The 102,986-nt window shown below is 43.0% G+C and overlaps 1 protein-coding gene across 1 annotated transcript; it reads left to right on the top strand.

Moving 5' to 3' along the window:
- The first annotated feature begins 741 nt into the window (after positions 1-741).
- Positions 742-101,968, top strand: NRK (Nik related kinase). The gene is made up of 31 exons (XM_082061808.1): positions 742-1,404; positions 6,236-6,301; positions 34,092-34,148; positions 41,701-41,826; positions 42,602-42,712; positions 43,880-43,970; positions 45,542-45,672; positions 49,045-49,099; positions 51,335-51,413; positions 52,108-52,283; positions 54,040-54,112; positions 54,519-54,714; positions 55,518-55,682; positions 56,448-56,609; positions 60,143-60,295; positions 65,087-65,218; positions 66,027-66,094; positions 67,724-67,836; positions 70,673-70,770; positions 71,823-71,941; positions 76,874-76,967; positions 79,326-79,499; positions 80,335-80,464; positions 80,880-81,038; positions 82,672-82,815; positions 84,050-84,184; positions 85,839-85,939; positions 86,469-86,618; positions 89,813-89,972; positions 97,094-97,233; positions 98,079-101,968. The coding sequence occupies exons 1-31, from the start codon at positions 1,348-1,350 to the stop codon at positions 98,160-98,162; spliced, it is 3,699 nt and encodes a 1,232-aa protein (XP_081917934.1). The 5' UTR covers positions 742-1,347; the 3' UTR covers positions 98,163-101,968.
- Positions 101,969-102,986: the final 1,018 nt, after the last annotated feature.

The following is a 102,986-nucleotide window of genomic DNA, read 5'->3' as shown; positions in this document are numbered from 1 at the left end:
GCAGCAATCGGCCTCAAGTCAGTTAACAGAGCATCAATAAGTTGGCCTACAGGCAGATGGAGAGCAAAAAGCCAGGGTCGCTTTAGCAGAGAGCATACCCAGCATGGGCTGTTTTAAAAGAATACTTTGAAGTTGAATGATGCATCAGCATTTCTTTCAAGGAAATTGCAAAATACCTTTATTACAACACTGCCACTCCGCTGCTGGCATTGCATGTGCCATAGTGTGCTAATAGGCACCAAAGATGCTTTGACCACTTTGTCTTGATTTCATGTCTGTGATTGTGAAAACACTGATTCAGAATTTCAGCCACTTTGCTCTCTCTCTGTGAGGGTCCAATGTCCCAGCCCTGAGTACATTTCAGGCATGTTCAGGGACTTTATCTCAAGTAATGTGCATTTCTACTGATTTTTTTTTTTTTAATCTTTATTTTTTTGTCTCTAAATGTGAAGCCCCAAAATATCCACAAATCCTTCCACCCCACTACAATGCAGTTGTACACTGAGTTCTTTCCGTGGTCATAATTACAGGGCGAAAGGGTCTGTAATGAGCAGCAGAGCTCATAGCAACGTGGTGCCTCCCGAAGCTGGGTGCAGCGCTTTGGGAGGGCCGTGCCATGGGGGTTCCCACCGTGCTGCCCCGCGAGGGTCCTCCTGCTGCCTGTACCCCGCTGTGTGCGGGACCGCGCGGCCGCGCTCCCCCCGTGGCCGAGGCTGCTCTGGCCGCCGCGACAGGTCCGCGCTCGGTGCGGTGGGCGGCATTGCCGTCCCCTCCACGGGCTCGGATTTGCAGCGCTTGTCACCTGAGGGAAGCGGTCTAGAAGTGCTTGCGTGCATTCCTGTTTTAGGGTTTTGTTGTTGTTGTTGTTTAATGTAGTTTGTTGGGGTTTTTAGCTTGTGCTGGTTTTGTTTCGCTCTGTGGCCGGTGCGGGTTCCCGCGGCGCGGGCCGCTGTCTGTGCCGGCCGGACCCTCCGAACCCGCTGCCCTCCACGGCGGGACACGCGTGGGGCGGCGCCTGCACACCCGGGAGAACGCGCGCGTGGCGGGGGGAGCGCGGCGGCCGCCCCCCCGGCGGCAGGTGTTGTCCCCCCGACCCCCGCCGGCTCCGCACGTCACTTCCTCGCAAACTTTTTTCCCGCGGAACTGTCTCCGCGAAAGTTGCCGGCGGCGGCCGCCCGGGCCGGGGGCTGCTCCGCGCCCGCCGAGCGGGGAGGGCTTTCCGGCCGGCCGGGCATGCCCGCCTCCCTGCGCTCGCTGGGGCACGGCCGGGCCGCCGTGGGCCGCCCGTGGGACCGTTAGCTCGGGCGGCGGGGGCGCCGCTGCCGGCTCGCCGCGGTCCGGAGCGCCATGGCCCGGGACTGCGCCGCCCGCAGCCTGGACGGCATCGACCTGGCGGCGCTGCGGGTAAGGAGGGGCGGCGGGGGAGGGCGTCCCACGGGGCTGCGTGGGCCCCTTTCGGCCCCGCCGTCGCTGGCGTCCTCGGGTCGGTGAAACCCGCCGGGCGTGGGGCTGCTCCTCGCCGCTGAGGCGTGCAAAGCTGCACCCGAGTTTTCTCCCTTATCTGAGGGGATTTGGCTCTGCCGCGCGTGGGGAGAGGCGCCGGCGCTGCAGGGTGCCTGTGCGGTGGCCGTGGGACACCCGGCTGTGTCCCTGCCGGCGTGGCCGGGGCGATGCCACACACGCCAGTAAAAGGAGGGCAGATGTTCCAGCAGCTGGCGGTGGGGCGAGGGCCCCGCTGGTGCGGGACGAGGCGTGTGCGGCTCCGCGGCAGCTCCCGGCTCGCCCTGTCCTGCTGCGGGCGGGCTCCAGGGGTCGCGGTCCCTGCGCTGGCGAGATCGTCCCACGATCGTCCCGCGGGAGCGCGGCCCTGCGCGGAGCCTGGCACCGTCCCGAGATCATAAATAATTCCTACTGACATTCCTAAAGGTGATGTGAGTCCCGAGAAGCTGCGGAGAGAAAACAAATGAGAAATGAGGATTTTCTGGAAAAAAAAATGTGCCTGGGGTTTTGGCTTTTGTGGTTTTTTGTTGAGGTTTGGGGCTTCTTTTTTTTTTTTTAACAAAGCTAAAATAGCCAGCACGCACCTCATCTGCTCTGAATTTTTATCATTATGCTCTCGTGCTTTTGGTTTTTTAACGTAATCCAAACTTTGGCAACATTAAAAGCCACACTTAGTGTTTCATGTCCACAAACAGTTAACAAGGTTGTGTATGGTGCCTCTTAGTTCCATTTCGCTTTTTTATATAGAAGCTGACCACCTATCAACCCAGTCCAACCAAGGCAGTTTCTTTTCTGGGGCACTCTCCACAGAAGAAGAGGGAAGAGTTCAATTGTGGCAAAAAGCAGTCAGCCCAGACAGTGAAACCAAAGCAAACTACTTTCTAAAAATATCAGAGAGGAAAGAAAAAAAAAAAAAAAAAAAGAAATAAAAAGAGGTCTGGGAGAAGCCTTTGCGGTAATCACATGGTGAGGAGGGTGTTCCAGATCAGAGACTGAGAGAAGAAAGGCAGCAGAGACAGTAAAGTTTGTAAAGATGCCACAAGGCTCCTGGCTAGGCAAGCAGAAGTTTAACCTGGCTCTGCTCAGGGGAGTAAGACAAAATTATGAGAGCTTTTTTTTGGAGCTTTACCAGATGAATCTTATCTCCTTAAATAAATGATAACAAACCAGTGGAAGTTTGAAACAGAGCGGGTCTGCACACTAGACAGCAGGCTTTGTGTCAAAACCCTCCAATGCAGAAACCTCCTGGATGCTGTAACCAGGGCAAGTTTCAGCCTTGACAGGGAAAGGGACAATTGTGTGCTCTCAGAGGAAATCTTTTCAACATGTCAACAGCCTTAGCTTGGGGTTCATGCTTAGCAGGAAATGAGAGGTGGGTGAGGCTGGGCTCTGTAGAAATAATGTAAAGAGAGATGGTTTACCTTTGCTTTATCTTAGGTGCTCTAGGGCCAGTGGGAGCTGCTGGAGCTCTGCCCCCCCAGGCCTCACTGATGTAGGGAGGTCCAGCAAGGAGGCACAACTGTGACTGGGGTCGTTTGCGAGCTGCACGAGCTGGCCTTGCGCCCTCCGTGTGGGTGTTTGCCAGGGCTTCCCCCTTTTCCTGGAAAGAGACCCTTTGGGCTGTAGTTTCCAAATGTTGCTGGAGCATCTCATTGAGTGCTTCTGCCCTGGACTGATCAGGGCAGTGGGATGGTTAAAAAGCCTCAGATGTCTGCATTACATGCTGAGGTGCAGAGACCCTGAAAAATATGAGCTTCAGACACCTGTATCTTGTTTAGCTGCAGAGATTGTGAAAAATGTGTTTCAGTCAGTCTCTTGCTGCGTGCATTGTTTTTCATTCTGCCTTGCAGAGGAGATGGATGTGGCCTGGGTGCCTCTGGGTCAGCAGTCTTGCGCTTGCCTTTTGAGTACTCTGCAGATGACTTGCAGGAAAGCAAGAAGGCCACCATATGGTACAGTGCATTACATTAATTAACCTGAATGTTCAGGCCAGGGTTTTGGCATCTGTCAAAGTGAACCTTGCAATTTGGCATGGGCTGGCTGGTGAAGGGTTAGATGGACCACGGGGCTTAAATGGTAGCTGAGAGGAAGCACTACATCAAAGATGATACTTAACTCCAAGATAATTAAGGAGTTGGCCCATTGTGAAGAATGCCAGCAAACGATGCAGTGCTGTATCCAAGAAAACAAGGGCAATCCAAGGACCCAAGTCAGAGCCCAGATTAATATCCTTTATGACTCTTAGCAAGGCTCGGTTCACTATGGTGTCCTGATTAAAAGAAGAGAAATGGCGAAGTATTTTGGCTGCGCTCAGAGCTGCAGAGGCTTGAGATGTTAATGCTCAATTGGCTAGCAAGGACAGGGTAGGATTTTCACTGTATTAAAGTTAATGCTAACATTTATTTAGATAATTGTCTAGGTTTTTCCTAGAGTGTCTGGAACCTTCAGAGGCAAGCTATTAGGATGCTAAATCAGAATGAAATTGATTGCAGGGAGAGAGAGAACGTGATTTTGAGGCACATTGAATTATTTTATTTGCATAAGAAATAAGCTTGGAGGAGAAGAGTGAGGACAGAGCACACACTTAAGTGAAAGAGACAGTTGCAAACTCTGAGTTGAAAAATGCAGCTTATGTTCCTCTAGGTTTCTGTGCACTGTGAACACTTCTTAATTCAGCAGTGCTACTTTCTACAGAAGAGGTGTGACAGTGGAGTGCTGCTTGTGCATCCCATGGAGGAGGGTACCGTAGATGTGGTGTGTGGAGACCCTTGTCTGGAAGAGCTCCTCAGAGAGCCGCTGTGCGGTTTACTTCATGGACAGGTGCAACCCAAGGCTCTGTGGGAAGGTCGCACGTGAGGCAGAGGTTTGTAGCACCCACCTGTTGCTTCAGCAGCAGCAATGGATTATTGCTGACTTCAGCACTACTGAGGCAAAGCGTGTGGCTAATTTATATCCAAGACTAACAGAAATGAAAAATGAAGGGAGCAAAGCATTTTACGAAGATCCCAATGCTACAGGCGTTCTTATGCCTGTGTGTAGCTCCATATATGAGCAGTCCCATTGATTTTTCTTTTGTGTGATGGCTCATAAAACTAGGGTTTATGTCTAGAAGGTCATAACTTATTATCTTGTCTTAAAAATAAGAGGTAGGAAAGAAATGACACAGACTGGCCTGTGCATGGGTCAAAAGTAAGTAATTTGATCTGGTTTATGCAATGCTAATTGGTTTTTTTTGGGTTTTGTGTGTGGTGGGTTTTTGTTGTTGTTGTTTTGTTTGTTTGTTTGTTTGTTTTAGGTCTTGTGAGGTTGACAATCCAGGAAGTATAAGATTAAACCTCATTTAACTTAAAGGCAAAATGAAATTTACTCGGTAGTACTGTCAGTTGTAGAAGTCTGCGCTGTGTTGCTCCAACAATGAAAGCCATTGCCATTCATCATGACAGTTGTACCAGTAAAGGCAGAATCTACTCAGAAAAGAGCTTGTATATTTCCACTTACTGGGATTTTGCCTAAGTAAACATTTCCCTGACAGCTATGAAGAAAGTATTATTTGTATTAAAAGAACAACATATAAGTGGAGTGGAGAAGTCGCTTGATACCTTAAAAAAGGAATATTCTGCAACCAGGCTCATTGAAACTGTACTTCTGAGAAAATGTTTTTCTGTATCGCATCCCTCAGCAGTACCAATAGGCATCAACTGATATGACAGATTGCTGAACCAGATGTGGTAAAACTGACACATGGACTTAATAATATTTTATATAAATCTCTCAATGATATCATCCCCAGAAATGAGTGGACTGACAAATGGCTCAGCCAAAACCCAAGAAACTGGTCTCTTGAGTTCTTAATGTTTTTATATAAATCTCTCAAGTGAGTTTTAACTGAAGCAACAGATTTCTTAATGTGCTCAGTCATGCAGGAGTGAACATTTACTTGCCCATGTCTTGCAACAAGATGGTCTTTCTATATCTGAAAGGCTGCAGCATCTTGTCAGTGGAGAAGGACATCTGCACTCATTGGTTTTAGAGCAACTGGTACTAAACTAACAGAACAAAAATTGGCTCATGCGGTATGGTACACTGATCACCTGACACATGAATCTGTCATGTAAATTAACAGCAATGTAGTTTGGGTTCAAAGCCAGGACTTAAATGCATCAGTCAAATTCACCTTGTTATATTTTCCAAAGAGGACAACTGAGCACTCTCAGCCTACCTGTACCATCCTACCTAGGATGGCACATTTCCCTTTTGTAATGTAATCGGGCTCAAGTGCTTTATATAGTACTTTTTCAATTCTGTTAGTTAGGTTCTTTCCTTTGTTACGTCGCTAGTGCTAAGTGTTTCATAGCAGAAGGCAGCAGCTCAGCCTGTACACTAGCTCAGTGTTTTAAGGCTTAGGAAGCCCAGAGTTTATTCTTTATTCTACTGCTAAGCTAAATCTATTGAATTCTTGTATTCTTCACACATGTGCATGTATTTGTTGTATCTGCCATATCGCCACGGTACAAATCTTCACTGAGTTGTTTTGTGTATAGAGTTTTGAGCAACTTGACTGAAAACTTAAGTATTAACGTATTTCTTATACTGTTATTTGGCTGTTTCCCCTTTAGTGTGTAATACAGATCATTAGATGTGCCACAGACATCTTCATTTTGCTTGTGTACAGTTACACTCCATTATGAAGTGGTTGCTCTGCTGCAAATAATGTTATTTCTTCTGCTTTTTACAGGACCCTGCGGGAATATTTGAGCTGGTGCAAGTTGTTGGAAATGGGACATATGGACAAGTCTATAAGGTTTGGATGCCTCTTTATGATATTCTTGGTAACGCTGTTTTTCCTGAAGCAGAACTGAGCACTATTTAAGAAGGTGGACAATATTGTTCTAGTAACAGCCTGCTTTGTCTTGCTGTCTTTTCTGTGTAATGCAATATGGTGTCACCTGTGAAACTTGGTGACCCCTCATTCTGCGCTGTTTTCACGTCTCTTTGCTGCCACAGGTCAGAAAAGTGTGTTGGCTTGTGTACTGATTTCCCTCTGCCTTGTCTTTTATATCCCTTCATATTCCCTTCAAAATTATTTAATAGGTAGCTGGCACAAATTAACATCAGTGATGGCTGAATTTGGGCTGGGATTGAGTGGAGAGCTCAGCCAAGACTAAAACAGCAGTGCTTTTCAAGACAGAGGTGTGAATTATCCCTGCTCGGCAGGCAGGCTGTGAAAGTTTTCATTTCTGTTATTAGTTTTGTCACTGTGATATCAAAGCAGAACTACCACTCAAGAAACTATCAAATGTGGTCTGTCATAACATGCTATGTACACTGTGCAATGCACACCTTTAGTTATAAGAACTAGCCTAGAAAAGTGGTCTTTCACTGTGAAGCATTTCCTAAGAATGATCTAAGAAGAAAAAATACACATGATAAAATAGAGAATGGAGTCTGTGTTGTTCCCATTTGGACAAAGAAGATGGAGGAAGGAAAAGGCCGTGCTGCTGAACCGTTGGAGGCCGGTTGGATGAGGAATGGCACTGGAGGAAGCTGTCTGGTCTTGCTTCTCCCTCAGATCCTGCTGCTGACAAGCTCCCGCATGACGAGCCTTTGTATCAGTGCAGGCTCTTCTGCATTGATCCCCCATCGCAGGAAGAATGCAGAAGGGGCCCCGATGTAGGAATGCAGGACTGTTCATCTTTCTCTGATTCCAGTGCACTGCATGTGTGTTAGGTTTTGGTGTCCATCCTCTGGTGGATGGACACCTCTGGTTTCCCTTTGAAGCTATAGATACTCTCTCAAAGATTCTGGAAAGTCCTCTACAGAAGCAGTTCTGGGGAGTTTCTGTTTCCCCATACTACTTTTCTAAAATACATTTTTATGTAAGAAGCAGGATCTTTCTCATGTAACTCTTTGTTGCTGTGATTAACTCTGTTGTTTCTGACATTGTCATTCACATACTAAGGTCAGTACTACTAAATTAAAAATAGAGGCTCAGGGATTCACATGGACAGATTAGAAGCCAGGAGACATTCAGGGGTGCTGTTGTTAGCATAATCACAGGGGTTTTTATATGTAAAAAGATCCTAAAGCTCCCATATGGCCTCTGAAATAGTTGCCCTTTTCATGACTGGATTTGTTCTGTATTGGGAGATAAAAAAAATCCAATTTAGTCATCTTTTAAAGATGTTGAGAGTGAATCAGCTGCTTAATCATGGCAGAAACAGGAAGGAGCAACACAGTTTGCTTTTCTGCTGCAAAATAAAATATTTTAAGTTATTGTCTGGTTCACTAGAATGTTAGTTGCCCAAATGTGTAAGAGATATTGACAATGACAATTAAAAATTGTACCGAGAGGCTGTTCTCCACTGAGCACACAAGAGACGAGGGTCTGACAGCTCTGGATAACGTGTGCTTTGAGTCTTGGCACATACTGCTCTTGGAGTAGCTGCAACATCTAAGCAAGGCACTGAGAGACGGGGTCTTGCAAGGCTGAGGGCACCGAGGGAAAGCTTTGTGCACGTGCATCACACGGTAGAGAAATGATGGACTGCGTGTAACCCTGGCTCTGTGCAAGCACATCCATAACAAAGGCTTTGCTTGTATAAGCACATGTGATCACTGAACATAGGATGTTTTGCTGGGGCTTGCTTAGGGGATGGAGCTGCTCGTGGCGGGAGGATGACAGTGAGCTGTGCCGCTGAAGGAGACAGATGATGACAGCTGAGGTGAACAGATACAGAGTGCGTGCCCCAAACTGCAGGTGGTCAGCTTGGTCTCCATTGCGAATAGTTTTCACACGGTCCAAAGTCTTTGGAAATACATCTGCAGAAGATGCTGAGCTCCACTGAATGTACTCAGGTGGTATCTTCTTAGTGCTACCCTTGCAGCCAGATCAAATGTCCGTTTTCTCTGAAGAAGGGCAGCTGCAGTGGAACAACTGCTTCCAAAGTGACCATAAAACGTTAGGCTATGGTGTTCGCTTTTCTGTTTCACTGCTGTGTAAAATGTCCTTCAATCTATACAATGCTAGGACAGATGGAGTGAATTAGGGAATGCTGGAATCATTTTGTAGGTTGTCTAATATAGGCTTGTGATCATAAATATTTAAGTTATAAAGTAATCTCAGTTATCCATATAATGTACTCATGTCGTTAGAGCACTTATTTATTCTCCAGAGGTGTCAGAATCTTCCATACATTCAGAAATAGATACATATAGTAGTTTGCACATAATCAAAGCAAAGCTTATTTCAGGCTAAATAAACTATGTCCAAGATTACTAAATTGCTTGGTTGGCTGTGGAGATGATTCATAAGGCTATATGTTTTAATATATGCAGCTCCATAAAAATGAAAATAAAATTTAGAGGATTCATCATTAGATTTGGAAAACAATGTTTAACAGATTTATTGAAGGAGAGTATTGTTCATACTGAATTATTCCAGACTAGTTCCAATTCAGTGTCTTTTTAAGTGAAATGGAAGAGATATAAATTCTACTCATGATAATGCTAGAGCTGTCTAGAAATGATATAAAGTTGGGATTTGCATATAATAACTGACTAAAAGCTAGCAGATTTTTTGACAACTTATGAAGTAGTAGGCCATAAATAAGCCAGTACTGGCAACTTCAGCATTTTGGAAAGTATGAATTAGATATTAGAAAATCAGATACCCAGGTACCCAGAAATCATGCGACTTTGGCTTCGTTTATCTCTTGAAATGACAAATGAGTTTTTCAGTTAATTGCTGGCTTCCAGGAGCTGAAATATGAAGAACAACACTATGTAAGAGGTGATTCTGAGTAACGTCGTGGAAGGTGGTAGCAGCAAGTCTTCTCTGATGGCGGTTGGAAGTAGCGCATTTGCTGGTGGCTGGAAAACTGCGGGTATATACTCATTCGTGCCTTTGTTTCCTGAACTTTGAAGTGCTGAAGGTCAGATTGTGTCCAGTCTCTGCACCACCTCCATTGAATGCATGTGGGAAAGAGAAGTTTCTGAACTTCCCATGCACTGCTTATTCAAGGGCTGTCCATCTTCCTGGGAGCCCTCAACACCAGGGGCCACAAGGACTCTGAGGGGCACATGGGCTTGCTCTCCAAAATATGAAGGCCAGGCTTTGGGGGTTTTTTTAGAGCTACTGATCACTAAGGACCTTCAAACAGGGCAGAGCAAGGTTTTGCTTTGCGTAAGTTGGTGTCAACTGAGCGGAAGCGAGATTGTTGAAGGTGTCAGCCACAAGTTCTTCAGTTTTGCTTCCTCCCTGGGCTGCAGCCGCGGTGCCTTGGGGAAGCTTGAATTGAGTGTTGTTTGGAATGGCAGTAAAACTGCAGAAAACGATCTAGAAGATTTATAAATACCGTCTTATTTATTTGCTCGTAGTTGCTATGTTGTTGTGACATGGTGTACTGTCAAAGGTGGTACCTTTGAAAGCATTGTGCAGCCAATGTCTGTGGCTGTGTGCTCTGCTCTTGGTGTGCTTGAGGCTGGATCTTGCAGTGTAGGTATGGCTGTCGAGACCTGACAGCGCGATTTGAATAATTCTTTGCCTACTCCCATTACCTTCAGAGGTTTAATTACATGGCTGCCTTGTTTTTTTTATCCACAGTTGGACTCTATTGCTATAAAGAGCTGGATAGTGATCATGTATCACCCTTGATGTAGAACACTTGGTCTGTGCTTGTGCATTTAGTGCTAGCTGAACTATAAGTTTGGGGGCTGAAATATTTTCTTTGCAAAGACTTCAGCCACTAATTTCATATTCTTTGAGTGGTGTGTCTTCAGTAGGAGCCTGTTAAAGTATATTCTGTCTTTTAATTTTCAGTGCAGGGTCATTTTTCTAATGGGTGAATGGGGAAAGGGAGAGATGGGGTAACAGGAGTGGGTGCCATTTTTGAAGTGTTTGGGTCAGATAATTGCTCTTGAGCTCTGGAAGAGACTGGGAGACTGAATTCATAGCTGCTTTGTTTTCTTAGTCTTCAAGATAAAGAGGAATTGCTCCTAATCCTACTCATTTGTCTGTGCTCTGAGAGCCCTTATACTTCTAAATATGTTTTCATGGGCCAAACGAGGTCATCAGCAACATCTGTGCCATCTGTGTGTTCTCTGATTTCAAGAGGTACCTGACTGGGGCTTTTGACTTCCTTTGTCTTAATGATGTGGATTAGCCCTCTCCTGGGGTCAGTGTTTTTGAGTGGCCATGGGAACGAGAGGTCAGTGTCTTTGGTGAGTTCCAGGGGCTGATGTTTTTTGGAGTATGATCTTGCGGGCTGATGATAAATTGTGACAGATTTGCAGCTACTGTGTGTGCCTTTAATGGAATCTGAGGGCATGGGGAACTGGAGGGAGGTGCTCTGGTTTGGAACTGTGAGAATCAAAAAGGAAGAAGTGGCTTCCCGGTGCTGCAGCTGATGAGGATGAAGCAGTGCTGATGCTGGAGCTTGGTGGAGGGAGGAAGTGACCCTGCCTTCCTCTAGGGCCTCTGCAGAGCTAGTATTTTTATTTCTGTGTAGTCATATAAGATTTTGGATACAAAAAGGAAGGAGGTCTGAGTGAGGAAGCATGGTTGGGTTTGTGTTTTGTTTTGTGTGGTGTTTGTTACAGCTGCCTGTTGGCATTGGATCATGCTTCAATTGTTGACATGAGTTATGAGTTACTTATTTTTGATGTACAGTAGCAGGAGTGTAGTGAAGCATAAATATGACTTTTCAGTTTATCTTAAACAACTTGAAAGTCTGCTAAGTTCTTCTTAATTAATTTCATTGAATAGCTGGCTGAAGTAGTTGAGACCCAGTTGGGAGGGGTGGGGGGAAGCAAAGCATTTTATTTGAGAATTGGTACTGCATGGAAAGAATCACAAGACCATGCTAAGTTACGAAGTGTTAATGTCTGTGGACTCTGTTGAAAACCTGAATTGATTGTAGCACCTCAGGCAGTTACTGGAAGGCTAAATGTAAGAAACATTACAGTTACGTTCAGTTCAACCCAGAAGGTGAATGTGTGTAAGCTGAAAACTTCAAACCCATCCCTTGTGGGGGTAGGTCAGAAGTAGCCATCTTCTGAAGGATGTGTCCTGGGGCCGAAATGCAATTTCAGAGTCTCCAAACTGCCACAACCAGAGACGTTAAAAATGTTGTGTTGTCTTGGGGTATTTTGTTATCGTTTGTGGTCAGTAACAGTTTTCAAGCCAATCGTAGCCTTCAAGGCACTGAGATTTTGATGACTCAAGTAGGGAAATCAGTTGTTCTTTACAGAAACGACAAAACGCTACTTTCTGTTTCACTAGCAGTTGGTAGAAGTGCTTGTTTGGCTATTCATTTTCTTTATTTGGGTTTTTAGAAGCATAGCTGATTATCTTGTCCACATGAAAAACAAGTTAATGATTGTTGGCAGCAGTGTATAAAGAAGTGTTGCTGAAGTGTACTGGATGGAGTCAACAACTCATTGTGTAGATCCTTTGTTCAGTAGTGTGAACAAATAATGCAGATTGTCTGCTAATCCTGGCAACAGGGATCTCTTTCAGGAATAAGTCTGAGCTTAATATGTGCTACTGCCATTGAAATAAGACCTGAAATGCTGTGGTGCTTATGAATGGGTTGCCTTGAAAGCTTAGTGTAATATCATTAATACACTAGAGAGGTGTGACCTGGTATTTCAGTATTTATCTTCTTCATGCCTCTGATTTTTAGTAACACCTGTCTGCATACTACTAGATGTGTTTCTTCCTCTTCTCTCAGTTTCCTGCAGCTCCTAGATACATTCTCATACATCTCTACATACTTTATTTAAAGCTTGCACGCCACCACGTTGGTCCTTTTCGTCCTCATCAGGAGAAACGTGGAGCTGGCATTGCACCTTGGCAGCAACAAGGGCAAACCATGTTTTGGGCTGCATCAGCAAGAGCATAGCAAACAAATCAGGGGGTGTGATTGCTTCCCGTGCTCTTGTTATGCCATGCCTGGAATACTGTGTCCCATCTTTGTATCCCCAGTTCCAGAGTGACATTGGGAAACTGGAGAGGGTCCAACAGATGGCCACCAAAGCATTTAGAGGGTTGGAGAACTTTATGCATGAAGAAGGAGAGGCTGAGGGAATTGGATTTTTTTCAGCCTAGGGAAGAGAAGGCTGAAGGCAATCTAGTCACAGTCTTCAAGTGCTCCAACGATGGTTTGTATAGAAGATGCTAATACAGGGGTGCACAGGACACGAGGAACCGGGCCTGGGTTGCTCAGGGGAAATTCCATCTGGGTATAAGAAAAAAATTCTAGTCATGAGAACAAGTCAACATTGGAATAGGTTTCTCAGGGAGGTGGTGGAGTCACCCTTGCTGGAAATATCCAAGGCTGTTTGACATTGTCTTGCATAACCTAACTTAAGGCCCTGCTTTCACAGAAGATGGGACCATATGTTCCCAGAGGTCTTTTCCAGTCTTAATTTGAGCAGAAGACATGTGAATCTTAGTGGATAGAACATATCTACTATCAGTCAAGCCCACTTGAATGTGCATGGCTGACCTGGAGAATACAAAAATAAAAAAGTAGGGGGAACGAGTTTTATTTGAATTATATGTAAAATAGGCAGTGTGTCGTCTGTATTTAGTTGTCAGAGCCAGGGCTATTTTTTCCATAGTGTGTAGGGTTGTTGTTTTGGTGTGGTGGTGGTGGTTTGGTTTGTTTTGTTTTTTCCTAAATCTTTACTTCCCTGCTTATTTGCATGGCAATGCCAAACTATATTCAGCACTGGAATTTAAAATAATGGATCATACATGCGAAATTAATTAGCAAATTGTGAAGTCCTGGTTCTAGTTAGTGAATATTTCAGAGGAATTCAATTAAGATTCTTAAGTGTAGGAGTAGTTTATCAAAAATAGAAGAGTAAGGATGTGAAGAAACCTCTCAGCTGTGGAGTGCTTCTATACAATAAAGGCTCTTTGACTGAGCAGAGCAATGTACAGTAATTAGATGTGCCATATCAGCCATTATAAAGTAGTAAAATCCTTGCAAATAATTCGTTAGCAGGCCTTCCAGCTCCTCTGTGTTTTGGACCTGAATGTCCATATGGGAGAATGCAATGCATTTTCATCCTAAACTGGTGGTATTTTTTGAGCTCATGTTGCATAACACTTCAGAACACTTCAGACGTTGGCACTGGGACCTGCTATTTTGAAGGTAAGAGAACATGCTAAAAATGCACAGGCGATAATATGCGCACAGTAGAAAGTAATTCAAGCTCTTAATTCCCCGCTTAAGCACTTTGCTGCACTTTCAGCACTTCACTAGTGACATTGATTTCAGTACTCCTGACTGCTCAGTAGCATCCAGAATCATCCCTATGTGAAAATATGCATCAGAGTGACCAGTGCTTTGCATGTCTGAGTTTTACAATACCTGAACTACTCAAAAGTATTTCATGGTATAGGTTACCTCTTCTTCAAAATAAATCAGTGGGGTTGGGGGAAAACTTGCCAGTTATCTATTTGCAGTCCAAAGGAGCTCTCAGACATGTAATGAGCTATTGGAGTAAATGAATGAATGATAGGACATTACTTTTAAATAACAGAAGATTTAGCATGGTTTTTTGTTTTAAAGTTTGAGATGACTCCCATGGCCAGTTAGCTTTAGTAACTACCTTTTTATGAATGAATTGCAGAACTTTAGTGCCTTACAAGCCAAGCACACATCAACTTATCTCCATGTCTCTGATTCTTTCTTATAGCTCCAAGTGAACGGTACTTTCCAGATCTTCTTTAATGACCTGAAGGATGCATGTAGATTTTTAAAGTCCCTCTTTGGCACCTCTGGGCTATAGCTGGTAGAGCGTAATAAAAGGAACATATCAGTTGGTTTTCTAAAAATATTGATAGCCTGCTTGTCTTTATTATTATTATTGGTATGTGGATTTCTTGGACTTACTCAGCTTGGTGCTTTAAACCTGGCAGTGCTCTGGTCTAAAGAACTGTGTGGAGCGTGTGCTGCTCTTCTGTCCTAAAGCACCACCATGCTTGTGCAAGGAAGGTTCCATATGTGCTGGGCACTTGAGCTTTGGGGAATGCTTGGGATAGGACTGGGGCTAACTTGCGGCAGTAGCAAGCCTTTTGCTGTGTTGCCTTTCTGGAGCAAACAGGAGGAAATAGCATTAAAGAATTGGTTTTGTTTGTTTTTCACATGAAGTCGTGTGGATGAACGCAACTTTTGGACTGCAGCTGCCTGCATGGGCAGTAGTAAAATCTGGTGGGACAACTGTTGATCCAGCCCTTCCAAGGCATTTGTAGAGAAATGGAGCTTAAAAGCCAGTTTTCATTGTCAGCTGGGGTGGAACAGCTTGCTCGGTCAGTAGACACAGGCACGGGTCAGCCCCTTGTCCTGTCGTAATGAAATTTCCACTAAGTAATTTTAAATTGTAATGTCCAATTTCAATTGTAAAATCCATAAATGTGATAAAGCTGTGCTTCTGTCTGGTGTTCAGCTGTTCTCAGGCTGCTGGCCAGTGGTAATTTTCTTGGCCTGCGCAGATCTGTGAATATGGATCTTGGGAATAAAACTAAAGAACAAACTATGTATCAGCTGTTTGTAGTATACTTTTTTATTTTTCTAAGCCCTTGTGTGTTATAAGCCTGCCCTTGTAACCTACTGACTTTGTGGGATTCCTGAAAGGTTTTTATCATTTGCTTTAGAAGCACCTTTTCAAAAGGCATTTCTTCTCCATGCCCTTCTTTTTCCCCATGAAAACGTGGAAACTTCAGTAACTTCTGAGATCTTAGGGAGTGAGGGATCCAGAAGACATACTTCGTAGCAAACTGTGGCATTTTTCAGTGCCTTGCCCTAGTAATACTATTAGCTGATATATGATAGCTGGCATGTGGTCCGTGGCAGTGATTGTAGGCACTCCCATCATGTAAGAAATACACTTTTTCATAAAGGCAGGAGAGAGGTCGACATGGGCACCTGCAGTTCAGATCTAGCTTTTATTCTTGCCCCTGTCCTTCGTCATTGCTCAAAAGCACATGAATTCATGGGAAACTGAGCTCTCCTTGGGACCTATTAAAATGGAGGCAGTTCTTGTTTTTGTAAAGCGTCTTGGGATTCTGGTTGAGAGGAATTAGCGTCCTGACGGAGGTGATTTGTGAGAATTGGTTAGCAGCCACTTACTGAACAGCGTGCTGTTTGAGAACAGTTCACCCAAATGAAAACATGGTGAGTTCAACAGAAATGTTAGTGGGAAAATTTTAAGAAATGAGTTGGCTTTCGTTTTCAGACTTTGTTTCAGAAACATCAAAACATTGCATTTCATTTGCTTCATTGGAACATAAATTTTAATTTAGTGGGATGTTTAATATTTCATAGATTGTCATCTGTACCTCATAATCAAAAATAAATAAAAAAAAAAAGATACTGTCATACTGAAGTAATTTGGCATTACCAAAAGAAAAATGATTGTGAATTCTTCTGACTCTCCATTCTGTGAGGAATGTTTACAACTGAAAGTGAGGCCAGTTGGCAGAACACTCACATTTTGTTTGAGGTTTACTCAATACTGGAACTGACTAAATTCTGTTTTCTGATTCTATGGTTGTGCAGTTGTTACATTTAATACCAGCGTTTTCGATGGAATGTTTTTCTTGTATTTCTGTTGGTAAAAGTGGAAACATTTTGAGGAAAAGGGCATAGGAGAAACATGTGGTGGCCTTTGGAAAATGTGTTACTGAGCTTGGGGGATTTTCTAACTTTCTTTTTTATTATGCTGAATTTTAGCCTGGATTTTTCCTAGTATTTAAAAATAACAAAAGAGTAACAAATTTACTTATTATTTCTGCTGTAGTGTGTTTGTCTACTCTGGTTTTACTCTTGGCTTTAAATCTATGAACAATTATACTAAAATATGCAACAAAACCAACATAAAATAAATATGCATATGGCTGAGATAATGGACTCTCAAATGTATTATTTACACAGATTGTCCGTGATGTTTTTTTGTTATATGGGAAAAGCGAAGAGCCAGGAAAAAATGTTTTTGCTTTAGTATTTGCTTTTTTCAGTCTGGCATGAAATATTTATCATAACAGGCTTCTTGCAAACATTCTGTGCCCAGAAGCCAAATTTGACCAGCAGATAGATATCCCATTGCCTTTTATTAATATCAGAGGGCAGAGTCAGGTATTGTGGACCAGCGCATCCCTGCCGCTCTGAAAATCCAATTGCTGTGGTGAAGTCTTCCAGTTTTTCATCAGTTGCTGACAGCAGGAGCTGCTGCTGTGTGTGCATTTTGCCCCACAGAAGAGGACAAGCAGCACCAACATGCGATTTGGGTGCACCGGACCGTTCCTCCTGTTGGGATTCCTTTTTGACGAAAGGGTAATTTGCTTCCAGAGACATTAGAATATGTTTTGTCGTCTCTCCCAGTGGAGGACTGCCAGATTTCGCTGGGATTTCGCAGGCAGGCACATTAATACTTGAGGCACAGGGGGTGTGTGTGCCCAGTGAACCCAGCAGTTGTGAAGGCCGGGACAGCCTGGATCTCACAGGGTGGAACGTGCCAGTAGATGTGGTGTGCTCAGGACACACTGGGCTTTTTGTGCATGTGCAGATCAGCCCAACGAGATCTGATGTTTCCCAAATGTGTTGAGCTCCCGGCTCACATGCTGTTGAGTAGGTATGCATGTGCATAGGGCATAGCGGATTGCTGGGTGCCCAACTGGGACAATTTCCTTGGCAGAAAAAGAGGTTGCATCTGGAGAAGCCACATGTATTGTAGCCTGCTCTCTGTAAATATGTCTGAAAATGGAGAAAGAGTGGAAGAATAAAGAGATGCCCCAACTTTCCTCTCTTTTGGACACTTGAAAGATTTCAGCCAGAACTTTGAATAGAGGAAGTAGCAAAACAAAGGCTGGAAACTCAGGTCTCTGATCCCACAGGCTGGAGAATAAAGGTCGGGATTTAGGTTTCACCCTTTCTGATGTTCCTTTCTTCCTTTCTTTGCATTCTGTCAGTTTCGAGGTACCCACCTGGTAGAAGACTTTTCATGGCCTGTATCCCTGGCTTGTATGTTCAAGTTGGAGCATTTTCACGTTGGCACAGGAATCTGCACCTACAGACAGGCATGAGTAAGCAGGTTTCTGCATATGTTTGCAAAGCATCTAGGGCATTCATGAGGCTGTTCAAATAGTCGCAACAAATTCCTGGTTAGGTTGTGTAACGTCATTTGGCTTCTTGCTCCTGCCAACTTCACAGTTCTCTGACCAGGAATGAAAGAAAATGTCCTTATCAGCCCTGGGTGATGCTTGGAGCCTGCGTGGCACTTGTCCTATCTGTTGTGCAGATGGGTTTCGAATGTCATAGTGAATAGATTAAAAACAACTTCGCTTTCTGAGCTTTTGTGGTTGCTAAACCCTGCATTGTTTATGTTAGAGGTCTGGTGGATCTCTCTCTTTTGATGTTATTTATATTAAAATAGGGTAATTCTTTATATTACAGAGATGGGCATCTAGTCCAACCCTGACAGGCTTTGCTGTGGGGCTGCTGGCACCTGCACTACCCTTGTGATGGAGACAGCACTGAGCCTTCCCACGGGAGCTGGGCTGGGGCTGGACGGGAATGTGGGCACCGGTGGAGTTCGTGATGGAGATGACACTGTGCCATATAAACTGTGATTATTAATGGGGAGCCTGGCCGGTTGAATCCTGTTGTGTGTAAACACTGCCTGAACTTCCAGAGGGGTTGTTCCCTCAGACTGCAGGAGCATATGCTAACAGTGGGTTTTCCTTCCTTTCCAGCTTCCTTTATTGCCAGGCAAGCAGCACAAATGTCATATACAATGCCGTGCTCTCTAAACCATTCACTGTCGACAGTCATTGCCTGATACAAAAAGTCCCCAGAGATTGCATGATTCATTTCCATTCCCAGGGATCTCCTTATAAAACTGGGAGCATGATCAAAAAAAGAAGCGGAGAAGCTGCTGCTTCTGCAATTTTGCCCATGCGGGACAGGCTGCTGACTGTGCGGTTCTCTAGGTGCGTTTCCAGGAGATGGTTATGATCTAATATGCCATGTCTGGCTCATGTCATGGCTGCCGAGGAGGACATCCACGTTCGTGCATCAGCGCTGGCTGAAGAAACCTTTATTAGCAAGCAGTGTTTGAAATACATGAGATGATGCAGAGGGCTTTACATCTTATTTTTATATATATATATTTACGTGTATATATATATTTTTATTATTTTTCCCCTCCCCTGTATTGTGTTTGCCATATCCATGTTTGCCATCAGCGTAGCCATTCATTTCTGCGGATGTGCTGCTGAGGCTGAGCACGTCTAACCCGTGTGCCGTGGGCTGGGTTACGTGGCTGCTGCTGCGGTTACGTTACGGGGTGTGTGCCTGCAGCTGGTGATGAAGCAGAACAGCAGCTCTCTTGAGGTTTGGCAGAAAATAGCTTCTTATGTTATTCTTGACCTTTTTTGTTTTTTTTTTTCTTGGCGAAAACAAAAGGAAGTTTTAGCAGGTAGAAGGTTGTTGCCTTGCCCCAGAAACATGTTCTCACATATGACTGCTGCGAAGGCAAAACCACTAGCTGGACCCACCCCTGACTGTGGCCAACGTTTGCTGCCACAGTTAGTGATAAAACCTTGGCTCTCATTGGATCACAGGATCTATGAATATTAAGCTTATATGAGTCAGCCTTTTAATCAGTGTAAATTGCTGACTTTCCTAAACCAAATTATTTTTAAAAGCAGAAAAATCTGGTAACAGAAACAAATAGGAATTTCCAAAGAAGTCAACATTCATCTTCCTCTCATTTTGTTAAAGCCACTGTGAAACTGTGTGCACAGAGGTGGAGTTATGTGAAAGATGAGCACTTTGGAAAATGATGTCCGGTGGGGCTGGATCAGTGAAAAGGAAATGAGGAATGAAACTGATGCAGGCCAGTGAGCACGTCCACACGGAACAAAACTGAGCTGGGAATATGTTTCTAATTAAACTGGGTCAAAATGTGGGGAAACCAGGTCTTTAAAAATAATGATTTTGCACATGATGTCATTTGTTTTACCTATTCAAAGTGGATATAAGATGCTAACAGTGGCATGGTAGTGCTTTATGCACTCATTTGTTTACAGACCAAATGGCAAATAAGAATCAGTGGTGGAGAACCAGTCCCTAAAGGTGGCTCTGTGACTGATTTCAGAACCTGTTCTTGTTAGATATTTGGTTTTCTGTAACCCTTCTATTATTGAATATAGTTATTTTCTTGTGCAAACAGATACCAAAAATACATTGGTGCAAATATGAAAGCACCTTTGCAATGCTAATGCTAAGACTGGAGGAAAGTAGCCTACAGGCACTGATGAGAGATGGGGTTATACATCAAGGTAAATCCTGAAGTTGTTTTGAGGAAAAACTAAATAGTGAGACTAAAATATGCAGCTGCTTGCAGATTTGTCCTTTCTTATCCTGTCCTCCACCTCTGACCTTAGCAGTCCCAGATCCCTCGAGTCCCTTAGGATCTCTGCTGGCACGTGCATCTGTGACCCCCACTTACTCCGCAGCCCCCCTGGGCTCTGACACCTCAGCAACTGCTGGCCGTGGTCCCTGAGATCTGATACCCCAGAGCCTGTTCTCCTGGCTGGAGGAAGGGGGTTTGTCTCCAGTTTTCACAAAGCACGCAGGAGCTGAGTCATCTCCAGAGACTTCCATCTGTCTGTCAGTTTTGGTTGAAATGGGCTGACAGGTTAAAACACGGTTGGATGCCAGGACAGCACAATCACATACAACTTGCTCTCTTAAGAAACCTGGCTAAGCTGCTGTCTTTGATAGTGGAGGAAAGCTTGCAGTTCCCTGTAATCCCATTTCCCTCCCCAAACCTAAAGGTTCAGAAACTGGAAGGCCATACGAAGCACTCGGGAGTAGGTTTTCTGTTATGGTGTTTTCATATGCTCTCATATTGTTGGTTTTCTTAAGATGCTTTTATTGTAGATAGAGACCTAGTTATTTAAATTTCTGTTATTTAAATATGTGCACTGGCAATGCTGTAGAGTTTTAGCTGACCCTGCGAAATTTTTCTCTGGCACGTATTACCAGTTTCATCCTAAGGAGCAATGAGCTGTTGGTGTATTTTGGCATCTGGATGTGGGTGACGGAATATGCCAAGAAGCTGCAAAAGGAAGTGATTTTGAAACTTGCGAATGGTCCAACTTTTAGAGTAAATTTTAAAGTGGATACAATTAGAAGATGTTAAAACAGAGATGCCAGTTTTTAAAGCTTATATAATAGTATTACATGTGTAGACCACACTTCAGATACTTACTACTCCACATTTCTCCAGTAAGCTGCTGGCATTAGCTGGATGCCTTGTGGAATGTTTAGGTTGTTTTGCTGGTGTTGTTTTTTTGTTTGGTTGGGCTTTTTTGTTGTAGTTTGTTGTTGTTGTTTGTTTTGTTTGTTTGTTTTTGTCTTGACAGCTGCTTTGTGATGTGATGCAGCTGGCTGGACAGGTTATTGCTGTTACAAGGTAAAAGAAGCAGATACGGTTCAGAGCCTGGAAAATGTGAACCAGGCTTGAGACTGAATCACAAGAAGGGTTCTGATGCAGCATTATTGACACCTGAGGTTTTGTGGGCTGGGCCAGTGGTTCTCATAGTTTTGAATATTTATATATGTGTTTGTGCATCTGCATGCACTTTTGCCCGTTGTACCCTGGGCCCCACTGTATTTGGTGTTGTACAGGTTTACAGATATGCTGTTGCTGCTTGGGAGAGCTTCATGTGACATAACAACTGACAAATCATGAATGAGAGGAATCCAGTCACATCTGTGTGCCTGTGAATGTAAAAGTATCTGTGATCCATCAGAATAGCAAGTGTTCTCTGTTTCCATCTGTCCTTTGTCTGCAGCTTTATGAAGAGACTAATTTCCCATAGGCAGTGAACTTTGGATAGTAGTAGTGCAGTTGGTTGCTGGATACTTTTACACAAATGGACACACCTGCAGTAGTGGCATGGATTGATTCCTTCCGTCACAAACCGTGGCTCAAACATGTGGTGGGATCAGTGTGAGCACACCTTCTCCAATAGAGAAAGCATTGAATATACACACCTTTTCAGTGGAGAACTTGGTGCAAAGTGGGAATTGTTTTATTTGAGAAATTTGACCTTTTATGGGGCAGATTCTGATCCAAGAAATCCAACTTCAGTGGAGCCAGAATTGAATGCAAGGACCCACGTGTCAGGAGAAACAGCAGCAGCTGTTGGTGGGAAGTCCCGCGGGGACACTCCCAGCAGCACAGCCAGCAGAGCAGGGGAGGGCAAGGGGGTCTCTGCCTTTGTTTTACCAAAATGCAGCGTTCCCTAGATCGCGTGCTACTTCATCTGACACTGTACAAAATGAACGTGATTTGTTTAAGCAGAGCTAGGCAAAGAGATGAGTTTCACAATCTGGTAAAGCTGTTCAAGTGGTTAACTGCAGGAAACTCTTGGTCCCTTTTGTGACCAGTTCTTCCAATGGTCAGCTGCTGCTTTTGCTTCCTGCGCGCTGGTAATTATGCTAGTCTTCATTGATTAATGCTCTGCAGTTCTGCAGCTCTAATGTGTTTAGCCATTTTCTTGAAATTATTCTGTGGGGGTATTTTTTTTTCCCTTTTAAGAGTTCACTGTTCATGTCTCTCTCTGCCTTGATTGGATTTGATCCCTACAGCAAATTGGAAGATATGGCATTGAGCAGTAACTGCTTGTAGCTGTTCAGGAACTATTACTGCACATCTGACCGATAGCTTGCTCGAGAGGAGAACCTTTGCCAGCCAGGCTGGTGTTGTATGAAAGTGATGAGATCAGTTTAGAAAAAACAAACAAACAAAACCAAAAACCACTAAGGCTCTTCTGGAATTCATTTTTTTTTTTTTCTTTAGGAAAGTGAACGTGGAAGTACCACTCCTTCTTAATCTAATTAGAAAAGCAAGGTATACTTTACTTTTAAGAGTAATTAGAAGGGTAAACTGGTTTCATTTTGGAGACCAGCTTAATACTGAAAGCCTTTCGAAACATTTAAGTAATTTTCCCTGGAGTTTTGTGGACCATCTGGCCAATAGGGTTTTGGAAGGAAACAGGAGTTGACTGCTACTGTGAGATCAGTGCCATGTAGTTCATCTCTTGCAGAGCTCATTCAGAAATCTGGAGACTGATGTATTTCCTCACAGACTAATTGTGTCCATTAACTCCCTTTTTAATTTTTGAGAGGATGCATCCAATAGAGCCAAATGAAAAGGCACTGAGAGTGGATGCTCTTTTTTCCTTAGTTAAATGCTCTGTGAAGGCTTTTGTATGTGTTTGAAAAATAATGACCTTTCCCTAGGCAAACCTCAGATCTTCTGAACTCCACAGCAGTATTTGGTAGAGTTTTTGACTTCAGGGTTCACCTCGCATAAAGAGAGATGTAGGGGAGGGTGTTTGCCGTGAAGTACTGGAGGAAAGGCTCAGAAGCCACAAGAGAAAACCCTTTGATTCCAGCTGTTAGTACTGGGCTGTCGTGTGCAGCGCCGTGTGTACTGTCTCACACAGCCATCTGCAGAGAGCTGCGCACCCACATGGTATAGCAATTTGTGTAAGAAAACACCAGCAGAACATGAATGAAAACGTAAATCACCTTTAAGGTGGCTGCAGCTCTCATCATCTAGGCTGGAATTTGCAGTCTGAGCTGTTCACCCTGCCTGCCATAAAGCCTTTTTGAAAAAAAACCCAGCAACACAATTTTAACCCATGCAGAAACTTGTCCATGTTCTGCATTACATGAAAGAGAAGATTCAACCATGTTCTACTTATTGTTCGCAAGAATGCTGAAGGATTTTTAAAAATTCAGTGATATAATTGCTGAGAGCTTAATGTGCACACAAAGTTATATTTATGTGGAATAGAAGGCTGATAAAGCCTTTCTTTATTAGCCTGCATCTGGGAAGGCTGCATTACTTAAAAAGTTAAAGCATGACTCTCATAACATGAGGTTTGTAATTGCTGTGTGCAGATTGACCTTCAGAGCTTCATAGTGAGAGTGAGCCAAAAAGCCCTTCCTTTGAGGGATCCTGCTCTGGAAGTCTGGCCACCCATCAGCTGACCTCCTACAGTCCAGCCCCAACTTCCTTTCAGCAGGATGGGGCCAGTGGGACACATTTAACTGCTTGTGACTTCATCCAGCAGAGATGTGTTGCATGTAGATTTTTCTCTAGCGCCCTGTATTTCTGTAAATGGAGTCAGGCTGCGCTGAGTCAGGCAGCGAAAATTCACTGGGGTGGAGGGATTCGTACCTCTCCCTAGACTTAGCTTCTCAATGGCCCCCATCTGCAACGTGAGAGCCTTCCAAAGGCTGAGGCTTTTTTCCTGAACTGTTTATTTTTCTGGGTGAATAGACTTCTTGGTGCAGCGGACCTTGGCTGTCATAAATCACTGTGGGGCTCCCCAGGTGTGGAGCGGGACCGGCTCTGTGCCAGGGCTGCTGCAGCCCTCCTGCCCACGGCGAGAGGGGCTGTGGGGCTGCAAACACCCCCGTCCCTGCATCCCTGCCACCCCACGCTGGGCAGCTGGGGTCCCCATTGCTGCTGGCTGCATGCAGACCCACCAGCTCAGGCATCCCCAAGGCAGAACACCCACTGGAAGAAGAAAGCTGCCGGTGTCTGTGAAGCCTCCATGCCCCTGGCAGGGGTAGTGGGCCATGATGGGTGTCTGAGGCTGGAAACACAACAGACTGTTTCAACAGACATTAAGAAACGTGACAAATGCAAAAGCCCAGGATGAATGGCAAAGCTGTTGAAACTGTTATTGGTGCTAATACTGAAATTTAGGCTTAAAGAACTCAGGTTTTATGTCCCAATAAATGGAGTGTGAGGAAAAGGGGATAACTGCATAGCCTGCTTTTCAGACTTCTCCCATTCACCATGCTGCTCTCTGAGTTGCTTTCTTGACCCACGTATGGCCCCAAAACATTGCTTTTCTGTCCCTGCTGGTAGTAGCTTCCATTCAGGCCACTTGGCAAAGCACATGCATGGCTTTGAGCGTGTGATGAGAAGCCATGGGAGTTCAAGGGTCTTGCGGTTACCTCCAAAAGTCAAGCACCTGGATGACTTCCCAAACAGAGGACAGCTAGAGCTTCAGAGAACTTGTATCTCCAGATACAAAACAGATTGGGCCAGATCAAGTTGTGTCAAAGTCGGTGGGAGTCTGATCCGTCACCAGGAGCAGCTACGCTTTCGGTAACCCTGTGTGTCCCCAGCCATGCTGACCCGAGCGTGGCGGCAGTCTAGAGTTGGCTCTCAGAGCTGCACCATGTGCTGCAGCTCCCGGCTTCATGCTGGTACCCACCAAGGGCCACCCTGCTTTTTTTTACCTGCCCCATGGAGGGATGTTCTTGCTCTTCCTTCTTGCACATAGTTCATGTTGCACAGAAACTTCTAACAGCCATAAGATATCTAAAGCATCATGCCTGGATGTCAGGTGAATAAGGAAAAGCCACCAGAATTGGGTACGTTTCAGATTCCTCAAACTGAGCATGGAGCTGCAGAAGACTACATGGGATCTTCTGCTGCAGACACCACCCGTTTCAAATAAGCAGTGGACAAACTCCGTTCTTTGTATTATGACTAACATGGTGTTTTCAAAAGCACTTGGTGCTTTGCTTGATCTTGCTAATCACAATGTGAGTGACCTCTTTGGGAGCACGTTTCAAAATCACAAAAGATGAGTCTCTAGTCCAGTCTTACACAGTATGCCATAGCCTCGAGTGGCTCATGTTTTGCATAAGGATGAACAACTGAATATACTGATAATGCGAAAAATGTAGGTACTCAAATATGTGTTTGCGAAAGGTCTTGAATTTGTTCCTTTGTTTAATTTTCTTTTCCCACTGGTCTGCAGTCAGACACAGACAAACATGAAGCAAAGCAAACAATCTGTGTTTCCACTTGTACAATGGGAGGAAATAGGAACTGAAAGGGGTTTTTTTTTTGTTTAGTTGTTTTTTTGTGTTTTTTTTTTTTTTTTTTAAGGCAGAAAAAGTGCTTCTGTTGCCTCTTGAGTTTTACAGTCCACGAGAGCTGTGCTACAGATACTTGCAGCAGGGCTGAAAATCTGTCCTTTTCCTCCACAGATCAGGGTGGTTTGATCTGGTACTGTTGAAATGAGCGCTATCCGTCCTTCCCTTCTAGTCATTGTGGTTATGGGTTGAATTTTAAGTGACTGATAGAAGTTATATGTTCTAATCTCTTCTTTTGGCTAACGTGTTGCTATTTTAGTATATGGGAAGTCCTCCTATACTGCTGCCAACTTAGTTGTCTTCCATAGTGTTATGAGTTACAGTGATATTTTTGTTTCTTTATTTAACCATGTTACACAAATAGGGGCCCTGAGAGAAATTCCTGATTTTTTTTTTTTTTTAATATCTTAGCCCTGAAACTTCATTAAAAAAAAATAAATAGAAGTTGCATTTTCACTTTGAGTGCAAAATACTCACCTGCTTCTGAGATGAGGAGGGGGAGAGAGAAACAGTGGGAGGGATAGAGTGACCTGTTCTGCACAGAAACAGGGCAGTGGTGTTTGCTAGGAAAGGAACTTGGTTTTCTCTGAATGTTCAAGGCATTTTTGCTATATAAATTTTCTAACCTTTACAAAATTATCCTTTTTCATTCGGAATGCAGTATATCATTTTTTTAAACAATTTTTCTCTTCTTTATAAATAGTGTATAATATTTCTTCATTAATGTAACATGCTTTGTCTAAAAGTGCACTAAGTGTTATTAATTAACTTCCATTCTTTATATATCTATGTGCAGACACATTAGATGTTACTGTTAATGTTTTACAACCTGAGCTCTAGGGCATGCTAAATAGCGTTTGACTTCATAGCATGGCTGATACTGAAAGTCATAAATCTTATCTAACTTCTTGGAACATATCTAATTGTAGAGTGGGAATTAGCATGTAGGAGAAAAAAAAAAAACAATCAAGAAAAAACAACAAAAAACAAACAAACCAAAACAAACAAAAAACATAAACTTTGGAGACCATGTCGTGATTATTTACTGTGTATTAATTTTTGTGTTGTTCACCATTCTGACCAGCTGTGGACAAGGGTGATCATATTTTGTAGAGTTTAGGTGACATGCTTTGCGTTCCCTTGTAGGAAAATATCTATGGTCAGTTCTGAAGGGAACATTGCATCTTCCCGTATCTCAAAGAAGAGCAGAAACCCTCTAGGGGAATACAATTTTTTGATTCAGAGCCCCACAATACAACATATCCGGAGATGTTGTGACTGAAGTGCCACTAAAACTTTATAATGTCAATAAAAGTAGGCTTTCTGCAGCCCGAGTTGCATGATTAAAAGGATGACGCTACAATCCAAATGGCAGCTGCATTTCCACGTGGCTAGTGTCCTGAATTCTTCCAAGGGGCTTAAAAAACAAACAAACCAACAAAAACCCAAGACTTTCTGAAACTGGTAATTACCTGCCCAAGGCTGATGTGTGTTATAGTGAGTTGGGGGTTTTCTGTTTTTGTGTGTTTGGTGGTTTTGTTTGTTTGCGGATCACATGTTATAGTTTGTAATGAAATGGGTCACTTCTGAATTCCAGCACTAGGATTCAGTGCATGGCTGACCCTGAGCTCTTTCTCAGACCATTAACTAACCAAAACAATCTGTGAGCTTCCAAACTCTTAATAATGTCTTCTTTGGAATTCATTCCTGGCCCGTTTCAAGTTTTGCGTCACTGCTGTATTTTTAGCTGAAGAGCTCCAAGCATGATTACAGTGGGTTGTCTCACATGGTACCAGTTGCTGAGACAAGGATTACAGGCTGGTCTGACTGATAGAGCTCTCCTGTGAACTGTCGTCTTGGGTGATGCTTTCCAGCACCAAAACGCTACGCCCCCAGATGTGCAAACCCTGTTCCGCTGTTTGCATTAGTCAAGACCCCAAGGGACAGCAGGATGTTGGCTGTGAGCAGCCATACGCTGTAAAACAGTGGCTGTGTCTGAACTTCAGTGCAAGAGCAGTTCATCTGCAGGCTTTGTGTTCTTGGGGTCCCCCTCCCTGCCATGCTAACCCTTGGGGAGCTTGGTGCAGCTGCCCTTGCCTGCTGGCACTGGGAACAGGCACAGCTGGTGTTCCCAGGCTGGCTCTGGGGCTGGTGGTACCAGACATTGCTCATCTCTTCTAAAGACCTGGGTCTAAGAAGAGCTCTGTGTGGTAGAAAGGGAAACAGAAGGATCGTGACTTTGTTAAGGTCATGGGGAATAGGACATAGGGTTTCCTGCATCCCTACGCAGAGCATTGTTCATTCAATGCATAGTCTCTTGAAGGCTTTCCTTGTGTTAGCAGGGTGGAAGGGGTGGAGAGGAGAGGGGCAAAAGGGTGGGGTCCTGTCCTTCGGGGCACAGAAGGCTGAGCTGGCAGCCTACCAGCGACCACAGGGCCACACACTGGTTTACCTGAGATGGGCTCAAACTTCAAAGTTCTTAAGTGGGTTTTGAACAGGAAACCTCGTTGCTGAAGTTCACTTTCAGTAAGCGCTTGCAGCAAAACAGCTGTGCCTTCACCCTGCTCCCAAAGGGCCGGTGGCTGCAGCGTGCATCAGTTATCCCATAATAAATGCTCCTGGCTGGGAAGGTCTTCTGGCCTCCAAAGTCTTCTGCCTCTGACAGCCACATCTTGCTTTCCAATACAAACCTTCAATACCCAGAGAAGGTCCCAAGAGTTAAGTTTGTGCAACTTTCTGGATTACCCCAGCAGGCAGTGCTGCCAGGGGTCACCTGGAGGTCCTCTGTGCAGATGTCATGAGCTGTTGGGGTCTGTGCACAGCCTCAGTGCGCTGCATATGTGTGTGCCTGGTGGCAGAGCATGGTTGATGTGAAAGTGCCCTCCAGGTGGGCGCAAAGGTACAAACTGACAAGCGTCTGAGGCTTCCAGCAGCTGGGACATGTCCTTGCACAATAGGCACCTTACAGCCTCACCAGAGTCTCTGCTTTATAAGGGGGAGAAAAGTGAGGTTGTACTTCTCGTTGTGGAGATGACATGGGCGCAGATGGGGACTTCTGCACAGTCATATCCAACAGCTTAATGCTGCCTTGGTATCCTGCAGCCACCCTTCACGTGTGCCTTTTCCTGCCGCGGTTAAATGGTGACAGCTACATGGGACAGACCCGTAAACACGTGGACATTAATGAGCGCCTGTTGCCAAAAAGGAAGCGTGTGAGGAGACTGACATGGGCTGCCTTGGCACAGTGTGCAGCACTGTAATGGGACGGCTGGGTTGTGTCATCTGGACGTGCAATTGTCCACTTCAAATCTGTTGGATCACAAGTGGGGATAGAAGCTGTTGGGAGCTGTTTGCCACCCCTAGGAAGAAAGGGCTGTGCAGGATCTTGGAGGGAAGCTCTTAATCAAGCTCTTTGCATGTGACCCACAGCCTGACAATCTCATGTGTGTGTCACTGGGACTTTGGGTCTGTGGTTGTAATCGTGGCCCAGGCCAGGGACTGCCCCAAATTTTTGTTTGGACCTAATAGGAGAAGGTGTTGTACATGACTGAATGAATCTTTTTGTAAATATACTTAATTCATGTAAAGCCCCTTTATCAGTTAATAGCTTGACCGCTAATGCTGATACTCTTATTTGATGTAAATAGAAAAATACATCTTGATTCTCAGTAGAGGGCATAGATAAGCAGTTCATTTATCTAATTCAGGTAAAATGATAAATACGTATCTAATAGAAATAACACTGAATAGTCTGTCCTACTCCATGTATATCTCCCTGCAGAGATAATGCACAGTTGGAGCTCATCAGAACCAGATCTTTGGCATAAAGCACCTACAAATGTGGCTGCAATGAGCAGTATGCAGATTTGAAAAATGTGTACGCTGGCTCCACATTTGCTGAATGTTACTGTAGTGACTAACTGGCAACTGCAGCAGACTTCATGCAGAAATATTTTCTGGAGGAGACAAGGAATTTTGCTGGACTTGAAGCTAATGGGAGAATTTCTTCCAGCTTGGATACTTCATCAAAATGTAGGCAAGAACTTCAATTTTAGAAAGTCATTGGGCTTCAGAATTGTTCATGTCTAAGCTTTGCTTGAGTTTGACAGCATTTAATGCTATATTCTTGGGTGGGAGTATGGATGACTTGCAGATGGCTGTTGGATGTTTTGGCTGCATTCTCCAGAGTTGAAACCTGCTCTCAAACTGAGCATTTGGGCGAAAGATGAAACCTTTTATTAGGGAAATGTGCCCAGAGACCATTCCTGCCCTCTGCCCAGTTTCTGAGGAAATGTGCAATGGTGGCTCTTGAATTACAACAGGCTGATTCCTTTAAATGGTCTGGAGAGGATGGGCAGCAGCGGATTGTGTAGAGGGTTAGGAAGGGCAGTGCCCCTTGTTCTTCTTCCTATGTTGGATTAAATCAAAAGAGATGAACTTCTGCATGTCTTGTCACTGGAAGTAAGTGCCATCTGTTGATCTTATTTGGTTGGGAAACAGTTAAAACATCCAGTTGCTCCTGGGAGCTTTAAACAAAAATCAAAATACCACCTTTCTCAAAACAATTCAAACATTCTCAACCTTGTGGCTTCAGCAAAAGTAGCAATGTGTGAGTTCCCATGAACTCTGACTAACCTCTGAGATTTATTGATAAACGAAAAAATAAGGGGCCAGGCCCTGAAACCTCTTCTTACTCAGGCACTAGTCTCGGTGTGTTAACGAGAAGCCCAGGGCTGGGTTCAGGATGTTTACTGCTTTTAGAGGTGTCAAAGAAAATGAACTCAAAACAGTTTGAAAAGACAATGTAAAAGAGAGAAATGTGATTTTTGTTCTAATTGCCAGCACAGTCGTAGCCTGGTTATTAAAGCAGATGTAACGTGGAGCCTGTTACCGTGCTCAGATAAGCTGCACAGGCGTTAATGGTTCTTGATGTGAACATGCAGATCCTCTGACAGCTTCAGCTTCTTAGCGCGGAGTCTCGCAATAGCACCCCCACTGTTTTGGGCGGTGGTGCAGAGTTCAGTAGGGTGCCCACTGGGACTGCTGGTGTTTGGGTGAGCTGTTGGGTGGCTTTGCTTCAGCCCATTTGTTTCATAACTAACTGAATAGACAGTGAAGTTCTGGGGAGGAGAAGGAATAAAATCTAGGATGTCTCCAGGGTTCTCCGATTATTTTGCCTGCACTGACTGAACCTTTTCCTTTGGCAGTATTTGAAGGAAAGGTTTTACTTGTGTGTGTTGGGATGATGTCAGAGGTAAGGAGAAATGATTGTGTGTGCTGTGTAATTCTGCCACATTGTTCATTGCATACATTAGCAGGTGCAGACACTTTTGAGATGTATTGCTCTACAATAACAATAAATCCTTTACTATAGGAAAATGTACAACAGTAATCAAAAATAAATCTGCCAAGATGACAGTAAAATTAGTATCTCATGATGAAAATGTCTTTATGTAGATATATAGCTGTAGATACATATTTAGCTACACTCTCCAAGATACTTCTTTTTTTATGCACACTTAAACTAATTCATGCCTTTTAGATAGTTGACAAAAGGCAGATGTAAACATATAGATATGTTTATACCTTTTCATGAGGTTAACCTGCAGCCCTCTGCATTACCCTGTGCAAACTTGTGGGGTGGAAGATGAGGTTCTTCAGCTTAATGCAACCAAGAAATGTGAAAGACTCTCTTGAAAAAAGTGTGATAACAGTTGTTGAAAATAAATTGCTGTGAGGTGAGAATTAGAGCAAACAAGCAGGAATGAGTTTTTACTGCTTCTTTCCTTTCTTGAGAAGGGTTTGGATTCTCTGCTGCATTGAATTGCTTTCTATTTTGTTCCAGGAAAAAGGATTCTAAAAGAACGTGAGGGTCTGAAGTGTGTGTAGTTAACAGAATTCACTTCTGTATAAAGCCTCCTTTACCCAGTCAAAGAGTATTTTTTGCAGGTGAGCCTGTGCATTTCCCTCAGGCTCGTAGTAACTTCGCACGGTGCGAGGAAGACAGGGCACTGAGACGAGGCATGGGGCACGATCCTGCCCTCTGTGCACAGTCTGAGCTCCTCTCGCCCAGCCGTCAGCCTGCTTGCAGACATGGGAGCTTTTGGGAATGCAGAAGCAGGATTGATTTGAGTATCTCGTTTAACAGGGACACATTTGTTATGTGAAGGTGAAACACAACCCACCAAACAAAAGGGCATGTTGTTTTCTTTCCCATAAATGCTAATTTTGCAAACTTTTTTGGGGATTTAGTATTCTCATCTATAATGGTAGAAGTGAGTGAGAGCAGAAGGCTTGCATGCAGTGGAAATAACCGTGGCTGCAAAAGAGTAGATATCTGTTTTACAGAGGAACAATTTGACCAGATGCTATGCTGTGAAATCAAAACTGAATGCCAAGCCTTTCCTCCTTTCTTAGTCTTATGAATATTCAATATCAAGTGCAATGATAGCCTAGTGTTGATTGATTTATTTTTTCAGTAAAGCAGCACATCTCCATGCTTCACTGCAATTGTGAAAATCAGGGTTGATTCTTGACGCCATCCTTTGCACAACGTTCAGCAGCCCAAGAGAGACTCAGCATTTTGATGGGTTGGTCGCCGACTATGTGTGGTGGCCAGAGACATGGAATTGTCAGCGCTCTTGACTCCAGACAAACTCTGGAGTTAAACCAGGGTGCCAACGTGTCTAGCATGACCGTATTTTGTGGAAGGCCCTGTATCGCTGTATTGCCAAGACATTCAATGCCTGGAAACATTTGCAAACAATGGCCTCCAACAAAGGAGCTGTGGCTGTGCAGAGGAAGCTCGCTAACCGGGGTTGACGTCAGCTGGGATGGATGCTAACCAAACAAACATCAGGGCATGGATGCTGACCAAACACCAGCATCTGTCAGGCTGGCACTCGCCACTGCCCGTCGTGTCCTGGGCCTGGTGAGGGTGTGTCCCATTTGCTTTCCTCCTGAGGTCTGTAGTAGTTTGTAAAACCTATCATTGTAGTTTATAAGAAAAAGTTTATGAGAAAAAGAAGAGCTTATGAGAAAAAAATCCCAGGAGAAAAACAATCCCAGGAGTGCTTCCACAGAAAGAGGACACTTATAAATATACAAAAACTCAGCAGGATTTAGTTTTCTGTAAAAGAAAACATGACTGTGACATATCACCTGAGAACGAAGAATCATTTTTCTTCGATGCAAAATTGCTTAGTCTTAGAAATAACACTGGTATGCAGTTTTGTGCAGATAGGACCAGGATTTTTAAATGACATCAACCCAGCTTTTAATTTTGCCGGTGTAAGTTGCACCTGCAAATCATTTTGTCTGCAAACTGCAGCAGTTCGTATTTGATTTCCTGATTTCCTCTGGCTCACTTAACTGATGTCAGTTAGTTATTTCAATATACAGCTTTGCAGGCACTACTATTTCAGGAACAAAATTGCAGTCTCAAAGCTTCAACCCCCTTTCTGAAGATTTGATGGAAGTGAGGAGTTAGGATGTGTAGCCAACCCACTGTTCATACAAATCTTTTGATACTATACTGCAGTGTGAGATTAGTGTTTAGTGTTGGTTATCATGGCAGAACGCTGCATCTACGGCATCTGCTGAGCAACTTGACCTAACCAAGCAAAGAAACTGTAATTTACAGCAAGATTCCTGGTTGTGCTTCTAATATCCATTCTTGTGAACCATATTTTGTCAGTGTCGTTATCAAGTTTGCCCTTGTAATAGCTTTATTCCCTATTACCTTCCTTTTCCTAGCTTTGTTTTCAAAAACTAGCCACTTTACCAAGTCTAAAATCACCAGTTATCTGTTGCTTAATAATGATGGTGTGGTGTAGGCATTTCCCTAGTAAAGTGTGTGTATGTATGTAGGCATACACACAGTCAAAGCCCTGGAAGAGTTGCTCCCCACCACCCTAGAAGACTACATTTTAAATGCAAAGTCTCTGCATGCTTTTTGGGAGGTAGCTTGAGATATAGTTAACTCAGCTGAAGTAAGAATTCTAAAAAACAGAAGGCAGCACACTAAGAAAGTACATGCAGCTTTAGTTTCTTGGCAGCCACATAGAGGTTGCCAGATTGATGTAGTAAAACCCAGAGTTTCCTCTTCACCCCGAGGTGAGCCAGAAGACGTAGGGCCGGGAGGTGAGGACAGTGCCAGCTACCCAGAGCCTTGCTTCCCCACCACGTGTCAGCCCTGGATTGCAGGACAACAGAGTGGTTCTGGTTAGGTCAGAACCAAGGCTGGGTCTTCCCAGAGAAGGAGGCTTGAGGGGTGGCAATGCCTGTTGGAGCTGTCTGGAGACCCATAAGCTCGTGCCATGTTGTGTCAGACAGCAGAAGTCTCCCAGCATTGCTGCTCACTTTGTGCTAAAGGGGGAAATTCAGCCCTGCAAAGGCAACTCAGTTAACGTTAGAGCATGGTAAGGGTATGGGCCTGATAACACATCACCAAACTTCATCTTGATAGTTTTATGTCACTGAAAGCTTGTTGATATGTGACTGAAAGCGAGTACTCAAGCCCAGTTGTTATATGCCTAATTTGTTACTGTAAACATAGTATGCATATGTGTTTTACTTAGTCTTCTGTTATTTTAACAGGGTCGCCATGTTAAGACTGGGCAGCTAGCAGCGATCAAAGTGATGAATGTTACTGAGGTGAGTGCAAAACCAAAAATAAAAAAGTTGTTATCACCGTGCAAGGAGAAATAAATAATTGGACTGTGAGAAGGCGGATAGCTTATAAAAGATGATCCAGTAGTATAAATTATGGTTGCTGAGCACTGGTTTGTGCTTTATAAAGTGCTGATGTGTTAATACAACCAGATTTTTCAATTGTACTTGACCAGTGGTAACCACACAATAAGGGAATGCATTGCTATATGTTTTGATGGTCTGTAATAACAAAGAGGAGAACTATCTTCCTGCTTATTTCTAGTTGATTATCTGTTTCCAGAGAGAGCAAGTAAAAGGTTTCCTGCAGCTCTGCGCTGCCCCTGCTGTTCTCTCCCATCCTCTCCCCTGGCGTGCCAGCCATTCCTCAGAGCAGCTACCCTGACAGCCAGCACCGGGAACATGTCAGACATGCAAATGTGCCACTTCTTTATTGTTGTTTGACAGATGAGAAAAGGAGACAGTTTAATTGTCACTGGCCCTGCTCACATTTATAAAGTGGTGTCAGTGCTGGAACAGGGTCCCGAAAAAGTTGCTAAGTATTGATTTTTTTTTTTTTTTTCTCCTTTTAAGAGTACATTCGGTAGCAAAGCAGCTTACCTCTTTGAGACCCTGTGAGCCTGAGCCCCAGAAAGGTTGGGGAGACTCCCTGCTGCTTGTTCTCAAGGTCACTGGAAGTCTGCGGGTTGGTAGGATGCGCTTAGTCTCACCGAAGACCAGCACCCCATTCTGTCACTCTGGCAGTGTAGATATGGGGTACAAAACTCCAAGATAAAGTGAGAGACCTTTTGCAATATTGCAGAAGGGTAATCACCTGAAATAATAAACAGAGCTAAGTCCTCTGGGCCAAGTCTGCCGATGGTACATCTACACATGGTGTTTTGGGCACACACAAGCAAGCCTTGCCTGTATTTTTGTGTGTCTTTTGATTGTCTTAGAAGTCAGCAGAACAAGTTGGTGTCTATGTGGGCCTTGTCACATAAGGCAAGTCAAGGACAGTTCTTTCTGCTGATGATGTGGGAATCCAGCCCTGAGCAGCAAGTAGTCTGAATTGCACATTGGGTTTTTTGAACTTAGATATGTAAGGGCTGGTTTGGCTACAGCTGCTACCTTGTAAAATATGCAAGTGTAGCTGAATTATCAGTTTTGCTGTTCTCCATGCACAGAGGAGAGTGCTTTTTTAAATGAGTGCTACATTAGATTGGTGGGATTTTTCCTTCTCGCTCTATAGGTACATGTATCATCAGGTGCTTTGGCTTTAAAACATGGCAGTCACCAAACATGAGGCTGCTGGATTTTGGAAGGGAGAGAGAATAAGGTTAGGGTTGCAGACAGATTGCAGAGATCAGAGCACCTCCGTGCTTTGACAGAGGAGCCGACAGGACAGATCCTGGAAGGGATCCAGAGCTGCTGTATGGACTGCTCCATGCTTTGCTGGGTCAGTCAACAGTGGCCAAGGGCTGGCCAAAGATGTCACTTGTGGGCTGTCATGTTAACACCAGTGACAGTCCCTTCCTTGATGAAACAATTGAAGCAAAAGCTGTAGGAAGGGAACCTTGGAAAGATTTCCTTCCCTTTGCTATATATAATGTGGTCTCCTTTGTACATAAAGAACAAACTGTAGCATTCAGTAATGCCTGATTACTTGGAAACAAAATTTAAAGGGAAGACAGTATTGTGGTCCAGCTTCAAGAATTCGTGTTGATAGACTTGCATGATTCTGGGAACAAAATCCAGCTGTTTAGGTCTGATTTGCTGCTTCCTTGCAGGCTACAGGGCCAGCATCATACTGGGGAATCTGTCCCATTGCTTGAGGGGCAATGATGACAGATTGTGCTATATTCATATTGAGTCACTTAATGCAGAACAGTTGTGACGGTTTGAGAGTTTAGTGGTGAGTGTGTTGGTGCAGCTACCTGGAAGGGTTTTCCCTGGTGCTTTTCTCCCACTAAACCGTGAACAAATCCAGTTCAGCTGTGCTTGGTTGTTTCTGCTTCCTGACCTTGGTGCTGGGTGAGTACAAGGCTTTCTCCTGTTATTTCCACTTCGGTAATGCGAGGTTGGCTGTGTTCCTGCTGCTGGGGCACAGGCTGGCAGACCTGGATGCAGTGCTCCGCTTCATCATGGGTTTGCTCCGGGCCCTTGGCGGTTGCTCTGCGAGGTGTTGGGAGCCCAGTGCAGGAGTAATTCACGTGGTTGCTGCTGGTTCCTCCTGCAGCTGTCTGCTCTGCCCTGGGGCTGTCCTCTCCTCAGCCACCACATGTCACAGCTTGGTGTGATGCGGTAAACCCGGATTGTTTTTGGTGCTGTGGGCGGCTGTGTGCAGGGTGGGGGTGGCAGCTGTGGTCCTCAGCCCTTCGGTGCCTTGGTGCAAATTCCCAGAGCACTCAGCGTGAGCTGTGTGGCTGCAAGAAATGGGGTTACTGCTGGCCAGGGGCCGTGCTGCTGGTCTCTTGTAGTGCAGAGTAGATGGATGGTTGAAGCCAATGCATTCTTGCTCTGCAGTTGCAGTGGGCAGGAGCATGGGTACAGCTGGGGCTGATGCTGTACGTGTCCAGGACATCTCTGAAGCTCATTTCTCCTGTAAAATAGCAATAGCTTTTCTCTGCTTCATAGCATTTCATTACTGAAGCCTCTTAGAGCAGTAGTGGGTCCCAAGTGTAATGTAGAAACCATAGAATCCCAGGTTGGAAGGGACGTCAAGGATCATCTGGTCCAACCTTTCTTGGCAAGCTTCCTTTTAATCTCCAGAATTTCAATGTTGTGAGCCTGTCAAGAATTCAGTATTTCTCTTGCATTGTTAGTCTGTTCAGGTTTAAGTTATTTTCTGATCCTTTTATCTTGAAAAGCTAGCTTGAGGCATTAAAGTCTTTAAAATATTGAAATCCGTGTCTCCAATGTCCTGCCTATAAATTGCCCCGGAGAGCAACATCTCATGTGGAATTTGGCTTGTGAGAAATGGAAGCTGTCTTAGTTAAACCTGCCTGAGTGAGATGGGAGGCTTCTGGCCCCTGTGCCCTTTTTCGTCTTTGGGTCGTTATATGATGTGATTAGTGCTGCACAGGGAACAGTTTTCTTAGGGAGTGAAGATTTCATGTGGTAGAAAACAGGAAGATTTAAAAAAATAAAATCAAGGCAAATGCAGTCTTTTTCTCTCCAAATGTCTCCAAAAAAATGGAGGAGAGCCGAGTGCCTGGATTAGCCTTGTGATTTGTGTACCTGCTTAGAGGACTCTACAGTTCAAGCCTCCAGTAGATCTCATTCGAAGTGGGGCCATTCCAGTGGCCAAGTTTGACAGACCCCCACGGCAGTGTAGGTTGGTTGTAGTTTGATTATTAACCTGCTCAGGCATAGGTCAGTGATGACTGACTTGGGAGAGTGTAGGATTGAACAAGGACGTCTCACACCCCAGGGGTCTGAGCTACCTCCTTGCTACTTGGATGTTCTGCAGTGGGTTTCTCTCTTCTAGCAACAGAAAATCATTTTCATCACTAGAAAATCCAACCTAAGAGGTCTTTCAGCTAATGTGCTGAGTACATTTCTGCCAAAAGATTCTGTTTCACCAAATCTATGATGTTGTTTGTTTTTTTCTGGCAAGAAATTATTTCATCAGAAGTTCCCTGACCAGCTCCAGCTTTGATTGTTCACCTCTTAAGATGTGAGGCGCACCAAGAGCTGAGCAAATCTGCCCTTTGCTACGAGAGCTGCAGCCCGGGCTGGTTTGTGAAGAGCAGCAGCAGGATGCTGCGGTCATTGCGGGATCCTCTGGACATCTGTCAGGAAGTGCTGCCGTGCCGCGTTACGGGGGGAGTGGGGGGAGCCCTTTGAAATGGTTGCAGGGGAGCTGATGGCAACGTGTGCTCATGTACCCCTTCACACAGGCTCTGCTTCCTGCCGTCTGGCAGCGCCTCCGAGCAGAGTGCTTGCAAAGAGATGGAATTATTGCTGCTTTTCTCTTCAGCTATCAGTGCAGGTGATCAAACAGCTCTTCTGCAGCAGGTCATTCTCTGTCTGTCCTTGCTTTCAGTCTTTCCAGATAACAAAATAACGCTTAAATGAGAAACTTGTCATTAAAACTGCCCCAGTACGAAGGTGTCTCTTGGTGGAGTGTTTATCAGCTGATGATCTTGTTTCCATTTGAGGTCAGAGGTGTGTGCTTTCTAGTCCTTTGCTTCCTGATATCATTGCAGATAGGCTCACAATCTTCAAAAATAGCCTTTGATCATGAACCTGTCATCTTTGTGCATGCAGCCATCTGTGCCCAGAAACGCATTGGTTTATGAAAGCAAACAGCTTTTTGCACATGTACATCTGCAAGCTTGCTTCCTTTTCTTAAGTGGCATGACTTAGGAGCAGGTTTCTGGACCCCTGGGAGATGTGGCTGATGGTAACGCTGTCAGAGGGGTGGTGGGAAGTGGAAATCCTGACTATGTGCATGCACTGAAAAATTGAGGGCGCGTTTGTCCCCGGTCACCCTGCTCGAAGGATGTATGTAGCCCTGAGACTTAGCAAGTCTAGGTTCAGTTCCTAACTGGGTCTCAGACATGGCCTCTGGGATGGAATTGCTCGTATCTACCCTTCTGCTTTGGTTTCTTTATGTGCAATAGACTAATTTTTTTCCAAAATTCACTCAAGCGCTGGGAATACACAGTACTTTTTGTAATGCCTGCTAGCTGTCCTGTGTAGCCCTTTCACTTACAGCCTGACTGATACTTGAAGTCACATCTCTGTGTTTGGAGGATGCAGGAGTTTGGCTCAGCGGGTTTCTGCTCAGTGGTGGTGGGGCTCTTCAGGGAAGCCCCCTGTCCAATCTGAGCAGTGTCTTCTCAAGGCACTTGTCCTGGACACGAGCAGCATAGCGCAATGTGTGAGCACAGGTAACTGTCTTGATGGACAAGGGAACAGGCAGGTGCAGGGAGGGAGCAGGTTCCAGCCTTCTGGTTTAATAGATAATGCATGAGATAAAGCAGAAATTGGATCATCTTGCTGGCAATGGGAAAGTAGCGTTACACATGTGCAGCTACTCTTTGCTCTTGCGAGTGGAAGAGCCTGCCTGGTGTTCCAACTGTGTTTACAAACAAGTGCATGGTTATCTTTGTTTTAAAAACATGGAGGTGAGATTGCAGAGGAACAGAAAGTACTCAGACAAGAGCTGTGCTAGCACAGTTCCAACATCCAGCAAATTCATTGGGCGAAGGAAGAAGAGCTGAAGAAGAGGCAATAGCTCTGAGGAAGTGGTTGAGATCTGCCAGCTCCCCAGGGGGAACTTGGTGAAAGCTGTGGGTGGGTGCTGAGGGCATAGCAGGGAAGCTTTCCAGTCGGGCTCCACCAGTGCAAAGTACATGCAGATGGGCAGAGTTAAAAAAACCCCAACCAACCAACCAACTAAACACAAACCTTAATATCTGAAGAGATCTTAAGCAATTTGGGGAAGGCCTTTACCAAAGATGAATGTTTCCCCTCCACATGTTTGGTTGCCCTAGCAGGAGGAGTGGGCAGGATGCAGGAGGGACAGCAGAGGAAGGAAAGGAGGTCCTCCCTGTTTGTCCGGCTTTCTGCCCTTCTTTCCTAAAGATCCATTACCAGAAACTCATATCAGTGAGAGGACTCAGAATGGTGGTTTCCATGTCCTTATTCTCTGCATCCTTCTTCTCACCTGCCCATTTCTACCCTTTCACATGTACCATCTGGAGTCCCAAAGGGGGTAGAGCCTTGTTTCCCCTCCCAGAAAGCAGCAGCACAAGCTCTCAGTTCCCTTTGGTTGTGCCCTGGCCACATGCAGAGAGAAGTAGGACTGTGCTTACGGAGGGTTTCCTGCACGCTGTCTGGAGCCAGCTCTGATTTCTCTTGGAGAGTCCACATGCTGCACCGGGCTCCTCTGTACCATTGCTAATTAAGCCATGCAATATCCAGGGCTGTATCAAACCAAGGATTAAGGATCCTCCTTTCTCCTTAATTGCAAACAAAAGATAAATGTGTAATGTGTGCAGCTTGGGAGCCTGTGTTCAACAAAGGGCCTGTTCTGAAACCTGGAATAGCTGATTTTTGCCTCAAGTGGGGTTATTTTACATTTCCCATTTCCTAAAGCTTAAAACAATTAGGGTTTAGTCTGGTAACATGTCTCCTGTGGATTGATGTTACTGGGGAAAACATATTGGTCCCTTTGTTCTGTTGGGAATGATTTTTGTGTGGTCGGGTTTCATAAGATGCATCATATGCATATGCTTGATGGAATTTGGCTTCAGCCTGGCAGGCTTTAATGTTTTGCTCCAGGTAGAAAGGACAACACAGCTGGTTTTGTAAGCAGTCTGTTGTGATGGTTAAAGGAATGCTTTGATGGCAAAACTACTGGAAAATAATGGAAAAGTGCAGAAAAATGTCCTGTGGGGCTGAGCTGTTCTTCCTCCCTTCTTACAGATCCTTTTTTTTCCCTTCAGCTAGTAAGTGCTGACTGGGATGTTTTGCAGCAAGGTAAATTAATTTTCAGCTTTGTCATACTCCTTTTAACTGGTATAAAGATACCTTGCAACACCGCTCATTTCCTATTAAAGCAAATGAAACACCAAAATCTACAACCTTTCACTGAGTATTGTGCACCGTTCTCTTGGTGGTGACGTAGCAAACGAGCTGGTTCTGAGAGGACCTCTTCAGGTCAGGCACTTATTTCTGAAAAAGGGCATTTCCTTCTAATGTAATTATTAAAGTTTGTGTTTCTGTTAGTTATCTTATTGTGCACGGTGCTGTACTGGGCAGAAGAGAATGTCTGCCCTGAAGAGACTGAAACAAAGGCAGAAGGAAAACCGAGCTGGGTAGTACCTGGAAGATGTCTGGGGGTGTGCAGGCCCTAGTCACTGCTGGCGTGATGTTAGGAGCGGGGAAAAACTCCATGGTCCAGGCAGGGAAGCCTCACAGCTGTAAGGAAGGAGCAGATCTTAACCCTGCGCTGCCTCTGGAGTTTGATTTGTGACAAGTCACCTCCCTCTTGGCTCGATTCCCTTCCAGCGAGACCCTCCACGGGACTGGGAAGACAAATCGGCTGATGTGTGCACTAAGTGCTTTTCCAAGTACTTAAGTAATGGGGTGTTAGGAATATTTTTATTTTTGTTTGAATCTGGTTAATTTCTCTAAGACTAAATTACTGCATACAGAAACCGCAGACTGGGGAGTATTAGGTCCTGTCCAAGCCTCTTGAGGAGACAATATGAGCTTGTTATACCCAAACTGGGACGTTTTTGATTCCTTAAGTCAAACCCTAGCAATTCATTGTTTTAGGCCAATGGACCAGGGTGATTCAGTCACTGGTTTAAGAGCCTGTCCTTCAGTTGCAGTCTCATAATCCCAGGATAACTCAGGTTGGAGGGAGCCTCAGCAGGTCTCTGGTCCAACCTCCTGCTCAAAGCAGCGTCAGCCATGGGATCAAACCAGGTTGCCCAAGGCTGGTTCCAGCTGGATGTTGGAAGCCTCCAAAGACAGAGGTTGCCCCACAGCTCAGTGATCTCTGGTCACCTAAGGACCCTTCTGCTCTCTTTTGCTTCAGAATGAAGAGGAGGAAATCAAGCTGGAGATAAATATGTTAAAAAAGTATTCCCATCACCGGAATATTGCTACATATTACGGTGCGTTTGTAAAGAAAAGTCCTGCAGGCCAAGATGATCAGCTCTGGGTAAGTGTTTAGTGTTATTTCTGTTCATGAGGTTTACAGCTCTTTTCTTTAGAGCTCCAATATGCTTGGCTTGGACTCTGTCTCAGTGAAACTCTGAAGTTATTGTTCTGAAGAATAACATATAAAAGAGCAAAATTGTTCCTCCCTACATGTCTTCCATCCCCTCTGATTTCCTCTGAGGATGGGCATAAAACTTGTGACTTGTCTTGTCAGTCTGATTTGTTGTTCGAGGTGGGTTTTTTCCAAGTGAAACATTTATGTAATTTTTTTTTTAACAGTAGTGAAAGAGAGCTTGTCCTTTTCCCCTCCTCTCCTTTTTCTTGTTGCATTCCTCTCCTTTTTTTCAGTTGGAAAATAAAAAAGGCAACAAAGGAATTCACAATAAAGCGAAGAAATAAAAAATGAACCCTCTTTTTTTTTTTGCTGCAAGATTTTTGAAGCTTTGCAGCAAAATGGGATTTTTTTCAGAATTTGAAATTTCTCATGTTTGTCAGTATTATTATATGAGCTATTGTTTTTCTGATTTCATAGTTTCTAAAAGGAAAAAAAAGAACCCATAAGCTGCAGTAGGAGAGGAACCGTACTGAGGGTTTTTTTTATTTATTCAGCAATGAGTGCGATTCAGGAAACCAGATTTTATGTCCCTTGGCATCCGGGAAGGTCGCATGTAGTTTGCCACACCTTGATTGTGGTGGAGCGGGTGTTTGCAGGTGGTGTCTCCGCCGGCAGCCCGTCAGCGCTGTGGTGAAGGTGTATCGCGGTTGTCTTCCTGCAGCTGGTGATGGAGTACTGCGGGGCGGGCTCGGTCACTGACCTGGTGAAGAAGACCAAAGGGAACTGTTTCAAGGAAGACTGGATTGCCTACATCTGCAGAGAGGTTCTCAGGGTGAGTTGTGCCAATGGAGCTTTGGTGCTTGTTTGCAGCGAAGCCACCTTTGGTCACTAATGTAGGTCGCTGATGAGCGCTGCTGTGGGGCTGATGGGCTGTGGTCCTTCAGTTCAGAAGAGCCTGAAGAGCCAGCGTGATGACTGCTTGACATCCCATATTATTGTAGTTTATCACATATTCTGTATGAAGTACAGAAAAGTCCTAGCTCCTATGGCAAATAGCCATCTTCTGAAAGTCCACGTTCTGAGCATCTAGAAAAGTAAATAGATCTTCTGTTTTCAATAAGTCTGTCTTCCCCATCAGGAGATCTTGCTGCTCTTTGCTTCAGCTGTTGGTGCTGTGTAAGGTCTTTCTGTTCATAATTCCTTTACGTGCACACGCTCAGGGGCCTCTTTTCCGCACTATTAGAAGCAATGTTGACTAAACAGCATTCCAGAATCTTAAACAGAATTACCTAGTTGCATGTGGATTGACAGTGTTCCCTTCTGGAAAACACAGAAGCTGGTTGGAAGCTCTATTTGAATTCATTAATATTACAGAGGCTAGGCATTTTGAGTGAAGCATCCCCTGGCTTACTAGAACGTGTTATTCTAGTGTGCTCCTTTATATCTATGCTAGTTTAACCATGAGCAATTTTGTAATGAAGGAGGAGACAGAATATTACAAATATTAGCTGAATGAAAACAGTATTTGCTGCATTCAAAAAGAGACACGGTATTTTGAACTTTCTGTGGTCCCTTTACTGTTGAACACTGTTTTGCTGAATGCAGAACTTAAGCCACTGTATCCAGCCAGCTGCTGTCTCTGGTCCTCATACAGAACATTCTGCATTGCTCTTTCCCTCTTTTGTTTGCTTTTAATACATAGTTTAAGGAGGCAGCCCTTGGTTCTGGGACACCAGTTTAAAATATTGCACCTTGTTCTCTTCACACTTGACTTCAGAGGTGCTGCACTACTGTCAGGCCTGTGGGTAAAGTAGGTAATCAAACCTGCAGTTGCTGTCCTCTCTCCTCTCCGGAACTGGGGTCTTCATGTTGCTAATAACATCTAAAGGACTTTCTCCATGAATAAAGTCTGAAAAGGGTAAAGGCAGAAAAGGACAATAATGACACAGTCATGATAATGATAGGAAGAAGGAATAAAGGAAGTCTGGTTTTCTTTTAGGGCTTGGCACATCTTCATGCTCACCATGTCATCCATCGAGATATTAAAGGACAGAATGTTCTTCTCACAGAAAATGCAGAAGTAAAGCTGGGTAAGTTTCTTTACATGTGTGCTAGAAACCTGTTCATAAAAATTTAAGATTTCTGTCTTGTCTTGGAAAGAACCTTCAGTAACATAAGAGCCACAAATATGTCAAGTAACGTTAATGCTTGTGTTTATAAGGTGTCTGTGATGTAGAAAGAGCTGAAAATGTGACATGTTCTGCAAGGATGTCGCTCACAGCCTGTGGGAAATACAGCTACTTCTGGGCAGTCAAACATAGAACCTGTCTAGTAAGTCACAGCACCATCAGGCCTTCACAGCAGATCCTGGCATGCAAAGACTTCCAAAATAAAAATTTGGGGGAATAAATTATGCTAATCCATTTCTCTGAGGGAACTGGTCTTAGAGATTTTAATGTCTGACAGTAGGTGAAATTACTTATGTCTAAGGGCTACCACTGATGAGTAGCTCTTACTAGTAGTTATCACTCAAAAATAACAGAGAGTTTACTTAATTCCTTTCAAGCTGTGACATGTCAGTGTTGACAACTGATTTCCTAAGACTAAACTCAAGTACATATCTCTGTTGAGGAGGGGATGTTTTTCATGTTTTGAGAAGACATCACAGAGAACACATGGCAATACTTTAAAGGAGCAGTGTCAAGGAGGGCACTTCTCTATTTGGGATGGTCTTTATGCTCTGTCTCTATCTGAAATAATTCACTGTAGGGTTGGAGAACAAAAGCACAGAACACACAGTGATCCCAGAGACCAGGTCCTACTTACTGTCGGAAAAGGTTTGCTGAACAGGCATATTAAATTATAGTAGTACAAATGATTATGGTTTGCAGATGACCTGCAATAAGGTAACATAAGTGAGAAAATCTGCTCCTTGATGGAGTCTTCTCTGTGAATAGCACGCAACTGCTATGCCCAGTGGATCCAATTAGTGAATCTTAGAGGTTTGTTCAAATAAAAATACAATCATATAATTATTGGTTTTACAGGGCTGTCTTCATATCTGTACAAAACCATTTTGCTATACAACCCTGATGAAAGTAACACCCTTTTCAGCACAACGAGCACCACATGATTCTCTCATTACGATGAGTCTGAGATCAGAATAAACCAGTATAGTCTTCAGCTTGTTCTAAGATAGTGTATGAATGCAGGGCAAAAGTTACTCCAAATCACCTCAGAATGGAGTGGTATGATAGTTCTTTCCAGCTTTCACAAATGGCCATATTGGACACATCCAAACTTGCCTTGTCCATAGATAGTATTTTTCCTTTCAGATACATGTTAAAGATCTCAAGTTCTACTCAATGTAGTGTTTAGCTCAAGTATAAATTATTCTGTAATGTATTCCTAGAGCAAGTAAAGTATGCTGTAACCTGCCTGGCAGATTCAGCATGCTGTTTATTTGATCCTCTGTCAAAAACAAGAAGAAAAGGCAGTTAAATTTCAACTATTGGATGAGATGTACTGGAGGAACTCAGATTTGATACGCATTGTAGCCCAAAGGTTTGGTGTTCTAAATAGCATGAAAGTAGCCAAGCAAACACTCTGCCACATGGATACAAGTTGTTATTAATTTATTTACCTCTGCTTGGCTTTTCAGTGGATTTTGGTGTCAGCGCTCAACTGGATAGGACTATGGGGAGAAGAAACACATTTATTGGCACGCCGTATTGGATGGCACCTGAGGTCATTGCTTGTGAGGAGAACCCAGACTCTACATATGATTACAGAGTAAGTGTTACAACTGCAGGTACCAAGGTAGCAAAATGTTCAGGTTATTGCTGAAATCCTGCTCAAGTACTGCATTTGAAAAGTTCAAGCTTCCCTTTTAAACCGCAGTAATATTATAGATGTACAAATAGAAGTATTTGTAATATGTGGGTGTTGGCTCTTTTTAAGGCTAGAGTTTCGTTATGAATATTTTTGGTGAATTTAACTTCTATGCAAAAAAATTACTGATATATGTAGGTTGCAGGTCAGGACAGAAAAGAAAGGAATAGGTAAAATTGGAAGGACTACTTGAAGTAGTGTAATATTAATATGATAAGTTAGTGCTCTCCTCTGTGATAGTGCTGTGGTATAACCTAGCAGGCAGCTAAACACCCCACACAGCTGTTTGCTCACTCCCTGCCCTGCAGGGGAGTGGGGAAGAGAATGGGAAAAAAAAAAAAAGGTAAACCTTGTGAGTTAAGATAAAGACAGTTTAATAGGACAGAAAGGGAAAATAATAATAAAATAATATGTAAAACAAGTCATGCACAATGCAGTTGCTCACCACCCATTGACCAATACCCAGCCAGTTCCCAAGCAGCGGCCTTCCAGCTAACTTTTCCCTAGTGTATATACTGAACATGATGTCATGTGCTATGGAATATCCCTTTGGCCAGTTGTGCTCAGCTGTCCTGGCTGTGTCCCCTCCCAGCTTCTTGTGTATCTCCAGCCTCCCCTCTGGCACGACATGAGAAGCTGAAAAGTCCTTGACTTAGTGTAAGCAGTACTTAACAACAACTAAGACATTAGTGTATTATCAACATTTTTGTCATACTATTGGTATGAGTCCAAACCACAACACTATACCAACTATTAGGAAGAAAACTAACTCTGTCCTAGCTGAAACCAGGACATAGAGCTGTTTTACTCTGTACTCAGCTGTGAAACCTGAGTTAATTGGCAATAATTAGCATAACTTCAGTCATTTATGAGCCAGTCATTGCAAGAGGTTTCCCATCCCAGAATGATTTCTGGTCATTTGCAGGGTGTCAGAGGTGAGAAGGCACAGAATTTCTTGTATTTCAGTTTGTGCCCATTGCCTCTTGTCCCGTCACTGGGCACCACTTGGAACTCTGGCTTAGTCTTCTTCACTTCCCTCCCATCAGGAGTTTGTACGTGTGTGTGAGATCCCCTGAGCCTTCCCTTCTCCAGTCTGAACAGTTTCATCTCTCTCAGCCCAGAGCCTCCCAGCTTCAGTCCGTTAAACAACTTTGTGGCTCTTCACTGCACCCATTCCAGTATGTCCATTATTTCCTTGCATTGTGAAGCCCAAGAACAGCTATCAAGCACTTTTTCTGGTTCCCCTCCTAACTCTTATACGATGCTGATACTGTTCCAAAGAGACTTACAAAGCTTATTCTTTGTTCTCTGGCCTGTTTCCAGCAGTGTTGTCATTTGTCTGTCTACACTTAGCCTGAGGGATGTTTTCCATGGATGACTTTCTGTGCAGCCACCTTCTGAGTGACCCACCAGTTCAGGTGCTCCCTTGGTTGCCACTTTGCACCTCTCGTTCTAATTGTGGGTTCAGAAATATTTATTAGAAGAACCTGTTATTGCTTCCATTTTCTAGTGATTCAGAGGCTGTGATTCTCCCTTGTTGAGACCTTCTGTGCTGCACTGGCAGATTGAGGTCATGTTGTGTGTCTGTCATGACCAAAGAATGTTCCTGGATATAATTTTATTTTTCATACCATGTAAATCTTCTACTATAACCTCAAGAAATTAATCTCTTGTCTTCATTCCCTGTTCCCTGTCAATTTCCTTTTCAGAATGTGCACTTTTCAGAAGATAAAAGCATTAGGAATGTGCACCCCTAATTCTTGAGGGTTTTTTTGTCTTCAGTAATAATCACAGTTCATCTGTGTGCATTTATGTCCACTTCTGAATAGATTCTGCAGATGGTAGTTTAAAGCTGATTAGTGGAGGGTTTTGGAAGCACTTAGGCAGACAGTGCTGTGACTCAGAATGGGGCTGGTCTTTTCTGCAGAGGTTTATAGCTGATGTGATGGGCAAACTAGCAGGAAGCCACTCTGTAACTTCTTGCTGTTCCAGCTCTGATTTAAAAGTAATAATAATAATAATAATATATATAACAAATGAGTAAAAATATATATACACCTAAATATATATATGCACACTGACCTTTACAAATGCTGCTGTCATCCTCCCTTTCATCTGTCTGCCTCTCACACTTTGAAAGCAAAATTTTTTGTAGCATGGTTGTTTCTCCCACTGTCCCCCAAACCTGCGGTACTACTTCTAGATGACTTTTCTACTTTTCAGTCATTTACTTAATAATACATCAGGATCATGAATCTATTGAATTCCCACCAGCTTTGTTGTCAAATCCCTCCACAAATTATGATGCAAACTGGTCCAACAGAGCAGTTGGACTGAGGGGGCTCTGTCAGTAAAGTCAAATTTAGAGTGCCAGGTGGGGTATGAGCTCCTGTTCCTGTAGTGGTATAGTGCTTCTAATCTTTGAAGGTTCCGTTGCTCCCTTTTTAAACGACAGTTTTAGAGAAGCCCTGCAAGTGGGTTTGGTCACGTGCCTGTCATTTGGCTACATTTAGACACAAAAAATAGTAAAAAAATGCACATGATTAATCAAGTGGAAACCTGTGAGGTTTTTACAGTCCCTGGTAGTGTTTCTGATTTACCCTCCACGATCAAAACCGGGTCCTTAGCATCCAGATAAGATTATTAAGGCAACTCTGCTCGAAGTTCACCGAGCTGAGCATACACTGCAGTGAAATGTGATGGCATGATGTGCTCTCCTTTCATGTGCCCAAAAACATGTGAGTGGGGACTTTGTAAGCAGAAAAAGCCAGACCCCAAGGCTTGACTGTAATTTCTGTTCCATCGGTGTAGAAACTCAGCAATGACTGCTCTGAAATAAGCATTAAGGCCAAGAATTTTTTTGGCCAGCAGCAGGGGGTTGCGGCACTGCTGTGTCTCACTGCCTCATTAAACAGTTTAAAAGATTTAAGACATATATTTAAACAGTGCCTGCTATATTCTGGCTCTTGTGTTTTGAATGCAGAAGGTCTGCATTTTGGGGCTGGCTGCTTTAAATGATGAATCAGCTGTTCAGAGCTGCATGGGAAATGGGAAGCTTCTGGCTATTAGCACATTTCCTAAAAGCTCAGTAGGGAATGGGAGGGAGCAGAATGTATGTCACTCTGACTAAAACAACCTGATCCAGGAGAAATCTAGGGAAACTGCAAAAACAAACAAAAAACCCCAAATCAACAAACAAAACCAGAAAGAAAACAAACAAACAAAAAGCTTGAATGCTGCAAGTTGCAATGTGCAATGTTTCTTTTCCTACAGAGTGACCTATGGTCTCTGGGAATCACTGCCATTGAAATGGCCGAAGGAGCTCCTCGTAAGTGATTTGGTGTAAAGTGTCTATGCTCTGTGAACATGTTTTGTGTTAAAATAGCTCGTGCTTGGCTCATGCACGGATGTACAAAATTCTGCTTCTCACTGTATTTTTTAAAATAATCGATGACTTTTTCTCATTTGGGCTCTCTTGCTTTCCTTTTCCTGTTAGACCCTTTAAGTCTATATTTTGACTCTTTGCCTTCATTCCCTAGGGAAACAAACATTTTTTTTCTTAGAGCTCTTGTTAGCAGCACTTTGTTGATCACTGCCTGTGGGTACAGCTAAGCAGAAGTGATTGACACGTTTGCAGAACAAATTGACGAGTGGCTTTGGGTTTAGGTCACTGAAAAAGAAATGGCAGTGGGAGAAGCTAGGCCTAAAGGTTATATTTTTACTCTGGGAGTGACTTGATTCTCACAGGTTTGGGGATGAATACTGTGTTTACTCACATAATGGCTTCAGTCCATAACCACATTCTCAACCTGAGAGCAGATTGCTGTAGTTTTACAGCCACCCGCGCCTGCCAGCTGCCCCCTCGCCCCTCTGGTTGGCCTCTTGCCGCTGCCGGGCAGAGCGCGACAGCTGCGCCGTGCATGCAAAGACCTCGTGCATTTTTGTTTCTGTGGAGGACCGGTGGCTTTGCCCCAGTGCCCGTGAAGCAGATGTGATGTGATGGGGTATCCGGTCATGGCTGAGAGCACAGGAGATGAAATAAATTACACTCTGGCCGGAGCTTGAGAGCACGTAGGCTGTGTGTTTAAAAAAACGCACTTGGCTGTTCTCCCGTTAGACTTGGTTTTTAGCACTGCTCGGGAGCCAGCTGGAGTTCAGGAGCACTTTCAGACACTGTGCTTCAGCCTGGCTGAAACTTAGTCCTGAGACATTGAGTCTGTGTGGAGTTTTCTTTGAGAGAGACCTTGTAACTTTGCATGCTAATTCCTCATGGCACTTGTTTTCGAAGTTTTCACTACTTTTGGCAGAGAAATTCTATGGGTGATATTCTGCTGCGTTGTGTTTTGTAGCACAACAGTGCCTGGGACCCATAGCTAGAAGCCAGACTTCTGCTCCCCATCCCCACTGTATCATGCGCAACTGAAAAGACAAAGGAGAAGGTCAAAAACAGAACCCACATGTAAGAAATGATGGCAGGTGGATGTAGGCAGAGAAATTAATAGAAGGCAGGGAAGGCTTTACCAGACAACAGTCTTCTCACTTTTACCAGTTCTGTAATGCTCTAAGTCCATTCCTGTGAAGAGAAATCACTGCTGAACACCTGTATATCATAAGAAATCAGGCTACATATAGCTCATATCAGTGGACATTCAGTAGCTCTGTTTTGTGAAGAAGGACCTCTGACCCTCAATATTTCTCTGTGATAGACAGAGCACACTCCTAATTCCTCACAAAATCCCTGGAACAGATGAGATGTGATGGTATTTACTTTCTGCAGAATTCTTTGTAGCTTCAGCTTTCCACAACAGTCATGCCAAAGAGAAGTACATTGAGCTGGAGAGAAACCAGCATCTGAATGGATGCCTAGAATCTGTTGCAGATTGTCTAATATTGGTGCTCACACTCCCGAAACACAGAACAGATGAAATCTGTACTTAGTCGTTATGCTCTGTGCCAGTGAAACAGTTTATGAGCTCTCCTCTTTACATCAGGTTTTCTTCATCCTGCATTTTCTCTTATGCCATAAGTGATGTAGGTAAGGGTTTGTTTAAAATTTAGCTTATCTTTCAGCTGAATCATAAGCCAGAAAAAAAACCCAAACCAAACCAAAAAACAAAACAACAACAACAAAAACCCCACTAGATAAGTATTTAAATCCCAACTTGAACTTCTATTTATGCGAAAACACCCTTTGGTGTATTGGAAAGGTGAGCTTTTTTAATGTCCTTCCGAAGTCCTATACATAAAAAATATGAAGAAAGTCGTACTCGTTCCTGCCACACAGCCTTTCCATCAAATCTCATTTAATTGGCAATAATGGCATATTTTCGTGAAAGATTTCCGTATACTCAGAGATTTTATTTCTCGGCTGTAGTGTGAATTTGTTGCCTAACGGCGCGGTTCTGCGCTGGATGCTGTGCTGCTGGGGGTGGGAGTGTTTGTGGAGACCTGCTCCTCTGTGTGGGTGAACCAGGCTGCTGGCCCAGCTGGGTCAGCGTGGTCAGGCTGTGGGAGGGACACGGGGGGACGTGAACCCTTTGATAGCTTGTGGTTTCCTTTGCAGCCCTGTGTGACATGCACCCCATGAGAGCGCTCTTCCTCATCCCACGGAACCCGCCCCCAAAGCTGAAATCCAGAAAATGGTAAAGAGATGTATAAAAACTGTTTTTTTGCTGCATTTGGTTTAGGAGGATTTTGAGCTCTACTGTCTAGAGACAATGATCTTTTTAAATCCTACAGTGATCTATGAGGTCTTTTCTAGGCTGTTTCTAGTCCTGGGTTAAGCCACAGGTGCAGATGTAGTTTACCTTTGGGAAGCTATAGCTTTCTTTTGAACTCTGCCTAAAGTGCAGCAGTCATTGCAGTTGCTGAAGTTCAGCACAGGTGGCTGAAACTGCAATATAGGCAAGGCTTAGATGGGCTGCTTGGGGTCAGGGTTTGTCAGAAGACTGCACGGAGATTGTGGGACTAATGACAGTCACTGTGGCCTACAGAGAATGCATTTGTCTTTTAAATGAAGTGTATAGAGAAAATCTTCACCATATCAAAATGATAAGGGCGTTTTTGAAAGAGTTGTGTTGACCAGATTGTGGTTTTGTTGATGTGAATTCAGGGTAACTCCACAGAGAGGGCGGTCGGGGTGGAGTTCCCCATCGTTTGCCCTCAGCGCTGTGCTGGTCTCAGGAGACGCGCTGATGGCAAAACTCAAATTGTCTCACGCGGTTCCAGTGCAAAAGGACACCTTGCAAAGTTAGTGCTTTCCATCAGGCGTGGGTAGTGCTTGGTGCACAAGCTGAAATGGATTATTGTTTTCTTCCACTTTTCTGTCTTTTTCAGGTCAAAGAAATTCCTAAACTTTGTTGAAAGCTGCCTTGTAAAAAATTATTTGCATCGTCCATCCACTGAAACCTTGCTTAAGCATTCTTTCATCCGAGACATGCAGAATGAACGGCAAGTGCGCATCATGCTGAAAGACCACCTGGACAGGACCAGGAAGAAAAAAGGAGAAAAGGGTAAAATGGCAAAAACAAAATAAAAGGCACTGCTGAGAGTAGGTCCACTTCCAGTTTTGGCAGCAGAGTACAAGGCAGATGTAACCGAAATACTAGAACCAGGAAAACTGTGAGCAAGTGTTGTCCTTGATAGCAGTGGGGCCATTTTAAAGGTCTCTTTGCCAAAGCCCAGGTCCTTAATGGTGTTTAAGTGCTAAAGTCTTTGGAGCCTGACTACTCTGATTCACTGAGAGCAACCCTTACGCTAACATGAGCAGAGTCCACGTAAAGCCTAGGCCCTGACTTTCCTGAGTATCTAAGTAGTACTCGGTGAGACTTTTCTAGTGTCTTAGTTCATCTTTCTGTCCCAAATCCATCTAATTTACCTGTTGTATCTCCATATAATTTTAGCTTGTGAGTTCTTTGGGAGCAGAAGAGCTCTGTAAGCAGAGTGCACAAAAGAGACCTTGAGAAGGCCTCCAAGCTCCAGCAGAACACAAACTGGTATAATGAATCATCTGCTTCACAGGGTGGCTGAAGAGAGAATCTGAGCTTGTTCCAAACGCTAGCTGTACTCGTCAGAGCAAAACCTGGAAGGGGCAGTGCTGGAGTGGGGGTGATGATTATGGAAATGCCTGTGCACAGCCGGTTGCCTGCTGATTTCCCCTTCCCTCTTTCCCCTCTTCCTTTTCATTGTATTTTATACTGGCAGGGACACTGTGAAGATCAGACACTGTGAGGGCAAACTCGGAATATACCGTACAGTTGGGAAGTAACTTACAAACTCCAAATATTTATTTGACAACAGGAACATTTGTGCCTAAAATGAAATTGCTGTTGCAGTGTAGATTTACTGACTCCAATAGAAGTTGCAAATGCTGCGACCTCTTTCAGCTGTGAATCTCAAAGCACATTCAGATGGAAAGATAGTGAGTTAGACTTTCTCACAAATGCCCTTGAGGGGGAGGGAAAGTGTAGTGATAATAATCACTTCTTGATAGATAGTTATATTTTGACCTGAAATGTGCTATTTTTAACTAAGGCTCCCCTGAAAGGGAGAACAGTGTGAAATTGCCAGACTATACGCTTCAAAATTGTGACTTCCAAAAAAAATGAAGTCCCACTTTAGCATGCCATATAGTAAGCGATGCAGAGTAAGACCAGTTTGAAAATATCCCTTAAAAGCTGCCTTCATGCTAGTCTTGAAGAGAACTTTAAAAGTGCGGGTCACCTTCTTCTGAACTGTTGTGCTAAAACTAGCACTAGCTTATTGTCCCTGTTTCTAATGATTCAATACAAATGGAAATTATTCCATACAAATGGAAACCTGAATTTACTGAGGGCCTCAGTTTAGCCATACAACAGGCATAAAGTAGCAGAGAAGGGCAGTATAAGTCTTTTATGCCCTATCTCTAAATTTCTTTCTGAAGAACTCTTCTGCTGGTGTTGTTATGGGGGGTGGATTTCTGTGTGGGTTTAACCTAATTTATTTCAGGTTGTGAAAACAGGTTAGTTTCGCGAAACTAATACAGTCGGTTAAGGGAAAAGGTGGGAGTGCGTAAAGGGGCTGCCCTGAAACGTTATCTGAACTAGGTTTTGAATTATGCACTTGGATATCTTACGTCCCCTCAGCCTCCCAGTGCAACCTGTGGCTTTTAAATTCCCGCTGAGCTACATGTAGTTCAGGTTGAGTGCTCAGAAACAAAATTCAAGATCGTATCTTAAATAACACCATCGTCCACTGGGATTTTTTATATTGTTCTCTTTTTTTTTTTAGAAGAAACGGACTATGATTACAGTGGAAGTGAGGAGGAAGATGATGAGCTGAATGAAGATGAAGGAGAACCAAGGTATTACTGGAATAGAAACATTGACTGCTCAAGCTGTTCTCATTGAAGGCAGCCCTTCTCAGCCAGAATGGCTTTCTTGACTTGCTCTGAATCCCTTATTTCCTGCATCCCCTCCAGTAGCTTTAACTGTTTGTAGCTATCAAATATAACTGCCGAGTATAAGACGTCTGTAATAAGCTGCTTCTTAGTTTCTGTGCAATAGGGAGGAAACTCTCAAATGAAGGACTCAGTAATCAGCTTCAGGCTGTTTGGTAGCACAGTAAGTGTGGATGCATAGTCAACATGCTGGATATTTATTGGAACATCTTAATTTGCTAATACAGGACAACAGGCAGTTCCAAATGCACCTTGTATTCTCTCTTTAATGTTACGTTTTAGTCATGTAGAAACCTCCCTTCTGTTTCAGCTCCATAGTTAATCTCCCAGGGGAGTCAACTCTCCGTCGTGAATTTCTGAGACTGCAGCAGGAGAACAAAAACCGTTCTGACCCTCAACACCAGCAGCAGCAGCTGAAGGACCAGGAGAAATACAAGAAGCAGCTGCTGACAGAGCGGCAGAAACGGATCGAGCAGCAGAAAGAGCAGAGGAGGAGGCTGGAGGATGTAGGGACTGGCTTGTATTGTTGTTCCATGTCTCATCACAAATAAAAAATGTACCTGTAGAGAGGCAATGTGTTAAATTGTCAGCAAAACCTGGATTGTAGTCTTTAGCCTTGGGAGAACTGTGTCACTTTTGAACGTGATGATTTTAAATTATTTTAAATGGGCTCTGTCCTTTTCCTGCTGACAATGTGGCTTGAGTTTGTTTGGCAGAGAAAGCCTAGGCAGGTGGGATGAGAGATCCCAGTTTCTTTCTCGTGTGTGTTGCCCAATTCCGAGTCTAATGCAGAGTCCTGGCCCTGCTCCTGTTTAAGATGTTACAGGATAGCTGCTTCCTTTTCAGCTGTCTGACACGCTGTGGCATTGAATGCATTGTTAAATCACCAACGTGTTTCTTCTCGTGTGTATCTATTTGGTAAAATACAGGCATTGTGCTGGCTTTTGTGAAGCATAGTGCTACTCCAGCAAAACAGGGGGACTCTGGAAAAACTCTTCCTTCTCAAAATAACGGGAAGACATTTGTCATTCGATTAGCTGCCAGCCATCACAGAGATCTCGTGTGCCTGCTTAAATGAATGGCAGATCTGCCCTCGGCTGCCAAAAGGGCAAAGGTTTCACTTCAAGTTTGGCAGTGGTTGCAGTGGCAGCTTGTGGCTGTCTGCTTCTGCTGCGCAGAGCATTGGGTGTCCCCGTTAGTGACTGCATGGCAGGAAATGGGCCTTGTGACTAATGAACACTGGCACAAGTAATTGGTGGTTACAAATGTAAAGTAAAATAAGCATCGTTGTTCCCTGGCTGTCTTCCAGCATCAGAGGCGAGAGCAGGAGCTACGAAGGCAGCAGGAGTGTGAGCAGAGGTGGCCGGAGGCTAAGGCTGTTCAGAGGAAGGAGGAGAGGTGTAAAGAAGACAAAAGGGCTGTGGAAGATGAACGATTCATGGTGGATGGACAGAGGAAATCCGAAAAGAAGCAGGTATGACAAGAGTGTTTACTGGCAGCAATTCACAGCCCCCTGTTCCTGTAGCCAATATCTTTCTCAGTTCCCTGAGGATGTTCCTGTCCTCTGAGTCACAGACCAGAGAGGGACTTTTTTAATGCATTTACTGCCTCTCATTCTGAGATTCAACCTTCTTTCGAGTCAACTTATATGTTACTGAGTCATCCTCCTTATCTATAGCAATGACACTGCCTCTCCCACTTTTGTCCCTGCTGTTTCTCAGTACTGAAATGGTCTTCAGTCACTTCAATCTGATTTAAAATATTTTTACCCTGAAAGCTTCCAGCATCAGATCAACCTAAGCTTAAATTCCCAGTCTGCAGTTTCTGTTTGGGTTGTAACCAGGACCATTTATTTTCCATAGATAAAAATGAAGCAGAGGTTAATTTTAATGCTGAAATCTCATTGTCAAGTCTGGCACCTCAGCCACAATGGTTTTCTAATGTTTCAGTGACAAACTGATTTGTAATCAAACAGAAGCATGAAGTGTTTGATTAAAGCCTTCTGGTTTCAGGAAAAATAAAAAGAAAAAATATGATTTTCTGACATGCTGTCTCAAAAGCCAAACACTGTGTGTTTCGGGTCACTTTATGCTTCCTATTGCTCAGGGTGGTGGCTCTTCTGTCAGCCCTGCTGGAATCGTGCTCACTTTTTTCTGTGAAAAGCCAGTATTTCCAGCAGACAACGTGGTTGTCCTCCAAGATATTGCTCTCTCTGAGGTTCATCACTCTTTGCTTTCAGAAAGTGGAAGATGTGCAGCACAACAGGAAGGTGCATCGAACTCTCCCCAAAGATCAGACGCAGCTGCTCTCTCTCCAGCATGACCACAAGCAGAAGAAGAAGGAGCCCTCCAAGAGTTCAGATTCATCAGTGCATCCTCCATCAAGCAGCACAAGCAAAGAGGTACAATCTCAGCCAGTGTCACATTTGGGTGCTTTGTAGTTTATGATGTTGTGGTAATGCTGAAGCAGAGAAAACCCCGATCTTTAAACCTGAATCTGGAGCTTGATCTGTGTCTTACTTATGCTACAATTACACACTTATGCTACAATAAAGCCTTTGTTTTCCATTAATATAGAGGGTAAGGGAAAGGAAAAGTTGCTCCGTTGCTTCTGCTAAAGTTCAGAGAAGGGTTTGACTGGTGAATAGGGAAAGAAGGTCCTTCTGGTCAACCGGATGCCATTCCATTGTCTTCCAAAGAGGAATGAATTAAGGTAGTATCATCTGAGGTTTAACAGATGTCTCTGCCTGATTTTAGGGTTCACAAAGTTGACCCAGACACATAATGGCATTGCAGCTCCCAAGCACTGATCTCTGTGCCCCAGTGTCAGGCTGTGATGCCTTTTCTTGTTCTTTGTCTCCCAGGATTTCAGGTAGATAAGATTTGATGGTTCAGGGGTAGCCATACATAGTCCTTGATTAAGAATTGTAATCCATTACACTCTAATGCCAACTCTGAAAGTATTGCTACCCACCAACTTGTTCTGCTTCCTGTTAGCATGTTGTAAAAAGCTATGAGTCCATTTCACATGTTATCTCCTAATTCCTAGCACGCTTATTTTTCTTTTTGATACAATCCCAACTTGTGAGCCCAGTTCTACAGCTGATGCGATTTGTGGTGTTTCTAGAATCTAGGTCGATTTCAAAAATCTCAGCAGCTCTCAGGCTCCTCCTTGGGTGGCTGTGTCTAAATAGAACAGTTGATGTGATGGTCTCAGCATTCATGGCAAAGCATCTTCCCAAAATACCTAAGCAAAAGCATGAGGAGGGCTCATGCACATCTGTGTAGGAAGACTCCAGAGTTCTGCTTCTTAACATCTTGCTGCAGTCTTTTAGCAAGTGCCTTCTCTGTCACCCCTTGGTGTGTGTGCGTGCTGCAACTGGTTCCCTTAGCTGAAGTTTTCTGTATTCATAAACAGTTAAATGAAATTGCTAGGATTGTTGAAATGATTAATTTTAATAACAGAATAGAGTCTGCGAACAGCTAAGCAGCAATATGAAATCAGGAAAACAAAATATCTTAAGATAGCAATTTGTTAGAGTAGCAATTTGTTAAAACAGAATAATAATTCTGTTTGAAGTACAACTTAACTGTAAAAAAAAAAGGAGTGCCCTAGCTCTAAAGGCTTTATTGCATTGACCGATTAAACAGATCATTACTGAAAGTTGAATGAACTCCTCTTGAAATCAGTATTTGTTTGATGGTAGAGGGCTGGGTCTTATTCCAGCTGGACAGCAAATTGGGTGTGGACAGAGGACTAAGCTGCTTTTGCTAAATACACAATATCTCAGAAATGCTTTGCCTTTACTAGGCTTTCAGTGGGTGGCAAGAAAATGCAACTCAGTTGGGTTAGCTTAACTTTATTTCATCGTAGTTAGATGTCAAAAGAACTACAAAATGTCAGCTTAAATACTCATCTCTGGTTTTGACATGTGTTTTGTAAGTGACCGCTTTGTAGCAGAATGAAATGTATTATGGAATTTAGTGCGCAGTCACTGTTAACTTTTAATTTAGTGGTGAAAGAAAATATCAGCAGTTGCAGATAAAGTGCTGCCTGCCATTTAAGTTCAATGCACGAGGCTCTTGTTGTTATGGCTACCATAATATGCTCCAGTTTTAAGAACAAATTATTTTACAGTATCACTTACTTAATCTCAGAACTCATTGGAAGTCACAGATCCTTCCACTAAAATGGCAATTAGTGGCACAGGGTTGCGTTTTTGGTGGAAGTTTTAGACTTTGTAGTTATGTCAGCAGTCATAATTGTTCACAACAATTTAAAAAAGCTTTAAAGTTGAGACCGTTTTTAACAGTGACAACTCAGTGAATCATGTTGATATTGATCTTACCCAGTTTATTAGCCAAAGAGATGCTCGTTTTTCTGTTGGGAGAGATCTATACAGGAATAAGGATAGCCTACTCAAGAGCAAGTTTGTTTGCATACTTTTTAGGGCTCAGTGGCATTTGCAGGACCAATGATTGATATAGAAAACTCTCCAGAATTATTGTTGCATTGAGGCATTAAAAAAAAACCAAAAAAGCCTAAAGCCCTCCAAAGCCTCAGTTTAATGTTTGGGGCCACAGAACCCTTTATGGGGAGTTTTTAATCTTTGCCCTTGCACTCATCCTGTCACAGGCAGGTCGGGAGTTTGCCCCGGTGTGTGCAGATGGGAGATGGCTGTCTGCTGGCTCTGGTCCCACAGGCACTGGGGCTAAATGTGCCGAGAGACAGGGACTCTGAGCTCGGGCTTGGTGCTGCAGCGGTTCAGTGCCTGGCTGGGGGCTGGCATCAGTTCTGGGAGCCCAAAGTGTTGGCTGCATGAGTTTGCATTTGGATCCTAATATATTGCATACAAGCACCCTTCGGGCACAGACATGGTAGGTAAATTATCATATCTAGCTTAGTGAAACTACTCTCATTTTTATACTTTTCTTGCTTGCTTATGATGAAATCTGCCTTTCGTTATTAGGAGTCACAAGGAATGAAAATCTGGCCTCAAGAGCAGTGTAATGGTTGAGTTCACTGGGGCTAGAATTTCATGGTATTTGGCTGTGGTTGCTTGTTTTAACAAGTTGTTTTGTGTATGGTTTCTTCTTTTTTATTCTTTTTTTTTTTTTTTCTCAATCATGATCTGTGAGACTAAGTGGAATCATTTTCCATCTCCTCAGCAGTTTCCTATGCTGTGTTAAAAATATGCTTACCTTCCTGACTTAGGCAGAACCATCCAGATATAGTGAGAGATACCATTAAGAATGCCCACCTAGACACAGATAACTGCATATTTTCATGGCATTAAACTCTAGTTTACTGTGTAGAGCTGTTTCTAGGCTGCTGAATCAGAGGATATGCTGGATTTGCACTAGAGAATGGGAATTACTCATGTCAAATGAAACTGGAAAGAACAGTGGTATCAGAACCATAGGATTAAGATTTTTGTAATGACCAGTGTCCGTAGGAAATAAAAGGAACTTTATTCCTTCTAGATCATGTTCCTCAGTCTTTTCCATAGTGCAAGTAACGTACCAAAAGATAGAGAGTTAAAAGTGTTTTAGAATAGAAGGCAACATGAAGAAATGTCAGCATTGTAGAAGAGGGTAATAAATGCACAGCAACACAGTCTGCATGTTGTCAAAGGTAAGTAAATACAGACAGAGGATTCCTCCCATCTAAAATCCCGGCCTGTGGCAAATGGGATGGCCTAGAACACAGCAGACGGGAACTCAGGCCCTTTTGCTTGTTGCAGTTTGGAAACCCGATGGAAAAGAAGGGTTGCAAATGGAGAGGCAGTAAAGGTTCATATTGTATCAGGGCTGACCTCTCACGATGGGGAGGTCCGTCAAGAGTTGACGCGCACGGTGCTGCTGTTGGAGAACATCCAGGCTGCAAAGCCTGAGGCTCTGTGTGCAACATGCTGCTGATTCTTCTCCTTCTCAGGGCGAGGACCGAAAAAAGGAAAGTGACGGCATCCAGGCTGCCCTGCAGTGGCCAGCGGGGCTGGGGCACGAAGCGGCACCGCACTCCAGGATGGGATCAGGCAGCAGCTCCAGCCCGTGCACCCCCGCGCCACAGAGAGCCGTGTTAGTGCAGGTACGGTGCTGCTGTCCCAGGTAGGGAGGAGAAAACGCGGGTGGTTCCTAAGCAGAACAGCACATCAGAAACATGGTTCTCTTCACTCCGGGCACAAGTGACTGAGGCCTGTGCAAACCAGCTCAGAGGTTTTCAGTGCCACCCCTTGCTGCTAAGTTCTACATGGAATTATCTAACCCTGATCTGTGGTGCCTAAATATAACAGTTATTTTTATATACTTGATGCCTGATTGCTGATTCCATGATATTACTCATAGATGTATCACAGCCTGAATGGCCACACTGTTGCACCCTCCACTGTGGTCTGATAACAGCAGATTATTACTACGAGGTTAGATTGTATTATTCCAAGCTTTCCATCCTGCATGGAAGATCATAGAATAATAGTTTGGATTGGAAGGGACCTTTAAAGGTCCTCTGGTCCAACTCTCCTGCACTGAGCAGGGACATCTTCAATGAGATCAGGTTGCTCAGAGTGCCCTGCTCAAGCCATGAGTTTTGTAACTGGGCTGAGTTGATGGCCTGGCTTGTAGCATCAACTCACTGGAGAGCTGCTGCAAGGTCTACAAGAAGGACATTTGTATCCTGGCCTTGGGTGGAGGCTGGCAGCTTCCTGGAGGCCTTTCAACCCTACAGTAGAAGTGGGATAGTCCATAGTTTATTGCAGGGCATTTGGGATTCTTCAGGAGCACAGTGGCTGTACAGAGGACAGTCCTGCCCTGTTAAAATGTCACTCCTGGGATGAAAGGAGCTGCATTCTGGGCTGGCTGTGTCACCTAGGACAAGTCACTTCATTCCTTTACACCCTGTCAGCGCTTCTCTGTCTGGTAATACCTCTCGTAGCTGCCAAGGGGAGTGGTGAGGATTGAAGCACCATTTACCAACATCTTCCACATTCCTTGATGGAAACTACACTATAAAAAATTAATGCTGTTTAAAGTGCTGGTGCTACTGAAGGATAATAGTAGAAAGTGACACACAGGAGTTACCATGTGATTTGAGTCCCTGCTGGCAGCTGCCTGTCACCCACCCACAGGTCAGTGCTCCAGCTGATAGAGATGACGTGGACAGGGAGAAGCCAATCTGTACTTTACCTGCTGTGTTAGCATGGGGACCAGATGAACTTCAATGGGTAATTTATAAATACTCTGAAGGGCCGTGTTTCCTTTGGCTGGTTGGCAGCAGCTGTTGATGCTAATAGCAACATGTTTGGATACAGTGCCTGTATTAACTGCATGTCGTGTTAAGGCAATAGGACTGATGGGCCATTTAGTCACCTGGAGATTAAAAGACTCACAGCAATGTACTTGTGAAGTTTGATACGTGGGTGCCTTGTTGTTTTAAAATAAAAGTGAACTGCAGAGTTAAAATGCAAGCTGAATTCATCACAGATGTCTGTGCTGAACAACTTCCAGCCAGGTTTGTCAGAGAGGGATCATCTGTCATCACAGCTCTGCTCAGACAAAAATGACTTCTTATTTTAAATTATCGTATTCTGTGAGATTTTTGTGGCACATCCTGGTTGCCCAGATCTCTCAAAATTATTTTGCTGGAAATGTTAGCACAGCCCCTGAGGTGCAGGGAGTGTGATTTCTCAGTGTCTTGTATCCCATCTGTCTGGTAAGGGATATGTGAGATATTACCAGATCAGTGTCCCATCTCCACCAGTTTCATACCTGCTTTGCATTTGCTGCCGTGCAGTAGCAGACTGGGGTCTGTGGGATGAGCCATTCTGGGTTACTTGCAGAATTTCACAGAGACTTCTTGAACAAAGCCAGAGTCTGTTTCCTTGCCCAGGGTCTCCTGCTGCCCGACTAGTGGAGGAATTTAGCTCTCATCTGAAATGAACTCACATTTTTTAATTGACTCCGTGGTTTTCCTGTAGGATTTTCTAGTTAGAGCTCCTCCACTGGATTGAGAAATGTGGCTGAAAAGGAACAAAAACGCTTACAATATTAGAACTAGCTCTGCATTAGGTCGTGGATTGACCCAGTATCCCAGCGCAGACCTGCTCAGAAGTTTAAGAAAATCCTTTTCTTTATGCTCTTTTGTAACATCAGCTATGCTTATCTACCCCGTATGTAGATTCACTTGAAATCAGTAACTTAAGCGTTCTCCAAAAAGCAGTGCAGCCTGCCTTTTTAAAACTCCTTGCTCCTAAACCTCTTTAAACTAAGTCTAGTAATCAGTCTTTTGTACTGTATCACCTTATGTTATAATTTCAGGGAGCAAAGGGTACTTTTCCTTAGCTCTGTTAGGTGTGTCTTTACAGTCTGAAGACACATAACAGGTAACACTTTATCTACCTGTGTGTTCTGTGCATGAGAGGAGCTGCTGTTCTTTCAGTATTACTTACAATAAGACTGATTTAAGGCTTCAGTCTGAGCAGTTTAGAATCATTAGGCGTTTTTTTGAATATTTTTCACCCCATACAAATTATTTTAGCTGTGAAACTTAAATGGAATATCAAACACTATGATTTCAGGTGTTACCTGAGACATTTTTGGCTTGCTTTGGAATTGCAAGGTCTTGCAGGTCCTACAGAAAATGTGCCCAAAAGAGGTGTCGCTTCTTGGCTTTACAGGGAACTGGTGTGCTGGTCTCGTTGCCCAGAGAATGTATGTGGGTACCATCTGCAGAGTTTGGATGCACCCAGTCATTTATATCATGATTCAGCAAAGCTCATCCCTGCTTTTAAGCACAAATAGTTCTCTGGTAGTCTTCAGAACTCAAAACCTGGAATTTAAGAAGAAATGTAAGCATCTTATTGTAGAAGTGGCAAGGGAAAAATAATCTTCCTATATTCTGATAATAATACGCTTGCTATAAAACCTGTTGCTATAGCCACAATGCATCATTTCAGGGGAACATTTTGCTGTTGAAATAATTCTGGTTAACTGAAAACTATTATTAGTGACAATCATGTTGGACAAAAACGTAATTTTGACAAAATGAAAGGACACGGATTATGAGATGTTATAACTGCTGAAAAAGCTATTTTCTGTACTGTAAGTCAATAGAACATATTGTCCCAGAAAGGCAGAAAAAACACCTGAATCTTACGCTAGGTGAACTTCTCAGGACTGTTTTCCAGCAGTTGACTTTTCCTTGCTGGTCTGGGAGGTTGTGATGGGATGTTCAAATGGATGTTTGATATCTTTAACTAGTTTTATAATTACTGCCTGTCAATATTTAAGTGAGCTTGAACATTGTTCCCATGAAATAATTACTCTTGTGTGTGGAATTATAGGGAGTTAATAATCATATTATTGAAAAGCTGTGCACAGTTCTCAGTTACTGTGTTTTATTTTTAAGACTAGGGAAGAGGAGAATTTCAGTCTTTGACTGATAATATTTGTCCGAATCATTCTTTGGGGAAACTGAACTGCAGCTCTCTCTGATATGAGTTGCAGCAACTCAATTGGAACACAAGAGTTTGAACTTTGGCTCGGACAAATCTTGCCAGCATCTTTCTTAGGCCTGCAGGCGGCGGGGATGCTGGTCCAGCGGCGTGTTTGGGCAGGAGGTGCCCCCGCAGAGGTGTGTTATCGTGCCGGGACGCGGGAAGGACGTCAGCCCGTGGCGTTCCTGCTGGCTGCGGGTGTCTCCAGACAGCCCCAGTCCTGCTTTGCATGGGAGCTCTGACAAGATAAAGCACAAAGTGGTTATAGCCTCAGGCATTTCTCTATTTTTTTTTTCCTTCTATTTCTGTAATGTCAAATTAGTTCTTGCATAGCAATCCCTCAAAATGGGCCCAGCTCACACAGTGTTTCCGTGTGTTCTGTCTCAGTTTTGTGTCTAAGAGGATTTCTCATTTCAGGGAGGTTCAGTACATTCAGTTGACATTTTTAGCTCTCTGCCTTTCTCCCCCGTTGGAAGATGCTGGTGTAATAGATCATTAGTGTGTAGAATTGAAAGGACCTTTCCTTTTTTTTCCTTTAAACACAGAAGGAATCGGATGACCAAATTTTGAGTATCTTAGCCTGAGTTTTACATTGTTTACTTGCTGTTCCCTTAGCATTAAGACTTTGTAAGGAAGTGATTTGATTGCTTCCCTCCCCCTCGCATTTGTGATCCTAATGCTCTAATTTGAAATCTTTGATGATACTTTTTAAACTCCCGCAGTCACAATGGGAGCACCTGGACATGAGCCATAGTGTGAGCATAGTTTCTTATTTCTTTCTTACTGCATTCTCAAGTTGATTTTTTCCGAGTAATAGAAAAAACGGTTACAGAGAAGAGCCAGGACACCCTCATAACCATTGGAGAGTTGAAAACACTTCCAGCTGGCAGTTTGTCCCCATTGACACTAGGCTGATGATAGGCTTGCAAAGACTGGTTCGGAAGTCAACATCTAATTTAGGGGGAGGTGGGTTCCCCCAGGGATTTTGCCGTCTAAATTCTGAAATGGAAACATTGGTCAGGTTTCAATGAACTACACTTATTCAACAGTATTTTCTACATCATCCAATTAAGTAGTTCACTGTGCATTGCCAGTGACTATTAGCTTTTCCATGGATGTAAGAAGCGGGAGATAAATGGACAACATAGATGTTTTTACAGTTTCTTTTTATTGTACCCTTCACCTTGAAATATTTGTGCCTAACATGCTGGAAATTAATAACTTAGTTCACAGCAAACAAAGTGAGCAGAGCTGTATCCAAACACAATACTCCTTGTACATTTACTAGAAGTTTGATCCCACAAACAGAACCATTGATACCTGTTGAGGCTGGAACCTGTTACGTAGGCAGGGAAGTACAGTTCAACATGTATTTAATTTCTTTCAAGTGTGAAAATTTCCGGGCTAGTAAGGATGTGTACCACAGCAGTTCGCTGTCGGATATGGTGACGACACCCCTCAGCCCTGTGCAGGATGATGTATTCTGGAGCGTGAGTCAAAACGAAGAACAGCCCCCAAAGGTATGTGAAACTCAGCGTGTTTGGCACTGTCGGTGGTTAGTAGAGTTCCCCTGTGCTGTGTGGTATCCATCCTCTGGACTTCATGAAGCTGTGTGAATGTATCATTGCTTGTACATTAACTGCGTCTCAGTAATCTAGAAAGAAGATTAAAATGTATAAGCAGGTGACTCTTCTGCGTTTATGGATATGTATATAATATCTGCAGGATCTGCAAGTGCAGATAGGCTGCTTTTGTTAGACCGAGTATTTGTACCTGCCCTTTTGGTGAAATCTCTGGCTTATTGCAGAAAATCTCATTACTGTGTGTAATTTGGGCGATAGTATATTTGTCTTTTCAACAGGATTTCTAAGAACAAGAATATTTGTGCGGGGCTGTGTACGTGCATGCATGGGTGTTTTTGTTTTACTGCTTTGCAGTTGGGTGTGTGTGTCTGTGTCTCTTCCCCAGCCCTTTGGTAGCAACATCAGGTAATCCAGCACGCAGGGACAGCTGCATTCAGTGACTGCAGATGCATTTCCCTGTCGGCTTTAAATATGGAGCAAGAATAATGCTGATTGTAGGGAAAGGTGCAAACCAGTTGCAGTCTGCACCCTGACAGACTGCACAGGCTTGCAGCAAATTGGAAGCACCTGCTGCTGACTTGCAGCTTCCAGTGCTGATGTCATGGAAGACCTCTCCACAGGTCCCACTGAAGCATTTTTCATTTATGTAGGTTAGTCTTATTTTTGTATTGATACAGGGTAAGCATTACATTTATTAACTGAGTCTAAAATATCAGTAGCAAACTTAAAACATTTGATCCTTAAGGTTCCAGAAAGGACAACCTCTAAATTTTACAGCAGGGATCAGCCTGGCCATCAGAGATGCCTTTCAAGGTAAGCTCTTAAGTGTTTTGTGTTTATACTAATGTTGATTTAGTATCAAGAGGAAAACTAAAGCCAAGTTATTAAAAACAAAACCATAAGTTCAGTAACACCAAGACTTACGTGGGTTCATACCCATAACAGCAGATACAATTATTTTGGTTTTTGAGACAGTTTGTCCACAAAAATAACTAGCCAAGCTTCCTGATCTTAAACCTGAAAGAAATGTCTAGGCCAACTTCTTTTTAACGATTGACAAAACTGATTTAAAGAGAAACATGCCTCTTGTAGATCTCCTCCTTTTCACACAAGGTAGTTCTGTCTTCTGATGGAACACAATATTTTTAATATAAAAGGGCTGTTCCATCTAATAATTCCTGCAATGAGGTGTTCCATTTGTTTTGCCCTGTTGAACATGCTCAAGTGGGTTGCATGCAAGTCGTGCATCCATTTCCCAGTTAATGGGCGGCGTGTTTTGCAGCTGTTTAACTTACTGTGATTTGGTGATGCTTTAACTTTCCCTCAGCAGTAGAGTAAGTGGCTGCTGAAGGTTACTTGAGGTACAAACCTGTTGGCACTGAGGAAGGCAGGTGGGAGTCGTGCTGGCCGGGGTGCCCGGATGCTCTGGCAGATGTTGAACATCACTGCCGGTGCCATTGGTTTCACAGGGGAGTTAGTAGGTGCCTGAATACTTTGGTGAGTGGGGATCTGGCCCCAGCTGCCTGTCTAGGCACTAATAATTATAGCTTGTGAAGCTTTTGCCTGTAGCTTTGTTTTGCCTGCTAGTATCTTGAACAGGCAAATATGCTGTCTGTAGATGTATCTTGACTGTTTTGGCAGTCTGCCCTTAAGGCGAGTGTACTTTTTTCATATCCCAGAAGAAAAGACCAAGAGCTCAGCGGTAAAGGGGAGCCCCCACAGGATGGCTAAGCAGGGAACATAATGCTGTGAGAAACTAGGGCTGGAGAGATAGGAAAAGGAAGTAGATTTAGCTGACATGACAAAATAATGTGCAGCACTTCTCATGAGCCAGAGTCAGAAACATCATCTGAAATAGTTTTCAAGTCAAGCCTTAAATGCTCTATACTTAGGAATTTTAGGAGACAAAGCAGAAAATGTAAGTAATGTAATGTAAGTAATGTAAGCATGTAAGTAAATCCCAGTGTTTCAAGCGAGTGGCTTCTGAGCCTGGTTTTCTAGGTGATCCACTGCTTTACATTACAGACTTGGCAGGTTGTTTTACTCCCCCATGGGTTTCTTCCTGCATTGATAAGTGAGTGATGATGTATCTTCTAGAAGGGTACTGGAGCAGGTTTCAGTATTTGTAAAAGCCATGAGATTTTGGAATCAGAAGTGACCCAGATCTGAAGAGGCCAATGGAGAAGTACATATAGCAGGATATTTTGTAATATTTTGGGAACCTTTGTAATCTCCCAGGACGACTGCCTGGAGGAAATTGTCCCCTCTCTCACTACTGGGTGGCCCTGCTTGGAGCAGCAATAAATATAAAATCTTTGTTTATCACAAGTATTATATCATACTGTAACAGCAGGGAACTTGATTCAGTGGCCTAGGAGGTCTGTTCTAGTCTGTGTTCCTGCATGAAAGATAGTCTGATCTGCTTTTTGTCTCCCTGTTTAGTAACACTCATCAGTCATCCCCCGGGGAACATGCTCTGAAGCTGAATAGCAGCAGCATTCCTGGCAACAAGCAGTGGGAGATGGGATCACATCAGAGCAGCCGATCAACCTCAGGTGATTCCTAAGTCAAAGAATTATCAGTCAAATTGTGCAAAATTCCTATCACGTGAAATGGGCTTCTGCAGAGTGTCAAGTGCTGCATTGCAAATGGGGTGTTTTTTTAAATTATATCTTCTGGTGATAGGCTTTTGAAATCCCTCTGGCTTTTATGGTTCCATGTTCCTAAAATATAAACACTTTCTGAGCCAAAAAGTGACTGTGAACATATTTCTGTATAGAAAATCTGAATTTCTTCAATTAAGAATTTAAAAGAATCAGTTCTGTAGCACTTACTGACACCATTGAAACTCAGCAGAGCCAACATTACAGGCACACAGATGTAATTCAATACTAATGTTCACCCGTTGGCATTTTCTGCATAACCTTATGCTGCTTTTTTGCATTGCCCACTGATAAGATGGTACAGATGAGCAGTTGCTATACACTAATATTTTTACACTCTAATAACATACTGGCTGAAGGAAGCATAAGACCGTCCATACAGCACCTGTGAGACATTTCTCCTTTATTCTTTTATGTGCACTGAGATAGTGCAAAAAAGGCAGAGGAAATTAAAAACTCATGCAGTTTAAGCAAAGTACAACTTTGTAAGCTATCTTGGTATCACTGGTAGGGATGTAGGAATGCATTGGGCTTGCTCGTGGTTGTGCAGACTTTTTACAGTACAGACTCTGATTCCTGAGACATGACCCGAGATTCTGGCAGATGGGGACATGGAGCAGAAGTGGACAGCTGTGTTCCTCTCCCCTGATTCCTAAGGGTGTTTCCTGTGGGTCATCGTTAGGGCAGTTGCTGTGTAGCTCCTTGCAAAGCACTGCTGTGGATACACTACTGTACATCCAGGTTGACTACTAGAGATGGGGAACATGGTGAATCACGCCCAATTCGAAGCAGGGTGGTTGCTAAAAATGTTGTCAGACCACACCAGTGAGCTGCTGAGGTCTTTTATTTTTAAACCGAGGCTCACATTGTTAATTTGCAAGCCCTTGATAAGTGAAGAACAAATTGCTTATTTATTATACTTACACAATCAAGCCAGTTTTGCTTTCACTAACTGCACAGAATAGGAAGCTTTGCTTCAAGAGGAATCCAAAGCACACTTTAAACTGCTTGGGTTTCGTTTCATTTTGCTCTTATGTCATTTTATGTTTGAATAACAGCATAGAGATGAACAACGTGCAACAGCCCAGCTCAACTTTGCAGTGTCTGCATGATGTATAACTCCTGTGCAATTTTGGCATGGAGAAATGAAAACCTTACCAGCAATGGAAAGAATAGAAAACCTCTGTTGTGGTTTAAACTGTCTCCTTGGGTTCTTAAGTGTCATTAAATTACAGCTAGTTCTGGCATATGGTGTTTCAGAAAGAGTTTGTTGCTTTCCCAAACCCACAGGGATACTGAATTGGAGAAGAAAGGGCTATAAATACTTTAAAGCCAATACTTCTGCTGAGTTGCTTAGGGTACTCATTGACCAATAAGGAATTCTGAATTTTAAAAGCTTTGAGAAATGCATGAGTGCATGAAGCCATTGTGATAAAACTATCTAAATTACCAAATACAAATCCTAATTTGTGTGAGCTTGAATTCTCTCCCCTTAACTTGCAGGGTTGGTAGCAGTGGGATAGTCATGGGACAAATTGCTGCATGATGTGTAGGCATTGAGCTGGCTGGTGTGTCCCAGTGGCAGGGCACATCTGCTTTCCCTCCCTTTGGTTGTATCAGGAATTGTGTGCAGACGACAGCACCTCTCCAAGGCTGCTCTTGCTCTTCCCAAGTAGCTTTGAGGGATATGGGGGTGTTGAAACAGAAGATTCGCTTAATTACTTGCAAATATCCCTCCTAACATGGCATCAGCCCTTACAGATGGACTCCAGCTCCTCTAGTTTTGTTTGCTTGGGTATTCAACACTGTGCAAGCGTGGTGGCAAGTGGAGGTCCCCGCGCCACCTGTGGGGGAGGCAGAGCACCGCAGCTTCCTTGCTACCCCTACCTGACCTCGGGCAGCGTCTCAAGGTGCCACCTGTCGCTGGGCAGGGTCCAGCTCTCTCTGCAAGAACGGGGGCTGCTTGTTACCTACTCCCTCATGGCGCCGAGTGGAAGTGGGAGCTGAAAAGTGACACTCGTGTGCCCCAGGGGAAGCAGGGGTTGGAAAAACGGTTCTCCTGGTGCTGCCATGGGAGGCGTTGAATCCTCTTCTGCTTTCAGCTTGACCTCATGCTCGTGAGTGGAATTTGGTGCAGCTGTTTGCTCTCAGCCCAGTTGGGTTTAGAGAATCAGACCTTTTAGACTGGTTTTATGCACCACTTGTATGAAGGCAACACATCTGTTTGTTCCTGAAATTGTGCATCAGGGGCCCAGGCTCCTGTACATCCCCCAGCCCCCTGTCTGCAGACACAGGAATATAGCTGGATGGCACCTTTAGTGCTGGAATATGACCAGCAGCTGCTGATACGATGAGATGTCTCCCTCAAGAAGAGGATCGGAGGAAGGGATTAGCATGCACTCAACCCGTTTCCCTTGCAAGCTGCCTTCCAGTCCATGGAACTGTTGCTGGTATGCAGTGGGAGTGTGTTGCCAAGGTTTTGGTCTGCTTGTTTTACACCTGCAGCATTAAACTGCACCAGTATCAATTTATATACATAATATTGTGGCATTCAGAACCACTGGAAAAGAACCAAAAAGATTTCCCTTTGCAACAAAGACAAAAAAGAAGTTTGTCAGCTGAGGCTGGGTTCTGCTTTGGGTGGTAACTATATGTGCTTTTCGTACTGGTCTCCTCCCTCTCTGCTGCACATGCATTTAAAAAATAAACTTCTTTTTTTTATTCCCAGGGAATCCAGGACCAGCCAAGGCAGAGAATGTTTTGCCCCAAAACCAATTGCAGCTGCTTAAGATGTCTGAAAAAGCTTCTCATCAAGGCCAGATTGCAGTAGGTTCTTTTAAATTCACTGATATTTTTTATTTGTTCCTGGTGTTCACTGAGGGCATGTCTGTGCAGACAGCTCCTCAGCTGCAGCTAATGAGTCCACCTGAGAGGCACTGTGGGGCTGGCTCGAGCTTGTTGCTGCGTTAACGTGTCTCATCAGCTTTCAGTCCAGGTCTGACTTGTGTCCAGCTCAGGTCATCAGCAGAGAGCTCAGTTTTCCTGAACCCGTCTGATCATAAATCTTTAGAAAGGAAGGGTATGTCTTTAATATTTCAGGAAGTCATTGGTCAGTTGTCATGCAACCCAGAAGTCTAGACCATGCCAGTGGCTTCGCAAATACCCAGTGTGTAACTGCCTGGAGTACATGCTACCAGCCTGTGACACACTCAGGACTGTCCTGGCTCTCTGTTTGCTGACTTGCTACTGATGGAAAGGGTGATTGCTGCTCCTCCTTCCTATTTACTGATGCATTTATCATCTTTGGTGGGGTTTGGGGTGGGAGGATGTCTGTTGACAGCTGCAGCTCTCATGGTGCCTTGTGCAAGAGCTCATATGTGGGATGCTTGGCATTTTAAAAGTTTGCAGGATGCGTAGCATTTTAAAATTTGTCCAGCAGGTCTGGGTGACTCTGGGGGATGCAGAGTGGGTCAGCAGGGACAGCCACAGTGTACCAGGGTCCCCAACCCCTCCTGCCTTGTCAGGGACCAGAGGTTTGAAGAAGACTCTGTGTTTAGGCCATTGCCAATGACGTGGGAGGCCTATATATGAGTTCCTGTAGGACTGGGGCTGGTGGCTGTGAGCCGCCGATGTGTACTGACTAAAGTTAGTCACCTTTCAACTTGTAGCAAAATCAGGTGTTTTGGCTTGCTTCACTTTCCTGTGTGAAATACCCACTTGTGATGGACCAACAAAAGCATTAACTACCTAATAGAGGTTTTTTTTTGATGTGGAAGTGACAATAACTATATTTGCTGGGATGGTAAAATACTTCACGTGCTCTTTAGTGATGGGTTCTTCCAGGAGAAAAATAAATCAACTGAGTTTCCTTTTCTCAGAGTCCAGGCTCCTTTGCCAAGGGGAAGGATGGTGCCAGCTCATTCTTAAAAGCAGCAGACTATTCCTCATCGAGTGACGAAGTTGACAGCAGTGATGAAGATGACATGAACCACACAGGGTTTGCTTGATTTTTTTTTTTTTTTTTTTAATTATTACTTATTATTATTATTATTATTAGATGCTTCTAAATATCTGGAAGAAGTTGGCTTACATAGATACTACCTCCCTTATGAAGTTACTATCAGTCATTTATGTCAGTTTTAATTAAGCAGTTTAATCGCACTATAATGAACTCCTGGGGGTAAATGTTTGCTCCATCAGATGTGTGCAGTGTAATAAGCTTTGATGACTTGCTGCCCTGGGAAAATGAGGAAGTGTCTTGTTTAAACTGAATATCAATAGGCAGTGCTCTTACTGAGATTACTACACATTGATCTACATTTAAATAGAATTTTTGGAAGAAAAAGAGAGGGAAAGAAAACTGTACACCTTCATGCTAAATACAGGTTACAGTGAAAAAAGCGAGGCAAACATGGCCTGTGTATCCACATAGTCTGTTCACTCTGGGATAAATAATTGCCACTGAAAAGCTGATTCTTTCACCAGGGCTGTTTATGAAGAGGGGGTAGAGTAAGCAGGATTTGTTTTTGTAAAATTTGCTGTATTTTTAGTATTGGTGTTTTGCACAGTTGCTGTGGTTGCCAGATGATGCTGTGGCTCGTACAAACCTGATCTCGCCTGAAGTGTTTCTCTCTAGCTTTCCAGTTTATCTTGTGGATTTTGTGACTGTCACCTTATGGTGTTTTACCTGTCATGCAAAATGTGTTTTCTGCTGAGAAATAATGGAGCGTGAATAGCTTGCTAGTCCAAGTGAAAGAGAGTTGTGGGATCAGCTGGCCAGCCCTGCTGTTTGGAACAGCAAACTGAGTTATTTTTTAATATCAACGAATAAAACTTCTAATTTTCTTGCAAAGAGACTTCAGTTTGATTCCAGTTCTAGGATTTACTTTGAAGTGCATCACAGCGCCACAGAGCTCTCTGGGATGGGGCAATGGGGCTCTTGCTTTTCTGACATAATTGCACATGCAGTTGTGTCAATCTTCAGGAAGAGATGCACAGATCTGTAGCACTGTTGGCAAGCCATTGCGCTGGCCTGGTACCAGCCCTTTCCCCTGTGCTGCTCGGAAGAAGGCAGTTTTTGCGCCTGCATATGCTCCTGATTTGCATTTCTGAAGTTCATTTTCAGAGCTGAGGGATGAGGAGAATGTTAAAAATCTTGTAGCTTATTCAGTGTACGTGAAAGAGCTGTATTTTTACTGTGATGCCTTTATTTTCTTATTGCTCCTCTTCCAAACCACCTTATTCTGATCTGTAGAAAGTTTTATTCGCTTTAGGTCATAGAATTCATCCTAGACCTCAGAAAGACTCTACATTAAAATATGGATTTGCCCTGTAGCAATGACTTGCTGTGTAAGTGTTAGATTGCTGTGATCCTTGCATGCTGTAATGATTTTAAGGAGTGGTATCACTCTCTTTGGAAATCTGCATGTGTTGTTTACATCTCCTCTGTGTGTGAGATCTGCCAGTCCTATAGAGACGTGGAATTATGGGGATGATCCCTCTCAGCTTTGCCTTCCGGTGCACACAGCCACTGCAAAAATGCTTGTAAAATCAAAAGTATAGTCTTGTTTATTAACAAAGTCCCTTCACCGTGGCTGAGTGCCATTTATATTAAAAGAGAGATACTTTGGGAAGTATATCCTGATTACTAATAAGTAAATAGCAAAAAGGATAGTGATCATAGAGGAAACAGCAGCCAGCATTGAAACTTTGCATATTCTGGCTAAAGTGAAGATTTTTGTGTTTCTTGCTGTCTAGAGCATGTGAATGCAGGATCTGAAGCCCCTTGCAGGCTGTAGGAGTGTTTCTATGTGGGCCTTGGCTGAGACACCTTGGGCCAAATGTTAGTTGGCTGTTAAAAACAATCTGTGTTTCCTTCTTCTTGCCTGTGCTATGGAACAGCCTTTGATGTCCACACTCCAGCTTTCATGGAGGTGCTCAGACTTGGGACATAAACATATGCAAGAGGAAGAGCTTCGTGTTCTCTTGGACAAATCTCATTAACCAGCCCAAGAAGGCTCATTTCTGACAAAGCCAGGACTAAGGGCAGCTGTCTTCCACCAGTCAAACAACTTATGGTCTTGTTTTTCTTTTCACTGACATGAACGGGAATTCTCCCTCACACACACCAGGCTTTTGTTTTGAGGAAAGGATATCGGTGTATACAATCCAGCATCTTACCTACTTCTATAGCATATCTATTCCCTTGGTGCTAATTTCTCCAATTCCACTGAGAGTGCTTTTTTCTCCAATGCCTGTGGCATTCACCATCCCTCTAAAACACTGAGTTTCCTGTGGCTTATTTTGTGTAGTACAGTTTCCACTCTCTGCTCTTTATATGCTATTCTCTTCCAACATTCGAACGAGGTGGGTGCAGGTGTGTGCTTGGCTAGGAATTACTTTCTCCCCAATGAGTGGGAGGCTGACATCATGTAAGATCAGCTGCTGCTTGAGGTCCTTGCACTCACCATTTATCCTGTTCCATATCTTGCCATTCCTTCTAAGTTCAGTGTGTAAATATTTATCCCTCCCACAGGAGTGAGGAGGGACCCAAAACATAAACAAAGTTCCACTTGGGTAAAAAAGTTTAAAATGCAAAGGTACCACTGGTTGTGTAGGAAGCAATGTTATCCATGGCTGGCGAGAATGATAAACTCCCAGTCAATCTGGAACTTGTATGGGATCTGCTACTCCAGCTGGATCCCTACAAGTCGATGGGGTCTGATGGGATTCATCCTAGGGTGCTTAAAGAGCTGGCTGACATCATAGCGAGACCTCTCCCTGTGATTTTTCAACACTCTTGGTAATCTGGAGAGGTGCTGGAAGACTGGAAGCTGGCAAACATTGTCCCAATCTACAAGAAGGGCACTAGGGATGACCCCAGCAGCTACAGGGATGTCAGCCTCACTTCTGTTCCTGGCAGAATCATGGAGAAGATTGTTCTTGGAGTTATTGAAAAAAATCTGAACACCACAGTCATTGGTCCCAGCCAGCACGGGTTCTTGAGAGGAAAGTCTTACCTGACCAACTTAATTTTGTTCTATGACAAGGCTACCCACCTAGCTGACCAAGGGAAGCCTGACAATGTGATCTTTTTGGATTTGAGCAAAGCCTTTGATACTGTCTCTCACAGTGTCCTCCTGGACAAGATGTCCAGCATCCAGCTGGTTAAACACAGTGCAGTGGGTGAGCAGTTGACTGATGGGCCGGGCTCAAAGGGTTCTAGTAAATGGGGTAACGTCGGGCTGGCGACCAGTCACTAGCGAGTTCTGCAGGGATCCATCTTAGGGCCAGCACTCTTCAATGTCTTTATAAATGACTCAGGACTTGAAGGGATTGCTTAGTAAGTTTGCTGATGACATAAAACTGGGGGAGCTGTTGACACACTCGAGGGCAGAGAGGCCCTGCAGAGGGGTCTGGACAAATTGGAGAACTGGGCAATCACCAACTGCGTAAAATTCAGCAAGGGCAAGTGCCGGATTTTGCACCCAGGACACGGCATCCCTGGCTGTACATACAGACTGGGGGACGAGATGCTGGAAAGCAGCTCCGTGGAAAGGGGTCTGGGGGTTCTGGTTGACGGCACGTTGAACATGAGCCAACAGTGTCCCCGGCAGCCAGGAGGGCAACTGTGTCCTGGTGCGTCCAGCACAGCACGGCCGGCCGGGCAGGGAGGGGATTGTCCCGCTCTGCTCTGCACTGGAGCGGCCTCACCTGGAGCACTCACTGTGTGCAGGGCTGGGCACCACAGGGTAAAAAAAAGATATTTAGCCACTGGAGAGTGTCCAGAGAGGGCTATGAAGTTGGTGAAGGGTTTGGAGAGGAAGCCGAGTGAGGAGCGGCTGAAGTCACTTGGTTTGTTCAGCCTGGAGGAGACTGAGGGGAGAGCTCATGCGGTTCCAGCTCCTCACAAGGGGAGGAGGAGGGGCAGGTGCTGATCTCTTCTCTTTAGTGACCAACAACAAACCCGAGGGAATGGCAGGAGGATGTGCCAGGGGAGCTTCAGGTTGGACATTAGGAAAAGGAACTTCACCCAGCGGGTGCTGGACACTGGAACAGGCTCCGCAGGGAGGTGTCACAGCCCCAAGCCTGACAGCGTTCAAGAAGAGACTGGACATCCTCAGACACACGGTGTGAACTGTGACACTGTCCTGTGCAGGGACAGGAGCTGGACTCGATGATCCTTGTGGGTCCCTTCCAACTCAGGACATTCTATGATCACAATAGATGCTTGCACTATTCTTACTAGTTCTTTCATTATCTGCTTTGGGTCACTGTTGCAGATGGGATCCTGGGCTAGGGGTGGCTTTTGGCCCCAGCCACTCCAGCAGCTCTTACGTTCTCTTGCGTCTGTGTGCACTGGGCAGCATTTTCTTTGTTTCTTTGTAAGTCAGGTGAGGTTGTCCCTGTGTCAATGACCAACTCACAGTATGAAATTCCAGTATAGCCAATCCAGTAGGCTCTGGAGGAGAGATCCCTGATAGGAGCATATAGCAGAGCAGCAGCTCTCCCCCTTGCACGTGCAGCTGATGCTCTTTCTCTGGAGGGCAGGGTGGCTCATAATTGCACCCCGCAGGGTGCTGTACAAGGGGAGACAGGAGAAGATTTGAAGTAGGCATTTCTCAGAAGACAGCTGGAGGGACCAGCTCTCACTTGCCTGACCTATGCAGTGTATGAAAACGGGTGGGTGAGATGCAGGGAGATGAAGGGATGCTCTCCATCAAGGTGGGTGTGAGGGGTCCTCAGGCTAGAGTCCATTCAGACACATCCACAGACTAATCAGCTTGCTTTTGTACAAGAACCTGTAAGTGTAACTAGTGAATGTTAATTATGCTCACTTTTGATCATGTATATGCCTATTTTTGGGGGGTTTTGGGCTCTTTTTTTTCCCCAGAAGTAGTTCTGTTCATTAATTGAAGTTTGTTACCAGGCAACTGCTAAGCAGCAGAGTGGCAGATTTCCCAAGGACAAGAGTACCAGATGGAATTGAACTGAAACCCCAAAGCACCGTTGCAGAACAGAAGGTAATTTGACCATTTGTAAGGGGGTGGGTACAGCAGTGGGGGGAGTCAGATTGTTAATGTGCATGATAAACACTATATCCATTTCTTCTCAGCAGCATTTTCACTCTGAAGTCCTGCTCTGTCATTGCAAATTATAGCTATAAACCTCAAAAAATGTGCAGTTTCAGGCTTTGTGCTTCCTATAAAAATGCTTGCAATTAGGTACAAAATTGTGCTTCTTATTTTTGTCCTTGTTATTGACCTGCTAGTAGTTTCTGTTGTCAACATATTTCTTGAAGGCATTGGGCAGGTTGCAAAAAGCAATATTGTTGATTATTGTTGGTGTGCATTGCTGCTATTTTTAAAAATCTTGACCTTTTTTATTCCAATTTAAAGAGAACTACCTCCTGCTACTTAAAATATTACCAGAAGAGGGGAAAAACACTTCATCTCTCCCTACTGGCTTAGCAAAAATACATATCTTCTCATATGTCATGTTGTGGTTCCTTCCCAGCTGTAGTTTCTAGTAGAAACTTCATGTCATATGGATTTTCCCCTGTGATAAATATTACTGCAGAAAAGATGAAGACAGACAAAGCAGAACAATGTTCTTTGTGGCTGAAAACAAAAAAAAATATTACAGTAATAAGACTTGCACTTAGCGTTAGAGCACTTCTCACATATTACTGAGTGTACTCTCGTTTCACAGGTAAGGAAAATAAATTGCTGTGAAACTGGTGTTTTTCTCAGAGCTGCTAGTGTGAGCTGTGGCAGGGCTGGGGAAAAAAAGGAGTTTTCTTTACCTCTGGTGTGATTTCTAAGCTTCAGACCAGAGCAGCATCCTTCCCTGACTGGGGAAGGAGTCTCAGTTTGCCTTTGTCTTACTATCTTTGAGGAGAAAAGACCATACTTTGGAGAAGGCGTTATAAATGGGGCAAAACCAGTATTTTTCTTATGTCATGCCAGCCCAGTGCTTTCTATTTCCCCTCATATCCAGGCACTGGAAATAGACTACTTGAGGGAAAGGAGAAGGATGGGGTCTTAAAGCTCCAGACTGAGGATGAGGGAGGATGGAAGAGAGTGGAGATCACATTTTCTGGTGGGTTGGGGCGGGACAAAGTGGGAGGGAGACACGTGATTGCCACCTCTCCTCACAAATCTCTCTGATGCCTTCCAGTCTTCTCCCTCCTTCTCATGGAGAATCCGCTCCATTCATCCCACCTCTGCTTCACCAGCCACAGCCATCACGAGTCTCCATGACTTCTTACAACATCCCTTTTCCCAGCCCATCAGTACAAACTGGTTTGAAGTGGTTAGGGTGTACCAAACTGCTCAAATGCTTCCAGTGGGGGTTTTGTTCAGTTCAACTGAATCTGACTCAAACCTGAACAAAAAAGCCCCATACTGGCTTGATTCCCTAATCTCAGACAATGACATTTATGTTTTGGTTTGCTTTTTTTTAGATCTAGATTAAAATGTAAAATAATTAAATCATCAGTTTGATTTCTAGTTAATTATTTGGTTATTTATAATTATCTAATTAATTTTTCTTTTTCCTTATTTTGGCCAGCATTCAAAAAAGCCGATCTGATTTCAGGAGGTTGTTTATCAAAGTCTCTACAATTTACAGACTTGCCTTGGATTCACCCACCCAGAAGCTGCTCGAGTTTGGTGGTGCTTTTTGCTTTGGTGTAATTCAGAGGGAATTTTCTAGTGCAGTACTTGGCTCCTGTCACTCTCTGTGTTCCAGTGCCAATGGTGTTCAGGTGGCCTGGCTGATCACGGCTGGGGTAGATCCCCTTGCACTGCCTTCATCATCTGGGACACCACTTGCTTTACACATCCCATCTTTCTTCCTCTCAAAGTTCTAGCCACATATTCCAAGAAACCAACCTCTGACTCCATATGTTGTGCTGCAGGGGAGAGAGCTTGTGTGGTTCCTCACTCTGTATGTAGTTTACAAGTATTTCCCTGAAGCTGGTGGGATCCTTTAAGGAGATCTGCAGTACCAAACATCATTGTACTGGAAATGCTGATACTGCATCCTAGTGAATGTCATCATTCTAGAATAAGGATTTCAAATTCAGTAAATGGAAAGTAGCAATGAAATGAACGGTAAATGCAGGTCCAGAGCCAAATGGTGTCCACTTCTGACTGTGGTGGGCAGAGGTCACATCTGCAATGTTAGGACAAGTCACTTGATTCTCTCTTAAATGTTTCTGAGGATGAAGTTTCTTCTTTACCTGTGGTTGAGGTAACGTAGATGAGGAACATTTGCGGAGCACGTCAGGAGTGGAAGCCAGTCCTAGTTGACAGGAGTTGCATAGTGCATTGGAAGTTTGCTAAATGTGGACTTTAACCGTATGTTCTTATGTACAGGATCAGATTTTAGGGAAACAAATTTCGAGCACCCAAGAAGGCCTCTGGAGCATAAACAATCAGAACTATCTCCTGCCAGATCTCCTCCAGCAAAGCCAAATTTCAGACTCCTCTTTGAACCCACCAAAAGTGCCACTGACTAGCCAGGAACCTCAGAACAAACTTCTGAATAAGGTAAGAGGTAAATTACAGATTTAATGAATTATACCATTATTTTCCTCTAGCCCTTTCCTCCAGCCTGAGATTGAGAGCCTTTTAACCTAATCTGTCCTGTCTTTTTATGATGAAATTTTTCACCGCATCCCTTCTTTAAAAGTTTTATCTAGAGGATGGATAAAAAATCTTGAGCTCTGTAACATATTTTATTGTTCCACTTGTTTGCCCCCATTTCTCTCTGCTCCCTTTTCATTCCTTCCTTTTTTTCCTCCCTTTTTACACAAGCTAGAAGGGCTTGCACCCTCTGCTCCTTCACCTGTCATGTCATCAGTGCAGCACTCTGTCTCTGCACCTTGTCCCTGGCTTTCTTCTACCCAAGTGCCAGGTGGGAACGCCCAGGGGCCAGGGCAGCGTGATGTCTCAGCAGCCCCAAAGGGGACTCTGACACCACGGTGGGCACAGGGGTCTCCTGGGGAGAAGTGTGTCACTGGAGGCAGGTAACAGCTCTGTCAGGTCACATCCTGAGCTGCCTTACGCCAACAGCATCCTCCTCGCTGCACAGAGGTTTGAGCAATGCCCTGTTGCAGACACGACAGCAGGGAGTGATCGATGTGCTCGTCTTCTGGGATCTGCGGATTGCAGAGCACTGCCTGGCCAAGCATCCCCACACGACTCCCTGCTCAGGCCTCTTCTGTCGCTGAATTTGTACCATGTATCTACTGCTTTAGGACTGTTGATCATGTCGAAGTACGCCACATGCCATTTCTCCTGGGCGTCAGAGGCACCACATTGCTGCGTGCTGCCTGCTCTCCTAGCATCACCTTCCTGAAGCAGGTCTTGTTTTATGTTGTAGATCCCGTGCACTGAAAGTACCCCTTCAAAGAGCAGTACATCGTCCACAACATCCTTCACTTCATTCATAGATCCCAGACTGCTGCCAATCACCCCTCCCACCAGTCCAGTAGGACCTTCCTGTAGTTCTCGTGAGTATGCTTTACCCTTCTCATAAAATGTCACTCCTGATTTTTGTGGGGATTTTTGTTTTGTTTTGTTTTGTTTTGGGGGGGGTGCGGGGTGGGGAGGACTTTTTGCTTGGAAATGGAAACTGTCAGCAACATCTTCAGAAATGGAAAGTCAACATTGCTATGAATTTTCATTGTGCTGCTTCTGCCCTTCTTCCAGATGTGGCTTGCTCTGCTCTGCTGCTGTGTTACCACAGTGCTTACTTAGCAATGCCTAAGGAGTTTTCCAGATGCGTGCTTTTTCCTTGCCTATGTAATGCTCCTTAGGTGTTTTCTCGTCCCTCTGCTGTTTCTTTCATTCTGCCTTAAATAGGTCAAATATGAGATGTAGCCAAACATTCGCATTTTTCACGATTGCATATGTCTTTCATTCTAGCATCTAGTGCAAAACCTGAGCATGTCAGGAGAGAAAATGCAAGGAAGGGCTCTGTTGTCAACGTCAACCCAACGAATATCCGCCCACAGAGTGACAGTCCGGAAATTCGTAAATACAAGAAGAAATTCAACTCGGAGGTTCTTTGTGCTGCTCTGTGGGGTAAGCGCAGAGGCTCTCGGGGCTGTGTGGAGGGGAGGCGGCAGCAGGAGGGGCTGGCAGGCTGTGCCGGGCAGATGTCACAGTTGTATCGCACCTCTCCTGTCAGAAGGCCCTGGCGCGGGTCGCTGAGCAGATACCTGCATCACTCGCCTGGCGCTGCCTCCCTGCTGGAAGATGGCAAACAGATGACTTACAGTTGCAAAGGATTTTGTGCATTAGAGTGAGAAAATGTTTTGATCAGGCACCAAATTGAAACTGCACTCGTTAGAAGAGCCAAAAGTTGCAAATGTTTTAGTAACTTAGATGAGGCATGACAAGTACCCTTGTCTTAGCTGCATATGAGTACAGCTGATCACACTACACCCTGATCCAGTGGAAATAATCCAAACCTGAACCCTTTTCCTGTCAAGTATGTTTAGGTATTCCAGGAATCTGAAGAAAGTCGGGCATTAGTCTTTCCAAAAGCTTGGCTTCCTTAGTTCCAGCTGTCAGTGCTTATTCAGAACCTGTCTGGATCACCCTTTTTACAGGGTCAGCTTCAAATGGTGTATTATAAAACCTAGATGAGTGCAGTCAGACAAGTTTTCAGCAACTGTAGACCTTGTCCCAGTCTCACAATAGCTGAGGTCTTGAGTAGTTCTAACCATCTTTCTACTTCAGAAGAACAGACCCACCCAGCCTTTTACTCCTCCTTGCTTTTTGAGTCTGGAATGGAAAATGAATGAAGTAGATGAAACATCATCCAAATGAAATGTAGATTTCCAGTTTACAGCTTCACAGATTTTGTGTAATGTATATTTGCAGGAGTCCGAGATTTTAAATTAAGAACAGAGCTGTGTGGCAAGGTCTGTAATTAAATGTGCGTTGAGGCTGAAGGGCACCAGGTACTCACCAGAGCATTGCCAGTAGAGGAGGTTGCTTGTTACAGCAGGATACCTCATGTCATTTCTTTGGAACCTGCTGATTAGGAAACATTGCTGTCATGCAAGCCAAACATAGGTTTTGTCATCCTCTGATGTCACCAACTCACTGGAGCTTTCTCTTCCTTGAGAGCGGTTGGATTTCAGATGGACTCTCTCCTTTAATTTGTCATTTGAAAGCATTCTTGCGAAACAGACCATTTTCAAACACTCCACTTCCTCTTAATAGCAGCAATTTTTCCCACAAGTTGGGTCATCCTGTGATTTGTGTGTTGTATTTGGGGAAAAAGGGAATTTTTTTTTTGGTGTTTTGTTTTTGGTTTTTAGTTGGTAGAGACCCTTAGATCATTTAGTTGCATCTCCTGTGTTGCCAGTGAAGTTGTGCTGGACTGGCGCTTCTGCGGTGCCCACAGGCACTTGAGAAGTTAGAGTTCTCAAAGTATTTTCTTTCTGTTTTAACCAACGTTGACTTCAGTGGAACTTCTCATCCTTCGTGCTACATGGGCATGTAAGTGTTCTGCTGGGTAAAAAGTGTAATGGTGAGATCCTTTTTTTCCTATTCATTTTTCTGGGAGAGCCTCCACAGAGTAACAGAGAAATTATCAGGTAGCATTAAGTGAGACTAAATTAGAATCAGTTGTCAAAACAATGAACACCCAGTGGCCTCTGAATTTGTGGTGATTTACACAGTATGTTTTTCCATGTATAAACAGGAGTAAATCTACTGGTGGGAACGGAGACTGGATTGTGGCTGCTGGACAGAAGTGGCCAAGGAAGAGTTTATTCGCTGATTACAAGGAGACGATTTCAGCAAATGGATGTTCTGGAAGGACTCAATGTGCTAATTACTATATCAGGTTAGTTCAGTGTCTAAAAGTATCTGACCTGCACTGGGGTTGGAAGCAATTAAAAAGAAGAATTAGGTTATAAACTAGGTTGAGGAATTTCCTCTTACAGAAAATCACAGGATGGTTATAGGAAAACTCCCTTGAATTTTTTATGTTTACATTCTCATTTGAGAGAGGCTTTGGGATATTTCATTACCCAGTTAATGTGTAAAATGGTTTGTGGGAAGTATGAAGTGTTTAATATCCTTAAAATTAACTGGTTCTCAGGAAGTTATAGTTTGTCAGTCTGTTTGCTCATTTCTGTGATGGGTGAGTGTCTAAGGGCAATTCTATTAAAGTATCATTAAACAACCTCATTCTGTGTTCACCAAGATGTATGGGCTGTAACACGAGAGTGATCTGTACTGTGAAAGCATCAGTAACAATAAATGGAGTGGTGCATTCAGCCTCTGCTGATAAACAGCTTGGACTCTGCAAGGTGCTCAGGCCCTTATTGCCCACGGTTGCGAGCAGCCTCGAAGGATGTTCAGTGCATCACGAGGTCAGAGATGCAGCTCCAGCAAGGAACGGCAGCTCCTTGTCTCCCATCCAGACTCACCGTGGTAGTCAATGGTGAGAGCTGTTTGTCCCTTACGGCCAGGTCCAGCTGATGATGTGACGCAGTCCTTGTCTTTAGACAAACCTGTGATGCCAGGCTGCTGTTGACCACATGTACTTATGAACCAAAGCAACAGAAAGACTGACCGAGATGAAAGATGACATTCTCACTTGGAAAGGCGCCCACGAGAAAATAGCTACATGTAGTGAAGATTGTCAGTTGATTAGAACTAAATGAATCACATTCAAAATGGCTATTGTAGGCCATACCTGTGTTCCTTCCTTCATATCAAAGAGTATATGAGAGTATATTATGAGAGTATATTCTGATAATACATGCATCTAGAGAGACCTGTTCTTTGGCTCAAGGGAAGAATTTTAGTCGGGTGTGAAAATCTTGCATGGAGCTTGAGTCACAAGGTGAGCACCCATGTTCCCACTCCGATAGGATTGCTCATGTTCTAGTTCCCTCTGCCTGTCACCGTCACACAGGGCTTTTCTTTTGTGCTGCTGGACTCTTCTCTCACCTTGACAAGACACAAAGACCCGCTGCACTCAGGGTCACAAAACTCTGGCTTTTTGTAAGTATGGGGGAGTTGGTACTTCAGCAAGTTAAAACCTTGTCTGTCTTTTTTGCAAATCCTAGGGAAGAAGAATAAGTTGAGGGTATATTACTTATCATGGCTGAGAAATAAAATTTTGCGTAATGATCCAGAGGTGGAGAAGCGGCAAGGCTGGGTGTCTGTGGGTGACCTGGAAGGCTGCGTACACTACAAAGTCGGTAAGGACTTTTTCTTTGTTTTTGTTTCCTTTGAGAGCTGCTTAAACATCCTTTTGTATCCTGTGACACCAGCATTTTTCTTCAGCTCTGTTTCAAGATTGTATTTGGCTTAATACCACTGAGCTCCTTCAAACCTCCTTGTTTTGCATGGCAGATGCTTTGTGCCCTGTCATTCCAGGTAGTATCTCCTCTTGCAGCAGTTACCAGATGATGTTATGGTGATAGCTGGAAGAAGGGAGCACCAGCCCTGGTCAGTTACTCAGTGGTTTGGAAGCTCTGCAGATACTTAAGATTTTAATTAGACTGATGTTTTCCACCTACATGCTATTCAGATTCCTTCCTGGCCCTGAGTAACTGCTAAGAAACTGGACTAATAAAGTCTAGGAAGTCCATAGGTAGATCAAATTGGATTTGCTACAGCTCATCCCTCTCTAGATTATAAAAGACCTAAATATACCTTTGTTTCGACTTACACACTGGAGATGGTACTGAAGCAGCTGAAAAAACATCTTATTTAGCTTTCAAGCAGTTCAGTCTTGAAGATGAACATCAGTATTGTGATAGTTTCTGTCATTTAACTGCATGAGGGGGTGTGATGTATAGTGCAAGTTTTGCTTTGGTGAAAGACAGTATATGAAAGTGGCACTTTTTTCAAAGTCAAATAGAAAAATGATATAGAGGAGTGCAGGAGCTGGCAAGGTGGCTGCCTCTCATAAACACCTTCCTTGACTTCTTTTTTTTGCTTGTATATCTCATGGTTTTAAAAGTGGCAAGGGTTAAATCCAAGAACGAATGTGAGACAGATGTGTGTTCTCGGTTTCTTTGTGATTATGTTAGAGCAAAGCACGCACGTATTCTACTTCAGTTGGTCACCTTTGCGTTTGGTGTGGAGGTATTTTGTTGTGGTTTGTTTTCAGTAGTTATCCTACAGTTAGGCAAACCTTACTTCAGTAGCGTAACACCTGCATCTTTTAAAAATCATTGCCAAGCAGGCAATAAAAAATAAAGGGTGAATGTGTTGGGTTACGATACCCTGGTGTTCTGTTTCCAAAGGAAATGCTTGTCTGTGGCAGGATGAAAACAAAATGTACAAAGCCTTAATTTTCAATCCCTGATTCTTCATTTATTCTCAATGGGTCCAACATGCCCTGAATCAGCTTAGAGGAAATTGCTCATCTCTTAAACGCTTACTCAGAAACATGGGTGTCCTTCGCCCACACAAGCCCTTGGAGATTTAACCCCACACAGGAACGGCGAAATGAAAATTCATCCTGCAGAGTGGAACAGAATTGTTAAGCCAACAACCACCGTTCCTCCAAAAGTAGCTTATTCACAACCAGCAACAATGGTGTTTGTTCACACTTAAAAAATAAAGTAGGTTGCCTTAGCTGCAGGGTTAAGACCTTTTTTCTGACCAGTAAGATATATAAAGTTAGCAGTCATCTGGCTTTGCTGAGAATAAACAAACTATAGGTTTTAAGTCAAGGTGTTGTCACTGATGATGTTAAACATTGATGTCCAGAATCCATTAGTCTCCCTTGCTGGATAATGTCTACCTCTACAAGTAGTCCAGTGAAATTATTTTATGTGATGAGATGGTCTTTGATTTAAGTGTCTGTCTGGTACCTAAGGAATTGTTCTTCTTGTATTACAGTGAAATATGAGAGAATCAAATTCCTCGTAATTGCTTTGAAAAACTCAGTGGAGGTTTATGCTTGGGCTCCGAAGCCTTATCACAAATTCATGGCTTTCAAGGTAGGTGAAACTTCACTTTGGTTCAGATATATCACTTTCTCACTGTCTCTCATTTACTCTTTGCTTTTGCTTTTTGTTGCTTTGTAGAACTCTTATTTCTAAGGATAAAATGAGTATTCCTTTAAAGAAAATGTACTTCATTTGACATAAATTGGAGATGGCAAGAATAAAACTGTCACAGTCATTATTCTGTTGGATGCGAATAACTTGTTTCACTGCTGTGCCAAAGTGTACATATGAGTTCACAAAGTTGATGCTGATTTCCCTCCAAAGAGGAAGAAATTGAACATGAATGGTACTCAGCCTAATTTTTGCATTGTCCGTTTCTAGAATCCAGATGTTTTCAACACATAAGTGAATTTTCCAGCTCTCCTTGCAGCTCAGTGGATGATGGATACTTAGCTCCTTAAATGTAACACACTAGTTAACAAAAATAGCTAATTTTTGAGTTTTGAAAATTCTTAAGATCATACGCGTAGATCTGTAAACACACAACTTTGTGCTATCTAGTGTATCTTTCTTTTTCCAGTCCTTTACCTCACTTCATCACAAACCACTGGCAGTTGACCTGACTGTTGAACATGGACAACGATTAAAAGTCATCTATGGCTCACTAGTAGGCTTTCACGCTATCGATGTGGACTCTGGATCTGTGTACGACCTGTACCTTCCAACACACGTAAGATACTCCACAAACTTTTGTAAATGCCTCTGTTCTTTGGGCTGTATATTGATGATAACCATGTTAAGAGTTGCGCTGTATTTCAAAAGACAGGGTAAGAGAATAATTATTGTATGCTAGTTAATAGAAAACCACTTTTCACATACTTTTATAATACTTAAGTTCTGTTAAAATGCTTTTATCAGATTTGGAATATCAATTTTAATGGTTTAGTGTCAGAAAATCTATTGTATGGACAGTAGTATTTTTAATTGATTTATGCTGGAAATTTAGGACTGCTTAAGCAATCAAAGACACAATAGTATCTACGTGAATTTAGGTGGCTTTTAAAATCTGACACTATACTTTTCAATCTGGCTGACACAGTGATTAAAGTATAACTGAATTGAGCTGAAATTTGACCTGGATTACAAAGACTTGCAACATATTTCATTCTTGATCCACTGCAAGATCCAGGCTCTGTGTGCAAAGTGTGATTTGCCTTGCAGTCATAACTCTGCAGAAACCCAGCTTCCAGACTAAATATATTTGCTGATCTTCTTACTATTCAGTTGCCCAAGAAATCAGTCCTTAAATTGCAAAGAATTTTTACATTTTCTACAGGATTTTCTCATTAGATTGTCAAAAAGTTGGCATGAAGATGTTGGTTTCGGTTTGGTGGATACATGTTGCATTGTGCATCTGTTTATTGAGGTGATGGTGATCACTAAATTCCTGCTTAAACTCAGACAACAGCAAAGTAATTCCCCTGCAGAAATGACTGCCTGCCATGCGGCTGTCCAATATGAAATCTGTGCTATGGTTTTAATCTTTTTGTTTGTTTGTAATTGTTTTAGCTGTTCTAGATAGTTCTTTTCAAAGGTGTGGCTCCCAAAAGCCAGAGAAACCTGGGGGCTTTGGTCCAGAAGACCAGCGGGTTCCCTTGGCTCCAGTGGCGGCTCCAGGCAAGAGAACTCCTGGGCACACTTGAACCTCCCTGGAGTCAAGAGAACTCCATAGGGGTAGAGGGTTTGCTCACCTGGGTGCCGTGGCCGCCTCCTGTCCCAAGGCAACGTGTCCCAAAGTGAATGCTCAGGAGATCTGGAGAAATCATCCCAGATCTGCATGATCTCTGCCTTGATCCCTTTTATTTTTTTAACTTATTTTTCCCCACTCTCAGCCCCACGTTTTCAAGCCAAATGAAAACCCACATCTCCCGTGCAAGCCACTTGAGCTGCTCTGATGAGTGATGGTTTTCAAATTCCGTCAGACCTGGGCCTCTGATGGACGCAGTGTTTGGTGGTGGCTGTTACGTTTATAAACTTCTCTTCAGTAAAAAGTTACTTTTCTAGCTGTCCAGAACAAACAGTTTCATCTGCTGAAAGCTTGTGCTGTTTGTTTCTGTGGCTGTTTTTGTTGTTCTTGCTTGTGCTGTTTGTTTCTGTGGTTGTTTTTTTTTGTTATTGGTTTCAGGGTTTCATTTTGAAGGGAATTAATATTTGTTTTGTTAGAGGGTTTATTTAATCTGACAATTAGTAGCTTTATTAACTACGTAACTATGAAAAATTCACATCAGTTTATCAATCTGTGTGTGGTGCCTGCCTACCATTTCTGGAAGCTGGTTGCTAAGCAAGGTGAATAATGACTTGTCAAAAAGATCATTAGCATAATAGCCCAAGATAACAAGGGCAAAGAAAAAAGTGAACCTTCTTAGAGGCCCTAGTTTTTCAACAGGCTGCAGATATAATTATGTACCTGATGAGAGAGATTTCCCAGGTGACTGCCCTGAATATATGGGGCACCTTTAAAACTGGCTCCACTTCTGTGTGCTCTTCAACCAAAAGTTAGTATGTACTAAAAATATATTTTCCCTTTAGAGTCCTAGACCTGAAATAAATCTGCTGCTACAGTGGCTCTTTTTTGGTATTTTATTATTTTAAAGAGCACCCGCTAGAATTGGGTAATTCCTTCGAGGAGCTTTGTGGTGGCGACAGACCAGACTTGAGCAGGCTGACTGCAGATACTCTTGCTCTCTGGTAGCCTCTGTTCCCAGTTCCCCACCTCTCTCTTCATCTCTCACCTGCTCCGATCGCTCATGCAAGTACCAAAGCAACGCCTTAAAATCGCTCTGCGACTCTGGATACCTGTTCTAGTGTTACGGATAGTTGTTGCGGAGGCACGGAGTCAAGTGGTTGGCCTGGGTGTATTCGGTTTGGCAAGTACAGCTTCAGTGCTTCTTTTCCTGTTCATTGTGCCCTTATGGTGTGTGTAAATGTATGTGCTTGAAGAAAACAAAGATCTGTGAGGTGCTGGCTTGTGAAAATGTTGTAGAAGCTCCAGTCGTACGCTTCCTATAAAAAAAATTAATTGTAGTGGTTTAATTAACAATTTAACATCCTGGTTTGAGTAATGCTTTAAACAAGGGAATGCTTTGAAATTGTTTTTCAAGGCTGTCCTCTTTTTCTTTCAAAAATGCGTTTGTAAAACCCCACCTTCACGGTTGTGTACTTCAACTTTTTTCTTCACTTGGGACACGTTGGCTTCTGGGAGGGATTCTAGTGCATTGAACAGCTGTTAAAATAACTTGTGTGCGTGAACCGCGCTGCTCCTGCAGCGTGCAGAAATGTGCTTAATGCCATTGAAAGGGGGAACTACATTTGGTGGAGGATGTGGGAAGGAAAGGACAGAGTGGCTTGTATTTGAAAGGTCCAGGTAACTTCTCAACTTGCTGTAAATATTGTTAAATTTACAGGTTTTAGCTTGCGTGGGGATAGGGAAGTATCGTGGAAGTGAAAGCACTGATTTCCTGGAATGTGGAAGCTTTTGTCCTTCCTCCATCTTCTGAAATAGTTGTGAATTCAAATTTATTTCGCCTCTCTTCTATTTATATAACACAAGTGTTTTGTGAGTGAGTAAATATTATTGTGTCTCAGTGGCTCCATGGCTTCTGGATACCAATTAATAGTGGCAAATATAAAGTGAAGTACTGAATGCTGATTTATTTGCAAACCTACTGTCACGTTCAAGGGGGGAGGGAGAAGGCCCGTTGCAGAGGCGAGCTGGCAAACTGTACAGCCTTTCTGAAAACAGGCATTTCTTTCACTTTCCATAAGCTAGTTCTTTTTATTGCTCTGCCAAGCTAGTTAGATCGATGTAGTCACTAAAATTGCAGTCCATTTTCTGATATAAATCTTAGTAAAATATGATTGCAGATCCAGGGGACTATTCACCCACATGCCATTATCATCCTCCCGAACACCAGCGGAATGGAGCTCTTACTCACCTATGAAGATGAAGGCATCTACATTGATATATATGGGCATTTCACAAAGGAAACTGTTTTACAGTGGGGAGAAATGCCAGCATCTGTAGGTATGTATGAAAAACAGCACTTTATTAAATATCAGATTCTGCTGCATGAAGCCTGACTTGTTTATGAGGTTTGTATTCACATGAAAGTGGTTGTATGGCACATAAAGCAACATCTGAGCAAAACAGATGTCTAAAGAGTAAACAGATTTATGTAAGTTTGTGTTCAGACAGCCAACGATTACAGTAGGGTCTTCACGCTTGGATCACGGAGGTTGTATTCTTGTCACGCTGTTTATTGCATCGTACCTTGACAGTACAGCCAAACTTCAGAGGATGCAGCTTACCACCAGTTTTCAGAGAGAGAAAGATGTGAATTAGAGGGGAAACAAGGTGTTCTTGTTTTCTACTTTGTTTGTAGTCCATAACATTTTAGGTAAAAATTCACAACTGTAAAGAAGTCAGTTAATGAGGAGGTCTGTAACTGCTGTCAAATGACCCCTTAATTTAATTGTTTTAAATTCAAATTGTTGCCAGTCCAGAGTATTTCTTAAAGATTTGCAATCTCTTTGTGTTTGCAGTTGGCTTTGTAGGAGAAGATTCTAATTGTAGCCAGGACAGCTGTTTGTTTCACCTTCCCCAGAGGGCTTCAAGTTTAACAGTGTGGGGAAAACCAAGAACAACACAGACAGATTTTTATTGTTTTATTATTTGTTGCTTTTAATTTCTTTTCTGGCTGACTCCTGTTCTGCATCTTAAAACATACCAACAAACAAGAAAAGCCCGAAACACTTAGATTGTGCAAAAGCATATTATTAGCTTGGCAGAAACTGCATACCACTGTGAAGAACCCAGGATGTTCACCTTTCTCCTTTCACTTCTAGTTGGGTATTTTTAGGAAAAGACCATTAAAATCACTAGAACAGCACCCTTAAGTAAATGCCAGATTTGACATTTGTAGAGGGTTTTGAAAAGTACTGAGGGCAAGTCCACCTCTGGCACACAAATTGCGACAGGAGAACTTATTTTTTGCACTGTTTCAATAAAATTCAGCAACTGTTTCACTTTCAAAAAACAGGTATAAGGTCATTAACTATATAGTGTTCACTTCTCATCACTAAGTAGTCCTAACTCCAATTTTCAGCCCATATTCAGGGCTACAGGGCATAATTAAAATATTCTCCATTTTTCATAGGAATATCTAATGGTCTTTGATATGTTGAAGTTGCTCATTCCTTCTGAGTTAACATTAGAAATACCATAAGAAATAATCCATAATCAAAGGGCAATTACTCTACCAGGGTAGGAAAAGCTCTAACAAGAAGTATTGAACGTAAGTAGAAGCTGCACTGACGAATACGATCTGAAAGAGACAGAAATTTTCAGGAAAGTGTGTTGTTGTGGGACGTGCTTCCTTACGCTAGTACAGTTCAGTAGCAAGCTTCGGAACATGAACACTGCCTTCAAACTGCCATGTCTTATCCACTTCATAGTGTGCGTACATGATATGTAATTTCCCTAAACTTTTAACCTCTCCTTTGTTTTTCCCACGTGTTAGAACTCCTTTTTCCTGCCTTGGGAATTAAAAAGTCAGCTGCATTTATATAAGTGTCTTGCCAGAGATTAACCCTAATCTCACGTTTAATACTTTTGAAAACATGGATGTTATTTGCAACTATTACAGGCTTTTCTAGTTGTAGTATTCTTACTATATACAATCTCCTAAAGAGTCACGGTTAGTAGATAGATGGTGTGTTTCAAAGCTGCATGATATATAAGGAACAAAGGCACAAAGGCTTTCTTACATCCTGCTTTAGAAAGGGGGGTATGTTGCAAGAAGGGTCATGTAGATCTATGACTCCTGCTTGGAAATTTGCAGTTTGTGTCACCAGGCGCTGATGGCTCTCAAAGCTTTTTTCACTGAATGTACCCAGAGGCTGCAGGAGTCCCTCACAAGTGGAGCAGAGAGATCTGAAGCCTAAGCCTGCCTTTCTAATGTTTCAGAAAGCACTGAATCATCAAACCCGCAGATAGGAGAGATAGGTTTGTAAAGCGTTCCTGTAGCCTGGAAATCACACTGCCTTCACTTCAGTAAAAATTTCCTTGTGTGTACCCAGCTGGCATTGAAGTGAATAAAGCTTCACCACTTTGCAATATGAGATCCTTTGTGCCAGGTAATTAGTCTAATTTAAAACATCCTTCAGTATATGTCTGGCTAGGCATTCTCAATTTCTCAAGGCTGATTACATCTTAATAGAAGGAATGCCATTTGGACACTCGCCTTTCCATGTGTTTGTGCAGCTATTTCTCCTGTTCTTCAGCACACCTCTGTGATAATCATTTGCACGGAAAGCTATCAGTATGAAATTGCCTAAGCATTTTTGTCACAGTATTTTAGGGCAGTTAAATAGGAAGAGGATAAAGAAGCTACTTCTGAGGGTGGCATTCCTGTCTGGTCAGTTTTACTGTGTAGAAGCTAGGAGTTTTGTCTATGTGAATAGTTTAGATTTTCTCTGTAGTCAGTCTAGAGGAATGGGAACCACCAGATGGGAAGGTGATGCCCGTCCAGGAACAGGTCGCTGGGATGGGTGTAATGAAGCACCCTGCTGAGGAAGCAGGAAGCATGAGATGTGGAGGGCGAGGTTAGGAGAGCTGAGTGAACAGCCAGCTTGTTGTACAATTTCTTCCAGTGCTCAGAAAGCAAGTGTGCAGGTTCTTTTTGGAGGGAAAATGTCTGTATCCATCCATCCATCTATCTCTTTCATTGTTTATACTTATGCAGGTTCCAGAGTGAAGGGCCACATCCTCCAAACAGCCCCTCTCAGTTGTCATTTGAAAATTTTCCAATATGTGAGCTTGAGAACCCTTGTGTTGCTGCTGCTGCTGCAGCACTTCTGCTATCTCAGAAATTGATTTTTTTGGCACAGAAACTGTCCATCTTTGATGTGGTACAAGATTCATTTGACTTCTGATTGGAATCATATTTCTGTTAAAAACAAATTAACCCAACCTATAACTCAACACACAAGTCAAACTTTAAACAAAGAACTCTGTTAACTATTATTTTAATAATTGTTTCCCACTAGCTTCTTTTAATTTTCTTGATCCTTTGAAATGCTTGGCTCCAGATGAAAACATTAGCTGTTATGAGAGAAGTGTGAATAACTGTCTTACATGCATGGCCAAACTTAGGGGGAACTTGAAAGTTTCATAAAAGATCCCATTTTTGTGGAATTCCCTGACTTTAGGTGGTCTGAAATGGGTCTGTATGAGCTTATCTCAAAGTTTTCACTCTGTGTTTCAGAAATAGAAAGGTCTTGTGTTAACCTCAGGGTGCCCTCTAGCCATCCTTTGCTCATTTCTTAATGTCTTTAAACAATTATTTTGAAAGAAAATTTTTGTAGTTGGTGAGAATATATTGACTACCAAAAAAATTTAGTTTGTATTATAATTGATGGATTTAGGGCACAGAGCCTAAATATAGCTTACCCTCACAGTCTAAGTTGGGACCTCTGTGACCGAACGGTTAATAAGAAATTGGAGAGAGGAAACTCAAATCCCATGGGAAATTAAAATTGTGGAAGTACTCATATCTAAGTTTAATCTGAAAGATATTTCACATACATAGGGCTAACTACAAATATAGCTGCAATATTTTCTCTTTATAAAACAGGATTAAAAAAGGGCTTTAAGAAACATCAAGTTAATAAGATTTGGGAGCACTTTTGCCCTATTGTGTGAGTAATGAATTATTTACAGTATGTAGTCTTAGAGAGCTGGCACAAAACTGATATTCCCAGAGTAGAGAACCAATAAAAGTCCTTATTTCCTTTGCTGTGTGCAAAAAGCGAAGGAAATAGAAATGAAGTTAAAAGGATGTTACGTAGAGAAACAAACAGCATTACCAAAAAGCGGGTGAATTACTTGCTCAGTGCTCTGTGAACATGCCTACCAGTTCTTCAAACAGTTGCTGTCTGGCTCATGCACAGAAAACGCCTGTTCGTGCCTGAATCGTTCCTGTTGGTCACATCTCCTGCGCTCTTTTTCCCCAAGAAACAGCAAAAAGCGTTCAAAGAAGCAAACTGTCACCCCAAATACATTTCCGGGTTATCAGTTCTACTGGAATAATTACAAAGGAGTGAGCAGCAACTGGGAGCAGAGATGCAGAGACACATACAAGTTACAAAAAAAAATTTAGTCATACATTTATTCCTAGCTTGCCTGGGGTGGTTAGGGAACCCTATGTGACAGCCCTTTGTCCAGTGCAATCTAACCAAAACATACAGCAGAAAAACACCTGCCTTCCATGGTCGATGTCTTAATTTGTCCTCTTGTGAATTTATCTAGCTTTAGAGGCTTTTTTACCTTCTTGATTTTGACGCTCTAGCCTTTCTCATTTAGTAAAAGTTTTCCACAGCTATGTCTGGAGGAAGGAAAATACCCACTTTTATCCAGGTAACAAAAATAATAGCAGTAAAACTATTAAACAGAATTGCACAAGAAAAGTTCATTTCTCAATTTTCCTACCCACAATTGCTTAAATTCAGCAGCAGTTAATTCTTTTAATTCCTATTCAGTTTGTTTATTTCTAACTTCTTGATTTATCTGGAACCGGTTGCCAGGGGAATTTTTGCAGGCTCCATCCTTAGAGGTCTTCAAGGTCAGGTTAGACAAACAACTGTCAGCAGTGATACCGATGTGGCACAGAGGTACGAATGGAAGACAAGGTGCATTAAGGTCCTTTCCTGCCCTGTTTCTGTAATAGTAATCAGAAAAGCCCAATTTGATGATATTTTGCTAAAAGCTGGCCTAATTCTGCTCTCATGCAGAGGTCATTTGGGAATAACCACTTAGGGCAGTGAGCCAAATTCAATACTTGAGATCAGAAAAGGGATTTTTTTAAGGGGAAGAGTTTAAAAAAGAAAAGCAAGGTTAAGAAGGGAAGTGAGACTGTAGCAGTACCTGGGTTTTGTGGTAGCAAGTGCATTTGTGTCATTCACACAGAGTATATGCTGGTCTAAGACTGAGATCATTGGCTCAGTCAGGGATGCTTTACAGAACTTCACGGATCTAATATGGCTCAGTAATTTCTTTCACTTTTCCTGTCTCCCCCAGCATCTCCCCTTGAAGCAGTTACTTCCCCGAATGGGGACTCTGCTCAACTTAATACACATTGTAAACAGGAACTACCAAGTCTTGCCCCACATTTAGAGCATTGCTAGTGCTTTCATGATGTTACAAAACTGATTTTGGTCTCGCTTTGCTATACTAAGTTTATGGCATGTATTCTTTGATGTCCCAGGGAGCAGCGCTGCTGTAAATGGTATAACAAGAACCACACAGCTCATGCACAACTTTAGGTCTTTTAAAATATGCAGTAATCTGGGTGAGGCAGGGGGAGGTTACTGTGGTGTCAGTTGTTACAAAAAATAGAAAATGTCTGAGTATTGTATCATTTTCATCTTCATCACTTTATGCGTGGTCTGGTCCTACCTTTTTAGACATTAACTGCACATTGCGTGGGTGCTGCCCTGGTGCTCATCACGCTGCTGCAGGGATTCAGAAATGTTAACGACAGACTTCTTCACAGCCTACAGCAACAGTGCCCTGCTGTAAAGCCTAGGAACTGAAGCATAAACAAGAGACTAGAAAAAGTATTGATTTCAGGTGTTCGATTTTTTGAAAATACCCCTCCCCACCTTCTCCCACTTATCCTCGGTTGCTTACTGCCATTTTGCTTTTCAAACAGGATGGTTTCTTCCTCTTTCTACATGACTGCGATACTGGGAAAGAATTTTCTTGGTCTCAGCTCTAGTGGCAAGGAAGCCTTCAGTGTGCACAAACAACAACTGAAAAGAAAGTCTACTAAACAGATTTAGGGGAAATTCATACACTTTGAGGAAACTAGGATCCCAACATTGTAGCAAAACCACATATGGTTCCAAGGAAGTATAATTTTCATACACCTCTTCTGACAAGAATTATAAAGCAAGGATTCCAAGTTAATATTAAATCAACAGCTGCTAGAAGAAGGACATACAGTCAGGCATATTGCCTTTACTTTCTGCTGTCATTCTAAAGTAGGATCGCAGGCTGTTGCTTCCTATATCAGTTTGTACTGAAAGTTTGATTTTTAGACAAAAATCTAAATATGGAAGGTTTTAAGGAACAGACTTGCTAATAATGTAGGGCAGGCAAGCACTGTCCACTGAAGCTAAAAACCAGTCAAATGCACACATTCCCTCTAGATAATTTCAGAGCACCAAAATTCTCAGACTAATAACAGTTCATAGCTTAGCAAGAACAATTTTTGAGCATTGACTGTCAATAGAGCATAACTAATGTGTTTTTACCTTGGAAGCCCATACATGCACTAATCAGAGGGCTTTCGCTGAAACTGTGCCTCATTTGAAATGTGTGGTGTTAACTCCTTCATGACTATTCCAATTTCTCATCTAATTGCCAGATTTAAAGGGAGACGCACAGTAAGCTTCCACAGAGCTGGAGTATCTTATTTTGGTTTTCGAGATATTGAATGTAACCAGTGATGGGAAGACAATAGCTAAGGACACCAAAGTAATCATGCCAGAATCTCAGATTCAAAAGTATTTAGGTTTCCAACTAAGCTGAGCTCTGTAGTAAATACAAACCAAACGTCCTAATAGGAAGGTATAGAGAACACAAAGTCAAGACTTTTCTTGGACATGTAGAATGAAAAGATGAGAGGCAAAATGGGCACAAGTTGCACCAAGAGAAATTCCAATTAGGTATTGAGAAGAAATTTTTAACCTTGAAAGCAGTGATGCATTGCAGCAGAGGCTCAGAGAGGTTGTGAAATATCCATCAAAACATGTCTGGACAAGGTCCTGAATAATCTTATCTAATCTGGCCCTGATTTGGGGTGAGGGTTAAACAAGAGGCCCTTCAGAGATTTCCTCCAAACTTTCATGATTCTAAAATCACAAAATACATAAGTGGCATGCCTTTGGGTCTAGAAGAAAAAGTAAGTCTGAGAGTAGAAACTGAAATACAGTTATTGTTCCCAAGGCTATGTAAATTAAAATACAAATAATTCAGAATATATTGTTATCAAAGAGAAATGCTTCAGATCCATATTGACATAAATGAAGTAAAAATCAGTTTTTCAGCTGTTAAACTATCTCTTTTTTTTTTTTTTTTTCCAGCTTACCTTCAATCTAATCAGGTCATGGGCTGGGGAGAGAAGGCGATTGAACTACGCTCTGTGGAAACAGGAAATCTGGAAGGAGTATTTATGCACAAGAAAGCACAGAAGCTAAAATTTCTATGTGAAAGAAATGACAAGGTATGGAGATGATTACAGTGTGGCGATTTAGCAAAAATGAGTGATGGCTGACTATGACACTAAGACCATTTAATTTTTGTAACTTTCTTTTTACATTGATTATTTCTTACCTTAGTATAATTTCCCCATTCAAAGCAAATGTAGTCACAAAGCACACACTGTGCGTATTCCACACTTTCACACGACCCTACTTTAGCCAGCTCTGTTATAACTCCTGTTGCACCCAGCCTTATCTGGTATCAGAAGTGATAACAGACACTGCTAACTGGCCAGACTCCAGCAAAACAGGTGTACTGGGGAGGGCTGGTGAGCCAGCCTTGATAATGCCCAATTACAGGACTGCCTCTCCTTGGCTACCCAAATTACAGCCAATTCCGGGCAGCCATCATGAAAAACAAAACAAAAAACAAACAAAACCACACACACAAAAAACACCAGTGCTCTAATATTTGAGATACTGCAGACACTAGAATGTGGATAATCAAGTATGATTGCTGCATTTAGCAGTGCTTGATAAATTTTCTGTGAAACTTGCTTAGCCCCACTGACATATTTAGAAAACTGGGGCCCCAAAACTGTTTAGATTAATTATTTTTAAATGTTCTCTTGTGTCTTTCTGAATAGGAGAAGAGGTACATCAAAATATACCCAGTTGTACTCACAAGCATAGTTTCACTTTTAAAAGTTTCTTATGGGATTAAAATTGAACTGTGAGATATATATACATGTATCTCCTTGTGTTTGGGACTGTGGCATTTTCTCAGATTTCACATATGGGTAAAAATATTCTCATAAATGTAGACTGACAGCATATCTTCTCTTTTTTTTTTTCCCTCTCTTTCAAGGTGTTCTTTGCATCTGTACAGTCAGGAGGCAGCAGTCAAATATATTTTATGACTCTTGGTCAAAATGTACTATTCAACTGGTAAATCACTTCAAAATGAAGGATGCTTTGAAATTCCCTGTAGGTAGCAGTGTAAAATGCTTGGAGGTAATATACGCAAATTTGCACTTTTTACCTACAAAGATTTTGCCATTATTAACTTATCAAAATTCATATTCTTTCAGTTGGGAAAGAATTCCATTTTCCTGTCAAAGTATTGCAAACCTTGTTTGTCTTGTAAAATGTGTTGCAAACCAAGATTGTATTCACAGTGCCAGGAGAGAACAACTTTAATGAAGAATGTAGCCAGTTGAAGAGGTTCCTGTACTCTGAAACGTGTACAGTTTCATTTTCACAGATGATGTAATGTTGTTATCTTGAACTGATGTCTTTCTCTTTTTGGACAGCAACATCTCTAATTAGATCTATAAACACAAACAAGTTGTGTGACAAACTGGCATCTACTTTATTTTGAACTGGGTTTTGGCTTGTTTTGCATTTTAAGCAAGCTGGCACCGTTTTACCAAGACTCAGTTGCCCAAGTCTTGTAACAGGTGAAAGAGCAAGTGTTCATGATGGGGCCTAACGCAGATGGGGATGCTCGAGGGATCAGCCGTATCCTGTGCTAGGTAGACAGGTGCATTTCACTGCAGAGCTGTAAAAGCAGCTACTTCTAGACACGTGCCCCATCTGGTAGATTTTACAAAATGCAGGGGACAGACTTCATGTTTCTCTCAGGGCTGGATGCCTGAGCCCGTAGACACAGTTACTGTAGAATGTATTTGTAAAAAGAGTTCAAATAGTAGTTTGTCAAAATCATATGTGCATAAAGCCTTGTGGACCTGAACCTGTAACTTTTGTTCAAACATGGGACCCGCACTCATATGAGTTGATTTAAAGGCACTACCCATGTATATAAGGGCACAGGACCAGGCACCATCTTTTCTTCCCTTCTTGCTCTTTCAGCAGCAAGTCTTTCATGTATTTCTGTGTAAATATATTCTTTCCACAAGGGATGTTAAGATTAACAAATGTATTCTTAATATAGTTATGAAAATATCCAAAGAGTTAATCTATTATAAATAGAAAATATAAATAATTTCAGGTGCTTTCTATGCTAATTACATCTAAATAAAGCTGCATCCACTAGTGTTATTGGTGCCAGTGTTTCTGCATAAACTCTGTTCTCAGGGGCTTTGTAACTTGGCCATAACTATACAGATATTATATATATATATATACACATACACTATATATCATATACTATGATTAAATGGTATGGTTTAATGCAATCCTCATTTAGGTGATTTTTGGATGTGCTTTGAAAATGGAAAGCATCAAATGTAATACAAAAGAGCTCATTCCAGACATGATACAGTATAGATGACACTGTAGGTGAAAGTGAAATTGCTAGCTACAGTGTTTGAAAATAGATTTTTTTTTTTTTTTTTTTTTTTCTTGAAATATGTGATACTGAAAGGTGCAGGGAAAGTGCATTGGAATATCTGGTCGTCTACCTCAAGGATGTTCATTCAAAATTGATGAAGAAGGCGAGAAAGAAAGCTGTTAAAACTGGTAGCTGTTTTGTATAGTGTGTCAGGTGAAGTTAGTGTTAGCAGTCATGCTGTGACTGACAAGTGCTGTGATTGCAACCATCAGCCCCAGAACTGGCGTCCTTGTATATGTCAGCAGAGAATCAAATTAGGGGCTAATCATCCTTTGCCCCCTTTCCTGTGCTGGCACCTCAACAGCTGTTGCTACCTGTGCTCTTTGGCTATGTGGAGGACTGCACTTTCCAAAGTTATTAGCCTAGCACTTTTCACAAGCACTAGTGTATCTCAAAATGTATAGGTTTTTTATGAAGTATTTTCCCTTTAAATGTTTTAACTTACAGAAAAATAAGCCTAAGGCCACACAAAAAAATATGTGCAGTTAAATACTCAAAGTGGTTCTTAATGTATGCAAGTAATCAGTTTAGATGCAGGCTTAAAATTTGAATGCTACACTGTGCTCAGACAGAGCTGTGTGAAAACAGGATGTCTCTGTCTATTTGCAGTAATGATCCTACCTGTTGCCAATGCTAGGTCTGGGACAAATGAGCAAAACGTGGCTTGGCTGCCATGCTAATCAAAACTGGACTTTTTTGTATCCACAAAAAAAAAAAACCCAAAATAAAAACAAACCCAAAAATAATAACAAGAATAAACAATGAAGATATGACTAAAACCAAAACAAAGGAAAAAAAAAAAGCCACACACACAACTAAACCAACCCAAGCCTTTAACACCTGTAACAGAAACAGAGATGAAAGTTACAATTACAGGCATAAAATAATTTGCAGACAATCAGAAATACAATTTAATTGCTTTCAACTTAAAAGTCTAAGAGTGAGAAGGAAGAACAGCTTTCATTTTGTACCCAGTAGGTATGCAAAACTTTCTTGCAAAACTGCTAATGCTATAAACAATCAGTGATCCAGGCTGCACTATATTATTTTCTAAAGTGTGCTTATCATAGCAGCTTCTGCATTACAAGGGATGCATGTGAATTTTTTCCCTCTCCTATTATGGTGTCAACAGATAGGAGGCAGATTTTTTTTTCTTGATGCTGGGCACTAGTTAAATAGAATTTAGCAGAGAACGGTGGGAATTTAGAACAACTGATATCAACAGAATAAAGAAGCAAATGTGATCAAACTTGTTAAGTTGACACGCTGTAAAGATGTTAAGCTCCATACCAAGAGGGGGGAAAAAAGATCAAGAGAGAAAATGTGCACTATTACATTGATATTTTAATTTTTCATTCTTTTTTCTTCTATTAGCTCTCTTTTCTCTCCATCTATGTCAAGGCAGGGGGTTAGATTTTTCATCTGACACTTTGCACAAAACTATTGGAATTATTTGGGTTACATCCATGTGTAAACATGGAAAGAATGAAGTTTATAGAGGTGAATGCTTTGAAAGGATTTAGAAGTGGTATTGCAAATAGCAATAGCAACTAGATGCAACAAGGAGAAGACTGTGGCATATTTTTTTTTATTAAGAGAAAATCAGAACAGCTGAAAATTAAAAAGAGCCTAGAGATGTTGAGAAGAGTAACAGAAGAGAGTGGAAGTGACTGAAGAGGTGGGGAAAGCTGAAGAAAATAAACAGGAGTAGCCAAAGGGGAGTGAGTGGATGTCTGGAACAGTGTATTGCTGTAGGAAGAATTAAAAAAAGGAGTTAAGGGATGTTAAGGAAAAGGAAGTAACCAAAGAAATGGAAAGTTATCGGGAGTGACCAGCTGGTCTGAACACTGAATGAGTGTTCTGAAAAACTGTTCAGCTCAAAGCAAAAGTTCAAAGGCAGGAAGAAAAAAAAAATTCCAGAGACACAAGTTTATCCTGACATAAATTTAACTATGCAAAATGTGTATCAGATTTGTAGTTTCATTTTGTGAGGCGTTCCTCTAGCTGTACCCTTTCACTAACTTTTAAAATCAAGGAGTAAACTGATTAACAATGTATTTTTCTAGTGATGTCACTTTGATGTGAACAAATGCTACAGGGGCAGAAGGGCAGAATGTTAAGGATCCCTGTCAGTAATCCTTTGGTACATGCAGTATCCTAATGGCAGGTGGTGCTCTTAATCTTATATTTGCCAAACAAGATTGTGCTAATAACTGCAGCAAGGTAGTACTGGATGTGCCTGCTTTCATTTTAGGAACAGTGAACTCTATTCTGGAGCCTGAACCTTGACACATGACTTTAAAACCTGGGAACGATACAAGCCTATGTACTGTGCGTTATGTATTGTTCCCTAATGTTGAAGTTGTACAACTGAAACAGTAATAAAAAAATACTCTGAAAATCAACACTATATTGTGCTTGTAAAATTCTGTTCTATTTACATAAACTACTGTAAAAATGATTAAAAGTTTTGTTATTGTTTTCCAAATCCAGTCAGGATCCCTAGGGGAACATCTACATCTGCCTATAGAGACAAATTAATTTATTTTCTCGCAGTGGATAAAGATGTTGAGGTGACAGTGTGAGATTTCAGCCTAGACAGAGTGGCAGTAAGGGTGACAGCCAGCGCTGTGCTGTCTGTGCTCTAATGAGCTTCCCAAGTGAGTTTCTGTGCTGCCGCCTTTCTCTTTACAGAAATATCCAGTGGGATGAGGGCAGCAGAACTGAAGTGAAATGACAGCTTGCAGTCACTGACACTGCAAGATCTGGCTTTTATGCATGTGTATCAGCCTGAATGCCAGGTTACCCCAGTTCACTTCTTCTCAGGTATGCTCATGCAGTCTTTGTTGCTGCATATAAAATGTATTGCTATACATGATGGGAAGTGTGATAGCATGTTGTAGCTGCACGGCCTAAGAACAAGAATTAGGAAATTGACCATTTATGTCAGTTTTTGGAGTTGGAAAGGGTGAGGGCATGAGGCAAGATTTACCTTAATTTTCTAAAATGAAAAATACCTTTCATCAATGTTATATGTCTCTCAAGCTAGCAGAGCATGCTGTTTCCAGCATTTAATGTATGGAGTGGAATCTGTATCGTAAACTTAAAGATATCGTGGTTGCTTGATTGGTTATATAGCTTAGTTTTTCCAGTCATTATTGTTCTTTCCACCAAAAGTTACTTCTGAAGTTCAGTAATACAGTACACCTGGAAACTTCAAATGAGTTTCACTCCTCAGCACAAGAGGAAATACATCAGGCTTCACTTCCAGTACAATTCCATCTGTTGGACAGGAGACTTTTCTCTCCTTTTTATTTGCTTACCTCCTTTAAAACCAGGAATAATTGTAGTAAGTAGAGAAAAGCAAGAATTCTGGCTTCCTTCTTTAACTGTGATTCACTTCTGCACCGATGACTGCTATGA

Source organism: Streptopelia decaocto (assembly GCF_964273445.1).
Source record: "Streptopelia decaocto genome assembly, chromosome: 10".
Lineage (NCBI taxonomy): Eukaryota > Metazoa > Chordata > Aves > Columbiformes > Columbidae > Streptopelia > Streptopelia decaocto.
This window is presented reverse-complemented; position numbering and strand designations above follow the sequence as displayed.

Coding starts and splice junctions, on each gene's coding strand:
- NRK (XM_082061808.1), top strand. CDS start 1,348: ATGGCCCGGGACTGCGCCGCCCGCAGCCTGGACGGCATCGACCTGGCG. Junction 80,465..80,879: donor AGGACCTTCCTGTAGTTCTC/GTGAGTATGCTT, acceptor CTTTCATTCTAG/CATCTAGTGCAAAACCTGAG. Junction 97,234..98,078: donor TATGTGAAAGAAATGACAAG/GTATGGAGATGA, acceptor CTCTCTTTCAAG/GTGTTCTTTGCATCTGTACA.